The sequence below is a fragment of the Schistocerca cancellata genome, chromosome 3, assembly GCF_023864275.1.
Source record: "Schistocerca cancellata isolate TAMUIC-IGC-003103 chromosome 3, iqSchCanc2.1, whole genome shotgun sequence".
NCBI classification, from domain to species: domain Eukaryota; kingdom Metazoa; phylum Arthropoda; class Insecta; order Orthoptera; family Acrididae; genus Schistocerca; species Schistocerca cancellata.
The window spans coordinates 568,378,481-568,522,659 of record NC_064628.1 but is presented as its reverse complement, the minus strand read 5'-3'; positions in this window follow the sequence as shown (position 1 = coordinate 568,522,659).

Genomic DNA, 144,179 nt, shown 5'->3' with positions numbered 1-144,179 from the left:
TATACCGACATTTATTTTCATTCTTTGGACACACAGAGGTTTACATTTTAGATTTATCAGGATTTGATCTTATTTCACAAGTTGTATGCTAAGAAAGATGGAAAATGGAACCATTTGGAACACTAGGTTTAATTTATGCCATACTATTATACACAATCGCACGATTTGTAAATAATCTGAAGGAGGAATCAACGCTTTGTACTAGATCATTGACATAATGTGTAAACAATAACGGTCGTATCACACTTTCTTCGGGTATTCTGCAAAATTACCGTTACATGTATCAAATTTATTCCGTTAAGCGTGACTTGTTACGTGTTCCATCTGCAAGGTAGCCTTGAATCCAATCACAGATCTCTTCCGATACTCGGTAAGTACGTAATATTTTCACTAAACGGCAGCTCGATACTGTATCAAATAACTTAAAGAACTCAAGGAACACGGCATCAACCTGAACGCCGTTGTCTACAGTGGTAAGGATGTCATGGAGGAACAGAAAGAACTTTGTTTCGCAAGGTCTCTGTTTCGAAATTCCTGATGATTTTGACAGAGGAGATCTTCGTTCTTTGAAAACATCATAATTCTTGAGCACAAAACCTGCTTCATAATTCTAAAGCAGACTGACTTCCAGATAACTGCCGCCCTTGTTGAAAACTGGAATGACCTGCTCCTTTTTCCAGCTGCTACGCACCCTTCGTTGCGCCAGCGATCTACAATAAACTACTCCTTGGTGAGGTGCAAGTTCTTTCGCGTAATCTTGTAGAACGTTATAGGTATCTCATCTGGTCCTGATGTCCTTCCACTAAGCAATTGTAGTTGCTTTTCTACTTTGCAATCGTGTATCTCTTATCTGGCATTTCGACGTTCGTACGATGATTGAAAGGAGGAACTATGTCACGATCTTCCACGATGAACCAATTTCGAAGATCAAGTTCATGGTTTCGGCCTTTTCTCTGTTATGTTCAGTTTCAGTCCTGTCAAGACAGGAGGGAGTAGTCACCGATTATTTCCGAAGTAGTGGATCACGTTGCCCCGCCAGGTGAGCATCACCACTTAAACATAATCCTATCAAATCGCGCCCCAGATGAGTTGTGGTGGAATTCAGTAGGGTCTACGGGCCAGAAATTCAGATGATATGATCGAAGAACTCACTACACAAATGAATGCGTGTACACGAAGATATCTTGCTGTACTAATATCTGCAATACAATCCACTAATGCTTGCATTTGACACAGATGCGTCTTTCACTGTGGTCTCCTGAATTTCTTCTTTTTCGAAAGGCTTCATAGGAGACTACATACCTACATTTATTTCTCAGTACTGTAAGTTCATAAGAACAATTGACTGCGATCATAATGTCTGGATACAGACCATGTTAGACATGAAGACTGAAAATGCAGAGAAGATATGCATGTTCTTTATTACGAATAAATTAATGGCAGAATATATTCTGGGACTTCAGACGATTAGAGAGAAGCAAATGCATAAAAAATTCTATTCAGGAAAAGTCAGATTTTGCATCAATGGAGCGGTAATTCATGTAACCTGGTAAGGGATGAAGGTAATCGCAATCGATACTGCTGATGGGCAGGAATACAATTGATAATACAGGAGAACAGGCAACCCCACACACCTCCAAATGACAAAGTAAAGTGCTAAATAATTTAATGGAATCGGCAGTTATTTCCCTGGACCAAGGAAGACAATTTTCAGAACTTGTTAACAATTGTTCTAGAGTGTTTAGAGAGGAACACTGTGTCACAAGTGGTTTTCATGCAACTTCGAAGTTTTTCTCATCACAGTCTCTGCGTAATCTCTGTCAGATTCCTTGTAAGCAACGAGAAGCTGTTGACGAAGATACTTTATCCTCAATGAGCAGAGCATGCTATGTCAGTGTACAATGATTATCTTGGACAGCACTGAATTTCAGGTGGATTAGCGGGAGTAATGTGAAAACCTGACTACAAAACATAGAAACTGTTATCTTAATGAAAATGTGCAACTTTGAGTTGCTATTATATTTTGAGTTCTTATAGGTGATTCTGAACGACTGATGCTATGTATAAAATAATCCCTGTTTTGAATTTTCAACACACTATCTTTAGATTTAAGGAATACAACGTCTATTTTGAAGATACCTTCGGTAATCTGTTCATATGCTTAACTTTCTAATCATTCCTTAGAAATAATGCATAATCTTTGAGTCACATATACGTTCTCATTGAATCAGTAATTAATGTCTAACTATTGATAACGAAAATAGCAATGTTTCATTGTAATAATGAATCTAGCTGATATCACTTGTATTTGAGACAAAGTATTGAGAAGTCTAATGGGATTATGTTTATCATGTGCAACAGCTTTTTTTGGATTTAATTAATTTTACTGGTTCTCCAGTGAGACTAATCCATGTATATGATCGTTCTAGTTCTGGCCATTTAAGTGTGCATTTGTCTAGAACACTTAACATAATCCCTTAAGGAGCATAACGTATCTGAATTACCAAGTCTATTGAATGGTTTAATCATCTGGTACTGGCATTGGTTTCTGATACTATTGTCTAGTTTTCTGGTCTGGATGTATGTTTATTCCTAAATTGATACACTGTGCTTCTGAGTATCGATCGTGCTGTAATTCATATTGTTGAACTAACTGGTCCTACAATAAATCCAGCTAGATTCAGAGATGACTCGACCATTACTGGCTTACAGAAACTTAATTATTTCGAACCGTGAGAGATAACAAACGCAGGTAATAGACTTCAGTTAAGTGTTGTGTAACTTGTTAGTGAACGATGTAAAGTAATCGAAATTGTGCATTAGACGTTACAGTGAATGTAGGTGTGAACGTGTGTTAACAGTGAGCAATTACTAATTAAATATGAATCATCACACATATTACGGAGTTTTCTATCATGAATATTGTTCATGGGACTCACTAACAGATGCATCTCTCAGGTTACCTACGACAACCAAATACAGTTGCACAGGTTATCTACAGTTCATGTGATGAGTCGCTAAATTATCAATAGTCTAGTCTACAACTAAGGAAGTTGATTTACAACCATACATCTCTCTAACCACTGCTTTTGAATCTCACGACTAGGAACAGATGCGAGTTGAACAGCGGCATGTGCTCAACCTTTTCTTTTGCAGGAAACTCATCAGTAAATCGTACCTATACGTATATGTACTCTTTCTTGTTAACGAGACATTGCTGAAATCGTAAAGATGTCATGCCTGGTCCTGCCCTGTCTAACGACTGACTACGTGCCTGTTCTGCCTCAGCATCCACTATTGTTCCAGTCTCAAGAAGCACATCCATAATCATCACATCTAAAACTTAATCTGACGTCGCAGCGAAGACGATTTTACTGTGTTATATAATAATTAAATTTGTTTTGTGAACGTATGTATTTTATCCTTTTTTACGAACATTTATGTAAACTATGTATATGATTGACACAAAACATTTTTGTGTACTCAGGCGACAAAGTGAATTTAATGATCATTTATGGTAACATGATGATAATCTTATGCTATACATTTCACTGTTATAAATGTTCATAAATATCATATAAAATAAAACAGATTCAGCGTGGATATTAAGTATTAATGAGTGGGAGACGCCGTTGGAATACTTTGAACTGGGTTTTACTTGGTCTTCCTTGGCGCATTCGCCTGAATGGGAAAGTCATATAGTACTGAAAAGGCCATTGCCACACTAATCGATTAACAGTGCTGAAGTGATCAGCATTAGAAATTTCCAACCTTGTTTACAAATAGTAGCTGTTAATACTTCTACCCACTTGGCTACACTTCTTATGTTAACCAGCCAATTAAAATATCACTCAAATTTTAATATAAATGCAAATACGCCCTTAAAAATGACACCATCTTTTCTGAGTGCGACAAGTTGTTCAACAAATTCTCTCTCCCATGAGGGATCATATAGTATAACTTCGTGTGTTTGAGTCAGTCCTTACAATGAGAAAAATTATTTACCATTCACACATAAAGGTATGAGATGAAAGAACATTTCCTTTCTTTTACAGACTTTCTCAAAATTACGAAAAGGTTTCTCTCTGAATGTGGGAGTGCGTAACAACAACGACGTTGTACTGTTGTACATATAAATAATATTTTTTTTCCATCTGATTTTTCGTTAAACTTGAGTAATTGATGTTCTGATTTCATTTGTTTTCTTGTTTCATGCCATTGTGTTAAGAAAACTGTAAACAATTTTCAATGTGAATATTAATGTTTATGTCAAATGTCAAACAATATTGTAACAGAATTGAAATGTAACAAATGTTGAAACTATTGTAAGATGTTTAAAATTGCAACTGTGCGTCTGGTCCATACGTAGGCAATGTGTTAGAATATGTAGAATGTAAAACCTCGAGTAAATACCGTGTCTGTAAGGGAGCGGTAAAAGGTGGATGGCAGGCGAGCGCGGGAAATTGCGCACGGGCGCTGCACGGCATAACGGGCTCTGCAGTAGTAGTTGGAGTTTGGCATTGATCTGAGCACCACGTTTTGGAGCGAGGAGGCTCTTCTGGAAGAAGTAGTTTCATTGAGCCTCAGGTATGCCGTTCCAAAGCATATAAAGCATGGCAAAGTTCCATAGGCACTAAATGGAAAAGCATTGCGACGCTATGAAGAAATAAAGTGCCGGTACGTCGAGAGCCATAGCTGTGGTTGTATGTGTGCTTTGTGCCTCGCCATCTCGCCGCTTGCCAACCGCCGCATCGATACAAACAGGTTGAAACTTTTAGTACTGTATTCGTATGGACCAGTGTTGCTTTTGTTCCATACTGTTCAATAGCAACTTAAATTTTACCAGAACTTTCCTTTCATTTAATTATCCTCACAACTAACCTAGACAGGGTCCTTTCCAAATTTTGTGCAATCCGAGTGTCCCGAAATGAAAAATTAAAGTTTGTGTTAATAATAATTACCTGCAGACCTAGCTATGTTAGAATGATGTTTAAGGAACTGTTTTGTTAATGAACCAGTAAATGAATAACGAAGGTCTGACAAAGTTGGAAGATAACTTTAATACGGATTTATAATGAAGTTTAATTATTTAGAGACAGATATAAAGGTATTTAAATAAGCAGGAAATAAGATAAAAAGAGTAGTAACTCATATATTGGAAATATTGAGCGCCTAATGATTTCAATAATCAAAATTTTAATACAGTGATCATAACAGTTTCAGGATCCCCCCCCCTTTTTATTTTATTCATTTGAATTCTGAAGTGTTCTAAATTGATTTGACCAGCGAAAGTTAAAGTCAATATAAAAGCAACATTTATCAGTGTTTTATCTTTATTGAAACTGACATTTTGTTTGTGGCTCGAAATTACTATTTCCAGGGTGACCTATGCCCGAATTTAATCGGATCAATAGACAGTACGAAGTTTGGTAGTATACATTATAGTGTGGTGTTGTGTATTCATGGTTTTTCCCTATCAGTACAGAAAGTGAAACTATCAGTTCAATAGATTTTCTAGTTCTAAAATTCTACTATATTATGCAGTGTTACTATTTGTTGCGTTGCACGAATATCTGCCAACTTGTACAGGAAAGAAACTCAGTTAATGCCTAATTAGGCTGGCGACCGTATTATTAACAAAATGGTAGCATCTTCTGTGTTGCTTTTTGTCCGTCCTGACGTATAGTTTCATTTCGGACTTATTTGACGTATCATTGTTATTACAGAGTGGGTGTAAGTCTGATTTGCCTCCATTCAGGTACACGCGGTCAATATCTATACCAAAATCCTGTAACGCAAGTTGAACCCCACTCACTTACCATAGTACAGGCTTTAATGAGTATCGTGTGCCACGCGCGCACGTTACAAGTGCACTAGACGCTTTATGACCTTAGGAAAGCTCCTTACAAAATCTTATATGAACGGATGCAACGTTTGACACTTTATTTTAGTTCAGAGTACTTAACGAGTACGGACGTATATGTTGATAAGCAGCAATTTGAACTATTGTTGGCCGCCATTATGGCCTGTATTCGCTGAATGTCAATTTTCCAACCCTAATAATATTATTTCGATTTAAGGAAATGTATGTTTTCAAGAAAACAGAATACCAAAAACCTTTTTATTTATCCAGCAATAAATGATCTGTGAGTGCACATTGAATATTGCTATAAGACTTCAGGACACTGATTTCTGGATCTTTCCAAGCGAATCTGCAGTCGTCACAGTCACTTCATCAGAAGAACTGATAACTTGTCGCTGTTTCACGGAAATCTACACTCCCAGCTAGTATACGCACGAGACAACTGTGTACTGTAATTCCACTGGTACAGTCTCTGAAGATTCTATATGTGTCAATAAATGCTAATGATGTTTCAGACAATCGTACTTTAACTAATGAAGTTGCAGGTAATTGATGTGATCTCAGCAGACTGTTGCAGCAATATCTCGAAATAGTGGGTTTTACACAATATCCATTAAACTCATGGCATTATCAAATAGTTATATGACCAATAGCTAAATGACAGATGAACTAAAGAAACCAGTAGTAACGAATAGTGAAACATAATAATAATAATAAAATTAAAAGGAAACCTGTCAATAGTATTCTCCAAATATATTTCTTCTAAAATTGTCAGTGACATGACTTAGTTGATGCATTTTACCACGATAAGTACAATTTTTCATTGCACAACCACTTTCCATCGTTTAGGACGCAAACACAGAGTGCGCTTACCTTGTGGAGCTTAACCCAATTGCAGTACACCGAGTGCAGTGTTTTTACCTGCCATCTGCTCCGTCCCATGTCTGCTGGTGGAGCCACCTAATGGTCTCACACTGGCTCCCACCCTGTTTTGCTAATCTCTGCACGATGTGTATCCAATATGATTCCCAAATACTCATTTAAGGAACCCTCCGGAATATTAAATTAGTGTGAAATTTTCGTTGTTACATGTAGCAGTCACTGGCCGTATCTTTAACCATACTTGTTCTCTCATTTATAGCAGTTGACAAAAACTGTCATGTGATATCAGTTCTCGAAAAGCTTCTCAATTTGTGCAGGTGTCATGACACCTAGACTTCTCAAGGTGTAAATACATAAGAAAATTTTCTTTCACCTGGCATGATCGTCATGGACGGATAGTTACATAAGGGAAAGGTTCTTTAGAAAAGACACATTTTGTCACATAACACATTCACACTTATTGCAAGCTAACACACAATTACTCTTATTGCTGGTATAAAGGCAAATTTTAATTCGTTATCATTATATTCAATGCCAGCAGCACCTCAAAAATTCTATTTGTCCTTTTTAATCTATTTTGTATGTATTATCCTTTACTTTAATTCCACATTCAAACCTACTTATTTCATAAAAATACCGTTGCCTCAATGTCATCACATAATCACTGCTGGCTTATAGACTATTGCAGGTACTCTGAACACAGGATCATTAAATCACACTCACCCTTAGTTTATATAGTTGGACATTCACTACCATTCACACACTTCGACTGTGTGTATGTATATCAAAGGAGATTTAACATATATAGCTATCATAACACAAGCAACTAGAAGCATGAGTATACATAGTTTCGAAAATCATTTTAATTGTACATGTTCTTGTGTATAACAAAATCATGTACATGTCTGTAAATGGTAGTACATAAGAGTAATGCAAGATTTTATACTAAAACATATATGATTGGATGATGTCTTCCAGGATACCGAGCATAATACATAGCACACGCCCATTGGGCATTTTGATCACAATAGCTATACTTCAACACGATGCCTACCTTTTCCGCAATTGGTAAACGCTCTATTTTAACACGGGTAATATATCACGAAGCAAATACCGTCCGCACTGGCTGAATGTTACGTTATACCACGTACTTATACGTTTGTGACTATTACAGCGCCATCTACCACAAAGCGAAAAAACTGGTCCAACTAAAACATTCACATTTCTTTACGTACTACACGAATAGGTAATAAAAATGGGGGTTCCTATTTAAAAAAAAACACAGTTGATATCCGTTTGACCTATGGCAGCACCATCTAGCGGGCCAACCATAGCGGCATCTGGTTTCCCACTTCAAGCTCGACAAGATTCGTTCTTTGTTGTTTTTTCGTTTGACGCTTAATTCTTGAGATATTTGGCCCAGTCACGATCAATAGACCACTCTGTACATGTATATGGAGATAATCTCACATACAGACACACACACACACACACACACACACACACACATACACACACACACACTTATCAAAACACATTCACAGGTATACTGATTATCAAAAACCATTTGCATCGTGTGACTAGCAAACGTCATGATCAATGTAAATGTTGGTGCTTAAAAAATGATGTAAGAACTATATTGAAGCATCAAACAAATTGTATATCCTCTATGTGTAGTTCAATATTGTGTAATATTATTGATCAGTGTGAGATGTTGCAACTAGCATTCAATGATTAATGCATTTACACCTCTGACATTGTTGTAATTAATTCTCCATCAGACTGCCAGTTCTTTTAGATTGTAATTGTGATAAACTTATGGTTTATCATTAAGGCCTACAGGCCAGTGCCCGTTAATCCTGCAACAGATACACGACTTTAAAATTTATTACTCATTTCCTGTATGAAAATTTTTGAACACAAATTCATCCCTGGTTCAGCTTGTTTCAGTACGTTAGTCATACGAGCCAGTTTCTGCCACTTGTGCAGCACGAGAAAACGATGTAAGGACATAAAGTAACTTTCACTAGTGAGAGAATATATTCATTGGCAACGCAGAATTGACTTTGCATATTTTGGATGAAGTTCTGAAATCTCAGTACATGGTTTCTCCTATCTTCTTCTTGTCACTCATCGGTATATGTTAACTCAATATGGTGTTCAAACGGATTATGAGCACAATGTATCTAAATTCAGATTCTTTAATTTACCCTCCCCCCAGCAGGTCCGGGGGTTAGACTGGGTTTAAGGTTTTCCTGCCTGTCGTGAGAGGCGACTAGGACGAGTCTCACAGGTTTCGGCCTTTATATGATGGTCCCCTGTACGGTTTGACCTATATATTCCCAAAGAGCGATCCAATTGGGAAAGGGCCCTTAAATAGTTAATCGCATGCACCGTGCACGGAGTTCTTTGGCCCACTTTAGCGTCGTGGATTTGCAGTTCCGCACGTTTTCCATCTGTTGGGCGAGGACTCCTTCCTGGGTGCGTTTTACTCCATCCAAGGTGCGGTGTCGTTTTCAGCGCCGACGATGACCATGGACTTCTTTGCACCTCATATCCAGCACAGTAGCCAGTCTGTTGTGGTAGGGCAGCCATATACTCTGTTGGTTATAGCCCCCTGGCTACATAGGGATCGCTCTGCTGATGCCTGCGCAATTAACTCCTCTCATATGCCTGGGAGTAGATGCCTGTCACCCTGGGGCATTGGATTCCCAGGTGGCCTTCGCTGCGGCTGAATGACGTCCATGCGAAGGGCTCCTGGTCAGAGTGGGTGACATCAGGGTAGATGACTCTCTATGAAGCGTACCACATCATCACTTGTTGGTGGTTAAATACCAGCAGTCTCTAAGCGCTCCAGGTCTCAGTTCAGTGCAAGGAAGTACGATCCTAAATTATTCCCCTCCCTGCCCACACCATGGGAGGAACGCCAGGCTAAGGATGACAGCAAACCTTATTTTCCCAGGTACCTTTTATGTACGAGAGCTGATGGGGAATCTTCAGTTTTTTGTAGAGCATTTTGAAGACAAGTTTGGGGAGGTGGAGGTCTTGATAAAAACAGCATCCTCTGCCCAGTCACGGACATTATTAGCTTGTGAAAAGCTGAGAGATGTTTCTGTTACCATCACGCCCCATAAGAGCTTAAATTTGGCCCAGGGAATTATATTCCATAGGGACGTTCCTTTGCAGTCTGACGACGAGCTGTATGCCAATTTAGAGTGGCGAGGTGTTCATTTCGTACGGCGAGTCCATCAGGGTCCGAGGGATAATCAGGTTGCCACCGGTACCTTTATCTTGGCCTTCAAGGGTGACACATTACCCGAGAAGGACAAGGTAATGGTCTACTGCTGTAATGTCAAGCCAAAAATTCCTCCCCCGATGTGCTGCAGTTTTCTCCACCACCTGACTGAGCTACAGCAACTGTTAAGCTTTAGCATTCTGTCTGCATTGCCCTCCAGGAAACCTGGTTCACGGCAAGCGGATCCCTACTCTCCGTGGCTATAGGGTATATAACAAGATCCATAGCGAGTAAAAAAAAGTGTCAGGAGGCGCTTGCGTCTATTTCCTGAACTCGGTTTGTAGTGAACCTGTGCCCCATTAAACTCCTCTTGAAACTGTGGCTGTTAGGATAAGGACAACACAGGAAATAACTGTCTGCAACATATATCTTCCTCCATATAGTGCAGTAGCCCTGAACATATTGGCAGAACTGATTCATCAACTCCCTAAACAGTTCCTACTTTGGGAGATTATAATTCCCATAACCACTTGTGGAGTGGCATCATGCTTACTGGCCGAGGTAGAGATGTAGAAACCTTACTGTCCCAACTCGACCTCTGCCTGCCACACATTTCAGTGTGGCTCATGGTATTTACTCAGCCACTGATTTATCACTTTGAAGTCCAGGACTTCTCCCATCTGTCCACTGGAGAGCCCACGATGGCTTGTGTGGTAGTGACTGCTTTCCCATCTTCCTGTCTCTCACCTGGCGTCATTCCGCCAGACGTCTACCCAGATGGGCTTTAAACAAAGCAGACTGCGAGCTTCCACCTCTACAGTCACCACTGAATCTCCACCCCCACCCCCTCCACCCCCATGGTGCCTTAGATGTGGTGGTTGAGCAGGTCACTTCAACGATCGTTTCTGCGGCGGAAAACGGGATCCCTTGTTCCATAGAGCGCCCCCAGCAATAGGCAGTACCTTGTTGGTCGCCGGAAAATGCTAAGGCCCTTAAAGGTCGTAGGTGGACTCAACGGCGACATATTCGGCACCCTTCCCTGGAGCACCTAATAGGTTTTAAACAGCTCCGTGCCCGAAATCGCCAGCTAATAAAAAGAGGCAGACAGGACTGCTGGGAGAGGTATGTCTCAACCATTACCTGCCATACGTCACCTTCCCTAGTCTGGACGAAGATCGGACGTGTGTTTGGGTACCAAACCGCCAACAGGTGTCCCTCGCATTAACACGAATGGCGTGTTATCTACCGACGCAAACGCAAGCACTTTGCTGAGCACTGTGCTCGAGCCTCTGTGTCAGAGAATTACTACCCCGCCTTTCGCACCATCAAACGGCGGATGGCACGGAAAGCTGTCTCGTTCACAACACGCCATAGTGAACCCTATAAAGTCCCATTTAAAGAGTGGGAGTTCCTCAGCGCCCTTGCACATTGCCCCAACACAGCTCCTGGGCCAGATAGGATCCACAGTCAGATGATTAACCGTCTCTCATCCGACTACAAGCAACATATCCTCGTCATCTTCAACCGGATCTGGTGCGATGACGTCTTTCCATCGCAATGGCGGGAGAACACCATCATTCCACTGCTCAGACCGGTAAAAAACCGCTTCATGTGAATAGCTATCGGCTGATCAGACTCACCTACAACGTATGGTGTGTCGACAGTTGGGTTGGGTCCTGGAGTCACGGGGGCTACTGGCTCCACGCCAGGGCGGTTACCACCAGGGTCTCTCTACCCCTGATAATCTTGTGTCCATCAAGTTTGCAATCCGGCCTTTTCCAGACCCCAACACCTGGTTGTCTTCTTTTTTGATTTACGAAAACCTTACGACACGACATGGCGACATCATGTAATTGCCATATTGTATGCATGGGGTCTCCGAGGCCCCAAGCATTAAATATGCAAAATTTGCTCTCACTGCGTACTTTCCATGTAAAAGTTGGTGCCTCTTATAGTTCGCTCATATCCAGGAGAATCGAGTCCCGAAGGGCTCTGTATTGAGTGTATCTCTATTTTAAGTGGCTATTGGTGGTCTACCAGCAGCTGTAGAGCCGTCTGTCTCACCATCTCTGTATGCAGATGACTTCTGCATATCGTACTGCTCCTCCAGTACTGGTGTTGCTGAGGGCACCTACAGGGAGCCATCTACAAGGCACAGTCATGGGCTGTAGCCCAGAGCTTCCAGTTTTTAGCCACGAATGATATGTCATGTACGTCGGTCGGCTTCGTACCGTTTATCCGGAAACCGAACTTTACCTTACTGACGATCCACTCACGGTAGTGGAGACATATCGCTTCTTAGGACTGGTTTACGACGCTCGATTGACATGGCTTTCTCATCTTCGTCAGCTTAAGCGGAAGTGCTGGCAGCACCTCAATACCCTCCGTTGCCTAAGCAACACCAACTGGAGTGCAGATTGCTGCCCGCTGCTCAATGCACGATTGACTACGGGAGTCTGATTTATGGTTTGGCAGCGTCCTCAGTGTTGCGTTTACTAGATACAGTGCACCACTACGACGTTCGACTAGCGACGGTAGCTTTTAGGACGAGTCCAGTGACCAGCGTACTGGTGGAGGCTGGAGTCTCTCCATTGAAGATTAGGCGTGCACAACTGCTCGCCAGTGACGTTGCACACATTCGTAGTTCTCCTGAGCATCCAAACTACCGCATACTCTTCCCACCCACGGCGGTTCATCTCCCGCACTGGCGTCTCAGGTTAGGCCTTACGATTGCGATTCACGTCCCATCCCTTCTGTCTGAGCTGGAGTCATTCCCGTTAACACTTCAACTCGAGGTCCATTCACGTACACCTCCATGGTGTAAACCTACGCAGAAGCTTCGTCTGGACCTTTCGCATGGCCCTCAGTTAACCGTTCTAGGCACTTAGTCCGGAACTGCGCGACTGCTACGGTCGCAGGTTCGAATCCTGCCTCGGGCATGGATGTGTGTGATGTCCTTAGGTTAGTTAGGTTTAAGTAGTTCTAAGTTCTCGGGGACTGATGACCACAGATGTTAAGTCCCATAGTGCTCAGAGCCATTTTTGAACTCAGTTAACCCTGAATCTCTCCGCTGTCACTTCCTCTCGATTCTTGACGTGTTCCAGGGCTCTGAAGTGGTTTACACCGACGGCTCGATGGCTGATGAACACGTTGGTTTCGCCTACGTCCACAGAGGCCATACTGGACATCGTTTCTGGCCCGATGCCTGCAGTGTTTTCACTGCAGAGCTGGTGGCCATATCTCGTGCCGTTGAGTACATCTGTTCATGATCTGGCGAGTCGTTTCTTCTCTGTACTGCCTCCATTAGCAGCTAACAAGCTATCGACCAGTGCTACCCTCGCCATTATTTGGTAGCGACCATCAAGGAGTCCATCTATACCCCACAACGGTCCAGTTGTTCAGTGATTTTTGTTTGGGCCATGGATGTCGTCGGAATCGCAGGAAATGAACTTGCCGTCGGGCTGGTCTGACAGGCTACACGGAAACCCCTTCTGGAGATCTGTATTCCCGTAGCTGACCTGCGTTTGTTATTACGCCGCCAGGTTTTTCGGCTTTGAGAGACGGAATGTCATGGCATCAGTAGGCACAACAAACTATGTGCCATTAAGGAGACTACGAATGTGTGGAAGTACTCCATTCGGGTGTCTAGCCGGGACTCTGTGGTTCTCTACCTGGTCCGCATTGGCCATACTTAGATGACCCACGGCTACCTCCTGTTCCGTGAAGACCCATCTCACTACTTGTGCAACGAGCGGTTGACAGTGGCTCATATACTTTTAAGCTTTCTTTGGCTTCCAGGAGTCGTAATCTTCGTTTACCTGTCTAGTTTTACGTTTTATGCATGACTTGTTTTTTTCATCCTTCTATGTAAGTTTTAGCGCTTGTCCTTTGTTCCTCTCTTTTCTCTCCCCTACTGCTATTAGGTTGGAGGTTTTAATGTGTTGCAGGGTGGCTGGCTTACTCCTTTTTACTCTTGTGATCAGCCAGATGCAGTGATCTGCCCTCTTGTTTTAATCACTTCCACCTGTTTCCTGCGGCTCTCTGTGGGTCTGTTGTCCTATTTTGTTGCTTCTAGTATTTCTTGCCATTTTTTATTGTTGTGGTATCCCTTCTTCTCAGTTTTGTTGTTAGTCTCGTTTTATTTATTATATTATCCCCATTGTGGAATTGTTTTCATCGGAACAAGGGGCCGATGACCTAGCAGTTTGGTGTCTGAATTCATTATCTCCTGGCGGCTTTTGTGTGCCAGCTGCCTCTATTTCTCACGTCACTTTTCAATGCATAACTCATGGAAACTTGAACAGTGTTACACAAAGATATTGCTAATCAATAATAAGGAAAAATGTCACATTCCATCATTATAGGGTATTTCTCTTTCCTATGACTAATTCATGAAAATTACAATATATGTCATTTACCTAAAAAGTTAGCTTTAAACTTCGTTGTTGCATAATGACATTGAATATTTATCTTTGCTTTATCTACAGACAGGTCAACCACATACCTTCACGCAAGTTTCTTCCTTAATATTGCACTGAACGTGTAAGAATTCTTATAACTAGAACGTACAGGTTGGCTTGACATGTTTGGTTTTCGTAATGTTTTAGTTAACATGCCATTATTCATTAATTTATCTCCACTGATACCGGTGCAGACGCTTCGCTATTAACTTCTAGTCTGCAACCAACATCTGCGCCGGTGCATCTAATGTGGCGACTCTACTGATACTATCAATATTTTTAAATCAGACTTCTAATTTATACTCACTTCACATCCAATCATCCACCGTTCATTTACTGCTGAATTGTTACTCCTCGTCTTACGGTTTTATTTGCCTTTTCAGTTACTATCTCAGCTACTATACCAACAGAATTTTCCTGTGACATACCAAACATACAACTAATACTGTTCACCTTCCACATTTAAAATGCTGCAAAACACAATTCTTCTATCATATAGATTATTTAATGACATCATACCATTCTTAGCTCCTTATCTTGCTTTGTCGCACCACCGCTTACACATCATGGAGTTTTGTTACTTAAATGGTGAGCATACTAATTACCCACTTATTCATCATTACTGTATTCGTTCTTTTTATCATCCCTAAAAATCTAATCTCATAATGCGCTCCCTTTTCGTTCATTTTGATTCCTGTTTCCTCCAGTATTTCAGACGTCCATCGTGTTAACACTGCAGTAAAATGAACCAAAATTTTTCACATCCTAATCTTATTGGACTTAGTGTATCTTCACATAAGAGTTGCGTATCTTCCTAATCATCAACCTAATACCCCTGTCCTAGTGCTGCTTAGGAACTGGCTTAATCAATAGCTCATTAGTACCTCGCTATGGTTCCAATCCCTACAGCACAGTGCTTGCTGACAAATGGCTTATTAAAATTCGTCATCAAAAAACACAAAAACCACCTCATTGCTTAACTTCATCCAGTGGTCTGTCTGATGCTTTTTCTGCTTCGTTTGGAAAATCCAACTGAGTCCCCATGAGTCGATCTGACACGACTGGAATTACACCGTTCACAATAATACTGAATCCTCGTTACTCAGATCAGGCAACGTCCTGTTCTCAAATACACATTTTCTTCTAATGGACACAAGATTGGATCACAGATGTTTCCTAAGAATTTTTTTACTCCTTAAAAATACTGATGTCCGAAATATGCTATCGCTCATTCCACTTGCGCCTCTGCAACGTCTAAAACTCCAAGATATGGTTAAAAGAAATTTCAAATTTGTGTGAATTCCTAAGGGACCAAACTGCATAGGTTATCGGTCCCAAGACTTTCACACTACTGAAACTAACTCATGCTAAGAATAACACACACACCCGTGCCCGAGTGACGACTCGAACCTCTGGCGGGAGGGGCCGCGCAGTCCGTCAAATGACGCCTCAAGCCGCGCGGCCACTCCGCGCGGCAAGACATTGCCATTTGTTATTCTTCACACACATAAAGTATGATCTACAAAATATATAAAACTACTTGGTGCGTAAATATTTAGGTTTTTGGATTTACTCCTTGATTTCAATTACACTTTATCTCTCTTGGCGAATTACTTATCATACTGACACCATTTTCAAACATTCGCCTTTTATTCACATACACACTTTCATTAGTAGTCCCACTGTTCCACAAACAACCTAACTTACATAAAAATTTTCTATCTGAAAGAACAATACTTTCTGAGCTACCCACCATGATACTCACAATACATGTTACTTTTCTACACTGAACTTCCTTCGAACAGGTTGTACAACAGGTTGACCTTACAGTCACTATTCAGTCCTTCTTCCTTACATTTATCTTAGTTTCATGCTTCCATCAGTAGCACTGCTGAACTTACCTTTGCTAAAGTATGATCTTCTCCATGAGCCCATGTTTACACTCGGTTTACAATCGGTTTGCTCTCATCTTCATTAATCTCCCTATGTTCCTTGGGTGCAGTCAGTCACCCATCAACAAACTCCCTCAAACAGTAACTATTAAATGCAGGACAACATTCTTCTAACACATTGCACCTCACGTATTCCGGATTCTTGTTCTCATATTCATCAGTCCACATTTCTTCCTATTCTTCATTGTTCTCGCATTCCTCATCTATATCTTTCTCACTCCTCACACAGAATTCGGAACTGTGTCTAACAAAGAGTTGTGTGTAGGCACAGTTTGACAATTTTCCTCCTCTTTCTGACTGGCCTCCTCACCAGTCATGTATTTTATCTCTTCGCTTTCTAATGACATCTCTTCACTATAATCTGTAATAACAAGACCTGCCACGTCGAACCCCCAACCACCAATTTTTCTACACTATCCCTAAATTTATTTTCCTCATCACTTACATGCACAACACCAAATTTCTCCTTCAAATGCAAAATTACTCGTTAATGTTTTAACAAGTCAAGTCCTAATATTACTTCTAGCGTAAGATTATGTTTCACTAGAAAGTCAGCAATGAAACTGGTCTTTTCATGTGAGCACACTTGCTGTTCGCCATGCCATGTACTTTCGCGCTGCTCATTTTGAAAACTGGACAATCCTTTTCTCCATCACACATTTCATACACTTCTTTATCAGTCACCAACAACTGACCCATGAGTATATTACGCGTGCTACCACTTTACTGCCCATATTTGCATCTATAATCAGGTACGCAACATCCACCATTTTATTGTCGGTTTTCTTGACTCTACATGACAACATTTTACTTGGGTTATCATATTGCACAATCAAGGCTCTAGGTAGACTGGTATCTTGTGACTGTGGGTTCAGAGCTTCAGCCACTTGTCAACTTCCATGAGAATTAGGTTTACGTTATTGCAATTACTACTAGTCTCTAAAATGTGGTTTCTACTGCTTCAGATCTCTGTCAGTGCCGATCATCTCTTCTCCCATTATTTCGTACTTCATCTGGCCTGTATTTTGCTCTCTATTGTGTGACTCGATGCTAGCTGTTATTCCAAATCCCGTTTCTTCTGGTGGATGCCATATCTGAGTTGTTCAACCTCAAAGGTTGGTAGTGAGTCTGTAAAATGTGCACTCATTCCATCATTCCTACACCACGATCATCTCCAACCTCCTGAAGTAAGTGCAGGAATGCTTTTGTCAGGCGTCCACTATGTCGACTCGTATGGTGGGTCTAGGAACTGGTTGTGACTCACCATTTCTTTCAGATATTGACTTCGAATGTTTTAATTTTCCCTTGACTACTCACATTCGCGTTATTGCTTCTTCTCGAAAATTTGCACAAACAAAACTTATTCTCAATGTGTGTGATACGACGTCAGCAATGCAGCTGACCAAATTTTGGTGTGTGAACTGTTTGAAACACCCAGAAAGAATTCACGTGTAGAGATGAAATGTTTTTGGATCTCATTCTCATCAAAGATATGATATAAATTCTTCCTGTGTCACTGAATTATGGATATAAGAAATTTGTGGGCATACTTCCAACATGACAGTCTTTCTACTAGGTCTCGTAATCCTTCCTCTTCTCAGGTTCTTTCTGCTTCACTCATACTTGCAACACTAGCTTTTCCTTTGTTTCCTGAGCTGCTGTTCCTTTCCTTCCCCTTCTGTAATGTAACCAACACTTCTCAGTCAACTGACTGATGCAGGCCTGTGTTTCATTCATACCTCAAGAATTCCACGAATGGCTTGTGTTTGAGAAAATTTTTCATAGTGGTCCTATCAGACGACGAATCATTATACATATTTCAGCTGTTTTACGGCCGTGGTGAAAAGTTCAACCGACTCATTTACTTTTCTTATCGCTTCTTTCTGTGATTCTACAATATCTTTTACAACTCTGACCTCCTCCATAACGTCTCCTTTCGACACACCAGCTGTTTCAACACACCTCGCACTAATTTCTTTTCGCAATTCATCAAGGATTTTCTTAGTGTTCTGTGAGTCTCGAGCACTATCAAAACGACATGCATGTTCATCGATTTTCTGCATTAACTTATTCTGCACTTGCTTAACTTTATATTCGCTATTCTTGTCTAACTTATTGAATTGCTCGATGTTCTCTTTGCTTTACGTTTCGATATTTTTATTAATTTTTTGAAATTTGTCGTTAGTCGTCTTGTTTGTTATGAAAAGGTCTGCCCTCTTCGGAAACTGCTGTGTTAAAAAAGCTTGCAAGTCCAATTCTGCTGGAATCTGAGGATTTGGTTCACAATTTACAACGCTGTGTGTCAATGTTTTGTGACTGGTGGCTCAAATGCTTGTGTCACCTGCAGAGTTATCACATTATCTTTTTCCATTGTTTCTATTACGAAAGAGTCCCCACTATGTAGCATTTTAATATGTTCCTATTCTGCATTTACCCACACTGTAACGTTGCTCTCAGCTGTTTATTAACCGTTGAATAAAATCCTGTTGACTTTCTATTTTAAACCCACTATCTACTTTTTCCAAGTTATTGGATGAGTTTCTCCTTGTATCCCGCGTCTTTGCCAGACTTCTTGTTTACACCTTAGTAAAATTTAAATTGCATGTTCCTAATACGTAAATACAAATATACAAATTATCAACCAGATTTGATAAACCCATATACACAATACAGTCAGACTCCTGAAAAAACAGAACGTACCCAATAAACAACCTCCATAAATTCAAGGAAGGATTTCAGTGTGAGCAATGACTGACTGACACGAACAACATATTGTTGCCGAAACAAAAGATGAATTTGTTATACTACAACAACTTAATGATATTTTGGATTCGTTAGTTTGATGGTTATTAAGGTTACAAAGGTGATTCCTTCTTCACTATGCTGCTAGTTAAAGATAAAGACTAAATTTTAACTAGAACTCGTCCAGCTCTGACTGCTAAATCACGAGATGACACGAGATCGCAATCCTGGTAGGCATCGCCAGTTCTCTATGAGCGGTCACAGGTGAGCATCAACATGCCCCTCTCGGTGGCACTGAGATCCGCACTGGGTGACATTAGTGACAGACAGATCGTTACACATAGCATCATGTAAATTTAAGTACAGGTTTCATGCACCTGGTAACTAAATGCATAGATTTCATTAAAAAGGAATGGGCTATAACTCATAAGATGATAAAAATACGGGGGTCATCAAACTACTGACTGAAACAAAGGTCCCTGCAACCTCATTTTACCAAAAGTCGCTGTTGACTTCAAATTAAACACTAGTGCAGAAAGACAGGAATGTATAACATTTATTAGGTATCTGTTAGGCATATATTCTTTAGTATTACGTTATAAGCCCGGTATTACCTTATAATCTAATTAAAATATCAGCATCTTTGCAATTGACTAATGGGTCTGAGGTGAATACATTCGAGTCCACACAACATTTGAGGAAACAATTATAAGTCATACAATGATTGCTGATTGTTATTTGGAGAGGACAGAAAGAACTACAGAAAGAATGATGCATGCACCTATTATGTCAAATGAGCACATGTTGAGCTCGCAGTTGCTAACAAACCTTCTTCAATTAAATACAAGCAAATCCTAACATCAGTCTGAAATCTGCGTGTGCCTCCTACATCTTAGTTTGCGAAGGCTGCTGTTGCTCACCACACTTAGCGTTACCCGCGTGCACTCGAGTGGCTGCTGTGGTGGTTCGCAAAATTCTGAGTCATCTGGCCTGCAACAAAGGCCAAACTAATCGTGGTGGTTTTTAGTGTTGGAGGTCAGGAACAGCCAACCTCTGCCTCCTACAGTATGTGCTCTTTCGCCTTTCAGCCAATAAGGTTTCCTCCAAATAACCATAAGCAAGATTTATTTATATTATCCAGCGATAGCTGCTTTTACTATTTTTTACACAATGAAATACAATTCCGTTACCTTGGTGCCAGCCTCACGGCTTTGCGTGCCATGCTCTCAAGCACAAAAGCGCTAGATGTGTCTACTCACCCCATTTTAAAGATTTCATCATTGTGCTGTCCTATGCCCAGCGGTATGTAGAACATGGTACTATGATACAACATACCCAGGCGCTGTTGGCGCGCTAAGCGCCTCCCTGGCAACGATGGATACAACGCCACGTTAAGGATACCCTTTCACTGTCCAATAGGTTTCCATTGTTTATGATGTAAACATAGATGATGTCCATCTGGCGGAGCTTTTACCATACCTAATGGACAAGTCCCGGTGCTTCTGTCTGGTTTCTTCTCCTCCCCTCGTCATTCCGGAAGCATATCTTTTGAAAAGGACTGCAGCCCCTAATGGTTCGACACGAGTATCTACCTTATTCTGCTGCCCTCTGCTCTACATTTATTCAGTGTGATTGCCAACTGTTCACTTAAATAATATTCCAGAGTAACAAATTAATGTTGAATTTTAGTAGTTATATATGGCAATCACTAACGGTAACTTTAACCATTCTTGTATTCTCATTTATACCTGCCAAATAATTTAGACTAGATGGGTTTGTAAACAGGTACTAGTAGATGGGAACAATGGCAGGAGGGTGTCCACAATGAGGAAATCAAAGAAAAACTGGGAATGAACTCTATAGATGTAGCAGTCAGGGCGAACAGGCTTAGATGGTGGGGTCATGTTACACGCATGGGAGAAGCAAGGTTACCCAAAAGACTCATGGATTCAGCAGTAGAGGGTAGGAGGAGTCGGGGCAGACCGAGGAGAAGGTACCTGGATTCGGTTAAGAATGATTTTGAAGTAATAGGTTTAACATCAGAAGAGGCACCAATGTTAGCACTGAATAGGGGATCATGGAGGAACTGTATAAGGGGGCTATGCTCCAGACTGAACGCTGAAAGGCATAATCAGTCTTAAATGGTGATGATGATGATGATGATTGTTTATGGTATGTGTCAGTTTTAACAAAACGGTGGCTTAACAGAATACTTGAGGTGAAGTTTATGATGATTGGCTGTCTGGGGACAATGAAACAGTTGGCCTGACATGTATTGAACAACTAGCAACTGAGATATTATGTTTTAAAAGCGCATTAAAAGAATTATTTGTCACTGGAAATCATTAGTGATCTTAGCTTTCCACTGGATGCAGTCATTAAAGGTTTTTCGTAACGAAATTCAAGCACTTAATCCACTTTTAGAAACTGAGTTGATATTTCCGAGGAAGGCTCAAGAGCTCAGTCGTTTATCTAGCATTAAGTCCAGCTATGGGCTCTGCTGCTGCTATAAAGGAAGCAAGAAATCATGAGATCTAGAAGGGCTCTGTTTATGGGGGCTTACTGTGTAAAATGTAATTCAGTTAATAAAGAGTTATAGTGGAACTTGTGTTGTGGTTTTCACGCTACGCTCAGTGATGTCACTGAACTCTCTGGATAGTACCTAACTGAATTATTACCAAATCTTATAGGCGGTGGAACACGGGATTAGCCATTTTGTTCTGTTCATGCCAAATTCGAAAATCAACAGAAACTTTCAGTCTCATTTAAACACTAAACAGAAACATACATAAATAAATAAAATGTGATTAAATGTGTCCACTTAATACAGTAGAAAATTAATACAAACATACATACACTTGTACTCAGGTGCGATATACACAACGACCAGTGTGGCTTCCTCTTGGTGGTCATTGCTATATATATCTCACACCTCCAACAGCCACGGCTTAACAATGTTCACTTTTGTGGTAGTAAGTAGCGCTTTCTTTATTACTCTTTCTGTTCATGTTTCCTTGCACTTAGATTAAATACTCACTAGGGGAAATATATGTATGCCGTCGTCTCATTTTCATTTGCCAGAAGCTTACCGGCATTTTCTATCTGATTTCGCGCAGTACAGCCATGAGTTGATAAAGTTTGTTGTTGCCTACAGTAATTCAAATATCATCTAAAACGTGATGCAGTAACGTTTGAAAGAGAATTATCAGCATACAGGAAACAGGAAAATATGTGTGGAGAGCAAATTTATAAAGAGAGCCGGTAGTTTAATAATAATGGTCTTACATAGTTCCTCGGTAAGACACGGGAAATTTTACGTTCGGGCCGCGGCCTATCCAGGTACCTGAAACTTCAGCACGAGATGCTCCAACTTCTGCAACACTATCATTTGTGCATGCACTGAAACGATTCAACACAGTCGACAGGGAGGAAATGGGTGCTTTCATAACAGTCAAGTTAACATATTTCTGGTGATAATGTCTGTGCTTTGCTGTCCGTTCTTTCTAAGGGCTGCACTTTTCACACTATTATCATACATCAATATGAATCACTTTCCTACGTGAGAATTAATCATGATCATCCTGGTTCATCAACGCGTCGCGCTAGATGTAAACGAATATAAACTTATAACGTGCACTAATTGACTTAACTTTACCAGTGCACGCATCGCTTGCACAATTATGTACCACATACGTACATGAACTATCAAATAATGGCATTTTACCAATCGTTAAAACCTTTGAACTCGACGCGCCTATCTGTGCTGCGTAGAGTAAGCAAGGCACTGTAAGGTGCCACTAGGACAGTCTGTCTTGCCACTGATATAGCCTGAATATCCCCTCTCAAGGTGCTAAGTGTCCCACTGCAGCCGAATATATTTGAAGGTTTGTGCGCACGGAAAGAGAAGGAAAGGATTTGCTCTAATATGTGTACTTGAATGGTATGCCCTGATTAAACACTAATATTTGCTAAGTAGTGATGGAATCGATCAGTTAAAGGGAACAAGTTCTCATAAGACAGACAAACGAACAAGGAATCGTGTTAAGTTACTGGTAATCGTGGGACTGAAGTGTTGGTGATGAATCCATCGGAAAATTAGTGAGTAAAGAGAAATCAACCCGAAAGAGTAAAATTAGGGCCGAATGGTCACCTCTCAGTAATTGAGTGATCAGTCTGAACCAATACGCCCGTCATTCCGCAAGAATTTCGTACGCCGTGGCTGCGACACTTACATTACTTCCACAAGATGAGGCGCGGTTAGACGGCAGACAGGATGGAACGCTAGCACGACGTGGTTCACCAGCTCTTGAGCTGCCTTGTCCTCTCATGGAGATGAAGGCTGCTCTCTGCGCCTCTCGACGATCGTCTACTGTGGCTACCGGCGAAGAAGTGGTTACCATGGCTTTCAGCGAGGAAGTGTATCATACTTTACTTTCCTGCTCCTTCCTTCTCTGAGCCCGAAAAAATTGCTGTTTCGGACAGTCTGAGACCGTGCACATTATTTTGTCAATGCGCAAACTACAAATTGTATTCTAGAAGGTTCGGCGTCGATTATTTTGGAAATTTCCGAACGCCGAACTAACCGAACTCGTCTTTGCAGCAGTTTCCCATTGCCGCCCTTTTGCACGTCGTCGTTCCCGGAGATTCTGAGTTACAGCCTATTAAAAGGCGTCCGTCCACAAACTTTTCAGAATTTTGTCTTCTTAGCGTTTACGCTGAAGGCGCCAGCGGCGCATCGACTCTACACAAAATACTCGAATATGAAAACTACTGGATGTTATTGCACAGTATTGCGATGTTATTGCACGAGAAAAGCCATTTGCGTGGGTTGTCTGCCGTTCGGAGAAACATCTGTATTCGTGTTCATCAACTGGCGAGGACAGGGTGAGTTTCCTGAACTCAGCACGCAGATGCGTTCACTCCTGAGCGTGGCTAGTTGTGTCGGAGATCAACGCCGCCCTCTGCTGCGGTGAGAGCGACAACGACCTCAGCTCACAGGACTCGGGTGGCTGGCGCAAAACCCCAGTGCGTTCAGTCAGCCGCCTCATTTGCTGAAAGCAGGCGCAGGCGAGCAGAAATTGTAACTCTGCGCTAACTACCAGAACGCACTTTCGAATTAAGATGCTTTAAAGAAAATCTACATCATCTTGCACTCTCACTGGTAGTACCACTCTTTTGCACATACATCAGAATTTATTGACTAAATACGCCTATCTAATCGATGGAATGTGTGTACTGAGTAAAATGGAGAATGAAACACGAGGTTGGCTATAGCCTGATGCGTTTCAGCATCCATGACTGTGTATCGGGGGGCGCCACCGATTGCGCACCATAGAAACGAAGGTAGCGCTAATGCTGGATTGTCGATACATGAGATGCAGCTTAAGGGTTGCTCAGTTGAAGGAGTAGAAATTTGAACAGCGAAGAATGATTTTTTTCTTTTTCTTTTTTTTTTTTTTTGTTTGTTTCATTTCTGAATTGGTGCGAGTCAACCCAAGAGTCCTTTGCAGAAGTTTTCCTACGCTGGTTTCTGTAAGACTCGAGGGCGAAAGTACCCTCTCCACAATCTGTCACTGGCAGGTATTACAGTTCGATGAAACGTGGGTCGTACATACAAAGAACTTCTACAGAATAGTACAGAAAGTACCTGCAAGGAATACGCAGTTAGACGAACAGAAACGACACTCGTATTCAAAGACAATAATTTCAGATAAATTACCGCCACTGGACATTATAACACGCGGGACGTAGTTCATAATAGGATGTATTATCGGCATGTAGACCAGTGTATGGTCTGCAATGTGCTTCCGTGGTGTCCACCAGACTAGTTAGGAATCCTTGTGGTAGGGAGTTCCATTCATGCACCATCGCTGTTGACTACTGCTGAATGGTCGTTGGTGGATGTGGACCTTCAGCAACACATTTCCCAAATCGCATCCCACACGTTGTCGATGGAATTTAACTCGGGGGGAACTGGAAGGCCAGTCCACTCAGCAACTATCGTCTCATAGCAAGAGCTCCTGCACTGCATGATCGATGCAGTTACACATTTTCACCCATAAAAATGAAGTGTGGGCCGAATGAACCCTTCAGAAGCCGCACGTGGCGAAGGAATACAGTGCCACAATAACGTTAACCATTGAGTCTATTTTGTTCAACGATTTGTAGGCCAGTGCGCCCATGGATCTCTATAAGTCCCGAGACCATAACACTTGGGCCACCACTACGACCATGTTCGACAATGTTCCAACATATGGCGAGAGCCTGTACAGCCAGCCGCCCTGGTGAGCAAGTGTGAGAATGATTGCCTTGCCACCGTTCTGATACGAATGTAGCGACTTCGGCTACGTTCTCGCATCGTTCATTGTGGTGCGTAGATTCGAAGCCTACCACTCAGCGTCCACCTGAAGTAAGCTTTAAACCACTGCAATAAACTGCTGAGAAACAAATAAAGCTCGCAACTGTCTTTGATCTGCCCGCCATTCATCCCTCCCACCTACCTCCACCAGAGAAACCCCGCGCCTGTGCATTGCATTATATGCTAACGACTGATCACCACATATTCTAGACTAGCACATCGGATACACAGCTATTGCTGGTAAAAACATAAGATCCAGTTCACTGAGCTATGGTATGCACTAATGAAGGATGAGGTTTTTCAGTGGATACCTTTCGTTTAACAGCACTTAGAAGTGAAATTCCGTAACTTGTTTACAACAGTAGAGAGATGACCGCCCTAGGAAATGGACAGTAATGCTACACGCAGAATCAGTGAACTTAAGTTTAAAATTTCACTTTTAAGTGCACAATCTCAGACTTGAATCAAAGACTGTTCACAACGTATGACAGCTAGTTTTAACATTACTACAGCGGACTACGTAAGGAGTCTGACATCAAGTCGTTTACAAAATTGTTAAGGCTTTCGTGGCCACTTTTTGACAAACTGCCTATTGGCTTCTGTCTCGGGTTCTTCGGCCGACGTTCATGTAATGATTTTTCTGACGTTTCGCCAGCACGAGTGGCTGGCATTGTCAAAGCCTCACCCTCCATTGCCGGTGGTGAACTGGAGCCGAGCTCGCGGGCGCAGACTATATGTACCTGGCGCGCCAACGTCCGAGGGCTTCCCCGCGGTCATTTCCGGTGCGGTTCTCCTCTTGCTACCTCGGCTCCAGTTCACCACCGGCAATGGAGGGTGAAGCTTTGACAATGCCAGCCACTCGTACTGGCGAAACGTCAGAAAAATCATTAGATGAACGTCGGCCGAAGAACCCGAGACAGAAGCCAATAGGCAGTTTGTCATCAAGTCGTTTATTCGAGGTAGAGTCATCCCCTATTCCATTAGACCAAGGGAATTTCGCCAACTCCAACGGAACGCACAATCAGTGACATCTGTATTATATAGTCGGCTCCACGCCATGTATACTACTCATAGATCGAGCTCGGAGATTGCAGACAATGTTTATGCCTTATTCCCAGGTTACATGCTCCATAAACAGTACCCTTGGAGAGGACCGCATTGATGGTGAATATGGCGTCGCAATAAACATATATGGTACTGTAATGCGTCAGCAATAAATGATACTGACTACACCTTGATCACAGCTCTATATCGTGACAGGATGTATAGTTCTGTATAGTTCATCCGCATCCATAATTGTACGGCTGGAAATTTTCGGAAGTACTCGAATGGGGTGCACCCAGCCTCGTGATTCCATCTGAGGAGCTACGTGATAGAGAATTACATGCATCAGGTATACAAACCCGACAACGGCCGGGAGAGCGTTTTGCTGACCTCACGGCCCTCCAGTTCCCATCTCAACAATGCAGTTGGCGGAGGATGACACGGCGGTCGGTCCTCTACAGCGAGAACGGCGACGGTTTCCTTTATTTACAAAGCGTAGGGCAGTGGTGTAACAGACAGAGACTGTACGGATTTTCTTTGACTGACAGAAGACTAAAAGCTTGGACCATTAATCTATCCTCCGTTCGTGTTGGATACCTCTCACCTCACCGACGAAACTCAGCTTTTATTATTTCCCTGCGATCTCCATATGTGCCAGGGTCCCCATAGGGTCGCATTATTATCCGATACTGGTGATTTTGGCAACAAGCATGCCTTCTCCGTTACAGATAATTGCCCCAGACAGTGAATCTGTAAAATACCTAATCAAGAATGTTCTTGACTGTATGACCTAAGACTGACCGATGGACACTCTGCAGAGACCACTTCGGCATTTATTCGTAACCAGCTGAGAAGTCCAAAGCATGCGCTCAAAAATGGAGAAGCAGTCACGTGGTGGCACTACTGGTCAGTTTAACTTCTTTAATTATTGCTCTGCCCTGAAGCAATTCGATTTAACGTTTTTACAAATTATCTGTGTTTGCTTTAACAATAACATGTGTTTTTGAGTGGGGTCCGCATCTGGCTGTCAAGGAGAACTTTTAAATATTTTTTTTCAAATTTCACTTTTCTGCCTGTCGCATTATGCGACTGGCTAGGTCATCAAAATTTCTAATTACAGCACTCTGCACTTCTTTATGCGCCAAAGACTTATTTAAATCACAGCAATTATTGTTACTTTTCCTTTTGGTGTCACAATTATGTACATAGTCATTCCTTTTGAACTGCTGTGGATTACTTATAAAATATTCAATGAGTCAATAAATGTACTGTGGGGCAGTAGTCAGAATACCTAACTACTTAAAAAGATCTCCCAAAAACGCTAGTGGCTGAGCACTGTACATTATTCTTACAGCGCGCTTCATGGCAATGAAGATTTTCTTTCTTCAGTATGAGTTACACAGAATATTATTCTCTATGACGTTACTGCATGAAAGCATGAAAACTACGTCATGTTACAGATTCGCATTCCTAAATATATTATTCAAAGTGCAAATGTGGCTGAACTAAATTGTTTTGGGAGCACCAAAATGTGTTTTTTCCAGTTGCAGTTCTCATCACAGTGGGCACGTGATAAATTTGAAGTTTAAACCGTATTTCTTTCCTCTCCATGTTACACTTGTCATTGGTGTTGTACAATTAGGTGCGCAGCCCTGCATATGTCGTGTCATTAAAATTGAGGGTGAGACCATTCACAGAAAGCCAGTCGATGATACTTTTAAGAATCTTATTTACAATTTCTGCTGTTTCTGTATGTATGCTTAGACTGATTACAATTCTACTGCCTCCTGCAAACGAAATTAATTGTGTTTGTTTTGTTAGGCTAAAGTTCATATAAGTGTATCGGGAACAACAGCAGACTTAAGACTAAGTCTTCGGGAGCATCATAGGTGATTTCTCCTAAGTCAGAATTACGTCTCACACTACATTCGTTGAATACCAAATACAAATTTTTGCATTTTTTTAATATTTGGATATGACATTATCCTCTGGATTGCTATACCATCAACTCACTTAAGATTTCTGGGAGAATGTTGTGATTCAGACAGACTGATGCTTTAGACAGGTCGCAGAAAATACGAACCAACCCCGTGTTATAATTCAATACATGTAAAATTTGGTGAATGGACACGTTAATGTGTTATGAATAGAGAAACCTTTCTGAAATTCTAAATGTGATTTGTTGAGGACATTATAGTTACTGAGGTGAGACACTATTCTAAAAGACATTACCTTCTCAAATATTTTGGTAAGTGATCTCAGTAGTGAAACAGGTCGGTAGTTATCGACAGCTCTCCTATCACCTTCAGTAGTAAGGCTTTCAACTACGGCGTATTACAGTCTCTTATGTAAAATATCTTTAATTAGTGATGGATTACATATTTCAATTAAGGCAGAGCTTATTATATTGGAACGAATCATTAATGACCTTTAACCTTTCAGAGACTTGGTAATTTTCTTAACTACTGTTGGAGTACACGATGGTATATTCACATTACTGACGTTTATTAAAGTAGCTCTCTCAACATATTGCTGTGAGTTTTGTCAGCTAATGTGACTCCATTTGTAACCCTTCCATTAGAGTCAATAACGATGTAACCCCTTTCTGTGGCTGGTTGACCTGTTCCTTGTTTCAATACTTTCCATGTTGTCTCCAGTTTGGTGTAGGACTTACTAATTTACAACATTACGTGCATGTTCCACAATTTTGTAACTATTTTAACAATTTTACTTTGTAACATGTTGTCTTCTTTGTTTCTTGGCCTCTTCTTTTCACTGTTGCAAATATACAAGTTGTGTAAGTTAATTGCCATCTTTAGTACCTGTAATAAAAGCTTTATTTAGATCAGATGCTTTTGGATTTATTTTGATGCATCTTCATTGGTTACGTTTTATGTTGATTATTCCATTGTTTTTCGTCTTACAGGTGTATGTGTTGAGCATCTGCATTTGTACACTGCACTTTAACTGCACTTAACTCATTTACACTTCTGTGCACTGTCCTCCCTGACAAGACAGTGCACAGTAGTGTAACTGTGTTAGGTGCAGTGGAAGTACTCTGTGAAAATGCAAATAATCAACACATACACCTGGAAGACATCTTCTTATCAAAAGATACATTTGCCTTTTCCTGTCAGAAGACATGTTAATCCCTCTAGTTACTCATTCGTCTCATATGGCTGTTAAACGTTCTTTCTGATTAACTTATGCATAAATCTATTTTCAGATAGTGAAATGAGTTTATCAGGGAATAGATTAAATCTTCTATCAGCATTTTGTTCATTAAAAATTTCATCTCAGGTCCTCTCTTGTAAATCATTTTGAAATGTTTGTCATGGAGTCATTAATTTTGCCAACTGACTTCCAGTGTTGAGTATCAGTACTGTAAGGCACTATCGTATTTGTCACAAGTACATATCATGATCTGGGAGAGCATTTGTTACTGGACATATAGCTACATTCTTGCTCTTAGCTTAACCTAAGAAAACATTATGAATTAGGGGCCTGCTGGAAATTTAATTACTGAGATCAAGTTGTAGGATACAAATAACGATCATTTATACTATCAGAAGCGTTTAAGAAATATTCATAGAAGTTACCAATAACTATTAACTGCTTGCTGAATCTGACAGATAGCGTAGTAAGATATCGAAATTCCTCATAAACCGTTCAAAATATGGCAATGCGGATCTATATACATGTGGAATTAAAAGTGAACTGCTTCTCAGCATTAATCCACAAACACACAGTTCTACATTGTGAACACTAAATCTACTTGTATGAATGTGTGTGAACTTGTGTCCTGTCTTAACATATGTAACAACTTCTCCTTTTCCCATATTAGTTTTGCATGAGTAAGATGTTAAAATGTAATCATTTATAAGTAACTTATCAAACCTGTGGTTATGTGGTGCTCAGAAAAGCACAGAAGATCTATCATTACAGAGCACTCCAAATTTAGGAAACAGACAAGAAGATCTTCTACCTTACTAATCAGTCCTCTGATCTTTCGGCGAAATTAACATACCTTACTTTTCTGTGACTTTTGGGCATTTTGTGGGGCTCATATGTTATTCTAATTTTTTTTTCAAAACAGGGTCTTTGTATCCATATTCTAATCTCATTGATATTGGTTTGCTTGTTGGCGGCCCGATTACATTTTCAACAAGATGCTCAGCCGACCTACATTTCCACGTTTTATTTAGGCGTAGGCTATGTCTAGTATATACAATCTCCTAACTGAAGGTACAGAACTGCAGTAATAACTTATTGTTTACACAGCTCACTATATTGTTAACAAAGGAGTGGTCCTGACGCTGTAGGGCATCCGCCAAATTCTCTTTGGTCTATTTATTTCCAACTCCTATTTCATCCCAATCACCCCTAAGGCTGTAAATACTTCCCGTAGCCAGGCTGCTCCCTGCTTCACTTACTACAATCAGATGATCTTCTTTGGCAAAATTTTTGCACCAATTCGTTATGTCTTCTATCACATGGCTATGACTAGCACTTGGCTTCACAATACTTGCTGTCTGGTACCCTGTTCCGAATTTGTCCTATTCCATTCGGCCTGTGTCCCTCCTATGGCTAACACCACGCAGCAAGGCTTTCCCCTTCCTTCGTCCTTTTGCTACAGACCTACTCAGTTTCTTTGCCAGAAGTCTGTTGCACCCTATTATAACCTACTGTCGGACGATGCTCTTCCCTTCCTACTTCGGATAACAAATGAAATTTATTCGCTACTATAAGCTCAAATGTAGATAAAGAAGCTGAAGAGCTATTCCGCTTTCGCCTATTGCTTGCTACTTTTAGTCACTTCCAACTATCTTCTTGTCCATTCAACTTGCCTCGTTCCAATTTCGCATGTTATCGTTCAGGGCCGAAGGGCTGAAATCTTTGCTCTCTGTCCAGTGATTCTCCTGTCCTTTAGGCAGAGCCTACAGTTCCATGTGAGAGCCTCGTTGAGATCCCCGGCCGGCCGCGGTGGTCTAGCGGTTCTAGGCTCTCAGTCCGGAACCGCGCGACTGCTACGGTCGCAAGTTCGAATCCTGCCTCGGGCATGGATGTGTGTGATGTCCTTTGGTTAGTTAGGTTTAAGTAGTTCTAAGTTCTAGGGGACTGATGACCACAGATGTTAAGTCCCATAGTGCTAGGACCCATTTGAACCAATTTTTTGAGATCCCCGTTCAGTTCCCCAAAACAGGAACCCAAGCGAAACTTAAACCCACAGTCTACACATACTACTTGTTTGACTGGCCCACAGAAAAATCCACACTACCATGCATTGCTACTCAGATTACACGTTTACAAATAGAATTAAGTAAGTTAATACACTTTGCACTACCTGCACATTAGCGCTTCAGTTGTATGATATAACGGAGAGGGTTAATTCTTTCCGCCACCAACAGGAACTAAACATTCATTTAACAGCTGTATCTACACTGATGATCCAAAACTTATGGACCACCTGCTTAAAAGCGTGTTGGTCAACCTTTGGAACGAGATAGAGTAGTTATTCAGCGTGGCATGGATTCGACGTGTACTTGGTAGGTTGGCACCAAATGCGTACACACAGGTCACGCAGTTCCCGTAATTTACGGGCGGGTTGTTTGTGGACGCCGATCTGGTGTCCATTACATTCCAATTATGTTTCATGGGATTCAGAAAAGCCGAATTTGATGGTCAAGGCATCACGTCAGTTCACCATCATGCTCCTCAAACCACTCCAGCATGATTCTGACTGGTAATCTCTTGGAAGATACCACTGATGTTGAGAAAGACATCAAGCATAAGGGGTTACAGTTGGCTCTAATAATATTCAAGCAGTTCTCAGTTGTCGTCGTACCTGCGATGACTACCACAGGTCAGATGGAAGCCCAACAGGTGAATGTCTCGCAGAACATAACACTGCTCCACCGGCCTGGACCCGTGGTGCGCTGCATGTTTCTGGCAGCAGTTCTCCTGGACGACGATGTATCCGATCGCGGGCATCGACCTGGTTCAACAAGAAACGTTATTCATCCGACTCTGCGACGTCATTACATTGATCCAGGGCCCATTCTCGATGATCCAGTGCACAATGTATACATAATTGACGATGTTGTTGGGTCGACACGAGAACACGTAGGGGTGCTCTGCTGCCGAACACCAACACTGTGTCGTCAGATATGCCACATATCTCTGTCTGTCCTGCTTTATACAGGGGGCGCCTGCGATACCTATGTTGTGTGATGAGGTATGGACGTCCGACTTCTTGTCGCCTGCTCGTGGTTTCAGCTCTCTTCGTCCCCTTTCCATAGACGTTCACGACAGCTTCGCCGTTTCCGAGATGCTCGTTCGCAGACACTGGGCCACAACAACGTGGCTTTTGTCAAAGTAGCCTAAGTCGGCGGGTTTCCGCTTTGCGCCACTTATCGTCGCTAGAATGATCCGCATCGTCTCACCTCCACTGCCACACTTCTCTTACCGCATCCTGTGCCCTCAGCGCCATTAGGCAGCGTACAACATTGCGGTGGGCAGTGGTCATAATGTGTTGGCTGATCAGTGCATTAATTAACTTACTTACAGTAGAATGTAACTTCACTCTACGAATACTGTTTGTACACAAATTATTAGTGCAAAATCTTCCAAGTCAGTTAACTCAAGCTTTACGCTACTTTCAGGAAATACGAACTTAATAATGAAAGAGACAGATTACTTAAATTGCTGGAGAGAAAAACAAGGCAATTAAAGGGGACTCTCTAAGCGAACTGTGCCAAGATGTGAACTAAATTACGACCTTAACCCAAATTTGCTATCTTTCCGCGTCCTCAGAAATAATACGTGTAGAAAGGTGAAATCTTGAATAACAGTTTTAAAAGACACCCTGATACATGTATTTAATGGGTAACCTGTTCTAAATTACCTGTTATAGCAACCTAAATAACTTGCCTTTACGGGAGCGCAAAAATTCCCGTGTCTCATCTGACTACAGAACTGTAGAAACATAATCACTAAGCAGCTTGCTTTGTTCCTTATTTATAGATAAATATCCATACAACTAATTACATTACTTTATCAACTGATTATGGAATCTGTATGTTGTGTGTAAATCTAAATATTGCCTTGCTATAGAGAAAAATCCGGTACTTTAGGCAGTTTACACACAAGACCATTTACTATATGGGTACCCAATCCAATAGGATTTATACAGACTGCAGGCTAGAAGATTTGCGTCGTTAGTAGTTTTAGTGTCATGACCTGCCGTTAGGCTTCAGCACTTGTACGGTGATGCAGGTTTGAGACACCAGCATCAATGTGAATTACAATCGGAGACCGTCAACATTGGTCTGGACGAGGTGAGTAGTGATACAACAGCACCAGTTGGTTCAAATAGCTCTGAGCACTATGGGACTTAACTTCTAAAGGTCATCAGTCCCCTAGAACTTAGAACTACTTAAACCTAACTAACCTATGGACATCACACACATCTATGCGCGAGGCAGGATTCGAACCTGCGACCGTAGTGGTCGCGCGGTTCCAGACTGTAGCGCCTAGAACCGCTCGGACACTACGGTCGGCAACAGCAACTGTGCCGCTGCTCTCCGCCAGTACAGACGCATTAAAGGAATGCCTGGCGGTCCCTTTTCCACACCGAATCCGGAACTTCGAACTAACTGGCGATTTGGGAATATGTCCTGGGAGAGGCCGTTGGCCCCCTGCGCTATGGTACGAAGTGTTGAAGAAGTTAGTGTTGCTCCGGCTGAGAATGCTGGACGAAATATGCCATCTTCAATCAGTGTCACGACAGCTGAACATCCCACGATCCACCGTTGTGTGGGCAGCAGTGTAACAATCAATAGTGCGTTTCTCGGCTGTTGTGGAAGCAGATGGTCGTTCCATTGAGTAACGTATGTAGCAAGGAACGTAAGTATGCTACCCAGTTAACAAATGTCACCGTCTCAACGTTTGTTTCAATGTTTAATTCGTCATTTCTCTTCAGCATGCCTTTAAAAATGTTCCCACGAAGTATTACTGTCTTACGATCACTCGTTTGTCATGGTGGCCCTCTGATGTAGCTAAAGTTTAACTGTAACCACCCTGTAGATGTTCTCCTCTGAAATAATCTCGTACAGTACTCCAGATTACTTGTCCTTCCAGATTAAAAAAAAAGGTTTTCCGTATGGCGGCACCGCAGGAAAGAGCATAAACAAATTTCTAGCGAAGCAAATAAAAAGTTCGTTAGCACGCAGCCGTAAAATCCGACTTTTGGCACCAGCACAAGGATATTCGTATGCTTGAGCAACAATTATGTGGGATGAGGAATGCCTCTGCAGGCAACGTATCTTTATGACGGGGAAGGAAAAATTGTACACAGAAACGTACCGTAAATGTTTCCAGTGCTATACGTTAATGGAGGGGCGCATTACTACCCGTAAGGTGTAGGAAGGACAACATTTTACACCCTTATTATTGTGGACTCGAGTAGGTAAACTGATAATAGTTACAATTACGGAAGGGTAATCGGTGATCCAAGTTAGTGATTAACAGCCTGCGACGAAAGATCGCATTTCTAGCCAATTGATAAATAGTTACAGGAGTCAGTTATGTGGGATCAAGGCGTACTGTCAGCGGTCATTATCACGACTTGGTGAATTTCGAGAAATATTTTCCATAGACCAAAAAAAAAAAACTAATGTTAACATTTTTGCGTGGAACAAACGCCTAGATAATCGCGAAAATGAAAATAAACAGTCCAATAAATAAAAATATTAGATTGGAACATTTATATGAGAGACTTCAAAGTGAACAATTAACTGCCCTGTAAAATTATAGTCACATCGTACACCCAATTAAGGCTACAATGTAAATGAATAATTGCTATACATACATTGTACGTATCAAATTCCGATCCATTTCAGTTTTCCGATATTTCTTTAGCCTGTAAAATATCAGCTACTTTTTATATGCTGTGTGCATGTTTATAATTGGTATTTCTGTCTCCTGTGCGTTTGAATTTGTTTTTAACTTCGTTTGTATGATCTCTGCTAAAAAATTTTGTTTCAGACATCTGAAATTACAATTTTAACGAACGATTTTGATATTCTAACTATGGATGGTGAGAACAGAATCAAAGCATTTTATTCAGCTGTACTGTAAGTAACGTACTGCAAGTAGCTTTTAGAAGCAGGTACCTTGGAGCTGCGCAATTACAGCGTCTGTAATTCTCAGTAAGGAATCCGAGACATTATTTAGCAGTTTAGCTTGTTGGCATAAAATCTGATCCTGGCAGACTATTCAAGTCTACTGAGAAAATAATATCCTACATCAAAATAATACTAATAATTGATGGAAAGAAAATAGCGCGACTGACAGATATGTAGTACCAGTGACAGCTAATTAGTGAAAGAGTAGTTGCCGCTTATTATTCTTCACATAAATATGTTCGTTTGCCTGATGGCGGAATGCTAGGTGACTTCTTCGTCTAGTTCAGTGGAGAATATTCATTTATTATACGCCTGTAATTGAGCGGTGTATGAAAGCGATTACTGTTCGATTTAAATTTGGTCAAAGTATAAGCAGTTGTTTGGATCTATATCGCAGTTTTAAGCAACCGTTTTTAGGCATAGTCCATTTATAACAGAACCACCAATTAGAAAAATAAATAGATTATCGGGAAAATGTAATAGGCTGATTTTGTTCGCACGGATACAAGATTAGTGCGAGGTGAGGTCTATTACAGCCACTTCTATACCAAACTGTTTTATGTTCTGGGCATCCACAGTAGTTGAAAGGCATGATCTTAGGAAGAATTCTGGTAACAACTGATAAAATTGTTTACTGGAACACAACCGGTTACGCGGCCTTAAGTCGCTTCGTCAGGTGCAACAACGTTAAACAGTCATGGGCATACCCATCGCTCGTAGTCAAAATATATTATCCTGTGAATACTGTCAATACTATGGCGAGCGAAGGGTGACAAAGACATGTTCCATTCAGTTAGGACTTCTTTTTCTTACACATAGATCTGTAACAACAGGTTTCATCTACGTGCTCTTTGTCCTAAATGAATGGAGAACATCTTCGTTATCGTTTACTGGCCGTAGTACGGACAATATCCAATGAACGTAAATTTTGACCAGGAGCGATGGGGATGCCTATAAGCTTTCGATGTCGTTGCACCTCATGATGCGGCTCGAACCACAAAGGCGGTTGTGTGCCAATAAACAACAATTTTAAGAGCTGTTATCGGAGTTCTTACTAACATTATACACTTCTATACATTACGTTTTGAACGTTATTGATATAGCCTAAGTACGTATTATCAGTCAACAGTAGTTTTCTTTTCGTACAAGAGATAGTAGTAGCGTTATAAGCGAATTAACATTATACGCTGAGGAGCCAAATAATGACGAATAGCTGGTTAAGGGCAGGCTGCACCGCCTTTGGGACGGAAAATATCAGCGGTTTTACTTGGTCCTTGTTTACAAGCCCTTTGTAGATATCTGTACATACGCAGCATCAAGTGTCTACGCACAGCTCAAGGAATCATTGTAAATGACTGGTCGGTGTTTTGAAGGTGCACGTAAGACACCCAGTAGCTTCCCATGTATGTTCCATCGGATTCACATCAGATGAACTTTGTGGCCAAAAGATCAACGTGGCCTCAATGTCATGCTTCTCAATCCACGGCAGTGCCATTCTGTCCTTGTGATACTGATAATTAGACATCGTCGTTGGGGAAGCCATTAAAGAACAAGTGCTGTAGGTGTTCCCCTATGAAGATAACGTACTGCAAATTCTCAGGATACATTCGATTACACAGTTGGACCTGGGTTATCAGATTTAGAAAGTAAATGATGTTCTTTTCTAATATTGTTTTCACCATCCACAATTTTCTCAGCGCAGCTAACCCATTTCCAAGGCCACTGCAGGCTATTTACTATGTATTACCGCCTGTGAAATCTGTGTTAATATATATATACGATTTCCTAAATATGTCAAGTTCGTGCGATGAGTAGAAGTCTTCGACAAGTAACAGAATTCGTGCGGTACTTATATTTTACATATTTCGGCAGGAATCTCGATCAGAACAAGTCATATGCTGCACATTCTCTCAGTTACACTTACGTGGAGCTATTAAGGAAGTGGAGTGAAGGTAAAATTAAGTGATTGAACTTGGATGTCCCTATGGTACGGCGTGAACAGATGAATTACGTCGATTATTGTGACTTATGTAGCGAGATACGACAAAAGAAACAAAAAAGCCTTGTGTCTGCTCTCGCTCGTAGTAGAGGGTTGCTGAATCCCTCTCCTCCAACATTGATGGAAGCATCTGAGTTCTGTGAACCGGAGGTAAGTCGTGAGAGCAGTTAGTCTTGAGTATTCCGAGTGTGGTACCTTTAGCAACCCAAAACTTCTTACTCAAATAGAACTTAACAGTTTGGTAAAAGACGCGGGACCCGCAAAAGACGCAGTGCAACTTATGGGATCGCGTCTGTGTAAAAATAATTTATCTCCACGCGGTACATCATATTCACCGTACAGAAACCGTGATAAGACATGGGATTTTTCTAAGACGTTTTAGTGGAGCTCACTAAAGATGCCGCCGAATTAGAGGGGAACTCAAAAGCATGGCGGTAAGCTATGTAGGTCATTTATATAGTCTTAAAATCAGACTTTGAAAGCAGTAACACTACACCCTGAGGTAAAATTAATTATAACTGCGTAATCAGTGTACTTAGGAACACACACGGTACCGTGAAGTGCTCCTTCAAAATTCGAAGTATGAAGAACACCAGTTGCTTGTATATGATAAAGGCACTTTCCAACATAAACACATTTCACTTTACGTTATTTGTACTAGTGTAGGCCAATAACTTTGTAGCGAGTCAGTGTTTTGTGCCACAGAGCGGAGCAAGGATCATTATTTTGTTAGGGATGGAGGGAGGGACGGCGACACTTGGGTGGGCGGTGGAATGGATTCTTCACTTGGCTCAATGGGGAGCTGTTAGAGAAACATTGATGGTTCCATTATTAGTCATTTACTGACACATAAAACCCTTTAAATAAACAGAATAATACGCGGCAGCGGTGCGGCGCGGAGTTGTAGCATGCAGATTCCAGCGACAGGTCGTGCTGTAGTGGAGCGTCAGGCGGCGTATTGCTCCATCAGTACCTTGCCCTTGACCCTCTGCTGCGGTGGCGCGGTCTTCTCTTTGTGAATTCGCTCACTGCGTTATTAACAAACGGCTACGGCGTGGCAAGGAGCGCTGCGTTCCGAAATCGAACCAGCGATCCATGGGTTCGGCGTCATCTGGAGGCGTTCATCAACGTCTAGGTTCACAGGTGTCCTTGGTGAGGCCGCAGTCCGTCCTCACCAGTCAACTGGATACATACCACGTGAACTTCATTCTGGTAACATCTGGGATGGCATCTCCTGCGTTGACCTATTCACGTGGTACCGACATCTTTTTCCGACGAGCAGCGTAGAGGCAAGTCGTTGTAGCGAAGTCCTCTCAAAGGACCATCTCATGCCCCTTCGTTGGAGGTATTTATTCGGCGTTTTCGCCAATGTAACGAAGTTTCTAGGGCGACGACTGACTCTTCGGTCGTTGATCTAACCTTCCCATGTTGGGCACAAACGTGACCAATGTCGACACACGTGCTGGCTTGCTTTGTTTTACCTTTATGCTGGCGTTGTCAGGCATTCCTCTGCCGTCCTCTGCCCATCGCCAGATAAGTCACGGTCGTGAGTTCAGTATGCCGACGGTTCGTGGAGCATGGACCGCTGATGCGCGAACTGTGCTGGTCGTTGTTCTCCGTGGAAGCAATGAAAGCCCACTCGGTCGTTGACCTGTCGAAATGCTCACTGCTTCTGCTCCATCTCCACTGATTGTTGGCTTCCTTGTTCGTCTGCTGCCGCTTCCGAATATTGTAGCTTAACATTTCAAAGTCTCTAAAGATTTCCTTAACTTCTAACAAGTCTTTACGTATTTTTCTGCCGGATCTCCGCGTTGAACAACCATAAATAACACACAATCGTAAGTAACACATAGTTATTATGCACCATACAACTTAGAAACGAGGACCGCCTTGGAATGTGACCACCATTGGGTTACTGTAGTCCAACATCAATTGACTACTATTACTCATAGTTCGCTCTGCATGCTACTACTGCGCATTGTTGGCGTCACCGACATTTTCACTCTCTCTCTTCATCTTCTGCTTGCGACATCGCCATGTATACGTGAACTGCTGTTGTCAGTGGATGTTTGCAATCAATTATGATAACAACCTTGACACTGAACTGTTCACGGTAACTCACTCTTCGCCCTACATTCAAATTCAGAATATATTCTACTCCCTAATACCATTTTCTCTTGGTGTTGATATTACCCGACATTAGTCTGACGAGAAATCCTTTCGTTCTTTTTATATTCCATTCCACTGTCCCCCTCTACCAGATGAGGCCTCAGCATTTCCTTTTTCGGATCTTCTTGTTTCCCTACCACGTCCGAGCTTCCGACAGTCCATGCCCCGGCTCGTAGAACGTTATTCTTTCGTTAGTTATCCCATCTTTCTCCCATGGTTATCTCCCGTTTGGCAGACCCCTTCCGGAGATCCGAATAGGGGAATATCCCGTATTTTTTGCGAAAGAAGAGACCATTATGACACTTTTTTTGTTACAAGCCACGTGTCTTTAATGCAGAGGTTTCCGTTGCTTTCTGTATCCTCATACCGTTGATCACTGATTGTTCCACTTTCTTGAGGCAGTTTCCCGCCCCAAGGGCAAGAAAATGCCACGAATCTCTGTCCGCTCCTCCGACTCTTTGATGAAACCGCTGGAAGAACGAGGTTGACTTATTATGCCAGAAGTCTTCGGCCGCCATTGATGATGAGTATTATTCAGAATTTAATAAGCGACGAGGTTCAAACCAGAGATCCAGGACGTTTTCATTACAAGACCTGTAACGCCGGAAATGCATATCCTCCTATTTCCATCTATTGTAATATAATTTTGTTTTCGTTATTTTTGTTACCTGAATATATAACATTTCTGTGTCTTCGTATCTTGTAGTTGTTTTACTATTTGTATATATATATATATTTATGCATTTATGTCGATGTATAATTGGTTTGTTTCGTAAATATTATTTGTATTTTTACGCTGGGTCTTGCCTAGGGAAAACTGCTATCGAACGATTACATCGATAGGTCGTGTGAAGAATCAAAGTGTGTAGGATCTTTGGTATTGAACTCTGTCGCGTGGAGCGCTGGCAGAGAGAGGGAGTCTGGCTGGAGTAGCGAGTGGAGCAGGTGTGTTGTGTGAAGCTCCCGCGAGTTGCCGCGCTTTCGGGGTTTGGCAGCATGTAATTGCGCTCGACTTGCGATGATAGTTTCTGACATGGTGTCGCGGACGGGAAGCATTAGCTGGCGCACATCAAGAGCCCGTTTCGTCTGGTGACCGTGTCGAGAAGAAGGCGCGCCAACATCCAGCTTCTGCAACAGCGGCGGCCGACAATGAGTGACTGCCACTACCTCCTCGAACGACGGCTTCAAACCTTCAATCAACCAACAAGGAAGACTGGAAGCACGTAAAGTTTTAGAACTGTATGGCAGACCTCAGCTTTTCAAACTGTACCATTTTCGTAACTATAATTACAGCAACTTAATATGAACCTTTGTTGCTCATTGTCCCAATTGCATTACCAAGCAGGGTCCCTTCCTTTTCCGGAATGAACCCGAGTGTCGTTGAATTTCAGACGCCAGCATTAAAGTAACATCATTTCACTGCTTTAATTTCAAAGTTCAGTTAAGGTATTCATAGCTGGCTACAATATTTAGATTGCACAAGCACAAATTAAGAGTGCGAGTTTTGTTACCGTATTTTAGTTACCTGTGACTGCAGCTCAGCTTGGTACATACTAAATTTTACTATTGTTAATTGTTCAGAATCATTTAATTCAAGTTCAAAGTTAAATCTCTTATTTCTAAATTGCGTAGATGCAAGTAGCTTTTGAAATGATTGTTGAGGTAGTCCAAGACTAACCATATTTTACTGAATTTCGATGTGCTTGAGAAAGAAAGCTCACTATTAACTTCAGTCACTAAATTAACTTTCGATTTTCCGGTTTTATTAATTCTTTTACTAAATTAAGTCAGAGTGTAGCGAAATTTATTACTTCTGACAAACTTTCAGTTTTCACACTACACGTGTCAACCTTCAGTTGCCACGCTTCTAGTGCTAATTATATGTGTAATAACCTTTCTTTTTCAGTTAATATAGTAATTGTCCTTAGGACTGGCGACCGTAATTTCCCCCAAATCTCAAATATCTAATTACCGCTAGTCAATTGTTAATGTAACAGCCGCACATTTACTTTCTTTATTAACTTTACCCCTTTTTCAAAATTAATTTCCACCAGTTTCATTTGCATTTTTCCTTTCATTTAGATGTAACCCTTTCCTCCCTCTTTACCGACAAATTAACCTCAGTGACGATTGCTTTTTCCCAAATTTCCATTAGGTACACGCGGTCTAATTTTTCACTGTCATTAAGGTCGATAAATGAGGGGGCGGTTACACGTGGCGACCGTGACAGGGCAATCTTCAAATTTGAGGTTGTTCGGGACACGAATTTTGCATTGTGCAAATCTCGTAACAGAGTACTGGTTACGAAATGGTCGTTACGTCAGCGAGAATAAGTAGTGGGAGTAATCCTAATTATATTTGAGGTTTGGCATTTATATTGAAAATTATTAAAATGAGTGAAGGCAACAATTGCCAAAATTTGGTAGACTTGGATACGGAACAATCGGTCGAACAGTGGGAAACGCGCAGCGCGGTACCCATTGTTCAGGGGCAGGTGGCTAGCATGAAAGACGCGACCACCGAAACGCAACAGAGAGCAGAAATGGAATTCCAAACTTTAGAAAATGTTTCGGAATCGGAAGTGAAAATCAAATCTGAATCCCTTGATGACGAATACGGGGGGACAATTAAAGAGGAAGCCGCTACGGAAGTAAGACCGGTAGTTTCCGGGAATTTAACTGATTTATTGAATGTTTTGATTAACGAAATCAAGAGTCAATCGGCAGAAATTAAAGCTCTGTCTGCCAAGCAAGAAGATCAGGCTGCCAAGCAAGAAGCTCAGGCTGCCAAGCAAGAAGCTCAGGCTGTCAAGCAAGAGGCTCGGGCTGCCAAGCAAGAAGCTCAGGCTGCCAAGCAAGAAGCCCAGGCTGCCAAGCAAGAAGCTCAGTCTGAAAAAATTGAACGGATGCTAGACAATCATAACAAAGCTATTAACGTTGTTAACAACAATGTTGGAGTTATTAACACAAAAGTTGATAAAATCAAAGAAGATATTGTAATTAATACCGAAATCGGTAATCTTAAACAGGAAATGATAGGCGTTCAGGCGGAAATTGCGAGCATAAATACTCGTTTTTATTCCGAAATTAGCAGAATCGAGAAAAGTGTAGGAGAAGAAGTTGCTCCGATCATCGAGAATAAGGTGACGGAACAAATTCAATTAGTGAAAAAAGAGGATCAAAAGAAGGTGGAAACTTTAAAGGCTTTAGTATCCGAAGTAGATACCAAAGTGACGAAGCAGGCTAATACCTGCGAAGAAAAAAAAAGGGAAGTAGAAACGCTTGCGACAACCACTTGCCAATGATTACGAGAGTGTCGGAATTAGAAAAGAAACTTGACGAAAAACAGAGCTATGTGCCAATGTGTGCACATAGTTCGGAATTGTTGGCGAAAGAGGAGCGGTTCGACCCCTTGAAAAAAGGCGGTATACACGCGACGGATTTCATTAAGAATTGTGAAAGAGTTTTACCCAGATCATGGACTACTGAGAGAAAAATTAATGCGGTTATTGATGTGCTGGCTGGTGATGCCAAGCGTTGGGGCTTAAACCTCAACATTACGAACCTAACTTTTGACGAGTTTAAAACTTTGTTTCTAGCTGAATACTGGTCAGAGCAAAAACAGCAAAGTGTCAGGCGCGAATTTGTCGTATCGAGGCCTTTCGATGCGAATTCGCGCGGTTCGATGAAGGAGTTTTGTGAGGGCTGGATCCGCAAGTTGGAATCGCCGCACGGAATCCGAAATAGTCTGGGAACTCTACAAGAAGCTTCCAGATGATACAAAACGCTACGTAGGAAGCAATTACAGGACAATAAATGATTTCCTGGAAAGAGTGGAGGACGAGGACAATTGGCGCAATAATCGCGACAGTGGTAGGGGCCGTGGTAACAACAACGGTTACCACAGCAACCACAACAACGATAACCATGGAAATAATGTATACCGCAACCATGGCAGCAATAACAATAATGGTTCGGACCGTAATAACAATCGGTACAATGCAAATAATAACAGGAATGACGGAAACCAGTATCATACTAACGTGATACGGGCTTCGCAGAATAGTAATAACGCAAGAGAGTGTGATCAGCCGCCTCAGCAGCATCCTGGGAGCGTCTCTGCTGGGACGAGACAGGGAAACCATTAGCCGCGCCGGTGAGGGGCCGACAGGGCGTGGAGAAATTTTGGAGGCCCAATAACAAGAGATAACCCAGGTGTCGCCGTTATGAAAATTCCGTATGGAATAATCAACGGCGGGAGAGTGTGCCAGTGTTAAGAGAAAGGAGTGCGCCCACAAGTAGTAGATAAGCTGTATACACGGCAGTAGAAAATACATTCACTGTCACTGAGAACAATTTAAGTAGTGTTCCGGAAATCGATTATAAAGTGGCAGCTGTAATACCCACAGCGGAACTGGAGATTGAGTTTAATAATGATTCACAAGTGTTCAGAGAAGATCAGATGTCGGATAAAACGTCCGTCATCGAGCGAGGGGATGCAGAGAGGGATGAGGTCTGGTTAAGGCAGTTAGGTCGCTTACACGACGAACTAAGAGATTATAGGAGCCTGTATGAGAGAAGTGTTTATGGGGAGCGCGTGCAGGATTTTCCGCGTCTCATCCCGCAGGAAGATAGTGTTTGTGAAATGATAGAAAGTTCTGGCCTAACCGGCAGACTTTACTAGAAATAGTTGATGTTAATGGGGAGCACGAGCAAGATTCGTCGTGTTTCGTCCCGCAGGAGTTGGATGTTGAAGTAGTAACGGAAAGTTCTGGCCCTAACCGGCAGACTTTACCGAAAGTTATAGTGGTAGAAGTAGCCGACCCATCCGACGCAAACCTCCAGTTTAAACATTGCGAGAGTAGTAAGGAGAAAGATTACGAAAATTTTAGTGATGGCCGGACACGATTGGTAGAAAAGTACATAGATTACAGCGTGTATGAGGTTAGAGCTGACATTATACGGTCAGACGATAGCAGTGTGGGTTGCGCAGATCTAGAGGAAGTAATTGCAGATACTACTGGGCACATTTCTCCAGGTAGATTGGCAGATGAGATCAATCTGACCAAAGAGGAATCAACGAAGGTGACAATTAATGAATTGATAGCAAAGCAACACTCACTAGTTGAAGAGTTACAGGAAACGGTTTCGGTATTGGAGGCGTAGCTACAGACTACGCCTCAGGACAAACGTGTTGAAATTAAAACTGTATGTGAACAGAGGCTGAAAAAGCCGCCAGATAAGCCGGATTTAGGATCAAAGCCGGTTGGTTTTTTCTGGAATGACCTGGGTATGGACGAGAATTTACTGTGGGAAAATAAAGAAACAGTCGAGGACAAGTGTAGACAGATAGTAGTGTCTGTTAATATGCACGACCTACAACTAAACGTGTTGATTGACACCGGTGCAGAACTGAGTGCTGTATCTGGGAAAATATTTGAGTTACTGAGAGACAGACTTGGCATCGTAGTTATGCCAGTAACAGGAGTGAAAATTATCGGTGCTACTGGGAAGGCCAGTAAACCGGTCACAAAACAGATTTTTGTCAACTTCGAGATATGTGGGGCACGATTTGAAAAAGAGTTTGTCGTCGTGCCAGACATAACTACGGAAGTAATTATTGGGTTAGATTGGCTATTAAAGTACCGTGCTGTGATTAATTGCGAAAGCAAAACTTTGACATGTACGTCACAAGATAAAACAATAGTAGTTAGTTTTGACGAGGAAGGAGACGGTGTGCCTAGGCAATACCAGCCTATACACATTGTTAACTGACCGGATGGTATTCATGTAGGTATGAATTTGAACTGCCGTAACGTGAGGAATTTCGGCATTGACAAAAGTGTAGAAAGTGAATTGGAAGAGATAATCAAATTTCCTCCACTGATTAACATTAGTATTGGTGTGAAAAAAGATCGTTAGCGAGAAGTAATGAAGCTAAAAGCCGATGCTCGCATACGTCGTCATGACGCTAAAGCGCGTTTTGCTAAGTTTGCAATCGGAGACTTAGTACTTGTAAAAGCTCATGAGAAATCGAGCGAGATAGACCATGAAATCTCTAAATTTAAGTTTGTTTATAATGGACCATATAAAGTCATTGGTATACCTCACACAAATGCTTATTGCTTAGAGTATCCAAGCTCTGGAAAGCTATTAGGTACACGGAACATTGTAGACTTGAAATTGTACCAACCTAGGATCGATTAATACCACACAATGGGTAATTTGTACAGTATGTAAAATAGAGTGTAAGATTTAACGATTTGCTAGATTGCCATGTTTTTGACTGACCAAGGTCATTAAAGAAGTTGTAATTAATAAGTAATTAATTTTGATTAATCAATTTAATTTTTAATCACTTTAATCATGATCTAATCAACTGAAAAATCCAAGCTGCTAGTTTAAGTTTTCAGCTGAGTCACAGTAGATTAAGGAATGTAAATATGATTTTGTAAATAGCTGTAAGATTTCATAAATGTGTGTTTTACTAGTCATTGACGATGTACTTAGACGCTGTTTTAAGTTTCAGGCTAGTACATGCGTGTGATGATGGACAGTGTTGAGTTATCCACTGTGATAGTATTGAGGGACTTCTTGAGATTACTCGGGAGTAATTCCTAAAGAATTCAGTGAAACGGACGTTCTGGAAATGCCGTTACACAGGCGAGTGAGATCAAGCGTGCCGCACAGGCGGGCGCAACAATAGTGGCGAGGCGGAGCCGCAGTCAGCTCTTGTGCCGCTGTCGGCATTCTTTGTACTTGCGAGTACGGAAGGCGGAGTTGTTTTTCTTCCTGGACAGCTGATGTGAAAGAATTCTGCTGTTAATATTTATGTTTTTGTCGGTCTGCTGTATATTATTTCTTGTTTAGCGTGGACATTCATGGCGAGAGTATTAATTATGAAAAGGTTATATAAAATGTGTATTCTATGTAATTACTAATTAATTTGCGTATTTTGATCTACCTGTTTTTATGACCATGTACTCTGATTAATTTTGTAAATAGTATTCCATTTCTTGATAGTGTTACGGATTTTGACGATTTTGGAATAGCTAAACCATTTTCTATGAATTTTAATATGTTGTCAACCTGTTTTATTTTGATCAAGATGACAGAGTGGAATAAGATTAGGAGTGTCTCCACTCAATTATTATCGTCTAAAAATTGGTTTATGGTTAATTAGGGGAATGCTAAATTTTGTTGATGTTTTGAGCATATGCATTTCCGCTGTTTCTTTTTTGGGACATTTTCTGAGTCTGTTTAGGTTACACGACCATCCTCAGACAATGTGGGGCACGCGTAACGCCGGAAATGCATATCCTCCTATTTCCATCTATTGTACTATAAAATTGTTTTCCTTATTTTTGTTACCTGAATATAAAACAATTCTGTGTCTTCGTATATTGTAATTGTTTTACTATTTGTATGTATATATTTATGCATTTATGTCGATGTATAATTGGTTTGTTTCGTAAATACACTCCTGGAAATTGAAATAAGAACACCGTGAATTCATTGTCCCAGGAAGGGGAAACTTTATTGACACATTCCTGGGGTCAGATACATCACATGATCACACTGACAGAACCACAGGCACATAGACACAGGCAACAGAGCATGCACAATGTCGGCACTAGTACAGTGTATATCCACCTTTCGCAGCAATGCAGGCTGCTATTCTCCCATGGAGACGATAGTAGAGATGCTGGATGTAGTCCTGTGGAACGGCTTCCCATGCCATTTCCACCTGGCGCCTCAGTTGGACCAGCGTTCGTGCTGGACGTGCAGACCGCGTGAGACGACGCTTCATCCAGTCCCAAACATGCTCAATGGGGGACAGATCCGGAGATCTTGCTGGCCAGGGTAGTTGACTTACACCTTCTAGAGCACGTTGGGTGGCACAGGATACATGCGGACGTGCATTGTCCTGTTGGAACAGCAAGTTCCCTTGCCGGTCTAGGAATGGTAGAACGATGGGTTCGATGACGGTTTGGATGTACCGTGCACTATTCAGTGTCCCCTCGACGATCACCAGTGGTGTACGGCCAGTGTAGGAGATCGCTCCCCACACCATGATGCCGGGTGTTGGCCCTGTGTGCCTCGGTCGTATGCAGTCCTGATTGTGGCGCTCACCTGCACGGCGCTAAACACGCATACGACCATCATTGGCACCAAGGCAGAAGCGACTCTCATCGCTGAAGACGACACGTCTCCATTCGTCCCTCCATTCACGCCTGTCACGACACCACTGGAGGCGGGCTGCACGATGTTGGGGCGTGAGCGGAAGACGGCCTAACGGTGTGCGGGACTGTAGCCCAGCTTCATGGAGACGGTTGAGAATGTTCCTCGCCGATACCCCAGGAGCAACAGTGTCCCTAATTTGCTGGGAAGTGGCGGTGCGGTCCCCTACGGCACTGCGTAGGATCCTACGGTCTTGGCGTGCATCCGTGCGTCGCTGCGGTCCGGTCCCAGGTCGACGGGCATGTGCACCTTCCGCCGACCACTGGCGACAACATCGATGTACTGTGGAGACCTCACGCCCCACGTGTTGAGCAATTCGGCGGTACGTCCACCCGGCCTCCCGCATGCCCACTATACGCCCTCGCTCATAGTCCGTGAACTGCACATACGGTTCACGTCCTCGCTGTCGCAGCATGCTACCAGTGTTAAAGACTGCGATGGAGCTCCGTATGCCACGGCAAACTGGCTGACACTGACGGCGGCGGTGCACAAATGCTGCGCAGCTAGCGCCATTCGACGGCCAACACCGCGGTTCCTGGTGTGTCCGCTGTGCCGTTCGTGTGATCATTGCTTGTACAGCCCTCTCGCAGTGTCCGGAGCAAGTATGGTGGGTCTGACACACCGGTGTCAATATGTTCTTTTTTCCATTTCCAGGAGTGTATTATTTGTATTTTTACGCTGGGTCTTGCCTAGGGAAAACTGCTATCGAACGATTACATCGATAGGTCGTGTGAAGAATCAAAGTGTGTAGGATCTTTGGTAGTGAACTCTGTCGCGTGGAGCGCGGGCAGAGAGAGGGAGTCTGGCTGGAGTAGCGAGTGGAGCAGGTGTGTTGTGTGAAGCTCCCGCGAGTTGCCGCGCTTTCGGGGTTTGGCAGCACGTAATTGCGCTCGACTTGCGATGATAGTTTCTGACATGGTGTCGCGGACGGGAAGCATTAGTTGGCGCACATCAAGAGCCCGTTTTGTCTGGTGACCGTGTCGAGAAGAAGGCGCGCCAACATCCAGCTTCTGCAACAGCGGCGGCCGACGATGAGTGACTGCCGCCACCTCCTCGAACGACGGCTTCAAACCTTCAATCAACCAACAAGGAAGACTGGAAGCACGTAAAGTTTTAGAACTGTATGGCAGACCTCAGCATTTCAAACTGTACCATTTTCGTAACTATAATTACAGCAACTTAATATGAACCTTTGTTGCTCATTGTCCCAATTGCATTACCAAGCAGGGTCCCTTCCTTTTCCGGAATGAACCCGAGTGTCGTTGAAATTCAGACGCCAGTATTAAAGTAACATCATTTCACTGCTTTAATTTCAAAGTTCAGTTAAGGTATTCATAGCTGGCTACAATATTTAGATTGCACAAGCACAAATTAAGAGTGCGAGTTTTGTTACCGTATTTTAGTTACCTGTGACTGCAGCTCAGCTTGGTACATACTAAATTTTACTATTGTTAATTGTTCAGAATCATTTAGTTCAAGTACAAAGTTAAATCTCTTATTTCTAAATTGCGTAGATGCAAGTAGCTTTTGAAATGATTGTTGAGGTAGTCCAAGACTAACCATATTTTACTGAATTTCGATGTGCTTGAGAAAGAAAGCTCACTATTAACTTCAGTCACTAAATTAACTTTCGATTTTCCGGTTTTATTAATTCTTTTGCTAAATTAAGTCAGAGTGTAGCGAAATTTATTACTTCTGACAAACTTTCAGTTTTCACACTACACGTGTCAACCTTCAGTTGCCACGCTTCTAGTGCTAATTATATGTGTAATAACCTTTCTTTTTCAGTTAATATAGTAATTGTCCTTAGGACTGGCGACTGTAATTTCCCCCAAATCTCAAATATCTAATTACCGCTAGTTAATTGTTAACGTAACAGCCGCACATTTACTTTCTTTATTAACTTTATCCCTTATTCAAAATTAATATCCACCAGTTTCATTTGTATTTTTCCTTTAATTTAGATGTAACCCTTTCCTCCCTCTTTACCGATAAATTAACCTCGGTGACTATTGCTTTTTCCCAAATTTCCATTAGGTACACGCGGTCTAATTTTTCACTGTCATTAAGGTCGATAAGTGAGGGGGGAGGTTACAGACCACTGGTGCATAGGCTAGTGTCGCTAACTAGTTGTTTAACAATAACAATATGAGGAAATCTGAATGAGCCCGAGAAGTATCGCCTTTGCAGCCGCGTTTTGGTAGCTATAGTGCGGTGACATGTTGGTTAGCATAACATGCACATGAAGGGATTCAGAGAGGAGCAACGGCATATCAGTAATAACCGTGGTAGGTCGGTCGATACACCACGCCACGGAAAGTCTCTTATTATGGGTGACGGAACTAGGTGCCTGGTTTTTGTGAAAGAATTGAGCCTTTGAGCGATATAAACATGTCTGAATTTTTTGCCAGAGGGCAACGTGGTGAATTCCGTACTTAGCAAACGTCATGGGCCATCGCAGTGAACATGTGTGGGACCGAAGGGCCTCTTCAGGCGCCACTGCCGATGGAGAGACAGCGCGCCACTGACGTCGCGGTTGTGGCTTACTCAGGCCGCCAGCCTTCCAAGAGCCCACCCACAGCAATGCACGGCGCCCACGTAGCTTAAGAAGGGAATTTTTGAAATTACCCATCTAAGACGGTGAATCATGGAATGAAATGTTTTTTGGAAACATGTCAACATATCGCTAGTAGGGCAATTTCAATTATAGACCTACAGAAATCGGTATTTGGTTTCTCAGACAGTAACACAAGTTTCAGCGTTCCTTTGAAATTTAATCCCAAAGAGGGTAAAATAGTGGGTGAATTCTTTTTAAATGAATCATTACTAAAGAACTACTTAATTATTTTTAAATTTAGGTCTAGGAAAACTGATATTTGACTTAAGAAGAAGAACTGCCTAGTTACGTGGTCGGCTCTGGCTCGCCGTAGTCCAACACAAATTGTCTACAGCCGCGTTGCTGGAGTCATTTACATTGTATTCAACCAATAAAAGGGATTGTTTTCTTACAACCGAGATGACTTGCTGTATGTGTGAATGAGGCAGTAATGTATATCATGAGAATTGGAGTTGAAGAAAGTGACCTAAGAGGAAAAATCTAATAGAGGGATCGAAGAACATTTTGAATGGGCGTTTGGCTAATCTAAATAGCATTTTATTTTCTTTGCTGTCGATCAAATTAGGACCATTGAAGCAGTATATGAAAGTGTGGGACTAACCAGAAAACTATTTCGAATACGTGTGATATTTCTAAGCTCTGGCTGCGGTAGAACTAGGAAAGCATGGAAGGGCGAACCCCGAATAGCAACGTCATTTGTCGTTTGAATGGTTACATTTATTCAAATACACATTCACAACAGAATGAATAAATTAAAACCACAATAAGAAAAAAATTATGAGCGAGAGGTTAAGGCTCATTACATATTTACATATGGGCTTTAACAATCTCAACAAGCCAGAATAAAATAAAACAATTATTAAATAAAATTTCTTCCCTCTTAAAACAGAAGCTGCTCAAAGGACAACAGCAAAGGCATCTTTAAGGCAGTTTAAGAAAAAGTCACTTGAGGCCCTCAAAGGATTTTCGGAAAACTAATTAGTTTTGTAATCAAACAGGCCCTTAATACACCAGAGGGTGAACACAATGTTAAAATCAGTATAAAAACAACTGAAAATTTTGTCTGGTACCAAAACAGCAAAATAAGTTAAGGTTTTCCACACGTGAGGCGAATACAATTCCAATTTAGGCTCGGACCAGTGATTACGGTTAAATTATTTGGAAATAACAAATAATCAAGACAGTAAATTGTGCTCAAACAGTTCAGAAAAAAGACTTACTACTCCAAATTTTGTACATCTTTAAGTAAAGCTTTTCATAAGATCCAATAGATTAGAACATTAAGTAATACAGTCACTACTTAACTTAAAACTTATTAGAAAGCAGCGCGAAGCAGCGTGTTAAGGAAATGGCAGACGCTCCTTAAAGGCAGCCAATAAACACCAAAGTGGTGCATAACAGCAACAAGCCCCTGCTGCCACCACAGGCTTAAAACCTGTCGCGAAGCTCAGAAGTCTAAGTAGGGGTGTTAACAACACCACTCAGGTGAAACTTAGGCCAACCAAAAAACTTAAGCAGACATGAATGGCCACCTGCTTCAGAAATGGTGAGAAAAAGGCCTCTAAATATGCCACCAAATACCAAAACCTTGTCTTTAACCACACTTACAACGAACCAGGACTGCGAATTATTCACGAAGGTAATATCAATTGAACCATTTAGCTGAATAAAATCTAATACAGTGAAACTGAATAAATGCCCAGATAATATCTGACAGTAATTTAGTCAAACTACACCGCAGGGAACCTTGTATGAACCGAATAGTTATGCAAATAGAATGACAAGCTTACTGCTACGATCCGGTGCTTAATAATTAGATCTTACAAGCACTACGTCCTTAAGTCGTATTTAAACATGGATATCTACAACACGATTTTTACACATGTATTGAATACAGGAAGTTTCTGTTAAAGCAAACGAAATATCAAATCAAACATTTATTGTAAAATTCTTAAAAACACTTAAGACCACTCTGTAAGCGGCAAAAGTCTTGCCGCGGCTTATCACCAGAACATGTTTCCAGAATACTACGGCACAAAAAAGCCAGTGGCTATATCACTGGGTAAATCTGACGTTATGGTAAACCATCAAATTTAGTCTTTCACACTGTATATAGCCGATGCAAATACATTAAATGAAGCTCTCAGTGGTACACAGAAAATCACAATACAGACACAATTACATATGCAGCCAAATATTCAGTTCATCGGAAATATAAATAATCTCAAGCAAACCAGCGTTATGTCAGATAATTTCACTCAAACAAATACTTGAGTAAGCCACCAAGTCCAGGCAATAATGGTGGGTATATCGTAGTGTGAGAAATACGGACCATAAACCCACGATTTGGCAGATATTTGTTAATGCTCGAAATGTCTAGTGCGGCTCCCAGCACCAGTCCCACGCAGCACGTAATATCGCATCCAGAAAAATCAGCGGGAGGGGACAGAATGACACGGTACTCAGGTCAGTATCGTTACTCCGACTTCACCAGTTACATCAGGTCTTGTCATAAACAGAGCCAACGGCCGACTGACCCACTCTGCCCAGAAGTCGGACCGTGGTGTCCTCTAATCCGTTGCGTCCGCAGCTCGTGGTCGTGCGGTAGCGTTCTCGCTTCCCGCGCCCGGGTTCCCGGGTTCGATTCCCGGCGGGGTCAGGGATTTTCTCTGCCTCGTGATGACTGGGTGTTGTGTGACGTCCTTAGGTTAGTTAGGTTTAAGTAGTTCTAAGTTCTAGGGGACTGACGACCATAGATGTTAAGTCCCATAGTGCTCAGAGCCATTTGAACCATCTAATCCGTTGCCACTTGTAGCCTGGCTCTTAAAGACTTGCTAACGCTGCTCAAGGCCTACTTTAGGACTCGCTCCACAAGAGATAATCAGCGACGAGCTACTATCTATTCACACTGTGATTAGTAGTGGCAAAAACAAGGCACGCGAAGTCGATTGCGAGCTGCCACGGCTCACCAACTGAAAGAACCTCCATTTTGAGGATTGAAGGGAACAGGTGGAGAGGCTAATTAGTATGTTTCACCCGGCTCATATTAGCCTCAGAAGTTATACCAGTAGCCAGAATATGAATGGGTAACTTGACGGGACCCAAGATCCTAACAACGGAGCAAAGACCCACAAATCAAAGAGAGAGTTTTCCAGTAATTCCACCATGCAGTCCGTCACCCACAGTATGGTTCCAGATGGAAATCTTATCCACCACATTCCTTCGAAATGGTTGACTGCCTCGATTATAACATCTCCCCTGATGGCGATGGGCTAAGTCAATATGGCTTTCAGTCATATCAAATTTCTGTTTCATCACATCAAGTAAAAATTCGTTTATATTGCACAGACTGCCAATGGGGGACTTAAGGGAGGAGGCGAACAGGGTCCCGCCTGAAACACCTTAGGGGCCTCTTACTGCGCCGAATTGAAGGCGAAATTGAGACAAGGGAAAGAAGTATTCGGCGACACCACAGTGGCCGGCCACAGAACTTCAGTAACTTTCGCATTCTGTCGCTGTTCTGTTTATGTAACAATAAGTTACACACGTCAACAAGTTTTTCGTTTTTATAAGTACTTGTGCCCTTTCATCGTGGCAGACGAAAGAGACGATACGATTATTTACGATGAATGCGCCGAGCATAGCTTGGAAGTTGCCACTACATCGTATACGTCTCATAATGATACGGTTGACAGACTTTCCGGACACATAAGCAATACCAACTCATAGGCCTACGTATTTCCGAAACGATAAACGAAAACGAAGAAACGGCCATATATGTTCCAAAAACAAATAAAGAACAACAAACTTAATGTCCAAGTCTTGTGGAGTTGCGTTACATCTTGGGGACTGTTTTGATGCATATCATATCACAGAGAAATATTAAGTACCAAACACAATGCAAATAAAAAAAAATATATGAAACAAACAAATTTTGTATTTATTTACGTATGCATATCTTCGAAATTTCATGAAAGTAGGGAAACAGGGTTGAGAAGTTATGAGAACTAACGATGAGATTAGTAAAACGTAACAATTTATAATCTCTCCATAATGTCAAGAACGGCCGGCAACAAGCCAAGTAATCCGAATTAGCGCTGCCGGCGCCAAGCGAATAAATTAGTACGAGACGTGCGAACGGCAAAGTGTGAAGATTCCTGTTAGCCTTTTCAGAATAAGCGGGTTGAGGATAATAAGGGTGGTAGTAACACGCATAATGGCATTACTAAGGCAAAGATGCTTGAACTCACTAGAAATAAAGGAGGGAGCATTATAGCTCACAAGAGACTTAAGTGGTCTAAACCATGAAAATATGTTAGTAAAATGACGAATAGGGAATGTATCAGTCACCCATCTGTTGTAAAGTAACCAGACAAAGAAAAAGAAAATCCATCCGCAAATTTATCTTTGAGTGATCAGTATATTGACTGGTTTGATTGCAATTCCTCTCCTGTGCCAGTATCTTGTCCCAGAGGAGCACTTGCAACCTATATCCTCAATTATTTGCTAGATGTATTGCAATCTCTGTTTTCCTCTGCAGTTTTTGCACTCTACAGCTCCCTCTGGAACCACTGAAGGAATTCCCTGACGTCTCAGCAGATGTCCTATCATCTTGACCCTTCTCCTTTTCCTTCCACCTCTGATTCTGCTCATAATCCCCTCATTCTCTACCTTATCAGTCCTGATTTTCAACATTCGTCTGTAAAACCACATCTCAAATGCTTCGATTCTTTTCCCTTCCGGTTTTCACACAGTCCATGTTTCACTACCGTACAATGCTGAACTCCAAACGCATATTATCAGCCTATGTTTGATACTAGTAGACTACTCTTGGCCAGGAATACCCTTTTGCCAGTGGTAGTCTGCTATTGATGTCCTTCATGCTCTGTCCGCCATTGGTTATTTTGCTGCTTAGGTAGTAGAATTCTTTAACTTCATCTACCTCAATCCTGACGTTTAGTTTCTCGCTGTTCTCAATTCTGCTGTTTCTCATTATTTTCGTCTTTCTTCTATTTACTCTCAATCCATAATCTGCACTCATAAGACTGTTCATTCTGTGCAGCAGATCATGTAAATTGTTCTTCATTTTCACTTAAGACATCAGTGTCGTCAGCGAATTGTATTGTTAATAATCTTTCACCTTGAATTTTAATTTCCTTTCTGAAACTTTCTTTTATTTATATCATTGTTTCTTCGATGTACAGATTGAACAGTAGGGACGAAAGACTACATCATGTCTTGTACCGTTTTTAAGTCGAGCACTTCGTTCATGGTCGTCCATCTTTCTATAGATTATTCTTTTCAGCAACTTGGGTGCATGAGCTACTACGGTGATTGTGCGATAAATCTCTCACTTGTCATCACCTGCAGTCTTCGGAATTTGGTGGATGATATTTTTCCGATTTCAGATGGGACGTAGCCAGACACATACATTCTGCACACCGAAGTGAATAGTTGTTTTTTTGCCACTTACGTCAATGATATTGGAAATTCTGATGGAACCTTATCTGTCTCTTGTGCCTTGTTTGATCTTAAGTCCTCGAAAGCCATCTTAAATATTGATTCTAATACTGGATCGCCTGTCTCTTTTAAATCGACTCATCTGTCTTCTTCTTCTATCACATCATAAAAATCGTCCATCTCATAGAAGCCTTCATCTTACTCTTATCATCTCTCCGGTCTCTCCTCTGCGTTTAACAGTGGAATTTCCGTTGCACTCTTAATGTTACCACCTTTGCTTTTAATTTCACCGAAGGCTGTTTTAACATACCTCTATGCTCAGTCAGTCCTTCCGACAATTTTTCTTTTTAGATTTCTCCACGTTTTTCATTCAGCAATTTCGTCTTAGCGTCCCTGCACTTCCTATTTATTTCCTTCCTCGGTGACTGGAATTTCTGAGTGCCGGAACTTCCTTGAACATTTTTTTTTAATTCCTTCATTCGTCGATCAACTGAGAATTTCTTCTGTTACCCATCGTTTTTTCGCAGTTACCTCTTTTGTACCTGAATTTCTCTTTATTACTTCGATAATAGCCTTTTATAGAGGTGTCCATTCGTCATCATGTGTACCACCTACTGAGCTGTTCCTTATCGCAGTATCTTAGCCATAGAGAACTTCAAGCGTAGCTCGTCATTCTTTACGTCTTCCGCCGCGCGGAGTGGCCGCGAGGTTTGAGGCGCCATGTCACGGACTGCGCGGCCCGCCGAAGGTTCGAGTCGTCCCTTGGGCATGGGTGTGTGTGTGTTGTTCTTAGCATAAGTTAGTATAAGTAGTGTGCAAGTCTAGGGACCGATGACCTCTGCAGCTTCATCCCTTAGGAATTCACACACATACATACACACTCTTAGTACTTCCTCGTCCCACTTTACTTATTGATTCTTCCTAACTAATCTCTTAAGCTTCAGCCTAATCTTGGTCACGACTACATTGTGCTCTGAGTCCATACATGCCCCTCCGAATGCCTCACAATCCAATATCTCATTTCGGAATCTCTGTCTTACCATGACGTAATGTAACTGAAATCTTGCCGAATCACCCGGCCTTGTGCAAGTATATCTCATTCTCTTGTGTTTCTTGACCAGTATCCGCTATTAGAGGAGAAATTTATTACAGAACTCAGTTGGTTGTTCTACTCTCTCATTCCTTGTCCCAAGCCCATTTTCTCCTGTAACGTTTTCTTCTACTCATTCTCCTAAAACTGCATTACAGTTCCCCATCGCTATTAGATTTTTGTCTCTGTTTACATACTGTATTACCCTTTCAGTATTCTCCTATACTGTCTCTATCTCGTCATCTTCAGCTTGCGACGTCCGAATGTATACCTATTGCCGGTGTTGGTTCCTGTTGATTCTGATAAGAGCAATCCTACTCCCGTTATACCATTTTCTGCCGCTGTTGATATTATCCTATTCTCATATGACCAGAAATCCTTGGCTTCTTTTCGTTCACTTTATTGACCCGTACATTATATAGATTAAGCCTAGACATTTCGCTTTTCAGATTTTCTTCCTTACCACCTTAAAGCTTCTGACATTCAATGCCCCGACTTCTGGAACGTTATGTTCCGTTGGTTATTCAGTCTACTTCTCATGGTCACCTCCTCCTATCAGTTCCCTCCCGGATATCCGAATGGCGGAATATTCCATAATCTTTTGTCACTGGAAAGATCATCATCACACTTTTTCAGTTACTGGCCACGAGCCCTTTGGATACATGTTGTTGTTGTTGTGGTCTTCAATCCTGAGACTGGTTTGATGCGGGGATACATGTTATGTGTCTTTAATGCAGTGGTTTCCATTGCCTTCTGCATCCTCATACCATTGATCACTGCTGATATTTTCCGGCTTAAGGGTCAGTTTCTTACCCTGATCCTCAGTCCGCTCCTTCCCCCTTGTTGCCAAGGCCGTTTGCAGGATGAGCGCGACTTCTTATACCAGAAGTCTTCCGCAGCTAATGCTGCTAGTGTATAACGATTCCCTAATCTATTCCGGGGAGAGAGCCCACATAATCAATAAATAATTTATCCATTGGGCGCTGTTGTCATTCACATTGCAATAGCCCCTTACGTAAGATGCTGTTGGATTTACCCATTTTACATAGTTCACACTCGTCGATCGGACGACGAACGTCGTTATGTAAGGTAGGCCATGTAGGATGAGAACACATTTCAGCTAAGTACTTATGAAGGCTCAAATGGTCACCCAACAATGCACCATGAGAATAACGAAAGACGGGAGGCTCTAATTCGATGGGTAAACAAATCTTAGCCTCAGCTAATTTCCCAGCTACACAAAGTACTATTTGTCATAAAATAACCGGGTACAACCTCCCTAGCCAACACACGCTTCCTAATGGGTCCAAAGTAAGAACCCGGATCCTGTGTAACCTTGACATCCCGAAAGAGCGGAGGTACCTAAGTTAAAACACTATAGATTGGTGAACTTTCCAACAGTGAAAATTCTTCAGGTTCCTGGGAATCATTGTCAACTATGCGGCTAAGCGCATCAGCGACCTGATTATAGGAGCGTCTAACACGGCGCAGTCTAAAAAGAAAGACAAATGTAGAAATGGCCCACCTTGTAATCCTGCCAGGATTCGTAAAGCATGCCAAGACCCAACTGAAATATGGACTATCTGTCACCATGTCAAATTTCCTACGTTTGAGATAAATTTCTCAAGAGCAGGTAAGACAGCCAGCGCCTCACAAAGTGAGTACTTCAGGACCTGATAATCTCCAGAGGAAAAAGCTAAAGGATCCATTTCACTAAAATCTTCCCTGTAAAATTACAGCAATATCTGAGGCATTGGCAGCATCACTTTGCAAAATGGCTCTGAGCACTATGGGACTTAACATCTGAGGTCATCAGACCCCTAGAACTTAGAACTACTTAAACCTAACTAACCTAAGGACATCACACACATCCAAGCCCGAGGCAGGATTCGAACGTGCGACTGTAACAGCCGCGCGGTTCCGGATTGAAGCGCCTAGAACCGCTCGGCCACAACGGCTGCATCACTTTGCACTATAAATCTCTTTCCAAAGTCCGGGATAGCCAATACAAGAGGGTTGTGGAGGGTTGTCTCAACAGCTACAAAGGCTGATTACTGACTCTCTCCCAAAACTAAGTTTCCTCCCTTCTTACGCAGATTATTAATGGGAGCAGCAAGTTGTGCGAAATTAGCTACGAACTTCGAAAGTAATTGGCGATACCACTGAATCCGGCTACTTATCTTTTATTCTTTGAGAGAGGAGATTTTCCGAAATCGGAAGTCCGTTACTGATTAAACCCAAACATCATCCCTGGAAACTGGGAGGCCCAAGAAAGAGATCTACTACCCAGCGAAAGTAATAGTCAATAGTATGACAGTTAATCGGGCAGATCGAAGCTTTAATAATACCTGCCCAAGATGAGCAAGAAGATCATCAAAAGGGGGGCTATAAGCCACATTATCAACACAGTTATACAGTAGTGACCATTAAAATTGCTACACCAAGAAGAAATGCAGGTGATAAACGGGAATTCACTGGACAAATATAATATACTTGAAATGGCATGTGATCTCATTATCAAACAATTTGGGTGCATAGATTTTGAGAAATCAGTACCCAGAACAACCACCTCTGGTCGTAATAACGCCCTTGATACGCCTGGGCATTGCTCAAACGGAGCTTGGATGGCGTGTGCAGGTATTGCTGCCCATGCAGCTTCAACACGATACCACAGTTCCTCAAGAGTTGTGACTGGCGTATTGTGACGAACCAGTTGCTCGGCCACCATTGACCAGACGTTTTCAATTGGTGAGAGATCTGGAGAATGTGCTGGCCAGGGCAGCAGTCGAACATTTTCTGTATCCAGAAAGGCCCGTACAGGACCTACAACATGAGGTCGTGCATTATCCTGCTGAAATGTAGGGTTTCGCAGGGATCGAATGAAGGGTAGAGACACGGGTCGTAACACATCTGAAATGTAACGTCCACTGTTCAAAGCGCCGTCAATATGAACAAGAGGTGACCAAGACGTGTAACCAATGGCACCCCATACCATCACGCTGGGTGATACGCCAGTATGGTGAAGACAAATACACGCTTCAAATGGTTCAAATGGCTCTGAGCACTATGGGACTTAACATCTGAGGTCATCAGTCCCCTAGAACTTAGAACTACTTAAACCTAACTAACCTAAGGACATAACACACATCCATGCTCGAAGCAGGATTCGAACCTGCGACCGTAGCGGTCGCGCGGTTCCAGACTGAAGCGCCTAGAACCACTCGGTCACTCTGGCCGGCAAATACACGCTTCCAATGTGCGTTCACCGCGATGTCGCCAAACACGGATGCGACCATCATGATGCTGTATAGAGAACCTGGATTCATCCGAAAAAATGAGGTTTTGCCATTCGTGTACCCAGGTACGTCGTTAAGTACACCATCGCAGGCCCTCCTGTCTGTGATGCAGCGTCAAGGGTAACCATATCCATGGTCTCCGAGTTGATAGTCCATGCTGCTGAAAACGTCGTCGAACTGTTCGTGCAGATGGTTGTTGTCTTGCAAACGTTCCCATATGTTGACTCAGGGATCGAGACGTGGCTGCACGATCCGTTACAGCCATGCGGATAAGATGCCTATCATCTCGACTGCTAGTGATACGAGGCCGTTGGGATCCAGCACGGCGTTCCGTATTACTCTCCTGAACCCACCGATTCCATATTCTGCTATCAGTCATTGGATCTCGACCAACGCGAGCAGCATTGTCGCGATACGATAAACCGCAATCGCAATAGCGAGCAGCATTGTCGCGATACGATAAACCGCAATCGCAATAGGCTACAACTCGACGTTTATCAAAATCGAAAACGTGATGGACGCATTTCTCCTCCTTACACGAGGCATCACAACAACATTTCACCAGCCAACGCCGGTCATCTGCTGTTTGTGTATGAGAAATCGGTTGGAAACTTTCCTCATGTCAGCACGTTGTAGGTGTCGCCTCTGACGCCAACCTTGTGTGAATGGTCTGAAAAGCTAATCATTTGCATATCACAGCATCTTCTTCCTGTGGGTTAAATTTCGCGTCTGTAGCACGTCATCTTCGTGGTGTAGCAATTTTAATGGCCAGTAGTGTATACACAACTAGACTTAAGGTCGCCCAAAACATTGTCTAAAAGTTATGAAAGAGCCGCAGCTCCAGCAGGCGAGTCAAATGTTAAACGTTTAAATCCATACACATTCCAATCTGCACAAAAGGCAGTAACGTACTTAGACTTCTTGCTTAATGGACTCTGACAGTAAGCTTGATTTAATGAAGTACGGTAAAATAGCAAGCACCAGAAAAAATGTGAAATAGTTATGGAGATCGGGAATGGAAATTCACTCCAATAATTTTCTCACCCAGGGCTCTATAATCGACTACCCTCATTCATCACCTTAGGAGAGAGAAATACAGATGAAGCATATGGGGAAGTTGATGGTCTAATAACACCATCCCAAAGCATACCGTTAAAAATTTGTGTTAATATTAGCATCAGAGGAGGTGAGAGGCCATGCAGCGTATGCTACACCGACGCATCGTTGGCCATTATTTTATTTTGAATCACTCCGGTTACGTCCAAGTCATTAGTCAATACATCGAGAAACTGTTCTAGATGAGCGGTTAAATGTTTACCCTGATCATCACTGAAGTAATTAATCTCGAATTCCCACGGTTCTGCCTTCAAAAAACTGATATTTTTGATAAAACGATAAGAGCAAAGGGCTATTTTCTCAGACAGGCAGAACCAAAAAAGGTGTTGCTCCCAAAGTCGAGAACCAAACTCGTCCGTTGAATAAAATCACACGCAAGGAACAAGGTGCCAGGCAATTTCTAAACTACAATGAATGTAACAGGCTAAGAAAAATCACAAATAGCTAAACTCCCACGCACCTCACCCACCACAGGCAACTCTTGCCCAGTGGCCACGCAAAGAGGGAAATATAGGAGGCAGTCTGCACAAATTATGGCATTCGAGATATCAACTACAGTCGAGCAAGGAAACGGAACTTCCAGAATGCAGAAGTGTACGAACAGTTTCCCGGCTAAACCGAGTACAAACATGTGAAAGAGCACAGTAACGGTGCAGATACACGCGCAGTAAGTGGAAAGTTTACTCAGAACAGATTTACCCTGCATCCTGTGGCGTCAGATGTTAGGCCTAGGACCACGTCGCACCGGGAACTTGCGCGCCGGTGAACGGCTGACACTAAACCAAAACAATGTTTACCGGATAATGAATCAAATGGCAACTGCTCATGATTACCATTTCGAATAGACGGTTCAGACTATAAACCCCTATCCTTATCTCGTTGCTAGTCTGAAAATCTAATTGCCTCGATACAACCAAGTAACTATTTTAACTCAGAGAAGGTTTAGGTTTGCTCGCAAATAACTACCGCTCTTCCGTCCTCATGCCTTCTGAAATTTTCGACTGACAATCCTGTTCCTTAACCTTCATGTTAAAAGTCTTGACAGAAATGCGAACTCGCACAGTATGACTAAGGGACTCGGTAGATGCTGGTACCTACCGATAGAGTACCCGCACAAGTTCGTTAGACATACAGGGTCACAATTTTCTCTCTGGCATACGAGACCTGAGGTGTCTTGTGTCTTTGGTACCTTTACCTCCAAGTGTCTCAGGCAACAAACGGCTTAACAACCACTTCGACAAAGGATAAAGCAAAACAAGTATCACAGAATGAGAAATGTGCAAGGCATCAGCATGAAATTTAAATCGGACAACCGCAGCACCTTTAGAACTTGATTTAAGTGATCAATAGATAACAAGAGAAATTGATCTAGGTGGTCAATAGATAACTTGGAAAAACCACGAAATAAACACATAACCGGGCTAGGTAATTTAGCAATAGCATCAGAGCCTAAACAACCGGCTTATTTTAAACCTAGTAACTGATTTATTTCAAGTCCTATAACTAACTGTAGGCTCAAATACCCTGTTAACCCTGTTATAAACTAGCCACTTCACTATACAAACTCAGTGAACCAGTCCTAACCTGTAGATCATTCACCTGATCGACCAACAGCTTAACAGTCTCTCTTTCCTGGTAACTGAGCTGAAGGCAATATAAATCAGATATACCGTTACTCCAATGAGTCAAATGTGCTTGGACCCTAACCAGGTGCCTATATGTAGCTTGAATACGTTTGAAAAGTTGCAAATTACGATACACTTTTTCCACAGGTACGGATTCTGTATAAATAGCAGTACCTACCTCTTTAGCGATTTCAGGGAAAATATGAAGTGGGTTATCCACTGCTGCACTCAACCTAGCCGCTAATTCCAGGACGCCACCTTCCATAGAAAAGTGGCTTTTCTTTAATTCATACTGAAGGCATTCACGCTCGAGATTTGAGTATCCCAAGCAACCTATGGCCTCCACGACAATAATAGGCTTCCTGAAACAGCACAAAAAATTTTAGTAAGAAGTATCTCGAGATTAAAACCACATGTGACGTTAAAGGGGTAGACAATTCTAACCCCCCCTCCCCCTTTCACCAGAACAGAACGGAACTACACTGTGCTCCTACTTTAAGTAAAGCTTTGAATAAGAATCCTTAGATTAGAACATTAAGTAACGTAGCCACTTCTTTATTAAAACTTATTGCCAGACAGCTCAAACCAGTATGGTAAGGCAATCGTGGACATGCCTCAAAGCAGCCAATAATCGCAAAAGTGGTGTGTAACAGCAGCAAGCTCTCTCGACCACCAGCAGCTGCAAACCGTCCAAGAAGCTAAGAAGACTAAGTAGTGATGTTAACAAACACCTGTTAAGGGAAACTAAGACCAAACGAACAACTTGAGCAAATAATTACTGATGGCCTTTTAATATGCCACAAACATCAAAAAAATTTTCTTTATCCATGTTTACAAAATATCAATAATGCATAGTAGTGACGAATGTAACGTCTCTTAAACCGTTTAGATGATTAAAATTTGATACGGGTAAACTTAATAAATGTCGAGACAATAACATCTGACAGTAATTTAGCCAAATCACATGACAAGGAACCTTGCGTGAACGAAACACATATGTAAGGAAAATGACAAGCTTACCCCTACAAGATGGTACTTAATAATTAGAAAACAATGCTTCCTTCCGCGGCATTTAGATATGGATATCTACAACACGGTTTAACTCTTATATTAAATACAGGGAATATAAAATAAAGTACTAAATGCAAAACCCTAAAAAACACTTAAGATAAGAATCTAACCTGCAAAAGTCTTGCCACAGATTATTGCCAAAATACTTTCCTCAATACTACGGCACAAGAATGCGGTCGGTCGTATCATTGGGAATAATCTAACATTAACGTTACCCACTGAATTTAGTCATTTATTCTGTGTATAGCTAACACAAATACTCGTACATTAAATGAAGCTAGCAGTGGTATCCTCAAACAAATATTTCAATAAGATACCAAGTGCAGGGAATGGAGGGGGCATAGCGTAGCGTCAGAAATACATACCATAAACAAATGATGTGGCAAATATTTGATAGTTCTTGGAATGTCCAATGTGACTCACAGCACCCAGTTCCACACAGCATGCAATATCAAAGCGAGACAAATCACAATGCGCAGACAAAAGCTTAATGTCGTAACTCCGACTTCACGTCACACAGTCTTGACATAAACAGAATTAACGGCCTACTGACCCACTAAGTCCGGAGATCAGCCCGAGATTCCCTTCAGTCCGCTGTCACTCGTTCCCTTAACTGTTACTGCCCCCACGCCTACTTTAGGACTTGCTCTGCTAGAGAAAATCAGCGACAAGCACAATCGATTCGAGCTGCGAATAGCGCTGCAGTGAATAAGGCCCGAAATCAAAACATGCGAAACAATGTGAGCCTCTCATATCTCAAAGTGTGTACCCAAGGCACAAGCCTATCGGCTGAATATTTTTAGGACCGAAAACTGGCGTTCTACGGATCGGAGCGTGGAATGTCAGATGCCTTCATTGAGCAGGTAGAATAGAAAATTTAAAAACGGAAATGGATAGGTTAAAGTTAGATATAGTGGGAATTGTAGAAGTTTGCTGGCAGGAGGAACCAGACTTTTGGTCAGGCGAATACAGGGATATAAATACAAAATCAAATATGCCGGAGTCGGTTTAATAATGAATGAAAAAATAGGAGTGCGGGTAAGCTACTACAAACAACATTGTGAACCCATTATTGTGGCTAAGATAGACACGAAGCCCACACCTACTACAGTAGTACAAGTTTATATGCCATCTACCTCCGCAGATGATGAATAAATTGATGAAATGTATGATGAGATAAAAGAAATTATTCAGGTAGTGAAGGGAGACGAAAATTTAATAGTCATGGGTGACTGGAATTCGAGAGTAGGAACAGCGAGAGAAGGAAACATAGTAGGTGAATATGGTTTGGGGCTAAGAAATGAAAGAGGAAGCTGCCTGGTAGAATTTTGCACAGAGCACAACTTAATCATAGCTAATACTTGGTTCAAGATTCATAAAAGAAGGTTGTATACATGGAAAAAGCCTGGAGATACTAACAGGTTTCAGGTAGATTATATAATGGTAAGACAGAGATTTAGGAACCAGGTTTTAAATTGTAAGACATTTCCAGGGGCAGATGTGGACTCTGACCACAATCTATTGGTTATGAACTATAGATTAAAACTGAAGAAACTACAAAAAGGTGGGAATATATGGAGATGGGACTTGGATAAACTGACTAAGCCAGAGATTGTACAGAGTTTCAGGGGGAGCATAAGTGAACAATTGACAGGAATGGGGGAAAGAAATACAGTAGAAGAAGAATGGGTAGCTTTGAGAGATGAAGTAGTGAAGGCAGCAGAGGATCTAATAGGTAAAAAGACGAGGGATAGTAGAAATCCTTGGGTCACAGAAGAAATATTGAAATTAATTGATGAAAGGAGAAAATATAAAAATGCAGTAAATGAAGCAGGCAAAAAGGAGTACAAACGTCTCAAAATGAGAACGACAGGAAGTGCCAAATTGATAAGCAGGGATGGCTGGAGGACAAATGTAGGTATGTAGAAGCGAGTATCACTAGGGGTAAGATAGATACTGCTTACAGGAAAATTAAAGAGACCTTTGGAGATAAGAGAACTACTTGCATGAATATCAAGAGCACAAATGGAAACCCAGTTCTAAGCAAAGAAGGGAAAGCAGAAAGGTGGAAGGAGTATACAGAGGGTCAATACAAGGGTGATGTACTTGAAAACAATATTATGGAAATGGAAGAGGATGTAGATGAAGATGAAATGGCAAATACAATACTGCGTGTAGAGTTTGACAGAGCACTGAAAGACCTGAGTCAAAACAAGGCCCCGGAAGTAGACAACATTCCATTAGAACTACTGACGGCCTTGGGAGAGCCAGTCCTGACAAAACTCTACCATCTGGTGTGAAAGATGTACGAGACAGACGAAATAATCTCAGACTTCAAGAAGAATATAATAATTCAAATCCCAAAGAAAGCAGGTGCTGACAGATGTGAAAATTACCGAACAATCAGTTTAATAAGTCACGGATGCAAAATGCTAACGCGAATTCTTTACAGACGAATGGAATAACTGGTAGAATCCGACCTCGGGGAAGATTAGTTAGGATTCCATAAATATATCGGAACAAGTTAGGCAATACTGACCATACAACTTATCTTAGAAGCTAGATTAAGGATAGACAAACCTACGTTTATTGCATTTGTAGACATAGAGAAAGCTTTTGAGAATGTTGACTGCAATACTCTCTTTCAAATTCTGAAGGTGGCAGGGGTAAAATACAGGGAGCGAAAGGCTATTTACAATTTGTACAGAAACCAGATGGCAGTTATAAGAGTAGAGAGGCATGAAAGGGAAGCAGTGGTTATGAAGGGAGTAAGACAAGGTTGTAGCCTCTCCCCGATGTTATTCAATCTGTATATTGAGCAAGCAGTGAAAGAAACAAAAGAAAAATTCAGAGTAAGTATTAAAATAAAAGCCATAGGGTTCGCCAATGACATTGTAATTCTGTCAGAGATAGACTGCTTGCACCAAAATGAGTTAAAATCGAAACAATACATTACTGCTTCGCAACGAAACAAAGTTTTAATTTATGTTTTATGTGAACGAGACTTGTTATACCTATAATTAGGCTACATTTGGAACAGACTCGCGATTGTAATAGCAGTACATACTGTAACTTGTCAGGTATCATATGATATGTTTCGAATAAAGATAGCGATAGTTCTGAAAGGGCTTTAAAGGTCCCACAGTGAAAGGCGCAGTAAGTACCTCTGAAAGCTCTGCAGTAAAATCTGAAACGGGTTCATTCAGTAACATCTCTTCTTTTTCTCCTTGATGGATCTTAGAGCTGTGGAACTGTTTTAATACTGTGAATCCATGGATTATTATTAATAAAAGTATCTTAGCATGTACGACAAAGTTGAGCAGCAAATTTTATTTATAAGGAACCTCAGGGATTTACCATTTCGCAGGTATGGATTAAAGGAAAAATATGTTGCTATGGAAGTGATAAAAAAGCTGAACAACTGGATGTGAGGAAATAACCTTGATATATATTACATAAGACACTCACATCTGCATCAGCAGTAGTAGAAGTAAGCAAAAAATAATACTTAGCACAAGAATCTATAAAAGTATAACAAGAAGTGGAAACGACTGCTCATGGTCCGAAAACAGCTTACAGAACTGCAAAATGTCAGAGCTCATATACTGCTATGGCAGCTGACATACACTTAAGAGCCAAAGAAACATGTGTACCTGCCCAATATGGTGTAGGGCTCCCGCGAGCACGCAGAAGCGCCGCAACACGAAATAGCATGGACTCGACTAATGTCTGAAGTAGTGCTGGAGGGAACTGACACCATGAATCCTCCAGGGCTGTCCATAAATCCGTAAGAATACATGGTAATGGAGGTCTCTCCTGCACAGCACGTTGCAGAGCATGATACGTTCAATAATTTTCATATCAGTGGAGTTCGATGGCCAGCGGAAGTGTTCCTGGAGCCACTCTGTACCAATTCTGGACATTTTAAGTGTTGCATTGTCCTGCTGGAACTGCCGACGTCCGTCCGAATGCACAATGGACATTAATGGATGCAGGTGATCAGACAGGATGCTTACGTACGTGTCAGAGTCGTATCTAGACGTCCCCCAGGTCACGTATCACTCCAGCTGCAAACGTCCTACATCATTACAGATCCTCCACCTACTTGAACAGTCCCCTGCTGCAGGGTCCATGGATTCATGAGATTGCCTCCGTACCCGTATACGTCCATCCACTCGACACAATTTCAAACGAGTCTCGCCCAAGCAGGCAACATGTTTCAACACCAGGCCAATGTCGGTGTTGACCGGCCCAGGTGAAGCTGAATGCTTTATGTCGTGCAGTCATCAAGGGTACGTGAGTGGGCTTTCGGCTCCGAAAGCCCACATCGATGATGTTTCGTTGAATTGTTCCCATGGTGACACTTGTTAATGGCTTTGCATTGTCTCAATCAATTTGTGGAAGCATTGCACAAATGTCTTGTTGAACGATTCTCTTCAGTCGTCGTTGGTCCCGTTCTAGCAGGATCTTTTTCCGGCCACAGCGATGTTGGAGATTTGAAATTTTACCGGATTCTCGATATTCACGCTACAATAGTGAAATGGTCGTACGGGAAACTGCCCATTTCATCGCTACCTCGGAGATAGTGTGTCTCATCGCTCGTGCATCGACTATGTGAGAATGTTCAAACTCACTTAAATCTTGATAACCTGCCATTGTAGCAGCAGTAACCGATCTAACGACTGCGCCAGACGCTCAGTGGCGGAACCACAAGTAGGCCCACTAAGCACGGGCCTAGGGGCGGCCTCTTAAGGAGGGTGGAATTTATTGCTCTGTACTCATTTTAATCTTTCACGTTTTAAAATAACTGAACTTACAAATGACAATTTTTTTTAATATAGTTAAACAACATGCCAGTTTAAATAAGGTTTAAGAACGAAATTCGACAATACAAGTTTGGAAATATACATGGTTTACTTGGTGACTGAATGGAAATTTAATATTGGATTCCTGTCGTATCATGTTCACGATTGTTGAAAATATTTTGAAGTAAGCTGTCAGGAAGGCACTCCACAGTACAATGTCTGAAACGTTCTTATTCCGAGAATGTTGTCGGCTTCTACTTAACCCTACCATATTTTCCCTGTGCAAATACCGGGACCCGTGAAAAGATATGATAAACTAATCAGCGGTTTCTTAAATACTGTAACATGTGTGGGCCTCAATATTTAAAACCCAGCTCTACATAATTTCTTGTAGAAATTACAGGGACGTGTCAAGTCAACCTTCCATTACTGTAATTAGTGTGAAAGTTCTGCATCCTCCAGATCTGAGCTTTGATTTAATGACACCCGTTTAACAAAACATGTTGATACTTGAAATGTTGTAATACATGTTTACACGAAAATTACATAAGCAGAATACCTAATAACGTAGGAAATATACTTCACAACAGTTTAAAAATTGTATTTAGTTATTTACTTGTTACTTTTTTGGCGAAAAAGAAAGAAGGAACCAATTTTCATTTGTCTCATTTATTGTGCTGAAGCCCGCGCGATGTCAAAGTACCGGCCCTGTGCAATCGAATAGTACGTGGCATTCCAAATTTTGTATTAAAATTCTCAAGTAACGTTTTTTTCTTCGAGTAAAGGTTATTTTTATTTTATGTTGTGCATTTGCATGTAGACATAACAGCAATATTCACACAAATGGCAACACACCAAATCAACTGCCAACAAGACTATTTAAACTCTGTAGTCTTTCTCCTCTGTCCACACAAACCGCTAAAATGTTATAAGAATAAGTGAGATAAGAGTCGATCCAACACACCCCATTGCAAGAAACTGCGAAAATTATTTTCTTTTTAAATTAGAAATTTAGTGTCAAGAATATTCAGAACATATTTGTGTCCCAGCTAAAATCCAGGTGACGCGGGAAACAGAAGCCAAAAAAGGGACTGTCCCGTTGTCTTTACGAGACGAATTCCAAACGACAGGTGTGCTTCTACTGTTGACGGACAACAGAAAAACAGGTGACAATGAAATTAAATTTTTCTGCATTGTCGTTCTTTCATAGCACAGTTACGTCGAGTAGTCCGAGTTGGTCATTTCATCGCTCCGCGTTTAAAGGAAAAACCATTTTGGTCGTGTGCCATGTTTAAAGTAAAAATCTTAGTGCTCTCGTACGGTGTAGTACGATTGGAACTGGGTACAGTGTTTCTTTCTTTCCTTTCACCAATTTCTTTATTTTGTTTTGACTGTTGGTTGACATTTTTGTAAGTGCCTTAACATGAGTAACAGAGAAAAAAGCAATCGTGCAAAATTAAGTGGGTCGGCATTTCGGAATTTATCGAATGAAAGGCGAGAATGTGAAGCCAGTTTTGTAAAAGCGCCTGTCAGAGTAGACAAATTTTTCGCATAAACGTTGTTGGTTCGATTTCGAGTTAAAGTGGTTCGGATGATATTTCTGGCAGTGCTGCTGTTGTAACAGAAGTAAATACAGACGAAACAAAAGTTAAAACAGAAGAAAAGCCAATTGTTACTGATTTAGAGTTTCACGAAAACCTAAGTGTCGAGTCAGACATTACAAGAAGAAATATCCCCGTTAGTGATGATCCTGCAGAATGGTGTGTCAATGAATCAACAATCGACATTCTCTTAGAATTTGGCATTAATCAAAATTGTAACGGTGATTTTTCTAATTAAAGAAGATCAATAGGCGATAAAACCAGATATCTGAACTAAAATGTATTTTACGTAAACTTTAAATGGTGAATCAACTTTGAGTGATTTTCTAGTATACTCCTGCAGCACCGGTGCTGTTTCTTGTGCACCATGTAAATTGTTCGGAGGCAAGGCCGCGATTGCTACTAATGGTATTGCAGATTGGAAAAATATTTCTAATATATTATCTCATCATGAGACGTAACTGGAATACAAATATTCTGAGTTATCACTCTTAATAAGGGAAAGGGCACTTGAAACAGTAGATAACCCTTTCGAATCAAATGTTGAGACAAAAAATATATCCTGATGCAGTATGTTGAGAAGGCAGTTAGCAGTAGTGAAGAAGCTAACAAGTCGTAGACTTCCCCTACGTGGACACGTTGAAAGATTCCATTCATTACGTAATGGTCAATTAATGAAGTCTCTTGAACTTAAAGCCGAGTTTGATCCTTTTCTCGCAGAGCACATTGAACGATATGGAAATTCAGGGCAGGGACATAAAAGTTATCTTTCTTCAACAATCTGTGATTAAATAATGAAGCTTCTTTGTGAACGAATAAACAGAATTATCATAAGTGAAGTCAAACAGGCGAACTATTTCTCTATAATCGCAGATTCTACAGCGGACATTTCACGTATTGATCAATTATCTTTCATATTAAGGTATGTGAACGAGAATGGTAAACTTGTTGAATGTTTCCATCTGTTATTACCAAACCCGGGACACAAGTCCGAAAACGTGGCTGAGACCGTACTAAAAGTCCTGTCTACAAATTCTATTGATTTTACTGACTGTAGAGGCCAGTCATACGAAAACGCAAGCAATATGTCACTAGACTACACTGGTTTGCAGGCACGCATTAAAGTCCGACATTCGAAAGCGCATTATTTGCCTGGTGCAGCACATTCTTTCAATTTGGTGGGCACTGGTGCTGCAAGCTGTTGTCGGGAAGCAAGTTCATTTATCAGTGAGGTGCAAAATCTTTATAATTTTTCTCTGCTTCTACATGGCGCTGGGAAAAACTCTTTTCTTTCATGAAACCAGGAAGCAAAACGGCAAAAAGTTCACAAAAACCCGTTGATCAGCAAGACAGGAAGCATGTGTAAGTCTATATGAAAACTGGGAAGGCGTTATGAATGCCCTCACTCATATTGCCAATAATACGTTTGAAAACCACTTATGTGAAATAAGGCTTCAGCTTTATTAAATCAACTCAACAGACTAGAAACAGTGTTCATGATGACAGTTTGGAAGGGCGTACTGCAGAGATATAATGGTGTAAATCTGAAATTGCAAAGTGTAAATATTGATACTAAAATAGTGTATATCACTTGTATTATTTATTGCATCTATTCGTGGCATATTTGACTATTATGAAAATAAACCCATTGAGATTGTGACTGATATAGACTACGAATGCGCCTATAAAAGATAACGAAAACGCAAACTTCATGATGACGAAAAACTGACTCTGAAGAAGTTTTTCTGACTGGAAGGGAAAAATTGAGAGTCGAAACATATCTCCCAGTACCCGACAACTTGTACGCTGAACTAGTGAGGAGGAAGGAAAGCTATAGAACACTGTTGAACTCCTTCACAGTTTTGAGTAACCTTAAGAACAGTTCACCTGACGATATTGCTGAACGTGCACTCCAAGCGTCATATGACACAGATCTAATGCCTTCCTTCTCTAGTGAACGTGTACATTTCACGGAACTTTTGAAATCTTCTGAGATTAGTGATACACCAGTCGAAATGAGTATCTTCTTCTGGAAAGAGAGGTTACAGTTCGTGTTTCCGAATGTTAACATTGGTTTTACTATATTTCTATGCATGGCATTTACAATTTCTGTAAAAGAACGCTCATCTTCGGCTCTTAAAAGACTGAAATCGTACCTACGTTCTACTTTGTCTGAGGAGAGACTGAACGCCTTGTCCATTCTTCACACCGAACTCGACCCCCTAACTCAGTGCTTCCCAACCTTTTCAGCTGGCGGACCCTTTCTTCAGTCGAAAATCCATGGCGGACCCCTAGTCAGTCAAGAGCACAGTAACTTTAAATTTCAGAGCGAAACCCATCGGAACTGGAAGCTTCTTAATGCGAGTGCCATGTTCCCAATGACCCCCCTAGCCCCCTCCCCCAAAGCATCAATAGTCTTTGGTTTAGAGATGAATGAAAACAACTTGAAATTAACGATCCAGGTCGAATTCCCACTGTATCCAGACACTTACTAGTGGATTAAATCCCTTTGTTCAACACACTATAGCGTGATTAAAATGAGTTGGTAATTGACATTTCACACGTTGTAGCTGCCTTCCCCAATGAGCAATCAACGTCACGTCCAAATTGTTCGCTGTTGACAAGCTGCCGCTTGTGGTCTGTTTACTTCCACTGTTTGGCTACTGTTGTGTAAGGAGCATACATATTTCGTAACAGTTGTGTGTGTGTGTATGGTTTACTGTGAAATCCGAAGAAAAATGTTCAAATGTGTGTAAAGTCTATGGGACTTAACTGCTGCTGAGGTCATCAGCCCTAGTTCTACACACTAACCGTGACGACACACACACACACACACACGAACACACTTGCCCGAGGGAGGACTCGAACCTGCGGCGAGAGCGGCTGCGCAATCCAATACGACATGGCGCCTTCGACTGCGCGGCCATTCAGCGCGGCTGTGAAGCAAAGAGGAAAACCCATGATTGGGGATAAAAACACATCACGAAAGAAAAGATGCCAAGGAATTGCCTTTAAAGGACTATTGTGTCATCTGTTGTGAAATGTGTGGGAACACATTCACCCAGTTTACATGCGTTTCCAAATCAGGATTTCGTATGTCGATGTACCAGTTCCGCTTTTGGTTGGTCAGGTAAACACTTCAAAATTGATTCTGGAAATCTGCTTTTATTAAGCCGTTTTCCAGTTCCACACTCTATTTTCGTGGCCATGTAAACAGCTCGGAAAGTCTAGTTATTTTTACGTCTTTGCGTATCTACTGAACGGCAGCTGTCAGTCCATACCCGGCAGCTAGAATGCGGCGTTGCAACAGTGTACCGTTAGTTGGTAGCTGGCAACTGGCAGGCGGCGTGTCAACAGTTTAGCCACAGCTGACAACTTCAACTACTTCTTGGACACTATATCGTGGAAGTCAGCCTCGACTGTAAACAAATTATAAAAACAAACAAACAGACTCTCTTATTTCTATAATAGAAGACAAAGCATTTCACAGAACGTAAGACTTTTTTTCTCAAAGGAAACAGTCGTGGCAGAGGAGGTTTACCTTTTACAAGGTGGCACGTGAAAAGTCCTCATTTGTTTACGCTCGCGGCCAGTTGCCATAATATAGTGTCAGAGTAATAGCAAGTAACTGCAATTGAAGTACAGGCAGCCCATATTCTTAACTCAGAGGACGGAATATATTATAAAGAAAAGAAATTAGCTTTTCAGATCATTTTAATTTTAGCAACAAAAATATCAATGCCAAGAAAATTCAATTAATAATTATTTTGTAAATGATAGATGACAGAAACAAAATTCCTACAGAGTTATAGTCTACCGTATCTTCCTTCGCCGTCGGCGTTGTCGTTGTTACTGTGAGACACCGTTATACCAAGAGGAAAGGCGCGTCGATCTTAGAGCATGAGATATGATGACCTTAAGCCATTGACAACACACAACGGTCACGGTAGCACCAGATTCCAGAATAGCTGCAGTAGCTAAGATCTACGAACTATCCCCTGTTGACCAGGTCCCCAAAACTTAACTCGTAACAAGATCCCTTCAAAGCAAATTGTCATAACGATCGTCTATAAAGGCTTCGTACAACGAGAAGAAATGTTACGGTTGATGGAATAATAACAGATACAACCAAACTGTCTTGTCTCTTCTGCTTTATTTAACATAACTTCGTTCACAGTTTCATTTCGCATTCACCACTCATTCACCAAAACCCTTTGATGAACAGTTTTGGTTGCTTAACACCAACAGTCAATGATAATGATACAGCTTTTCTCCTGTTTATAAATTGAAGCCCCGCTCTCCGTGATATAATAAAAAAAAACTGGTCTCAATACCGCGTCCCTCGTGAGATGCGAATAGACTTATCCCGGAATTGACCGCCCTGTAGGTGTACTCAATTTAATGACCACACTTCGCTGTCCGCTATTTCGCGTAACTGAATGTCCATTTTTTAGTCTGATTATACACTGTAGCTATTTAAAATTCGCCCCTATATTTTTCACAACGCACAATTAGCATTTCGTTACTTATTTGTTTTTTGTTTAAGAGTAAACGGAAAAAAAGACGCCGTATCATGGGCTTAGTCGACATAAAGCAAAACACCTTAATATGCCCAATTTCACCTCTTCTTATAGGATCGGCTACCTTACTCATTAATTTACTACATATTGTTTCCAATAACACTAAACAGGTATCGCCGTTATATTTTAATTGAATTCGAAAGCATGTTACTACTATTATGACCAAACAAATCGTCACAAATCGCGCGGCGTGCGTTTTTAATGATAACTTTACGGCATTCAATTAAATCGCGCGGCGTGCGTTTTTAATGATAACTTTCCGCTATTCAATTTCCGTTACAGCTATCTTGACTCGTAATGTTACACGGCCCCCCAGACTGTGATGTCTTGAAGAGGGTTCCAGACAGAACAGGCTTTTTTTTTTTTTTTTTGTACAGTGACAGGAGAGGGTATTTGTTTCTGCGAATACACTCACTCTCAGATTCACTCAACAAGTCAGTACATACATTCTACAATATTTAAGTTGATGTGATGATGATGATGATGTTTGGTTTGTGGGGCGCTCAACTGCGTGGTTATCAGCGCCCGTACAATTATCCAATCTTTGCTCAGTCCAATTTCGCCACTTTCCTGGATGATGATGAAATGATGAGGACAACACAAACACCCAGTCATCTCGAGGCAGGTGAAAATCCCTGACCCCGCCGGGAATCGAACCCGGGACCCCGTGCTCGGGAAGTGAGAACGCTACCGCGAGACCACGAGCGGCGGACAATATTTAAGTTGAGTTAATGGGCCTAGACAAAATGCCCTTAACTAAATTCCACATTTGTTTATAGGTTGTCTTAAAAACACTTCGCACTAATCACTTCATATTCACACCACATTTTTTTCTTGGATGAAGCCCTCAGTTCTTCAACCGACTGTGCAAGGCAGGGATCACAGCCGGGTTCGACGATTGGCATCCTAGGCCAAAACCCTTATTAGGCCACTTGTTTAACCAGAGAGGATTTGGTCCTTTTCTGTTCCTCTTAATTCCACTTTTAAATCATCCATCCTCGCTATTCGGTGAGAGGATAAATCATATTTCAGCGTCGACATTGTTGCTGATACCAAGAAGGTATCTCATGGAAATCGTCGGTACATTCTTTAATTTTCTTTGTAAGTTAGTATATGTACGTATTTATCCACTGGTGCTTTTATTTAGTCCACTGAGTGTAATCTTGGTATCATTCAGTGTTTCTTGAATCTATATTTTGCTCATTATTGATAATACTTCTTCAGGTCTATGTGAGGGAACAAGCCTTTAATTACATCAGTATCACAATCTGCCAGGAGGTAGCTCCCTTCATGAGGTATTTTCATTACTTTGTATGGACCTGTATATAAATATTGCCATTTCTTAATCAGTCTTTTCCTGGTTGATGCTTTTGGGTGATTTCTCAATAAAATTTCTTCCCCTACATCATATGTGACTACTTTCTTCACATTTTTATCAAAACGGGTTTTTCTCAATTGTGCTTGATGCTTCAGATTTTCGTAGACATTCTTCACCATATCTTCTTTCTTGGTAATCTTTTGTTCTATCGCAGGTAATTTGTTCATCCATTCCGGCACAATACTTTCACCAAATACTATTTGGTTAGGTGAATAACCAGTCGATAAGTGTGGTAAGTCATTATACACTTTCTCAAATTCATAAATCCAATCGATCCATTTATAATGTTGTTTGGGTATGTATGTCTGTAAAAATCGGTTCAACTCTCGGAAGATTCTCTCTACCGGATTTCCACAAGGGTAAAATCTGGAGATGTAAATGTGCTGGATTCCTTGTTCTTTCATAGTGTCTCTCCATACTTTGCTTGTATAATAAGCAGCGTTGTCTGTCAAGACCATTATAGGTTTGCCAAGCTCAGTTATATAGTTGTTGATAAATTTGCGTAAAATGGGTTGAACGTGGAGATTTTTCAAAGGATTTAATTTCACATATTTTGAAAAGAGATCATAGAAAGCCAATACATATTTGAACCGTCCACGTGTCATGGGACATGGTCCACAGACATCACATGACACCAACATTAAAGGTTGTTGTGGGATGATAGGATGTAATTCTATCTTCCGACAATAGTTTATGGGTTTCGCCTTTTGACATATTTTGCACTTCTTAAGAATATTTGTAGCTATACGTCCCAAATTTGGATGATAGCAGTATTGTGCTATTTTGGCTGTACATTTAGCGGCACCAAAATGACCCCAATTCAAGTGAGTGTACCATACTAGTGTTTCTAAATATTTATTTGGAACACAAACTTTCTAAACATCTTCTTCATCCTTCTTTCAATACAGTATTCCGGATTTTAATTCATACTGTTCTTGAGAGTGACTTAGCGTTTTGCTTTCAACAGCATGCCTAATGGCTTTCCACAACTTATCATCTTCTTGCAGTTGTGGAAGACTTCGACATAGCTGTGAAATCTGCCTCTCACAATATTGCCTTGATAAATTCATGACTTTAAAGTCAATAGTCCGTTCTTCACACTTGTCGTCATTCTTTCTTTTCGGTAGTCTTGAAAGAGCATCGGCTATGATGTTGTCTTTCCCTCTGATGTATTTGAGCGTAATATCATATTCTTGCAGTAGCAAGGCCCACCGGGTTAAACGTGAATGGAAAATCCTTCCTGTTAAAATAAAAGATAAAGCTTTGTGGTCACAGAATACAATGATCTTCTTTCCATATACAAAATAGCGAAACTTTCTAAGGTACCAGACCACGGCCAGTACTTCCAATTCAGTAGTACAATATGCACGTTCACAGCTAGAGAGTGTTCTGCTGGCAAACCCAATTATTTTGATGGTACTGATATCTTCTGCATTGTCCATCTGGAAAAGAGTGGCACCCAATCCTGTTTCAGAAGCATCTGCAGCAATATAAAAATCTTTATCAAGTCTCGGATGATGTAACAGTGGAGCATTAGTCAAAGCATTGCGGATGTTATCAAAAGCTTGCGTGCATTCGGAGTTCCACTCCCACATGACATTTTTTTCTTAACAGCTGTAACAAACAGTCTTGGCTTCCTAACTGATTGGGTAAAAATCGTCGAAAAAATGAAACTAAGCCGATAAATGACTTTAATTCCGTCCTATTTTTTGGATAAGCAGATCTGTTAAGCGCATCCATCTTTTTAGGATTTGGTTTTATCCCTTCAGGAGTTATTATATGTCCAAAAAATTTCAATTGGTTATGAGCAAACTTGGATTTGCTCAAATTTACAGTAACTCTGTATTCCAAAAATTTCGCAAAAACTCTTCTTAATAAGTCCAAATGTTCCTCCCAAGTTTCAGAAGCAATTAGCAAATCATCCACATATAACGTAACTTCATTCAAAAGGTCTCTGCCCAGTACGGTATCTAATGCCGATATGAAAACACCACCGCTTATTTTCAACCCAAATGGCATGACAGTAAACTGGTATCCTCGACCCAGAAAAATGAATGCAGTATATTTTCTAGATTCTTTCGATATTCTAGTTTGCCAATATGAACTACGCATATCCAAAGAAGTTAAGAAGCGGGCACCATAAAACTTTTGTATTAACTCTTCTAGGTTCTCTGGTCGCGTTTGTACAGGTATAATGATCTTATTGATCTCTCTGGCATCCAACACCAATCTGATGTCACCGTTGGGTTTAATTACCGCCACAAGAGGGTTACAATATTCGGAATCTGAGGGCTCAATAATACCCCATCTAACATTTTATTGATTTCCTTTCTGACTACTTCTTTCTTCGTCCATGGGATAGAATAGGAAGTACGACAAAAGGGTTTATGTGCATACGTCTTTATATGGAATTCAAAGTCTATTATTATACCCGGACGTTTACTAAAAATCGACTGATATGCTTCCAACAAGTAGTACAGTTCGTCCCTTTGGATAACAGATAAATATTCTGATTCTAACACCTTTTCCTGCAATGACATTTTATCAATCATTTCTTCAGAACATTCAATAAGGCATATATCATACACATTTTCATCATCAATACTGACATATTTTACCATTAGATTCATACACAACTGATTTGGAATTACTCGGCCATTTCTCAGGGTGGCTGTCAAAACATTACCATTGGAATTAAATATACATTCACCTTTCTCTAAATTAATGATTGCACCGGTCTCACATAAAAAATCCAAACCCCAGATACATGGTACTGTCATTTTAGGAACAACCAGGAATGTACTTTCTATTTGAGCCACCCGGATTGTAACGTCGACACATACCTGTTTCACAACTTTTTGCATTTTTGCGCTGAACGCGCCAGACACGGTACATCCTGTGATAGGAAAAGTGGGTATTTTTACCCCTCGGCTTATCTGTTTTAAACAGTTCAGCGTCATGACACTAATAGTTGCTCCAGTATCAATTAATATTTCAACATCAACATTATTTATACTTGTTGGAATTATTGCCTGTAAAATTTGTCCACATTTATTAGAAACTTCAGGTTTTTCTTCAATTAATTCATTCCTTATATCCTGATCATTATTGTACCTTAATACTCTCAGTTCAAATTGATGCCTGCCTTCCTTCTCCTTTCCAGTCATCCTAGGAAGGCATTTGGTGACTGGTATTAGTTTAATCTATCTCGTTGAGTCATCGGTGGGGGTTCATTAACTTCCACAATCCGTACAGTATGATCCGAGTTATGGTATTCACCCCGTCGCACATTGGAGGCTCCTTCGCCCATTGGTATAACTCCTTGTGCTGGATGAGGACTCGAGGCATTTGTTCCATCCTGCCGATGAACATTATGCTTCGAATTATCTTCCCAAGATCGAATACAATTTGAATCATCACTTGGGTACCTGTTACTCTTATTAATATCACTACTATGCACATTCGCGTCACCATATCGAGGTTTACCTCTAGCACAGTAAGTATCTCTTCTATATTTATTATAATCATTGTTTTTATTGCAACCATAGGATGAAGATTGTCCACGCTCCGGTGATGTGGGTTTGACCTGGTTTTCGGTATTATTATTATCATACGTTAAATTATTATTATTATTATTATAATTATTCGTATTACTATGAGTGTGAGTCGACATTTGATTACCACTCATTTGTCTTGCGTCTTCCATAATCATATCTATATAGTCAATCACCGACAAGAACTGTTCTACATCGTGGTCAGGAACATTTATTAACTTTTCACGTATATTTATGGGCAACCTTCCCTTCAAAATTCTGATCACTTCCTTGTGAGAAATTGGATCACTCCAATAACGTGTCTTATTTATGTACTTTTCAAAATATTGCCTTAAAGTACTCCTTTTACTGTTAAAATACTCAGGTTGGTATACCTCTTTTCTTAATTTCTCTTGTTTACTTGACGACCAGTATTTAGCCAAAAAAAGGTGTTCAAACTCAGCGCAAGTATGGCAACTTTCACTTACTTCAGCGGCCCATAATGCGGCTTCTCCGGTAATTTTGGATACTATAAATTGAAGTCGGTCGTGTTCTGACCAGCTACGTGGAAATATTCTTTTGAAATTATTAATAATGATTTTCTGATGCAGGTTGTTCTTTTCAGTGGAGAATGTAGGGAATTGTCTACTTTTAAAAATGCTGTTCTCCACCTTTAAAGAAGACAAATATCCTCGCTGACCAAAAGAATCATCATCTTTACCAACCGAATCATCAACTTCCCAATGCAAATTTTCATCAAAATTGTACTTCGTATTTTCACGTGTTCGGTTGTATTTCGACCTATTCTCCGAACGTTCGTCCTCTGTCAACAAATTTTGTGATGACTTTCGTTCTAACTCCGCCAATTTATGATTGGTTTCCTTTTGCCATTTAGGTAACTCATCAACTATTTTCTCTTTTATTTTCTGAATTTCGCTAGTGAAGAGCTTAATTAATTCATCATTTCTACTTAGGTGCTCATTGATATTTTCATTTGGCTGGGATCCAATAGTAGTCTTAACCTTGTCTACAATTTCATTTCCTTTTATTTCTATCCATTCAGATAGATCTTCGTCAAGTCTTTTAGTTTGATCTACTAAATACTTGTCAATCCCCTTACGAGCATCGGACCCAAACTCGACTATTTGTTTCGAAAGCTCTTCTATCTGTGCGCTAGCATTGAAACAGCTGCTTTCACACTTAACCATCCTATTGGACAGGCCATCATAACTCTTCGAAACTACCTCATATTTCTTTTCTACGTCATGAAGTTTTCCCATTAAATTATTATATTGCCTTTCTAAGGTGTTAGAAAACTCTACATCTAGTTCTCCAAATTTCGCATTTAATTGAGTCTCCCAGTCCGCCTTTAATTCTTTCTTAGTATTTTCCAGTTTATAATCAAAGGTGTTCAGTTTGCTTTCCAAAGAATCCATTTTAACTTCTAATGAACCAAATTTGGCCTCAAATTTTTCATTTAACTTTTGATTGTCCTCTTTTAATTGCTTATTATCTTTTTCTAGTGAACCAAGTCTTCCATTCATTACACCCATTTGAGTATTTATTGATACCAGCATATCAAACATTTTTTGATTAATATTTCCATTTTGAGGATCAACTTGCTGATCTACTTCCGAAACTTCAAGATCTTTATGTTCTCCCACGCTGCTTACCTTACTTATCATTGTATTTGAATCTCCTAACGGCTCTAAATCAATAACTGTATTATTATCTGTACATGTCTCCTGTCCCAGATTGAGCTCATGGGATGCATCGTCCTTATCCTCTTCACTTTCCTCTCTCTCTCTACTCATTACTCTACTCAACTGCACATTATCATGTATTCTTTTCGTTCGTTTTGACATGATTATTCACTACCAAGACATACACTTATTTTCACTATGTATTTATAGATATTTATCTACCGAAATCACAAGTCTCAACTTCTTTTTTTTATATTTAATTATACAGTTATTTTAATCATACCTGGTAGTATCGCTCACTTTTAGCGATTATTGAAGAATACCTCTTTCGTTGGACAGACTCACTGGCTGCTACTATATTTTCCAAATCTAGGGTTCGTGAATCCGGATGACACTCGACTCGATGCAGCAATCCTCCTCGATCGAGCCGCACGTTGTGGCGCCACTTCTACCGTACCTTCCTTCGCCGTCGGCGTTGTCGTTGTTACCGTGAGACACCGTTATACCAAGAGGAAAGGCGCGTCGATCTTAGAGCATGAGATATGATGACCTTAAGCCATTGACAACACACAACGGTCACGGTAGCATCTGGTGCCAGAATAGCTGCAGTAGCTAAGATCTACGAACTATCCCCTGTTGACCAGGTCCCCAAAACTTAACTCGTAACAAGATCCCTACAAAGCAAATTGTCATAACGATCGTCTATAAAGGCTTCGTACAACGAGAAGAAATGTTACGGTTGATGGAATAATAACAGATACAACCAAACTGTCTTGTCTCTTCTGCTTTATTTAACATAACTTCGTTCACAGTTTCATTTCGCATTCACCACTCATTCACCAAAACCCTTTGATGAACAGTTTTGGTTGCTTAACACCAACAGTCAATGATAATGATACAGCTTTTCTCCTGTTTATAAATTGAAGCCCCGCTCTCCGTGATATAATAAAAAAAAACTGGTCTCAATACCGCGTCCCTCGTGAGATGCGAATAGACTTATCCCGGAATTGACCGCCCTGTAGGTGTACGCAATTTAATGACCACACTTCGCTGTCCGCTATTTCGCGTAACTGAATGTCCATTTTTTAGTCTGATTATACACTGTAGCTATTTAAAATTCGCCCCTATATTTTTCACAACGCACAATTAGCACTTCGTTACTTATTTGTTTTTTGTTTAAGAGTAAACGGAAAAAAAGACGCCGTATCATGGGCTTAGTCGACATAAAGCAAAACACCTTAATATGCCCAATTTCACCTCTTCTTATAGGATCGGCTACCTTACTCATTAATTTACTACATATTGTTTCCAATAACACTAAACAGGTATCGCCGTTATATTTTAATTGTATTCGAAAGCATATTACTACTATTATGACCAAACAAATCGTCACAAATCGCGCGGCGTGCGTTTTTAATGATAACTTTACGCCATTCAATTAAATCGCGCGGCGTGCGTTTTTAATGATAACTTTCCGCTATTCAATTTCCGTTACAGCTATCTTGACTCGTAATGTTACAATAGTTCAGGTACGTTTACTGAGCATATATGAAGAAAAATGCTTTCTTCTTTACTGTAGATGAGTCTGTAGGAATAATAATGGAATCCTAATGTGATGGTTGAGGGCGCTTCTGCTGACATAATTTTGAAAAGTTGGGTTCAGTTCTTGATAACTGGAGATGGATTTCTGTTTCCGCATTTAGACCGCTTTGGTACTTACTTTTGTGGGCAGCATAGATCGAGAATCCATATTCACATATGTGTATGTTGTGGCAAACAGAAGAAGTACACGTTTTGCCTTTTCAACAAGGAGGTAGTATTTCTTGTTATCCAAACGGATCCAAAAGTGTGAGTAACCGTCAATGTCAAAACTTGATTTCAAGGTAGGGTCTGTGGCAATTTCTATCAACGGCTCATATTCATTTGATGATAGTGAGTGGGTTGACCACCCATTCGTATTTATGCAACATCTCATCTTCAGCTGTTGGGAAATAATGCTCCAATAATGACATCAAGTTTCGGAGATGTTCCAGGATTCAATACTAAATATTAGAAGACATATCCCAGTTCACTCAATCCATTGTTTCTTCACTTTGTGGTTGCTAAGTAAAACGTTATGAAGTTAATTGACAGTCAGAATCGGCTGGCTGGTACTTTACCACCAGAAACCAATTTCACAGAGCTACATTTCTGAATGATTCTCCTACAAATCAGGGATTCAGTCATGCGTTTACAGAAGTATCGAATTTTCATAAAGCACATTCATTTAGCAATCAATGAAAGCGTTGTATAACAACATTAGTAAATGAATGGATTAATGAAATAAATTACGTATTAGAGGAGTTATCCATAAGGATAATAATGTAGCCTGAATTTAGGATTGAATTTCACTATAATTTTTTAGATTAATTACACGTTACCTACAATGGTTATATTAAGCATGCTGGTATTAAAATACAGCAATGCAGAAAGGAATCATTTCCTTTACTTAGTAGAGCAAACAGAGCCTTTACAGGCCGTAACCAATTTATGCAAAAGGCTTTGTGCAGTGTTTCAAGTCACTGAATCTAAATTGCTTTCTGAAGTTCAATAAGTTCATTCAAGACTATACACGAAAACTAGTTCACCATGGCAAAAGATAAGTGATTGATCACTCTGTAGCTACCACAGCACCCTAATCGCTACAACCAAATTTTCCTAAGTCTCAAAGAGGTAGACATTGAAATAATTCGATGATACAAATAACACTCAAATCCATGCAGCTCACTTGCCATGCAAAACCTTCCCAAACTGCTGTAAAAACCAAGTCAAAAAAAGCACAACGTTATTGCTTAATTAAAAGTTTGAGACGTTATCAGCAACTAAAGTGAAATGAGTAGCATTTTATGATTTTGCAAACATACATTACACACAGTTTAGGATATTTAGCAAATGTATTACATTACCACAAACAAAAATTTCCAGAATGACCGATAGGATTTAGATTTTATACATTACGAATACAATGGCAAAAGGCTAGTGAACCTCATTTCTTTATTAGCTTGCCACTGCAATACTACATTACTCACCTAGTGATTTTACGAACCCTAAATTTTCATTAAGTTATCATAGCCAAATTGGGTTGACGGGACAAATAATTCATATTGATTGTAGTGTAGAGTATATATGTTTCCATACCTGTTCAAAGATTAGATAAATATGGCCATCTTAAAGCCAACATTAAGGAATATCTAATTTTGTTGAATGCATATGGAGAATGTCTGATAGATCTGTTACTGATTTTAAAGCTTTTCCCATCCTGTAATTGTTAGTAACTTTGTTAATATTTTGTCTATAATCTTATGCAGTACTATCATCAGTAAAAACATACACAAAACCACTGAAGATATTAAAAAAGAATTTTCAGTGACATAGTGATTTCTTTTTGGGATACTTGGTGTGTTAACCGACATTTCACCAAGTCGCCATTTATCACTCAACATTATCTGTAAAATTAATAGAACATAAGGAGATGTTGGTTCTGCGATACGATCACATTAAACAAAAAAAAAAAAAAAACATCAGCACGTTTATTAGGCATATACAGCCAAGTAGTGCTCAGCAGCGCTAAGCGTCAAAATGGGAATGTAGTCCAGTATTAGGGGAATACATAGTTTAGAGTTGATATTGTAATAAAAATTCAAACATCTGTCTGATGTGGAATACATGCTACGTTAATATACACTTGTGGGTGATTTCTATTGCCAGTCAAAAACAACATATAATGTGAAAAGGAAGTACTGTGTGTAAGAGTCCAAGCAAGAACAAATATATTGTCTACATACACCTAACGTGCATAAAGCTTATTTGTATATATTTCCAGAGCAATGACAGAAGAAAATCACTGAAGATGCCACAACTGTGGTTAAATATATTGTATTTGTGGCTTAAACAAAACAAAAATTGTGTTCTTCCCAGAAGGTAGATACCTATAATTCGTTAACTTTGTAATTCGGTTTATCATTTTAACATCAGTGGTTGCAATTTTTATCTTGTTTTGAGATAAATTTGCTTAGAACCGTGGTTATAGCACCTTTTGCTTATGGGTTTAGGAAATGTTAAATTATCCTTGCTTATATGTGTAATGACAGTAATGGGCAACAAACTAACTGAGGAAACGGAGAAAAGGGGGTAAAACAGGAAATTAAATGGGTGGAAAGTAGATTGCAATGAAACAGTGGAGATCTTGAAATTAATTTTGTATAAAGAGCAACTAGGTTTCATAGTAAATTACTAAATAACAAGGAGCTATTTGAGGAGCATTTCGAAGAATAGTAGACATACAATGATGTGATGAATCGATAAATAGATCAACTGGCAGAGTAACTTAGTAATATGAAGGTTACATCTAATGTTAGCTTAAAGCAAAGTATTTGTGAAGACAAGCTTGACATGTGTACAGATATAAATAAGATCGAGAATGATTTCTCAGAATCAGTTAATGAAATGAAGTCCGAGCATCGCAGAATTTATGAGAATTGATTTACAACTACAGAGGATTATAAATGTTATGCATGGAGACGTCGAGCTTACCTGAAAGCTAATAGAGGTAGATAAAATAATATTCGAGAATGTAAATCACCAATTAATGCATTCGTCTTATCATTTCGATCAGTGAGGTAGCCAGAATCTTTCAAAATATTATCAGTGTTGTGCAGCAAAATTTTGTACGGGATGCAGGTGAGTAAAATTAAGACATCGCCCTTAGGTTCTGCGAGACCCCATAAGAACAATTCTAGCCAGCCGAGCAAGTTACAACGCGCGGTATGCTGATTCGGTGGGAAGTGCTGGTCTGGCGCCGAAGCGGTTTGTTCACACAGTCACCAAGCCGAGCGTCCACCGATGCAGAACTACCGACACAGCAGACAGACAAAGGTGTCCACAACGGAGACGGCCTGATTACCTCGGGCTTAGGCGTAGGTTAAGTTTTGACTTGAGTGGGAGGAACCATTGCTGTACCGGAAGAAGTGTGAGTTAGGCTCGCATTAATATTCCTCAATTTCCGCTAGAGATACCTAAGTTGCCAGCATCCAGCAGCATGTGATAGTCCGTGGTCTTTGGATCTAGTAATCTATGAACTGGATGAACACGTCCTGTCCTAAGGACTCAAACACTGCAAGCCACAGATCTGTACTCATGCCGGGACTGTGACAGGACACTTTGCACCTGGGGGAATGTTGGTGGCCTGAAGTTCGTGAATGGGGGTGTGCAGCTGCTTGCTCATTCCCACCTGTGCGAGCAAACTACTTGCTGCCCACATCGTTTGTGCGGTCATTTTCCGCCGCTGTGGAGTACTCCTTCTGCACACGGTCTACGTTGTGGTCACTCTCACTCTGCTCTTCTTCTGCAGAGACTGGTGGCTGCCACTTGGGGATGCCGTGAGTCGGCTCCATGACGCTGTCGTCCTTGCAGTGTTTCTGGTGCTGACAGTGCTGCTCCCCACACTGCCACCCACCTGCAGTATAAGCCACGCGTAGGCAGTGCCTACACCGCTGATGCCTTGCAAATTCTGCTTATCCGGATTTCACAAATTCTTATGCATTATGATTAATCTCTATAAATAAAATGCGATAACTACACTGACTCACTCACAGACCCATCATCGCCCAAGGATAGAAACTGCAAATTTGGAGAGGCTGTGGATCTTATATCGTAGGCGTCATTCAAGAAGAAATTTCTCGAAATTCCACTCCTAAGGGAGTTAAATAGAGGATGCAGGTTTTTTGGAAATCTGTCGCCATTAAGGCAATTTTAAAACCCGACCTACGAAAACTGCTGTTTGGATTTTCAGTCAGAAATGAAGAAATACGTCTCTTTTTTTTTTGGGTGTGACACAGAGTATGAAAGACTTTCTTTGGAAACATACTATTACAAAAGAACTAAATTACTAATTTTAAATATACGTAATTGGTATTTTACTTCTCAGTTAAAATTAAAAATTATATTTGTGGTTGGTTTTGGAAATTGATTCCCTAAGGCAATGAAACAGGGGATGAAATGTTATACGAATTATTTTAATGTCATAGTATTTTTCAAGCTAAGTCTATGATATTTTGAATTTGTTTTCTGGTTTTAAAACAAAAAATTGTATTTCACTGGTTTTGATAATTGAACCAAGAAGGGGGTTAAATAGGACCAAACTGAATCACGAAATTAGCATCACCTAGTCTCTAGCACTAAGGATTGATACGTGATATTTGGAGAGTGTTTGGATAATGTACTCTAGGCATCCTTCAAGAAGCAACAGTCGAAATTTCTTTAATGAGGGGGTGAAATAAGGGTTGCTAGTGTTTGAAAATATGGAGCCATTAATGCATTTTTGAAGTTAGCAATTGGAAAATTATTATTTGAGCTCTCAGTCAGAAATAAAAAATATGTGTTTTAGCATATTTGGAATTTATTTGATGTTTAATTAAATTGCAGCCAAATAGCCATATACAGTTACTTTGCTTAACATTTTACGTTTACATTTTACATTTTTGCATATTCATTTATCGATTTCACTCTTTTACTGCACAGATCTGTGTGATATCGTTCACAGGCTTCGTTACACAGTTGACATACACATGTTGTGGTTGGGTCGTGATAAGTTTTGATTTTGCAGATTATATGATGAAAGCCGTGAATAGAAAGTCTAGTTACGACATGTCGCTGTTCGAAGTTTGGTGCTGTCCATGAGCGGTTCGTCATTGCTTCGGTGCCATAGAACTCTGGCCATATTTTTTCTCGTTTGTCCTCCATGATCTGCAGTTGCTTTCTGGAAGCCCTGGTGTGGGGCATCATATATCGAAGTCTGATGTCTTCAATTATGAATGTCTCTCTCGCTAGCAGGTACACTAGTCTAGATCTTGTTGCCTTTGAGAGTGCTCTTTTCAGATATGTCGATTTTACCTTTTCTAGTATTTCTAGATTTTTTTCTGACAGGTGGTCTCATATAACTTCCATCCCATAGGCCAGGATTGGCAAGATTTTTGTGTTGAATAATTACATGGCTGTTCCTAGACTGAGTAGACGGATGTTTTTGATGTCCTCTATTGCTATTATTGCTTGGGCTGCACGTTCTGTTGTATGTTTTGTGAAGCATTTGGCTGTTAGTTGCAACGTGACTCCTAGGTATTTAAAGTCTGATGAGAGTTTTATTTTTTGTCTTCTGATGCTGATTTCCGCATTCCTGGGTGTTTTGCCGCCTTTTCTGAATGTTACCATTTCTGTCTTTGTTATGTTTATATGTAGTTTGTGTTCACTGCACCATCTGTCTATTTTCTCAATGATTCTTTGCAGCTTCTGTATATCTGTTGAACGTACGGCTATGTCGTCAGCGTATGCATATACATACACATCTTCTTCATTTTCTCCAATTCGGAGTACTTCTTCAGTGGCAAGAATGTACAGCAAAGGGCTCATTGGGTCACCCTGTAAGACTCCGTTTGATTGCAGAATGAGGTTCGAAAAAGAGAGGTTGTCTGATATTGTGATTAAGTTGTATTCGAGGATTGACTTGATTATTCTTGCCCATACGCTATCTTCTCCCATTGTGTTTTCCAGTTTTCGGACTATGAGATCTCTTTCCAATAAGTCAAAGGCTTTGGTAAAGTCTATGAGCACTGTGTAGAACATTTTTTTTTCTTTTGTAGCGCTTCGTCGATGTTGTTTAGAAGAAGCCTGACTGCCGTAAGTGTTGATCTTCCAGATCTGAAACCCATTTGTCGTTTTGGGAGATGACTGTCCACAGAAGCTTTGATTTTTTGTGTTATTATCTTTGAAAACATATTGAATTGAGTATTATCCAGAGCTATGCCTCTGTACTTGTTTGGGTCCATTGGGTCTCCTCTACCGTTGTAGAGAACTTTTATTGTCGAGTGTCTCCAGAGTGTCGGAATTCTTCCAAGTTCCAGGCATTTTTTAAATAGTTTGGTCCATATGTGTTGGAGGGCCTCTTTAGCATCTTTTATATGTTCATTATATATATTATCGGGTCCTTGCTGCTTTCTTGTTCTTCAGTGCTTTTATTACTTCTTTCACGTCTTCTTCATTTAGAGGTTCCCATATATTGTCTTTTTCCTTAGTTTGATGTTGTTAGTCCTTCTTTGGGGGTGTTTCTTCAGTATCTTACTGAAATGGTCTTCCCATTCCATCCGGTCTATGTTTGGTGTATGAGCCATTTTTCTTGGTCTTGCTGCTATGTACGGGTCTTTCTCTGCTTCATCCGCTTCTCTTTTTGCCTCTCTTTCTATGTATTCTTTTTTCTTCTATTCTATTAGTTTTTTGTAGGTTTTTCTCTCTTCTGCGTACAGTTTGTATGTTTCCTCGTCATGCTGGTTTCTTAATCTGTGGAGAGTTCTTAGAACAGTGTTCCTTTTGCTGCAGCATTCAGCATCGAACCATCTTTTTGCTATCCTTGTTTTGGGGATTGTCTGTATCACTGAATTTTTTATGAAGTCTTCTATTTGGTCTGTTGGCTTTTCAAGGTCTCCTTCCTCTTTGAAAGTTTCTATTTGTGTTAATTGTTCTTGCTGGTTTGTTAATTTTTCTATATCAATTTTTCTTTGTGTTCTTTGGTGGGTGTTTCTTGCTGGCGGTGACGTGACGATATTTATTTTTACCTTCATTGGAATGTCCTTTCTTATAGGAGTAATGGAGTCATGCCATATTGGTTGAATATTTGGAATTTGAACCATTAATGAGTAAAATAGTGTATACAAGGCTTTTTTTCAAAATAAATCATTATTGAAGAGCTACTAAAGCATTTTTAAAGTTACATCTGTGAGAAATGGTATGTAATCACTAAGTGAGAAATAAAATAATACGTGTTTCAGTATTTTCGGAAATATAACCACTAAGGTGGAGAAATAGGGGATGAGAAATTATAGGAAATATTTCATTGTATAAATTTTTTAAAGTTAAATCCGTGAAAACTGTTATCTCACTTGTCAGTAACATATAAAGATATATATGGGATGAATTTTTCTATGAAAGTATCGCCACTTGAACGCAAAGTCATGGTTAACAGAAACTTTTGATTTCAGCGACCAGAATGACTTCTTGGTCAGATGTACATTCGGAGAAGACCACGCTTCTGCGACCTTAGTTAGTTCAAATTCGTGAACAACATAAAAATTAGATTAAAGAAAAACAAAATATCAATGCAGACCAGAATACGCGAGCGACGCAATGGTCGCTAAGCTAGTAACTATCGGATGATGTAGTTTAAAATTACGGAATGGGTCGTGCCTTTAATAAAGGAGTTGAAACAGCTGCAAAGGTTTTTATTCAACATTCATTAGCAAACGCTTCTGGATCTTTAGGATACTGATCCAATCTTTAGTTTAATTCTTCAGACTGTTCCCTTGATTAACTGTTGGGTGGAAGGGGGGTGGGTGAGGGGGGTAGGACGTCATCAAACGGGCTGACTTGGAGCAGGAGAGGCACCACAGGACAACTTAATTTCCACTGTCTATACTTTTACTAATCAGCATGACCAGGAAAGATTCAGTATTTACGCTCATAGCAGTGAAAGTTCAAAAACATAAGAAAATGAATTTCTTTACATGTGAAATTTCGTCATTTTTTCTACCTACTATTGGCTGCATTTGTTGCCATAGCTACACTTTTTTTCATAAGTGAGAGAGATTCTTCGGTGAATTTTGCACAGCACACAAACCATATTTACAGGTGTATGATACCCTAAAATTTATTATGAATAAACGAATGAGCTGTTCCATTTCAAACTTCATGTTTAGAAAAAATACAAATTTTATAGATGATTATCTCAATTTTTACCAGAGTTTTTAATAGAGTAGAAAATTCGAGTGAGCCGGCTGGAGTGGCCGTGCGGTTCTGGGCGTTATAGTCTGGAGCCGAGCGACCGCTACGGTCGCAGGTTCGAATCCTGCCTCGGGCATGGATGTGTGTGATGTCCTTAGGTTAGTTAGGTTTATTTAGTTCTAAGTTCTAGGCGACTGATGACCCCAGAAGTTAAGTCGCATAGTGCTCAGAGCCATTTGAACTATGTTTTTGAAAATTCCAGTGTTTCATACACCTGTAAGTATGGTTTATGTGCAGTGCAAAATTTATCGGAGGAATTTTTGTCACTTATGAAGAAAAGTGTGCCTACAGCAACAAATACAGCCAATAGTATGTGAAAAAATAATGAAACTTCACATGGGAAAAATTTTTTTTATTCAGTTTTTGACCTTGCACTTCTATGCGTGTGATTCCTAAATCGTTCCTGGTACTACCGACAAAGTTTCATGAATTTATTTCTTAAATGTCCTATGATGCCTCTCCTTCTCCAAGCCGACCCGTTTGACGTCCTATGCCCACTAAGCGATTTAAATTCGAAATTTAAATTGGCGTTTAATTTTTCATCTTTTCCTTGTATCCCTCAGTTAATTCTGACCTTATTAGCTGACCCAATATAGGCATTATATCATTCCCGCCAACAGCGGCTTCCTGAGCGGTTCTCGCGTCTTTATGTGAATCTGCTTCTGCGGTGTCAAAGGTACTGCGTCGAATCCCACGCCACGCCAGCAGCAAACAGCGACTCATCAACTATGCCTTTGTCGTGGTTGTAGCGGACGAGGTGGCGGAGGAGGCGGCGTCCTGGACGCAGACTGCGGGGGAGTTTTCGTGGGCTGCGGTGGAGGGGGCAGTGTCGTGGGCTGCGGCAGCAGGCGCAGCGTTGTCATCGTGGGCTGTAGCGGCGTCGGGGGGTCACCTCTCTGTTGGTCTGCACGCTGGTGGCGTCGCTTGGGCAGTGATCAAACAGACGTGAGGCGGTGACCGACCGTCCCTAACAGGTAGCGCCACACGCCAATAAGAAAGCCCAGCCTTCCTCAGACGCAGTGGTATGAGAAGGGTCCTCGTCCCACGAGACTGCCCTTTAATGCTTGCGTTCTTGCCAGGGTTGAGTATTGCAGTAACTCTGGCTTTTCTCCACAATTTAGGGATTTTGTAGTAGTTGATGCAATTGCTGAATAAGTCCAAGAGCCATTGCTTATTGGCAGGACCCAATGTTTTAAGTTGTTCAATGCAAATGTCGTCCATATCTGCCGCCTTACCAGTTTTGAATTTATTCAGTGCTCTATTCAGATCTTCCATTGTAAGATGGTAAGGGAGTATGCTGTTTTCCTGACACATCCGTTTTTTGGCTTTTTGTTTGCTTCCAATTCTAGCTTTACTTGGTTTGCCGTCATCCACGTGTTCACTTGCAATTTGATTTGCAGAAATGTTACTATGTAGTGAGGACTTTGTTGTATATTAGTGAGGTGTCTTGGTAGCCTCCAGGCATTGTAACTGTTTCTTCCCAATTTTTCCATTAATTTATTCCATTGGGTGTGTTTGTATTCAGAAATGGAGGAAATAACACGCTGCCCGCTAGAGATAGTTTCATCACTGAAAGGGTCGTTTTCGAATAGTTCTTTCAATAAAGTGGGTGTTTCCGAGGTAAGGCCTTGAACGTAACTGGTTCTACCGCCTCTAGGAATAGTTTTTCTTTAGCAGTACTGGACTACATCCAGAAGCTCATCATATGCCTCAGGAACGTGATTAATTGTTGTAATCCTTTCATCAAGCATTGTGGAAAATGTTTGCCAGTTAGCCTTCTTCAATTTGTACCTTCGCCTGAAGGGCACGGGGTGTGGGCAGATTGCTGGTATCAACTGACACATAACTGGAGGATGTTGTGTATAAGGAATCGGCGTAAAAACAGATTTGATTCTTTGTTCAGCCAACTTCTCACTCACGAAAATATGATCAGGATGGTATCCGCGTTGCCATCTACCGCTATCGAATGACGGAGGTGGTTTATTATCGTGGATCAAAGATAGTTGATGCAGTTCTGCCCATTCTAGTATGGCATCTCCATTTAGATCATCCTGAGGGTAGCCCCAAACAGTGCTATGGCTGTTGAAGTCACCAATAATTACAGATGGCTTCAGGCTGTTGAAATTAGCAGGAGGATTAATTAAGAATGCTTCATTAGGAGACTTGTAGACAGAGGAAATTACAAGGTTACTAACTTCTACAGTAATGATTTCAATATTATTTTCCTCTGTGATGGAATTCGTGAGAATCTGGAGATCGGGTTTGGCAAAGATGGCACTGCAGCCACCAAGTTCATTCCTGGAATCTTAATGCGCCGTTGATGAATGTCTCTATGAGTTTCTTGGATGCATAATAGACCGCATTTGTGTTATACCGATGAAAAATATCGGCTGAGAGTAGGGACCTTCCAAAATCTCAGGCACTAGTCCAACTGTAACAATTGACATTCAGTAGATATAGTCTGCAGGGATAGAGGAATACTACTGGCGTAACAACTGTGAAGCTAGCACTGACGGAAAAAACATACAAGATTATGTGTGAGTGGTTACACCTAAGATTTTTGCTTCATTCTTGAATTGTGAAAAGTAACTGATTTATGGCTTACGAAAATCTTTAGAGAATGTGACTCATACTATTCACTAATATTTTTAGATTAAAGGAAGTCTGTTAGAGATATTGCGAACGTATTTACTAAAGTAAGTCAAGAAGCTATCTTCTACAAACGATTGTGGTAATGTTATTTTTTATACAGGGTGGTCGCAAATTCCCGTTACAGACTTCTAGGACTTGCAGAGGAGAGTGAGTACATCCTATTTTGAATAGCAACCCATGTCCGGAAACGTCATCCAACGAGACTACAGAGCGTCAAAGTTACAGGCACGGGCGTCTGTAATGTACGTATACATGGAGTGATTCCGTGATGATGTTACAGACTTTGTAGGATGATGGACAACGATTAATTTGAAGTAATGATCCGTGTACCGGAAACGAACGAGTCTAAAGTAATAAACTAAACCGTTCGGATACCTCTGACAGTTTCATACATGTACCGGTTCTTGCGTTGCGAAGAATGTTGGGCTGGTAACTTTCAATGGTGGTAGTGTGAACAAAAACGAGAAAAAATGTCCAGTAAACGTGGGCTCTATATTGCATATCTGAGGAGCTATGACCATTCGTTCATCTTCGCTAATGTGAAACACATTTCCTCTACTAAGCAAGTGTTCATAGCGTAATTTTTATAATTAGTAAACTGTAACTGAAATTAGTAACAGATTTTAAAAAAACATGTATCGTCAGGGCAGCAGAAATAGTGACCGCAGTGCCTAAACCCGGCGACAAAGATAAAAAAAGTTGTTATTAAGGTGTCGGACCAGGCAACGCTTATAGAAAATGCTTTTATAGTCTAAATACAGAAATCAGAGTGCATTTGTAAGAGTCAAGAGACATGAAAAGGAAGCAGTAGTTGAGGAACAACGGAGATAATTTGGGAGAGCATCAACAATGTTATTTAATCAGTACATTGAGAATCATGTGATGGAAACCGAGGACACATTAAGAACGGGATTAAAGTTCAGGGACGGTAAGTGACTTCATTGGAACGAATTCCACGCCTATGATTAGAAAAACAAATACATGTTAAGGAAGTCAATTAATTATTTATTGTGTGTTAGCGTGTGACTTACCCGATCTAGAACTTAGTCAATATTTTCACATGTTGTACGGCAGAACGAAAGATTACATGACTAAATCGTATAACTGATGGTGAAGTACTGAACAGACTTGGGAAAAAGGAGTTTCTGATGCAGTTTGATTAAAAAAAGTGTCTGGTTGACAGGACACTTCCAAAGGCAACAAAATACTGTCAACGTGATAATGAAATCAAGGAAAGATGCTAAACAGTGTGACTGCAAATTATTATGTAAATCTACTCCCTTGCATTTTAACACCAAACATTGTTTATAAATCGGTATGACAATCACAGACCCCTATGATTAGACAAACAAATACATGTTGAAGGAAGCCAACTAATTATTGATTGTGTGTTAGCGTGTGACTTTCCCGATCTTGGACTCAGTCGTCGTACTATGACGAGTTACATCAAAGCAAACCAGCTCACTAGGAATGGATAAGCCCTTTGCTATTTGTGAACCGTGATAAGTGTGCTGTACAAGTTCTGACACGAAGTGCGAGACTGTTTCGGCTAATTCGTCACCTCTTAAGGTATTTGTATTCCAAGTGAAATCTTTTTGTGTCTACGCAGGTCTGACTTAGCTCCTTCTATTAAGCATATCTGCACGTCGATTTGCATGGGCCTGCTTTGGAGCTTTGCCGTATTTGCCTTCCAATGTTGAGTAAGTGCACGTAAGATGTGGTAAGAATGTCCACAGTCACTGGATTGTGACTAGGCGGTGGATGTTGATGAAAGTTTTTTTTCGTCACTGTCATGGTAATATACCATCTGACATGTGATTGCGGCCGGCCGGTGTGGCCGTGCGGTTCTAGGCCCTTCAGTCTGGAACCGCGTGACCGCTACGGTTGCCGGTTCGAATCCTGCCTCGGGTATGGATGTGAGTGATGACCTTAGGTTAGTTAGGTTTAATTAGTTCTAAGTTCTAGGCGACTGATGACTTCAGAAGTTCAGTCGCATAGTGCTCAGAGCCATTTGAATCATTTTTTGGCATGTGATTCTGTTGAGAGAAAGAATGTACAAGTATCCTTCACGTTAAGGACTGAAACCTGTGAGCACTACTACAAAGTTGCATCCAGAACAAGAACATTATGCTCTGCCACTCACTCTTATTTCACCTTTCGCTGTTAAATAAGGCTTAGTAAAATATATAATAATTTCACATGAATATGTGTGTCGCTAGGAACCACTATGAAATATATTAACTCATTTAAATCGAGAGATAAATCCATCACGAAACAGAAGCTCTTGTTTTCGTAATGTTAGCCTGAGTCGGATTAAACTAAATCAATGTTGACTTCAACTCATCCCTCCATCCCCCGCGTCCGACACCAGCTTAGCATTTCCTCATCCTTTTTAAACTCCTTGTAAGTCAAATAGTTCTTCACTCGACAACTTACAGTAATTACTGAAAAGCTGTACGATGAACATATCTCATTCCTAAATTTATACCATAGGAAGTAGTTAATTCTAGGTCAATGAGTTGAGGAAAACGAATAAAAATGAATTGTACGAAAAATCTGTAGACGAAACTGTCTGGCATAGTATCCTCACGAAAGAGAACTATATTAAATGTTACAGCTGAATGATACTGTACACGAAAACAATTGTTAAAATACTTACATAGTGTTCTACGAGGTAGACTGTACAGGAATTTCTCTCACAGAACAGAGCCCCAATCAAAACCGCCGACAATACCCTTAACAAGGATGCTGTCACGCAATTAGGGAACTTATAAGACAGGCCATGTCGATACTAAAGAGGATGTTACTAGACAGGGCGGGGAGCTGTCAAATATTGTATCGTAACAGGTGCATAATACGGCTCATTATGCGTAGTTTCCTAACCAGGCGTCATGTGCATGACACGCAACACTTCATGCTGAAATTCCTTCTTATACATGGCATCCATGTCATTGTACTGGAATTCATATAAAGTAACAGAATATACGACTTTCATCTATAATGGCCTGGGCTACACAGAGACAGAATTGGAGAAATTTATTATTAGCATAAAAGATCAAGATACGGTCGCTGTTGAGCCACGTAACTATAATCGAAGTTAAATAATTGTATACTGCTGACCCAACGTAGGAGACGCAGTCAAGTGTTTTAACTTATTCGCAAAGTTATTCAGTCCTTTTCAAAGGAAGCCATAGAGGAAACCAAAGGAAAGTTTCGAAATGTAAGTAATGTCACAGCAGAAGAAATAAAAACCTTGAAATCCTCCTACGCCTTTTTATATTTACTCTTGAGTACATAACTATTATGACGTCAGTGTAAATGAAATGAAGATATCCTCCATTTAATACAGAATTTTGACCAATGAATGGATTATAATGTGATGAGACTTCTTTTACGATATATCCAGAAGCGTGAAGGAATTTCATTGTGCAACGAAATATATTGGGATCTTGAAGATACTTATGAGTAATTGTTTTGTAAATAAAACCACTTTTCCCTGCTACCACTTAAGTTATTTTTCCCAGACGCGTTTCGCTGTTTTCTTTTTCTAAGACATCATCAAGAGTATGATTTGCTAATCTGAGTTTCCTCTCATCTGCTCTGGAGGCCGCACTACCACTTTATTACCGACGTATAAGCACAATTTTGAGTTCTGACGCTTTTCGCACTGTTTACCATGTTTCTCCTTTTCTTTGTGGTGTACTACTGTTCTTTTGCCAGTCGATATTATTATATCTTAGGATACTGTGCTTTTAACAATGTAAATATCTTGCAATATTTACGTTGTTAAAAGCACAGTGTACGCAAAAATATCTTGCATTCAATCAACAACGTCCGCACTATTTACCGATTTAAGCGAGAATGAATGAGAAAATTGCAATAATCCGGGCAAAGATAAAAAAGAATAAATTCCGTCAGGGTGAAAAAATAATTAAAGAAAAATTAACATTACTTTGGACTATTATTCATCAAATATACAGCAAAATTTCGTGCGAAAATTACATTTGCCCTCCTGTGCACCTCAAAGTTTGCAATACCACAAAACATCAAAATCGGAGCACATGTAAAACCGTTTAGTTTCTAAGTTCAGTAGAAACGTATGTTACGGTTTGCATTAACAGAGGAATACATGAAGGACCGTTATTGTTCCTTGAACATGAAATAAAGTCTCTGGCCATAAACAGTGGATGTAATCTTAGTGACAAAAAAAATACTTCTGTAAAGATTAATATTCTGTAAACGAAGTATTACGCCAACACGCGTTTCCAAGCAACATTCTAACCTCAAATTGCCGTATGTTGCAGCATAAAAATGGTCATCGATATGAAACATTAGACGAAGTCGTCGAATTAGAGCAGACCGTATCCACAAAACCTGACTAACTCCAGCGGCCCTGGAAACACAATTTTGCTTTGTCTTACAGTGCAGTTGGAGAAGCTACGTCAAATATCACCAGCGCGACCCAGGAATGGTCGGTAAGACAGATGTCCCTAAGGAAGGGCAAGCGGGAACACTTGTCCCCTAGTGGAATCTCGATTGAACTGCAGGTTTAACACTGTTGAACCAGACGGGAAATACTGTTACTTTTGGTAATATCTCTGTTCAAGGGGAATTACGATGACTGGTAGATGCAATGATGTTCTGGCGCTGTTATCCAGTCAGTGTGGAGTGAAGCTGTACATAAACGTGTCGAAACGGTGTCATTAGTTGTCTCTCCGTTACTTCCGCATACAGCTGTTTTCGAACAGCAGATTCTCTGGCACGCAGATTCCGTTCAGAATTTCCAGACCGATATATACATGGATGCAGTACATGTGGCCGTCATCCATTCTCCAGTTCGCATAAGGCTGTCCTTCCATTTGTTGCACAACGGAATCAAATTAGAAGTCTATCGTGTTACATGGGCGAGGAAGTCCCATACTGGCGTTCTGAATATAATTTCGTTTTACACCCAGAACTATTGTAGTGGTCTCTGAAGAATATGGCCAGACTATACTTCAGGTGCGTACTTTATACTTAATCTTGTGAGCTAAATACATCAGTCGAAAAATAAATCTAAGTTTCTGCGATAGATGAGAGGATAAAAAGTGTGAAACTTCAAGATGCAGCAAATGTCCTCTCGAGCAAATGAGGATTTCTCAAACACTAACGGGGGCAACACAAGCGCCAAATGCAGCCACGGGGTTACGAATTCCACAGTCCCAATGCTCTCACTGTACAATAAATAGTGTGACGGCGACTGTCTTGGTTCAGTTATAGACTGTTAAAAGTGGAATCTGCCTGATAATGTGAGGGTAATTTTGGGAGATTACCGACCAGTCATCACAAAAATGTAGTTCCTCCAAATACATTTTATTCGACTTTGCTTATGCCAATAAACATTAAAAATAGAAAGTGTAAACGTCACGAAATACATCCATTAACGCGACCAGACGTAAAGTTTCGTCAGCAAACAAACTGTGTTATTCATGTCGTCAAATTTCAACGCTGAATAAAGGTTTATATATTTTATTCCCTGTTTCTACAACTCGTGGAAAATTAAAGCGATGCTTTTGTTGGTTAGGTTTCTTACTAATCAAGAGGATTTGCTCAGTCATTTTAAATTCATATATTTCTGAGTTTTAATTTCAATTTCAGTCTGACACTACTGGAATACAATGAAGTTTTTAGCAATTTTCTGTACCAATATCTCACAGCTCAAAGGTTACCCTGGATGTAAACGTATTGTAACATAATTTCAGGGATTTTAATTAACAAATGGTTCAAATGGCTCTGAGCACTATGGGACTTAACATCTATGGTCATCAGTCCCCTATAACTTAGAACTATTTAAACCTAACTAACCTAAGGACATCACACAACACCCAGTCATCACGAGGCTTTAATTAATTAACATTAACAGTATCAGAACGTAGCACTGTGAAATGGCATACTTTTGGGTATAAAAGGAATCAAATTTGAAATACTAAGTGGATTGTTATCAAAAATGGTTCAAATGGCTCTGAGCACTATGGGACTTAACTTCTAAGGTCATCAGTCCCCTAGAACTTAGAACTACTTAAACCTAACTAACCTAAGGACATCACACACATCCATGCCCGAGGCAGGATTCGAACCTGCGACCGCAGCGGTCGCGCGGTTCCAGACTGCGGCGCCTTTAACCGCTTGGCCACCCCGGCCGGCGATTGTTATCAGTCGTTTGAGGTATAGTTAGTTTAGTAAGCTAATCTGCGGAAATTAGTGCTTCTGGCAAGACATCTTCTCAGCCTCATCGAATTTGTTATATCTAAAATGTCATTTATAGAACTTTAACCCCTCTGGAAAAAACACCATAGGTTACCCAGCCACCACATCCAAAGTACAGGGTGCAGATTCAGTTTTGCTATGCAGCGGAAGTCCGTGGCACTCCTAGCAGACGAAGCCTCGGCATAGACTGTCTTCGCACATCGTCAATAACTTACAACTTCCTTCCAGATAAATGATACGGGAGACTTTTTGTAATGAGCGAAATCCGATTTGCATAAGGCGTAGTAATTATCTCTGAGGCGACGTGGAATTTGGAATGAAAGGTGCCTTGAATTGATGCTATGAACGTGAAAGTGAACCAAATCTAGTTAAGGGTTATGTAATCGTCAGCTTATACTGGCTAAATTAATGGAGGAAATGAGGCAGCAAGAGTATTAAATTTTCTTTTCTGGCAGCAAAATGAATGATCACAGCAGAAGAAAAAAACATTTTCGAGAAAGGTAAAAATGAAAATAGTGAATTAAAACTAATTACTAGGAATCTATTTTGAAAATATGTGGTAGAGGGTAACAGTGTGTGAAAGTAAGTGTGAATGTCACGCAGCAGAGACAAGAAGAGAGAACTTGTTATCACTTGGAGCATTACAGGTAAAACCCACAAGCACTTCATTCAGTGAAGTTCGACAATCTGAAGGGTTGCTACACACTGAGTGTCAGTTCCCAATTCCCCAGCATATATTAGATTTACACGGTTGCGAAATACGTCGTTTTATGATATCAGATCTATATTTCAACTATTACATAGTCATCATCAGCGCTAAAAATTACAAAATAGGAAAATCAGGACCCAATACAAGATAGTTAACTATGAATAGTAAGTGCTAATATGAGAACAACATACCTATATACGATGTCACATCTGGTTACATTAGTCCGAAGTTTCGCGTAATTAACAACTCCATTTGTCTTGAACACTTTTAACTCGGTTATATCCATTGTTTACGTAAAAATTACATATCTTTGGCTTACAGCGAAACCAAGGTCAAAGTTAGGCATTATTTACGTAAATATGCACACCATTGGTCTAATATTTAAATTATTCGAAGCTCAAAGATATGCTTTTAAACATCTATTCTCTGTGTATATTGGAAAGCTAAGAGAAAAATAAATAAAAATAGGAAAACTATTGTAACCCTTAAAGATACCTGTGATACGTGGCCATTTCTCTTCGTTACTGACTTAATATTAAAGTGATGCCAGATCCAAAGTAATTCGTTGTTTGCCTACACATACATATCACTGACGCAACATTAAAATAATTCCGATGACAAAGATATACGTACACACACACTCATATCTCTGTATTTCATATGTCAAAATTCTGTACTCCTTACAAACATGTAATCCCTCCAAGTATTATATATCAAATATACTGAAGAACCAAAGAAACTGGTAAACAAATCTAATATCGTGTAGGGCTCCCGCAAGCATGCAGAACTGCCGTAACACGACGTGGCATGGACTCGACTAATGTCTGAAGTAGTGCTGGATGGAACGGACGACATGAATCCTGCAGGGCTGTCACTAAACCCCTAAGAGTACGATGGAGTGGAGATCTCTTCTGAACAGCAATTTTCAAGGCATCTCAGTTATACTCAATAATGTCCATGTCTTGGGAGACTGGTGACCAACTGAAGTGTTTAAACCCAGAAGAGTGTTCCTGAAGCCACTCTGTAACAGTTCTGGGTGTGTGGGGTGTCACATTGTCCTGCTGGAGTTGCCCAACTCCGTCGGAATGCACAGTGGACATGAAAGGATGCAGGTGATCAGACAGGACGCATACGTACGTGTCACCTCCACAGCCGTATCTAGATGAATCTGGGGTCCTATATCACCCCAACTGCACACGCCCCACACCGGTTCAGGGCTTCTATCAGCTTGAACAGTCCCCTGCTGACATGCAGGGTCCATGGATTCAAGGGATTGTCTCTATACCCGTAGATGTCCATCCTCTCCATACAATTTGATACGAGATTCTTCCGACCAGGCAATATATTTCCGGTCACCAACAGCCCAATGTTAATGTCGACTTGCCGCGGCGAGATGTAAAGCTTTGAGTCGTGGAGTCATAAAGGATATACGGGTAGGCCTTCAGCTCCGAAAGCCCACATCGATGATGTTTCGTTGAATGGTTCGCACGCTGATACTTCATGATCGCCCAACATTGAAATCTGCTGCAATTTGCGGAAAGATTGCACTTCCGTCACGTTGAACGATTCCCTTTAGTCGTCATTGGTCCCGTTCTTACAGCATCTTTTACCGGCTGCATAGATTTCAGAGATTTGATGTTTTACTGGATTCCTGATATTCACGGTACACTCGTGAAATGGTCGAATGGGACAGTCTCTACTTCATCGATACCTCGGAGATGCTGTGTTCCATCGCTCGTGCGCCTGGTATAACACCACGTTCAAATTCACTTAAACTTTGATAACCTTCCATTGTATCAACAATAACCGATCTACAAACAGCGCCAGACACTTCTTGTCCTATATAGGCGTTGTCCACCACAGTTTACATATATCTGTATTTGAATACGCATACCTGTACCAGTTTCTTTGGCGCTTCAGTGTACTATACTCTTTATCTGGGCCTGTGGTCTAGAGGTAGCGTTTTTGGCTAGTAATCGAACCGTCCTCGGTCCCGGATTCGAACTCTGCCACCGCCTAAATTTCGAATAAAGATCGCTAGTGATGGGGCCCGAAGAGTTCTGACATAACGAGTCATCCTTATTCAGCCAAGGGGATGGAGTAGCAGACAGAGGTTCAGGACGCTCTCTTGCCCTGGAAACGTTAAACTGCTCGCAAAGGCGAAAGAATCACCAATGATCAACGTCATGAAGATGCAGAAGACAATGCAAACCACTGCATTAAAGACACAAAATGTATATCCACAAGACACGTGACCTATAACTGAAAACATGTCATGATGATCTCTCCATTGGAAAAAAATGCAAGCCTAGTCCCCCATACGGAACTCCGGGAGGTGACTGACAATGGGGAGGTGACCATGAACAAGAGATTGAATAACTAAGGAAAGAATAACGCTCTACGAGTCGGGGCGTGGAATGTCAGAAGTTTGAACGTAGAATGGGAGATAGAAAATCTGAGAAGGGAAATGCTAAGGCTCAATTTAGATATAATGGGTGTCAGAGAGGTCAAATGGAAAGAAGAAAAGGATTTCTGGTCGGATGTATATAGGGTAGTATCCTCAGTTGCTGAAAAAGGTACAACGGCAGTAGGACTCATGATTAGATATTGGATTGAAAGGTGTACCTTACAGCAAATATAGACTCAGCCCACAATTTACTGGGCTAAGATTTAAGAGACTAGTTAGGAAGAATAAATGCGCAAAGAACTGTGATACGGAAACAATGAGGAATAAAGAGATGCCCTTGAATTTCTGTAGATACTGCGATAACGAATAGCTCCGTAGGCATTATAACTGCATATAAATGGACAACCCTAAATAGTGCAGTCGAAGAGGTTTTAAAGCAAGCCATATATACAAAGATGGTAGCTGTGAAGAAGCCATGGGAAACAAAAGAAGTACTTCTGCTGATCGGTGAAGAAGGAGGCACGATAATGTTCAGGGAAAATTAGGAATACAGAAATAAAAGTCACTTAGGAATGAAATAAATAGCAATTGCCGGGAAGCAAAGACCAAATGGCTGCATGAAAAATGGGAAGGTATGGAAAAACAAATGATTATCGGGAGCACTGATTCAGCATATAGAGACGTCAAAACAACCTCCTGTGACTAATAGCAGTGACACTAACATTAGGAATGAATTTGGGAATATCATTGATAAATATAGAGGAGAGAGTGTATCGGTGGGTAGAGTACCTTGAAGGCCTCCATGAGAGGGAAAACTAGTCAGATGACGTGATAGAAAAAGAAACAGGAGTGGACTTAGAAGAGTTAGGTGATCGAGAATTAGAATCAGAATTTGAGAGACTTAATATCGAATAGGCCAGTTGGGATAGATAACGTCCCAACAGCCGTGTTGGTGTGTAAAATATATGTGTCTGGCGAAATACCATCTGACTTTCGGGACATCATCATCCTCACAATTACAAAGATTGCAAGAGACGACACTTGCGAGAATTATCGCACAGTCAGCTTAACAGCTCATGTATTAAAGTTTAAGACAAGAATAATATGTAGGCAAAAACCGATGGTGTGTTAGAGCACGATCAGTTTGGCTTAAGAAAAGGTAAGAGATCCAGAAAGGCAATTCTGACATTGCTATTCATAAAATTAAGAGACGTTTCTATAATTTGTTGACCTAGAAAAAGCATTCGACAATGAAAAATGGTGAAAAATTTTCGGAATTCTGAGAAAAATCGTGGCAAGCTTTAGGCAGAGACGGGTAACATAGCGTATGTACAGGAATCAAGAAGGAATAATATGAGTGGAAGACGAGGAACGAAGTGCCCAATTTAAAAACCGTGTAAAACAGGGATGTAATATTTCGCCACTACTGTGTAATGTAAACATCGAAGACGCAATGACACAAATAAATGAAAGGTTCTAGAGTGGAACAAAATGCAAGGTAAAAGAAAATCAATGACAAGTTTCGGTGATGAAATTGATATCCTCAGTGAAAGTGAAGAAGAAGTGCAGGATCTGCTGAATGGAGTGAAAAGTGTAATAACTACCGAATGTGGACTGAGCGTAAATCGAAGAATGACGAAGTGTTGAGAATTAGCAGAAATGAGAACAGCGAGAAACTTGACATCAGGATTGGTGATCACGAAATAGACAAAGTTATGGAATTCTGCTACCTAGGCAGCAAAGTAACACATAACAGACGAGACAATGATGTCATAAAAAGTAGAACAGCACAAGTAAAAATGTCGTTCCTGGCCAAAAGAGGACTCCTACCTATCACAAAGCCAAAAACACCATGTTGTCAGGGTCTGACAACGTCATTCCTTTTCCAAAAGATGTGTAATTTTCCTTCCGAAGTGAACCGTCAAATGGTAGTCTGGTATCCTGCAAGGCTTTTACAACGACATGAAGCATGCATCCAGTTAACTGATGGCTGTTTCGCATAGATCTTGAAAACTTACAGAAGTGTCTTGGAAGCCTTGCGTCACATTACAGACATTCTAAGTTCCAAAACGTACTGAGATAGGTTTATACCCCTACCTTGTTGTAACAGGTGCCGACATTACGGCGACGACTTCTAGCGACGCTGGTGTTCCTTGCAAACCACGTGGAATTATCAGTGCTAGGACAGAGCGATATCTAATAGACTGGGGGCTTCCCAGCTAGAAGCGGGTGGTAACTGGCCAATGGACCTATGATGGGCCCTGCCACTGTCAGTAACGTCCTCTGGCGCGTGCATTGAAGTCCATTTGTGCGGTCTTAAAACCTGTAAACTGCGGTTGCCCTTGTCAATTCCACATTACGGCAAGCGGATGGAGTGCCCTCTTTGTGGATGTTACTTTGCGTGCGAGGCGTTTTAGTTGCCACTATTCATGCCAAACTCTCATCGTTGAAGACTGGTTGCACAGAGTGAAAAAGTCCGACGTGTGGAGTCATTTTAAATGCAGGCATTTGCCATTCATTTGCAGTTGTATCGCACTAGCGTGTAAAAGAAACGACAATTCCGGACTATGCTTCAGAGTTGTCCTTGCACTATATGAACTTTATGTCCATATTTAAAAAGTTCATATCTCTGAAACGAAGGGTAGGAACCAGGATAGGACAAAGGAAGAAAGGGAGTTGTGAGACACATTTCGCCTGACTATTATGGGGAAGCCCACCCAGCCTGGGTGCCCACGTCAGTAGCTACACCACCGCCGGAGTGACATTCCACATCTCGGGAGCACGCAAACCCTCTTGCCCGGACTATGCTACGTTAAGGTGATGTCTCCTGAAAGGGACGTCTCCAGGCAACAACATTATGAAGATTACAGTATATTACAGACGGAGTACTGCTTAAGGTATAATACCTCCAGGCAACACAAATTATATGACGGGGAGGTAAAGCTTTTCCCATCTAGCAGCTGACATCCTTCAGGTGTTACATTTGCTATTTAAGACTCTGTAATACGTAATACATTGAGTACTGGTATACACTGAGTCGTTTGCTAGTGGTCTATTCTGTTGCGAATGAGTACTGCAGTTCTCAAGATGTCTCTCTATTCGAATGGACAGCAGAGCAGTCTTAAAGAGTCAGGCCTTGAAATCTTGAGGAAATATCCGCTTAAAAAGCATTTAGACCTTTTAGTCATCCGCTAGAGAGAGATTTATATCTACAGGAGAATAAGACATACCTAGACAAAGAAATGGGTCAAAAGAAAACAAAGTTGAGCTGTGCTGAGGCTCGCGTTGGTGCTGTTGTAGGTTTTCGTTCTCTTTTGGAGGCCAGACTGTATCGTTTAGTTGACATGATATCGGTTGTTTGTATTCTTCTTGTGTTGACTGGTGCCACTTGGTTTCGCAAGCGTTGCCTCTCCGCCAGTGGCAGCAGCGGCGTTATCGATATGTAGTAACTGTGGCCCTATCTTTGGGGTGTCGTCATTGTTCTTCCGGGTTGTGTGAGTGAGCAGTTCGGTTGGGGACTCTGGAGGATCCAAGAGGGCAGTGGGAGAACACTCCAGGACTGCTGGCGGTACGCATGCACTGCTGGATGCAAGGGCTGTGGTCACGAGGGTACACGACCTAGTCGTCAACCTGATCCTACAAGCTTAAAGTTGAGTGGATTTTCATCCTACCAGTGAAACCTTCACCATTGTCAGATCTCGCGATTTTCCTGTGACTTGGGTTCGTGTTGCTGTTTGCAGTGTCGCCGAGAGTGGAGTGCTTGGGGAAGACGGTTCTAATTAGCTTTCCTACACCTCTTGTTACTAATTGCTGGATTCTATGTGTTACTATTTGTTAAGTTCAGCAAGCGTTATTGTTCCTGCCAGGTGGCCGCTAACGCCCCAGTGAACTGCCCTGGAGGTTAGTGTGTCTAACGGCAGCGTACGTTTCCTCGCCTTGCCGCTGCTGCCCGGTAAGGTGTGTAGTTTTGATAGTTTCCTTGATTTTTAGGTAAGTTGGTGTTTCTTCTACTCTGGTAGTAGAGGTTCCTTTCTGCTTTCGGACGCTCTAAACACAGCATTCTGAGGACGTAGTGCTGACCGCCGGTTCCGGCTTTGGTGTGGTGTTCAATTGTTGCATTGGTTATCGGACGTTAGGTAGCTTTAGTCATTCGTTAGACTGCCACTAGTCTGAATTACCATCTTGTGAAGTGAATGCAACTCATGGCTGCCTTTCTCATCGCTCGTGAAAGTGTTTTGGCCTGAACTACTCAGCGATCGATTCCTGGAGCAATGACTGTGACTAGCCCTTGTGTTTTATTATTGTGTTATTATTTTATTACCAAGTTACCATGTTTTGTCTCACCTGTTTGGAGATCAGTTGCTTATCCTTTTGAGTAAACCTTGTTTTGATATTTGATTTTTATTGTATGTTTATAAATTTTTTTAAGATAATTGCCATTTTTGCGTTACAACAAGTTTAAACGGTGGTTCTACCAAATTTACTATCGATTCATCTTACCTGTTTGGTAATCAGTTGCCTGTCTTTTAAATTAACTGTTGCTATTACTTTGCTGTTTGACACTATGTTTGTTAAATTTTTTAAATAATTGCCATTCTTGGCGTTAAAGGCCCTCAGCCGTGACTGTCGCTACTTGCTTTAAAATTCTAATATGGCAATTGTATTTTAGCAGTTAACCATTAAGACCTTGGTGATTTGTTTCCAATATTTTAATAACTGTTGATTGTAACTTGCCACAAGTTAAACAATTCTTAATTTATTTCCATTAAGGCCTTCAGCCGTGATACAATTCCTAATTTATTGCCATTAAGGCCTTTAGCCGTGAAACAGTCCTTAAATTATTGCCATTATTTTAATTGTTGTTGATTTTAAATAAATTGTGTGTGGGTAAAAGAAAAGCCAACCAATAGTAAACGATTACTGCACCGTCCTCAATTGTGCCTTTCTTGACCACCAGGTCTCAGAAATATTTATGAAAACAGAAGTAGCTGAAGACGACGACGACGACGACGACGATGATGATGGCGATGAAATACAGCCACGAGAGAAAGTTATGTTGGAAGCGTGGTGGTAGACTGCCAACATCATTTTCTGGTAAATCAATAGACAGAATGCATGGCACTGTGAATAACATCTGTTTTGAACCAACAGGAAGAGTGTGGATATTTCATAATTTGCTAGTAAACTTTCTATTGTTTAAAATTACAACTCCTAAAATGTGTTATACAGCACAATATCTTCTATTGTTTGTTAAACTTCTCAGGAATATCTCAAAAGCAATGTTATCTCGCTCGAAAACAATGAAGTTAAAACTCGTCGTATAAACGCGCTCAAATCATTAAGTCTGCATAATAAAAGTAATGAATCAGTAGTGATAGTTGGCGACATACATATGAATATGAGAGAGGACGTAACTGCGCTTGACGTGACGTTTGGGACTGGAAAGCTGTCTCCGCTGAATCACCAGCGCCAATCGATTTCCTTCACTGGAGTCATCTGAACGAACTGATGTGGCCACTGGTGTTCTTCCTGGGTTTGAAAGCAGTGTGCGACAGTTCGCATGACAATGAAATAATAGCTATTGAACTATTGAACAAGAAATTCAGAACGCACTTTTTACTGTCTAAAATCTTACGATGTCTCATGAAAGTAGTAGAGTGGAAGACTTGAGTCGGAAATAGTCAACATAATTTTTGATTTGGGAAAAACAGCGCACACTGAATTATGGGCTTCAGCAGAAGAACTAAAAATAATCGAGTCATTAATACACTTAGAGTGTGGAGTTCGGCAAACAGAGAATGATTTAAATGGTATCCTGCAAGATCGGACGGAGTGTGTAATGTTATCTCGAAAGGGCGCTGGTAGGCCTACTGCGGCTGCTGAGACACAACCTGCTGCACTGAATCATTATGCGTGCATTGATGTGAAATTTCTCTTGATAATACAAATAAATGTAGATAAAGTTCTCCATGGTAATGTCTTGCAACCAGAGCAGCACCCCAGTGCCTCCATTTCGAACAGTTTACCAGGTTCACATGGTAGGTGTTGCATCATGGCTCAACTGAACAGACTGTTGACAGTGAGGTACATCCTTATTTTTACCTGAGTCATCAATGTACTTGTTTGCAAGTCCATGCCTGCTGGAGCAGCGAACATCTTCATCTCTCATACCATGCCCTAAAAATTCATTGCTCAATGTGAGTAGTAAATGGTAATCTTCCTCTCCTCTTATTAGCAATGTGTCTCACACTAAGTAAAGTGAGGTACATAAAAGGCGCAGTGTAGTTCGTATATCTTAAGGCAGAGTGTGCAGAAATGATGAAAGACAACGGTCAGAAGCAGGTCTTCACTTTTTAAATATAAACTAGAGCAGTCTCCCAATGTCTTGAATTCAAACGAGCTCCAGACTTGGGATGCGTCTTGCTAATGCTGTTCTTTAATTGATTAATTCATATCCACAGATGCCGTGCTTCATTTTGATGACAATTACTCCGTTACGGAACGATGTTGCAGCAGTGATTCATGGCAAAGATGTCGTTTCAGGCTCAACTCAGAACTCTGGACAAACCAGTTCATTTCAGGAATATTTGGGAATATTTGGTCACAAACGAAAGCCTCGCGTATGCTCCATTATACTGCCTGTGTTTTCGTGCTGAAACAGTCATCATCTCCAAACTGTTCATCTAACGTATGCAGTACGAAGTGCTGTTAAACGTGTTCGTATATTTCCGCATTTACCGGTTTCCTTAGATTAATGAGGGGCACCACCAAACCGCAACATCATATCCGCTGTACTTCATAGTTGGCAGAAATACATGATATCAGGTGACGTTCACCAGGCACTCGACAAAATTAAACTCTTCCAAAGGATTGCCACAGGCTATAACGGGAGTCATCTCACCAGATTATTCGTTTCTAGTATTCCGATTTCAACTGGCGTCGCTCTTTACGCCACCGCAAGCGTCGCTTAGCTTTAACTACAGCAATTTCTAAATTATCTGCTCGACCATGGTACCCCGCGCACAGTCAGTGAGGTAGCTGGCTGCTGGGAGCCCTTTGGAGCTCAAGAGTGATACCTTCTGCTGATTTCATGCGACATTTATGCCTTCAGTCCCTAGCCGTCATATATAGCCTGCCTGTTCCTGATTCAGCTGTGGTTGTTCCTTAGCGTATTCACTGCACAGTCACATCACTAGCAGTTGATTAGGGTAGCTTTAGAAGTGTTAAAATACTCCTGACGGATTTGTTACTCAGGAGATATTCAATGAATAGTCTACGTCCGAAATAACTGAGCTCTCCTGACCGACCAGTTTGCTGTTACTACTGTTTTACTATGAATGCTGTACACCCCGCCTCATTTTATGCTGACGGACTCATCGTTCATGACATCTACTGTTAAGTTACACATTACATTAGGGTGTCTAGATACGTTTGCTCAGTCAGTGTTTGTTATTAGGAAGTGTTTTCTGAAGTTACATGTCTGGAGTGTAGCCTTCACAGAGAAACGTAGCCGATAAACAGTTCAGGAAAAAAGATTATAGATGCTTGTGAAATATGGTGCTACAGAAGAATGATGAAGATGAGATGGGTAAATCAAATACCTGATGTGGAGGTAGTGATTCGAAATGGGAAGAAAGAAATTTGTGGCAAAAAAAGCAAGGTTTCTTCCTATGACTCTTCCTGAGGCATAACGAAATGATGTGATTGGTAATGGGAGGTAATGTGGGGGTAAGCATTGACAGGGGAGACAAAATAATAAATACGTTAAGGCAATTCAAGTGAATGTAGATTGCAGAATTTATGCAGAGATGAGGAGGCTGGCATAGGATTTATCAGTGTGGACAGCTGCACTCAACGTCTATGAGGAATGAAGGCCATAACTCTTTTTTTTTAGATTCAGGTAACACGACATATCCTCTTTTCCTTCAGTGCTTTTGAGATATCTGTATTTCTTTTCTTTTCTTGTTGATTAATCAGCTTCATTTCGAATTCTGAGTGAGTGACTCTTACCACTGGCAATGCCTATGCTATGGTACAGATCGCCTGGCCACTGGAGGGGAATATCTTTTCACTGTGCTATTACAAAAACACAAGCTGCAATTTGATCAGAGCACGGTGTCGAATTTACTATATTTAGAGTACTGTATTTATATCTATAAAGTTTAGAATTACCATCCACTTACCTCTCAGTTAGCGGCCTGCACGTTGTGGTCTCGCCATAAAAATTGATGCATCCGTTTCTAGCTTGTACACTCCTGGAAATGGAAAAAAGAACACATTGACACCGGTGGGTCAGACCCACCATACTTGCTCCGGACACTGCGAGAGGGCTGTACAAGCAATGATCACACGTACGGCACAGCGGACACACCAGGAACCGCGGTGTTGGCCGTCGAATGGCGCTAGCTGCGCAGCATTTGTGCACCGCCGCCGTCAGTGTCAGCCAGTTTGCCGTGGCATACGGAGCTCCATCGCAGTCTTTAACACTGGTAGCATGCCGCGACAGCGTGGACGTGAACCGTATGTGCAGTTGACGGACTTTGAGCGAGGGCGTATAGTGGGCATGCGGGAGGCCGGGTGGACGTACCGCCGAATTGCTCAACACGTGGGGCGTGAGGTCTCCACAGTACATCGATGTTGTCGCCAGTGGTCGGCGGAAGGTGCACGTGCCCGTCGACCTGGGACCGGACCGCAGCAACGCACGGATGCACGCAAAGACCGTAGGATCCTACGCAGTGCCGTAGGGGACCGCACCGCCACTTCCCAGCACATTAGGGACACTGTTGCTCCTGGGGTATCGGCGAGGACCATTCGCAACCGTCTCCATGAAGCTGGGCTACGGTCCCGCACACGGTTAGGCCGTCTTCCGCTCACGCCCCAACATCGTGCAGCCCGCCTCCAGTGGTGTCGCGACAGGCGTGAATGGAGGGACGAATGGAGACGTGTCGTCTTCAGCGATGAGAGTCGCTTCTGCCTTGGTGCCAATGATGGTCGTATGCGTGTTTGGCGCCGTGCAGGTGAGCGCTACAATCAGGACTGCATACGACCGAGGCACACAGGGCCAACATCCGGCATCATGGTGTGGGGAGCAATCTCCTACACTGGCCGTACACCACTGGTGATCGTCGAGGGGACACTGAATAGTGCACGGTACATCCAAACCGTCATCGAACCCATCGTTCTACCATTCCTAGACCGGCAAGGGAACTTGCTGTTCCAACAGGACAATGCACGTCGGCATGTATCCCGTGCCACCCAACGTGCTCTAGAAGATGTAAGTCAACTACCCTGGCCAGCAAGATCTCCGGATCTGTCCCCCATTGAGCATGTTTGGGACTGGATGAAGCGTCATCTAACGCGGTCTGCACGTCCAGCACGAACGCTGGTCCAACTGAGGCGCCAGGTGGAAATGGCATGGCAAGCCGTTCCACAGGACTACATCCAGCATCTCTACTATCGTCTCCATGGGAGAATAGCAGCCTGCATTGCTGCGAAAGGTGGATATACACTGTACTAGTGCCGACATTTTGCATGCTCTGTTGCCTGTGTCTATGTGCCTGTGGTTCTGTCAGTGTGATCATGTGATGTATCTGACCCCAGGAATGTGTCAATAAAGTTTCCCCTTCCTGGGACAATGAATTCACGGTGTTCTTATTTCAAATTCCAGAAGTGTACGTTAAGGATAAATGTTGTGGAGGGCGACCGTCGTATGTAGAAAGGGATGTCGGTTGCAGTTTTTACGTAGGGGTGGTGTGGTCTGCAAGGGATATACCAGCGTACAGAGCTGTATCAAATTACATTTCGGACAAAAAAACCATGTTAACAAAGACGACTTCCATTTAAATTAGAATAGCAACTTTAGCGAAAGATAAAACTTGCAGTTTATTAGCAGGGAGTATAAAACTTGGTAGAATTTTGTTTTGGTGACCTCATATCGCATGATAAATATCGGTGAACATTGCAAATGTGTTCAAATGCAAAAACTAAAGGACGATAAATTGTAGTATATAAAGAAACAGGTGAAGGCAAGATCGAAAACCACGTAATTACTCGTAGTTTAGAAACTAAATAAAATGTAGCGTGAGGACTGAAAAATCTCACGTGTCAACAATGAAACGTACTACGGCTCCATCACTTTGTAAACAGAGTCTTACACACACGAATTGCTCGTCCGTCCAACAGTCCCGTAAGTGTCACAGATATTGACGAATTGCTGCTCCACTTAAACGTGTTGGCCGGACTGAACCTCCTAGAAGGTGATTATGGATCGCATAAGCCAAAGTGTTGGTGGAAATATAGGACGGAGAGACGTAACTGCCGTCGCATTTTGGTTTTTATATTCGTATCTATCATTCTTTCTACTGTTCAATAAACTTGGCACTCGTAATTTAGGCCCCATGTATGATTACCACAATGTGAGAGTGGTGTATGCCGCAGATTTACGTACAGTTTTCTGGTGCATTATAAAAACCATTCTATGACACTATTCTTCAACGTTCTCTCATATCTACACAACCGACAACCTGCTGTCCCTCAAGGGAATCGGTAGAGTGCGATAATTGTCTGTGGTGTAAACAGTCTTAGATGCATAGACAGTACAATCAAGTGCTTTTTAAATATTAATGTCAAGGACAGCAAAATTCCGTAGTTTGTGCTGTATAGAAATCTCAATGGTATACATGAATAACTTGTAAGGAAAGCCAAATGTTTAGAAACACAACGAACACCTGCTTGGAATTCCTATTAAATCGTGTAAATCATGAGCGGAATTCTTAATTGACGGTCAAAAATGAAGCTATTCCCCACCAAAATGTTATCCATTGCGCGTGGCTTAGGGCATCTAAAACTTCGTCGTTCAGTTTTTGAAACACTATAAAATTTTACATGGGGTTTGAATTTCTAGTTTTTGACTCAAGCAAAACAGATGAAAAATTTGTCACAATGTAAGAGTTTTGATTTATTAACTACAAAATAAAGTGACAGGATAATCTCAGTTGGTTGAATAGTTCGACAAAATCTGTGTTCACGGAAACTCATATTACGGAGTCACTAAATACCAAAATATGTCTGCTTTGCGTTGCAGGAGCCACGTAATACTAGAAGGGCTGTGGTCAGTTGCTGCTGCAGCTCATTACAAGGTCTGCAGGAATTCGTTGCCGCAAAGGTCACTGCTCATCTCCGACCTCAGTTATATAGAACAGCAAGTTCAAGCTTTTAATGAAGAGAAATGTAGATGTTTTCTTGCTCATTTACCGGAGAACCGAATCAGTCGTGTTCATGTCTGGTTCGTAGCTACATCCCCGGAGAGGTTAGTATTCGTCGAAATTTATCCCTTAAATATGCAAAACTGAATCTCCCTGGTGAACTGACAATATTTAAATTTGATGGTTGCATTCAGCAGTGATTCTCTATGCAAGACTTATCTCCACGCTGAGACACCTTTCGAGTTACATCTGAGACTTTAAGAGTGTTATGTTGAATTGAGCTTCATTCCCATATGAAAATCCAGAGCGGAAGAAACATAACTAGTAATAACCGATTTCTCCATCAGACTAGACTTCAAGAACTATCCAGTTGTAGCATGAAACGTTAACGTTAAACATTTCAAGTAACTGAGTTTCTCACATAAGACTCGCAGGAGCAATTACTTTGAGGTGTCGGGAGATATATGCAATATTTTCCTCGTAGTGTGTAGATGATTCAGGTTAAGCATTTACAAGTTACATGTGACGTTGCGCGTGAACGGAAAACGTCGGTTTATTTATCATCACAAAGAAAACAGTTTTTGTAGTGGTTTTCTTTGTCCTCACTTGGCTGGCAGTTACAGCATTGTCTAGTGTGCTATTTGTTTTAGGGGGATTTGTATAAACAGCGACAGAAAAATATGTAGAATATGGTGCCAAGAAGAGATCGGGTAGCACTGTAGCATGCTGGTAGCAGACAGACAGCGCAGAGAGGCCCGGTACACGATATGGGGTAAGTTGGTCTAGGAAGATGTAGCGAACCAGTATTTACTGATATTTCGTAGCCTATAAAAATCAGGTCACTTTTCTTTAAACGAAAATACTTGGCAGTAGCTATACTGCCTGATAACAAAAGTTAAGAAACCAATAGAGGAAGGGGAAAAATGTAACTTCGCAGGTTGAGAAAAGTATGTGACGTTTTTTCACTGGTCGAGAGAGTATGTGGTGTTTTTCTAGTGATGACAATCTCGAGTTAATGGTACTCTGACAGAGTTGACGTCCCAGCTGTTCCCAGACATGTTCTATTGCGAACGCATATGGGGATCTCGCTGGCCGTGGGAGCACCTCACCATCTAACAGACAATGTCAAGTGTGGACAGATGTGGTCCTGATGAAAAATAGCTCCGTGATGCTACTGAGTCAGAGATAACGCATGAGGACACAAAGTGTGTGTGAGATACTGTTGCCCTGTCAGAGTTCCCTTAATCACTACCGGTTGTAATCTGAAGTCAAACCCGATGGTTTCCACACCAGGACGCCAGGATTAACACCGCTTTGCCTCTCAAAAACAACGAAAGACTGGGGCCTCTCCCGAAATCACCTCCATACTTGCCAACGGTAGTCATTTGGTATAACGCAGAACAGTGATTCATCACTGAACGCAATGCGATGCCATTGATGAGAAGTCCATACTCCCAGTCGCGGCACCACTACTACCGCATCCATTTCTTTCAAGTAGTTAATTGCAGCATATGTATGGGATGGCAATTCACTAGCATGGCTAATGCTACTCTCCGATCAATGATGCTGGATAACCTATATTGTTACAAATGGTCTATTACTTGTTCTTCGATGGCAGGCGCCGATGTGAATATTTTCTTAGTTCACAGTATGGTGATCCTACACGATGGTCTGATATGGTCGGCGGGAACCTTGACGATGAGTATGTCTATCCTCTAGTTACCAGGCAGTCCAACATCGACTACTGTCACACACGAATTCATCGCACATCTTTGCGCGAAGTATCGTTCATAGATCTGGGGATCTTGCTCACCATAGGAGAACCTCAACACCACACAGAGAGTCAACAGAGACAAGTGTGCTCACCATGGGAATATCTCAGCATCACATAGAAAGTCCCAAGAAACAAGTGTTACGTATGGACGGGCATTGTACCGTCGAAAAATGGCACGACGATACTCGTTTGTAAATCTAATAGTTCTAAACGGGTCCTTGTTGCTGTGGTCTTCAATCCTGAGACTGGTTTGATGCAACTCTCCATGCTACACTATCCTGTGCAAGCTTCTTCAGCCGAGTACTTACTGCAACCTCATCCTTCTTAATCTGCTTAGTGTATTCACCTCTTGGTGTCCCTCTACGATTTTTACCCTCTACGCTGCCCTCCAATGCTAAATTTGTGATCCCTTGATGCCTCAGAACATGTCCTACCAACCGATCCCTTCTTCTTGTCAAGTTGTGCCACAAACTCCTCTTCTCCCCAATTCTATTCAATACCTCCTCATTAGTTATGTGATCTACCCATCTAATCTTCAGCATTCTTCTGTAGCACCACATTTCGAAAGCTTCTATTATCTTCTTCTCCAAACTATTTATCGTCCATGTTTCACTTCCATACAAGGCTACACTCCATACAAATACTTTCAGAAACGACTTCCTGACACTTAAATCTATACTTGATGTTAACAAATTTCTCTTCTTCGGAAACGCTTTCCTTGCCATAGCCAGTCTACATTTTATATCTTTTCTACTTCGACCATCATCAGTTATTTTGCTCGCCAAATTGCAAAATTCCTTTACTACTTTACGTGTCTCATTTTCTAATGTAATTCTCTCAGCATCACCCGACTTAATTAGACTACATTCCATTATCCTCGTTTTGCTTTTGTTGATGTTCATCTTATATCCTGCTTTCAAGACACTGTCCATTCCGTTCAACTGCTCTTCCAAGTCCTTTGCTGTCTCTGACAGAATTACAATGCCATCGGCGAACCTCAAAGTTTTTATTTCTTCTCCATGGATTTTAATACCTACTCCGAAGTTTTATTTTGTTTCCTTTAGTGCTTGCTCAATATACAGATTGAATAACATTGGGGAGAGGCTACAAACCTGTCTCACTCCCTTCCCAAACACTGCTTCCCTTTCATGTCCATCGACTCTTATAACTGCCATCTGGTTTCTGTGCAAATTGTAAATAGCGTTTCGCTCCCTGTATTTTACCCCTGCCGCCTTTAGAATTTGAAGGAGAGTATTCCAGTTAACATTGTCAAAAGCCTTCCCCAAGTCTACAAATGCCAGAAACGTAGGCTTGGCCTTCCTTAGTCTTTCCTCTAAGATAAGTCGTGAGGTCAGTATTGCCTCACGTGTTCCATTATTTCTACGGGATCCAAACTGATCCTCCCCGAGGTCAGCCTCCACCAGTTTTTCCATTCGTCTGTAAAGAATTCGTGTTAGTATTTTGCAGCTGTGACTTATTAAACTGTTAGTTAGGTAATTTTCACACCTGTCACCACCTGCTTTCTTTGGAGTTGGAATTATTAAATTCTTCTTGAAGTCTGAGGTTATTTAGCCTGTCTCATACATCTTTCACACCAGATGGTAGAGTTTTGTCAGGACTGGCTCTCCCAAGGCCGTCAGTAGTTCTGGTGGAATGTTGTCTACTCCCGGGGCCTTGTTTCAGCTCAGGTCTTTCAGTGCTCTGTCAAACTCTTCACGCAGTATCATATCTCCCATTTCATCTTCATCTACATTCTCTTCCATCTCCATGATATTATCCTCAAGTACATCGCCCCTGTATAAACCCTCTATATACTCCTTCCACCTTCCTGCTTTCCTTTCTTTTCGTAGAACTGGGTTTCCATCTGATATTCATACAAGTGGTTCTCTTTGCTCTAGACGTCTCTTTAATTTTCCTGTAGGAAGTACCTATATTACCCCTAGTGATATATGCCTCTACATCCTTAAATTTGTCCTCTAGCCATCCCTGCTTAACCATTTTGCACTTCCAGTCGATCTCATTTTTGAGGCGTTTGTATTCCATTTTGGCTGCTTCATTTACTGCATTTTTTTATTTTCTCCTTCATCAATTAAATTCAATAATTCTTCTGTTACCCAAGGATTTCTACTAGCCCTCGTCTTTTTTCCTACTTGCTCCTCTGCTGCCTTCACTACTTCATCCCTCAGAGCTACCCATTCTTCTTCTACTGTATTTCTTTCCCCCATTCCTGTCAATCGCTCCCTTATGCTCTCCCTGAACCTCTGTACAACCTCTGGTTTAGTCAGTTTATCCAGGTCCCATCTGCTTACATTCCCAACTTTTTGCAGTTTCTTCAAATTTAATCTACAGTTCATAACCAATATATTGTGGTCAGAGTCCACATCTGCCCCTGGAAATGTCTTACAATTTAAAACCTGGTTCCTAAATCTTTGTCTTACCATTATATAATCTACCTGAAACCTGTTAGTATCTCCAGGCTTTTTCCATGTATACAACCTTCTTTTATGAATCTTGAACCAAGTATTAGCTATGGTTAAGTTGTGCTCTGTTCAAAATTCTACCAGGCAGCTTCCTCTTTCATTTCTTAGTCCCAAATCATATTCACCTACTATGTTTCCTTCTCTCGCTGTTCCTACTCTCGAATTCCAGTCACCCATGACTATTAAATTTTCGTCTCCCTTCACTACCTGAATAATTTCTTTTATCTCATCATACATTTCATCAATTTCTTCATCATCTGCGGAGGTAGATGGCATATAAACTTGTACTACTGTAGTAGGCGTGGGCTTCGTGTCCATCTTGGCCACAATAATGCGTTCACTATGCTGTTTGTAGTAGCTTACACGCAATCCTATTTTTTATTCATTATTAAACCTACTCCTGCATTACCCCTATTTGATTTTGTACTTATAATCCTGTATTCGCCTGACCAAAAGTCTTCTTCCTCCTGCCACCGAACTTCACCAATTCCACTATATCTAACTTTAACCTGTCCATTTACCTTCTTAAATTTTCTAACCTACCTGCCCGATTAAGGGATCTGACATTCCACGCTCCGATCCGTAGAACGCCAGTTTTCTTTCTCCTGATAAATTGGTTACAGCATCTAATTTCGATGGCGCACGAAACGGTCATTGCGTGAGGTAAGCGAGTTAAATAATGAATTGAAAGAGCCTTCTTGGTTGTTTGATTTCCTAGTCAATGTCACTACGTTTCGTCTGACAGTCACGTTAGGAGAATAGCGATGTAACTGCCGCGCTGTGAGGTTGGAGAATGTCTAGGTGTATGAAGATTTCCGGCACTCACTGAACTGGATCATTCGAGATCATGGTGACTTATTTCATGGAAACAGTGGTGAATTCTGAAATAATTTGATGAGGTTCCGACATTATTTGATGTGAAGCAGATGTGTAATAGCGAATTGAATGCAATATATACTACAAGTTGTGCCTCGGGAATACAATAAATTCAATGAACTTTGATGACCAGTTTAGTACAGGATCAATCCCTGTCACCTTAACTTATTGAGCCGCTTCAAGATCTGATGGGTTTAGTAATATGAAGGTGATCATAAAATTAAAAACTCGTTGTCAGTGAGCCGTACCCCTCCACCAAGAACCGTGGACCAAGGTAGGGAGGATTGCGTGCGTAAGCGATACAGATAGCCGTACTGCAGATGCAACCACAACGGAGGGGTACGTGTTGAGAGGCCAGACAAACGTGTGGTTTCTGATGAGGGACAGCAGACTTTTCAGTAGTTGCAGGGGTAGCAGTCGGAACGATTAACTGATCTGGCTTTGTAACATCAACCAAAACGGCCTTACTGTGCTGGTGCTGCGAATGGCTGAAAGCAAGGGGAAACTACCGCCGTAGTTATTCCCGAGGGCATGTAGCTTTACTGTATGGTAAAATAATGATGGCGTCTTCTTGGGTAAAATATTCTGGAGGTAAAACAGTCCCCGGTCAGATCTCCGGAATGGCACTTCTCAGCAGGACGTCGTTATCAGGAGAAACAAAACTGGCTTTCTATTGATCGGAGCGTTGAATGTCAGATCCCTTAATCCGGCAAGTAGGTTAGAAAATTTAAAAAGTGAAATGGATAGTTTAAGGTTATATAATGTGTAAATTACTGAAGTTCTGTGGCAGAAGGAACAAGGCTTCCCGTCAAATGAACACAGTGTAATAAATACTGAATCAAACAGCGGTAATAGAGGAATTGATTTAATAATGAATTAAAAAAAGGAACACGGGTAAGCTACTGCGAACAGCATAGTGAACGCGTTATTGTAGTCAAGGTAGATACTAACTCCACGCCTACCATTGTAGTACAAGTTTATGTCATAACTAGCTCCGCTTATGAGGAAGAGCTTGAAGAAATGTATGATGCGATAAAAGAAATTATTAACATACTTAACGGAGACGAAAATATAGTAATCATGGGGGGCTGGAATACGATTAATGGAGAAGGAAAATTAGTAGGTGAATATGGAATGGGGGTAAGGTATGAAAGGGGAACGCGCCTAGTAGAATTTTGCACATATACAAATTTATCACGGCTAACACTCGGGTTAAGAACAATGAAAGAAGGCTGTATACATGGAAGAGGCCTGGAGACACCGGAAAATCAGAGATACATTGTGTAATGGTAAGACAGAGATTTAGGATCCAGGTTTTAAATTGTACGACATTTCCAGGGGCAGTAGTGGACTGTGACCACAATTTATTGGTTATGAACCGTTGATTAAAACTGAAGAAACTGCAGAAAGGTAGGAATTTCAGGAGTAGGATCTGGATAAACTGAAAGAGCCAGAGATTATAGAGAGTTTCAGTGTTGGCGAAAGACTGAAAACAATAGGGGAAAGAAATACGGTAGAAAAAGAATGGGTAGCTTCAGATATGAAATGGTGAAGGCAGCCGAGGATCAAGTAAGTTAAAAGAAGAGGGCTATCAGAAATCCTTGAGTAACAGAAGTGATATTGAATTTAATTAATGAAAGGAGAAAATAAAAAATGCAGTAACTGAAGCAGGCGTAAAGAAATATGAACTTATCAAAAATGAGATCGATAGGTAGTGCTAAATGGCTAAGCAGGAATGGCTATAGGACAAATGTGAGGATATAGAAGCATGTATCACTAGGGGTAAAATGGATACTGCCTTCAGAAAAATTAAAGAGACCTTTGGAGAAATGAGAACACATGTATGAAAGTCAAGAAATGAGATGGACAACCCGTCCTAACCAAAGAAGGGAAAGCAGAAAGGTGGAAGGGCGATGTACTTGAGGACAGTATTATGGAAATGGAAGAGGACGTAGATGAAGATGAAATGGGAGATTTGATACTGCGTGAAGAATTTGACAGATCACTGAAAGACAGAAAGAAAAGACGAAACAGTAGAACTACTGATAGTCTTGGGAGAGCCAACGATGACAAAAGTCTACCATCTGGTGAGCAAGATGTGTGAGACAGGCTAAATACCCTCCGACTTCAAGAAGAATATAATAATTCCAATCTCAAAGAAATCAAGTGTTGACAGGTGTGAAAATTACCGAACTATCAGTCTAATAAGTCACGATTGCAAAATACTAACACGAATTCTCTACAGGTAAATCGAAACACTGGTACAAGCCAACATCGAGGAAGATCTGTTTGGTTTCCGTAGAAATGTCGAACACGGGAGGCAGTACTCAATCTACGACTTATCTTGGAAGATAGGTTAAGGAAAGGTAAACCTATCATTTCTAGCTTTTGTGGACTTAGAGAAAGCATTTGACAATTTTGTCTGGAATATTCTCTTTCAAATTCTAAAGGTGGCAGCGAGTGAAAGGGTATTGACAATTTGTGCAGCAACCAGATGCAGTTATAAAAGTCGAGGAACGTGAAAGGGGAGCAGTGGTTGAGAAGGATGTGAGAAAGGGTTGTAGCCTATCCCCAATGATATTCAGTCTGTATATTGAGCAATCAATGAAGGAGAGAAAAATTTGGAGTAGGTATTAAAATCTTTGGTGAAGAATTAAAAACTTTGAGGTTTGCTGACGACATTTTAGTTGTGTCAGAAACAGCAAACAACCTGGAAGAGCTGCTGAACGGAATGGACTGTGTCTTGAAAGGAGGATATAAGATGAACATCAAAACGAGGGTAATGGAATATAGTCGAATTAGATCATTTGATGCTGAGGCAGTTAGATTAGGAAAGGAGGCACATAAGTAGTAAATGAGTTTTGCTCTTTGGGGAGCAAAGCAACTGATGATGGTCGAAGTAGATAGGATATAAAATGTAGACTGGCAGTGTTAACGAAACCGTTTCTGAAGAAGAGAAGTTTGTTAACATGGAGTATAGAAGTAAGTGTCAAGCAGTCTTTTCTGAAAAGTGTTTGTATGAAGTGTAGCCGTGAGTGGAAGTGAAATATGGGCGATAAATAGTTTAGACAAGAAGAGAATAGAAACTTTCATAATGTGGTGCTACACAAGTATGCTGAAGATTACACTGGTAGAGCCAGCACCCCCTATAGAGGAAAGCCTGGGCGCCCGCTCAGTGACGTCACGCACGTAGTCTGTTGCCGGTGCTCGCAGTCCGTTTGACCACAGCAATGGACTGTTACGGAAACCGCACGAGGAAAATTCGTAAAGGAATCTGACTTACCTCTCTCATGAATTACGAGATTTCCTTTCTTAAATGACCCAGTTCTTTTGTCTGTAACTTATTTCCGCATACCTTTTAGCCCCGACGTAAAAAGTGGCTGTAATAACTTTCACTATCTGAGGCATCGAAACTCCCAAATGAATGGACCCATTTCATTGTAGTTTATTTTAAAGTTGCTTTAATGGGGATTGTCACGAGTTGTTTGATGGCAGTCTGGTTAGCCGTTCAAAGACCGTCAGCTACACAAAGTGCAAGTGTTTGCCACCAGTGTGCTCTTTTCCAATACCATTCCTAAACTGTAAGTGCTGTAGTATAAATTGTAAATCTCGAAAAGGCCAATCTAAACGTCTGCAACGGTATACATTTATCTTTTATGGCTGACCACCATTCACCATTCTTCCGTTTTGCAGTTCCTGTGTAAGACGATTTTTAATGACAAAAATTTTGATTGAAAACCACCCGCGAAAGATTCTCGTATACTCTCGCGGACTTTCTATTAGGGTTTTTGTTTTGTGTTTTAAGTTAAATATTGCATCACTTTGACGCAGGTCTAATAATGTGGACGGCACTTTGCAAAGTAGCACACTGGCAGCTAACATTTTACGGGCACTTATTGCAGCTGTCTATTCCTTATGTAGCAAAATCCATTTTAAAACCTGATTGGATGATATACCTGTGAATTAAAAAGAGAAACACGAAAATTGGGCAAATAGTGTTCGAATTATAACAGCGCCCCCTACAGAGAGGCACTGGTAATAAGCAATTGTATGAGTCGTTTCAAAAACTAACACTACCCTGAAAGACATGTTCTACATATGTTTTAGTCCACCATTTCTGCAACCTTGTATTTATGCTTTTTTTTAATTTAAAGAAATTTCTCATGTTAATATTTTTTAAGTGAAATGCAGTTCTAATGAATGATATGATATCTCTTCTCAGTTTGTGCACCTTTCCCTAAGAAAGTTTTTTTCCATTAAGAAAATCTCACTAAGATGAGTATGTAATGGTATTGCCATAAAGTTTTGGTATGCCAATACAAATTTCAATGAATTCTCTTTTCTCAGTAAGTTAACTAAATTTCCATTATGTTTTGAAATTACATGAAGTCTCAAAATACAGATTACCAGGTTAGAATTTCGCTGCTCTAAACTGAATACCTTTGAAGAAAGAATGTTTCTGTAATAAGAAGTATACAGGGTGACTCACCTAAAGTTACCGCTGGATATATTTCGTAAACCATATCAAATACTGACGAACCGATTACACAGACCGAACGTGAGAAGAGGGGCTAGTGTAATTGTTTAATTCAAACCATACAAAAATGCACGGAAGTATGTTTTTTAACACAAACCTACGTTATTTAGATGGAACCACGTTAGTTTTGCTAGCACATCTGAACATATAAACAAATACGTAATCAGTGCCGTTTGTTGCATTGTAAAATGTTAATTACATCCGGAGATATTGTAACCTAAAGTTGACGCTTGAGTACCACTCCTCCGCTGTTCGATCGTGTGTATCGGAGAGCACTGCAACATACATCGCGTTTCTACAGAATGATCTGCCAACGTTGCTCGAAAATGTCTCACTGGAAACGCGTCGACGTATGTGGTATCAGCATGATGGTGCACCTGCACATTCCGCAATTAACACTAGGCTGACCATTGACAGGATGTTCGACGGGCGTTTCATAGGACGTGGAGGACGCATAAATTGACCAGCCCGTTCTCCTGATCTTACACCATTGGACTTCTTTCTGTGGGGTACGTTAACGGAGAATGTGTACCGTGATGTGCCTACAACCCCAGAGGATATGAAACAACGTATTGTGGCAGCCTGCGGTGACATTACACCAGATGAACTGCGGCGTGTACGACACTCATTGCGCCAGAGATTGCAATTGTGTGCAGCAAATGATTGCCACCACATTGAACATCTATTGGTCTGACATGTCGGGACACACTCTAATCCACTCCGTAATTGAAAACGGAAACCACGTGTGTAAGTGTACCTCACCCCTCATAGTAATGTACATGCGCGTCAGTGAAAAAGACCAATAAAAAGGTGTTAGCATGTTGACGTAATGTGCTGTTCCAGTCTCTTCTGTACCTAAGGTCCATCACCGTTCCCTTTGGATCCCTAGGTAATTCGGTGCTCTCCGATACACACGATCGAACAGCGGAGAGTGGTACTCAAGCGTCAACTTTAGGATACAATATCTCCTGATGTAATTAACATTTTACATTGCAACAAACGGCACTGATTACGTATTTGTTTATGTGTTCAGATGTGCTAACAAAACTGACGTGGTTCCATTTAAAAAAACGTAGGTTTGTGTTAAAAAACATACTTCCGGGCATTTTTTATGGTTTGTATTAAAGAATTACACTAGCCCCTCTCCTCACGTTCGGTCTGTGGAATCGGTTCATCAGTATTTGATGTGGTTTACGAAATATATCCAGCGGTAACGTTAGGTGACTCACCCTGTATACTTTGAAACAAACTGTTTGCATGAATTGCACATAAATAAATTTCTACTACGAAGTAAACTTTCATTTCATCTGTTGAGAAGTTTTATGACGTGATGTGACCTGTGATGAAATAATTGTGAAAAATGAACACTCACCTTCATTTGGCATCAAATTTGGGCTGCACTTACCAGTGGCTTAGATACTTCATCCTTCCTTAAGTTTGGGGAAACGGGTTGGGGGTGGTGGTTCAGCTCTATTTAGTTGCAATACTTTAACAGATCATCATTCCAAAATATATATACTGGTAAATGTTTGAAGTGGAAAACAAGTTTCATCTACTGACCATGCTAATATGAATGAATGCAAATGAAGTAAAAGAATTCTGTGTATGAATGAATTTATTTATTTCTTTTATCCATCTTCCATACACTCTTGTCAATAATCACTAACACATGGAATGAGAAAAATTTTATAGTGGTTCACAATAGAATATTATAGATGTACAGCATGAATACTATGTAGGGACAAAATAATTAAGACTTATGGACACCAAGGCCAAACATTAACAATAACCATATTCTTGAGACTTAAGTTTCATAGTTTTAGGATTAATAATGATAAATTTTGAACAACATTAATTACTAAATTGCTATTTTATAATCTCCAGGGTAGTAATGGAAGGTCTCTAAGTAAGTGGGACACTAAAAGAATGCAAATAAAACACTGCACCATAAAGTTTTGTGTAGGAAGAATGCATATGAAAGCACTGTAGTAGAAAAATGGCGATGCATATAGACATTATATTAGGTCACCCTGTAAATTGCAAGTAATTACCAACTGTAAGAGTATGTTATGTGACAAAAATGTGTCAAGTGGTGTTGGTATATGATCTGGTTACATTAATTAGATTAGGTGAGTGAAAGCAATTGTGACAGGCTTATGCTTTTTGAATATTATTTTATAAACAAATATATTCAAAAAGCCAACAGAAGGGCATACCTGAGAGTCCACCTCAGATATTTTTCTCTTCAGCAAAGATGAGCTAACAAGAAGGCACTTTATGGCACAGAGCAAGCATCTATTTAAAGAGCTCAGTAATTAGTCAACCTGAGGATTAGTGGCACTCAATAGTGCTTGTAACAGAAGTGAGAGCTGTTCCACAATTACATTACTATTAAATGAGAAGACCTGCCAATCATTATACACAAAGAAGGCCATGAAAATACTGCAAAGCCCTCCGCTACCAACTTCTCCATTTGTAATGGTAGTAAAATATATACAAACATAATCTACATAAGAAAATGTTGAGAGAACAACAGTTATAACAGCTGCAGAGAAAGTAGTAAACTCAGAAAAAGAGAGGCAATTGTCACAGCATGCACATCTGCACTCATAACAGTGACAGTAGTAGAAGACATAGGAACACCACAAACACTACGTGAAATCGAAGTTTGTCTACCTAAAGAATGCATAAATACTATAGTAGCTTTTTCAACAGTAACAATTAATGCATCATTACAAATTGCCAGATATCTCACATGTATCACAAGCAAAAGTAATAAGTTCAGTATACAAAGAAAAGTGTTGCAGAGAATGTAGAGAACTATAGAGCAATTTTGCTCTTGTCTTCCATTTATCACCAAAACAAACTAACCTTGTTTGCGAAAAAAGTGGAGTCTCCTATAGCACAGTTTGTGTAAGTTTTTCTGAAAATTATAAAGGAAGGTGATCAAAATGGCATTGTCTTGTCTTTGTCAAAGGCATGTGCCATGTTGGGCCACATAACTTTATTACACAAATTAGAAACACTGTGAATAAAGCATGCAGCAAAGAAGTGGTTTAAGTCATACTCGGAAAAGCAAGTGAATTGATTTGTATGTTTCACATACTATAAAAAGATAACTATTGGTTCTCTCTGTCTGCCACACTCCCTCCCCTCCCTCCTGTATGTATCATTCGCCACCCAACCTCAACTGAGATAGAATTAGTGTAAGGTTCTTTATATTAAAGATTAATTTCTTTGATAAAAATTTCAAGTTAGGCTGTTAGTGTTGATAGCTGTTAGCAGCTGTATATTAAAATATTTATATAAACTCTCAGTCATAAGTTGCAATTTGGTAAGTTTGACTAGTTTCAGATTAACCTGATTAGTTCAGCTTAAGAGGCATTTGTTGATGTGGCAATATTACTGATGACAGGTTTTGTATTAATGATTTAAAAAGAATCTAAGATAAAGATTTCAAAATTATGTTGTAAGAGTTTGCAGTTTTCGCTGAGTGTTTTTTAAAATTTTTTTCCATTAACCATTTTACAGTAGTTGTTTAAAAATATATTGACACCAACCCAAACAACACTTTTCATTATTGCCTGGAATGAATGTCCATTGCAGCATACCCCATCAAATAACAAAAAGTCATTTTCGTGAAGAGTAGCAAGTGCTACTGCACAGGCAATAGCACGTTGATTCGTACAGGCAAGAAAACCTCTTTCATGTTCTTTCAGAAGTTTGCTGATGACAATATAAGTGTAGACAATCATATTTAAAATAGTGTCTGATGGGTATTTTAGTCCTCCATGATCAAGTTTTTGTATCAAACTAAAACGTTGGTTTATTGGCAACTCCTTTTCAATCACAATTTCATTAAAGCAACTCTCACATTTCAGCTTCTTAATTACTACATGAGCACAGTAGCCTGCAATGAAAGTTAAAGACGTTGCAATATCTTTCACTGAAAGAACATTGTCTACAGTTACACTGACTTCTATGTCTAATGTGCCTGTTTCTTCAACTTCAGAAAACATAAAATTTTTTATGGCCCCTACTGTGATATTGCCATAGGAAGGAGAACATAAACCTAAAGGCATTACACTTTGAATTCGAAGCTTCTTTTCTGCTTCATAGACTTGTATCACTGAAACACTGTATTGGGAACCTGCAAGCTGTCTATACTTTCCAAAACGCCGCTCAAGCACATCTGTTTGTAGCTTGGCTGTCAGTAAATAGCTCATACCTAGCTCTTCAGTACAGTATCGAGCAATCTCTACAATGGCATATGTTGAATGCTGAATAGAAGAAAATGTTTCTTTTGTGAGAAACCCACTTGACAAACCCTTTGCTTTCCACACATCAAGCCAGTCTAGAAAATCTAGCAAAAATTGCATAGAAACGCTATCAGTTGTGAACGGATCCATATAAGGATTCTGTTTGATTTTCCCTTTAAACACTGATTTCACATTCATGACATCAAACCATTTTGTTATTATTCGAATGTATTCTGCTGTTGATGGTGCATGTCTCAAATCAAATTTATCACTAGCTACCTCAAGGCCCTCTGACACATGTCGATTGAATATCTGCAGCACTAGTTTCATGCTCTTTTTTTCTAATGATGTAGGGCAAAGTGATTTGAGAGACAATGTTTGACAATATTTTACTAAAGAACTGGAATCTATGTCATAAATCTGTTTCAGTGTTTTAAAAGAAGCTACAGAAAACTTATTTTCTTCCACTTGTTTTCTGACTGGAAACTGAGGATAAAACATATCTTTACCATAATTTTTTTGGTTCAGCCACACCTTTCTTATGCATTTAACAATGTACATGGCATCAATTAAAAAGGAAAGTGGGCGATTAGGATCAGATGGATGTTTAAAAACTATATTAACAGCTTTATCCAGAGAAAACGTGAACATGGTTTTGCTATTGATTTTGTTGTTGTCAGATACCACACAAAAAAACCATATAGCCTATTAGTTCAAGGCCATTTATTAGGCCAGTAGCAGATCGTATAATGCATCAGATGAAATGGTTTTCACCGGTAAAATGTGAACAACATCCCTGTAGAAAGACTTGACACTCTGCAACATAAATACAAACGCTGAATTTGCAGCAAATTCCGAGTTATATGACATACCCAAAACGCTACCTCCTTCATATTCCAAATAAGAATTTAGATGAATTTCATCTACACTCAAAACAACATTGACATCATCGCTGTTCAAGTATTGAAATTTCTGTCTTGCATAGGACAGGAAATTACTTCCCCCAAGCCTTTCGTGAGATGGCATCACAATAAATTTGCTGCAGATCCTACGCAGAGTGCTTGGATGTGGCATTTTCATTAATGAGCTGCTACATAAAAAATTGTAAGCATGAGATGAAATTGAAAATAGCAAACAACACAGTATCATAAATGTAGAACTAAACCTATGATTAAATTTCTTTACATTTATGAGACTAACATGTTCATATATAAAGTCTACCATCTCCTTTTCACTCTCCTGTAAACTGTCTTTCAGCACTCCTAGACTGTCTTTCACTATCTCTACAATACTATCTATAGACGTTTCTGAGTGCCCACAATCTGTGTCTGAAAACTCCTGCAGTACACTGACAATTTCATGGATATTGGTTACAATTACAGGAAAAGATCTTTTTCCTAATGTCTTAATTTGTACATCTTTCTTAAAAAATGAAACATTTAAATTACTTTCTATAACGACAGAATGTGTGATTAATGGTGCTGGATTTCTTATTATATTTAAAAAAAAAAAAACAAAATCACTGTGTTTTTCGATCACACTCCACTCGTTGGGCAAATCCACTTCCTTCGTACGCAACATCAACTCTTCTAAAGAACTGAAGCTGCAAGTGTTTTCATAGTCCTTCTGTGATGCTAAACTCTATTGTAACGCTGCAGCTAACTGCTCATTTTCAAGCCTTTGCTTTTTCTCCTCTGGCCCTTCACGTCTACTTTCTTCCTTTGAATGGTAGGAAGGACAGTTTGGGAGTAGTGATGGAACTGCATCTGGTCTCAAACGTGGTTTGAGAAAGGGGGCTCTTAATAACTGAGCAGTCCTTTCATCCACAATTTGTGTTTCCCAAATAACATCATCCTTGTGGAAGTGAACATGACATACCTGTAATTAAAGATGAATAAAAAATGAAAAAGGTGCCTACAATTGAATGTGATGACAATATTAATACTGTGAAAACAATTTATGAATATAAAGTTAGTTTCTAGTTCTAAAATACAAATAGACTCCCAACTAAAAAGCAGAAGAATACTCAAGTGATAAATGTGGCCATGGCATAGTAACTCTATAAAACAGTAACACTACAATATCAAAACACATGCAGTTACATGTCATGGCAACAAACTCTTAAAGAGATGGTGAAATGAAAACAGTACTTGCCCCATCAATAATTACAAACATTGACTAATGTTTGTAGCATAATTCAATAACAGTGATAATATTTTTTATAATTTAGCCTTGAAGCTCATATATTCACAAGAGGGGTGGGATTTTTGCTTAATGTCGTGCTCTATTTCCCCCCCCCCTGCACACACACACCTCAGACACAAGAAAGTATAATGACTCCAAACTCACACAGGTGTAATCCGTAGAAGCAACTGTGACACAGTAACAGAATAATACAAGGTAATTGTCACACTGTGTAACCTTTAGAACTATGAAATACTTAAAGGTAGTGCTTTTAATCAGATAGACACTGTTTTGCTTTTGTATTTCAGCTGCTATTTCCTAATCAATATATCAGTTCATAACTTACATAAAAAGTGACAGTATGATGAACTAATACATTGCCACTTATGTGCTACCTATTAGGCTAAACATGAGCACACAATTGCTTTCAAGTACTTTAGTTGTGTATCTATAAGACAGCTGTGTAGGGCACTGGCATGTATCTGAAATTCCATACCCAGAAAGTAAGAATTTGTAAAATCCTCAAGTATTTTTTATTTTTTACATGTTTTCACAATTTCTCCTTTTGCATTTTGTGATGGCCTGTTAATCCATTCATGTACTCATTCATTTTTCCTGTCTATGGTTGACTGTTAAGTCTACAGCCTACTATATTCCCTAATAGTAACATTCCTTTCAATGACTTCAAATTTCCACCAATAATTTATTAAAAACAAGCGACTGAGACACTGTTTTTACATCATTTTCAATTTGTGGGTAAACCACATTACTTATTTTTAACAGGCAACTTCCTAAAAACTTTTACAGCAAAAGAAACACTAAATACAGAAGCAGAATACATCGAAAGTTGTCTGTATCTTAAGTGCACGTACTTAATTATAAACCGACTTTTATTCCTAACAACAGGCAGCATAAACAGTAAGTATAAAGATATACTGAGATATTTAACTATGTAAGTATGACTGTGCTTAGGCTATACTGGTAGAACTTGCAGAATACAGAATTCATATAACCTCTACCAGCTAAACTGTAGAATTGCCAGGGCAAGAAAACGAAACGCTATTTTCTTCGGCACTTATGCAGTTAAGATCTGATATATTAGTCAAAATGTCGCTGACCTTCCTTATTGCATAAGTGCCTATTCCTTGTTAGCACACTTAACCTCTTTTAAGAAATAAACAAAACAAATACTCACTCTTGAACTTGAAGAAGGATATAAGTTATCTCTGCGAATACTTGACAACCATTTCTTCCTTGTTGCTTCATCCTCCGGAAATTTAAACACGGTTAATTTTGGTCCACCGTCGTAATTTCCTTTACAATCCGGCACACAACAACGAGACGGCATTTTGCAGGCAATGAAATTTTCACAGGCAAGAAAAAAAGATCACCAGTTTAGTGCACAGAAACTAAACAACCAAATCACGTACACTAACGCAGGAACACCATTCACTATAATAGTAAACTGACGCGAAACTCGAGAAACACTGTTCCGTGAAACTGTTGAAGAAGGGACTATATGTGTAGCCATCTTGTGACGTCACGCACTACGTAGCCAGGCTTTCTTTTACAGGGGGTGCTGGTAGAGCACGTAACTAATGAGGAGGTACTAAATAGAATTTGGGGGAAGAGGATATTTTGGCACAACCCGACTAAATGAAGGGACCGTTTGGTTGGACACTTTCTGCGGCATCAAGGGATCACCAATTTAGTATTGGAGGGCAGATTGGAGGGTAAAAATTGTAGAGGGAGACCAAGAGATGAATACACTAAGCAGATTGAGAAGGATGTTGGTTGCAGTAAGTACTTGGAAATGAAGAAACTGTCACAGGGTAGCTTAGCATGGAGAGCTGCATCAAACCTGTCTCTGGTCTGAAAACCACAACAACAACAAGGTCCACTGCATCTGGTGGCCATTAATCGAAGTCGCTTACACGGACCTTTGTAAAGCTTTGTTGCCTGTACTGGAGGATGACCATATCCCAAAGGCTGGCAATCATAAGGAGCGGCTTCTTGTGTTGTTGTTACATCAGAAATTTCATACACTGTTCCTTTGCTGTAACACATCGAAGCCACATGTGACTACAGCTGTGTACACAACTATACATTTTGTTTTCTCACCATGACTTCGTGGTCTGTGTCGGGTACTAAACGACAGTAACACGTTTTCATCCACTGACTCTCACAGAAAGGTGGACACCCCTAGGTGTACCCTATACTGCTCTGACAACACACAGGATAGTTGAAATAAAAGACAGAGATGTGGTTTCCTATTGATAAAACTGTGGAACGCATCACAGTATATAGAAATGGAAGAGTTTAATGTATTATGGAGCGTTTTTAAACAGCTGTCTAAAGGTGTGACCCAAAATTTATCAACAACCACCTTATAGATTTTTATAAAGTGTCCTTAGCTAAAGAAAATTGTGCTACCATCTTAGGGACTGCAATATACAACTACAGAACGTATTACATGTTAGACACTGTGCAAAAGTCTTCAGGTTTTTTAAGCTTTAACAAACCGTATTTACAATGTGCTTTTCTGTACTCTCCACCAATCACAATCGTGCAGTGTCGGCATTTGGCAGTCATCCACGGTACACAGTCTATTCCAGCCATGCTATTGCTGTACACGAAAAATGACTGTTTCCCTGGTTCCCGGTGATTGCATGTCAACTTTTTCTCGTATTCCTCCCATTCCCTGGTGCAAGAATTTTCCTGCACCAAGTAGACGTGTAAGTACTCCCTCATTCTCTTTCAATTTCCATGTGTTTTGCCGTATATTCCCTCAGTTATAAGTATTTTGCCATCAGTGTTCCTAATTTCATCGGTTTTATGTCACTTCTGATCATGTAGTCACGACGTCACTTCTCGCCACGTATTCGTAAACTGCTCATAAATGTAGTACAGTTGTCAACACGTAGCGCAACTGCGCTTTTTTTCTGTACGTGTGTGCGACCAGTATATTGGAAATCACACTGCTTATGTGAAGAACGGTGCAACCTTAGGTCTGTGTGTTTATCTTCGGAGATCATTTCTCTCTTCCCAGTAACTTCATGGCATGGAATCCAAACACCCCAACAATACTACAGAATTGACAATACAAGTGATTTACGTAAAATGTTTCAAACTCCGTCCGTCTGGAGCTCCATTATGCATAATCCTTACGTTTCTTCTTGCTTTTAATAGTCTGTTATAGCAGCACAACACACTCACATTTATGAGGCTCGTATCTGCTATACGCTAATGAGGAGCGCTAACCTCCTCAGCGTGTATGCAACTAAAGACCGCGTATGACGCAGCACTAAAGATGCACTCTGGAGACCGAAGGGGTAGCCTTTTCCGAGATAGAGGGTGGGGTGCTGCTATTGATAGTATTCGTTTGTTGACATGGTAATCATCAAAGGTTTTGGTGAGATCCTTCAATCTCTCAATTTATCCTACGAATGCAAGGATTCTTTGTGACTTCCATACACATATGGGGAGATGGCAAATCGTAATAGAATGTTAACGAATTTATAAAGTCTTTCTGCTAAGGAATCCTCTTTGCTGATGGCCATTTTCTACAATAAGAAACAGTACTTGTGTCATGTTATGCAGACAGTGTAACAGCATTCGTTGTAATGTTCCACTCAGAGTAATGTAGGAGGTGGTTGGGCAATAATATAGGAGTTGAGACCCATGCTGCAGTGTCATTGACTGATAGCATCACGACATCGATGTGACGAGATGATTTGTTGACGTGATAGTCGTCGTCAGTGCTAGTTTGGACCTTGGGTAACCGGGTAAAATTTGTTGTAAATACGGAAAACGGGGTAAAACTTGCGAAGTTCATGCGGAATAAATTAAATCTATGAAACTACAACAAAAAAGTGGTGGGATGATGGTATGTGCATGCTTCCCTAGGTGTATGGAAAACACCATTCCATTCCCTCACCAGTGGGATTGACAACTGATGGTGCATACTATATGTCGTCAATGGATATAAAGGGGGAAACCATATTAGGAGGCTGTCTGACACTGATTATTTGTTTCTTTTTGGATGGGAAAAATTAATAAGAATTTAATAAAATTTTGAGATTATTTCATGCATATTTCGAACAGTTTTTGCGAATTTATTGAATAATTTCAGGCAAAAATAACAAAGTTAGTCTGTGATGTCCGCTGAAGGTTCTGAGTACAGTTCTCCAACTGCGTGCAATGTAGCCATTCCGTTTTTCATCTGAAATCAAATAGGTTTTCATTTTACATTAATAACTTAGTTTCTAAAAGTATGAATCTCAATGCAGGTGAAAATGATGAAAATTAAAACTTTTGCTGGCGTTGGAACAATTTACTTCGATTTTCACGATTTTTTGTCTAATTATGCAAAGAAAATTGCCCTTAAAATCATGATATAATCTCACAAGTTGGTTCACACAATTCGTAATTGTACAAAGAAACTTACTATCAATTTTCATAATGACCGTTCAATACTTATTGAGTTAGACTGTCCGCAAATGTGAAATAAGTCATTTCGAGATAAACGCATTTGAAAATTAAATTCTCGGAAACTAGAAATACAAGGAAGTTAACAATAATCTAAAATGCTTACCGAGTAATTTGCGATTCCAGCACTATATAGTAATCGTTCTTCTTACTCTTGGGCCTCGCTTTCCGCTTGCAGCAGTGCTTTCCGGGCTTTCCGACCCTCCTTCGATTCCAATGAACTACGTTGATTCTGCCGGGTAACGCGCTGGTTATCCATTTGTTCGGCATAATTGAAGTTTTGGTGCCTCGTTCATGACCATCAGAAGAGATGAATTTCCTTCATTGAAATAGCCCGCTGGTAAATACGATGCCAGTTCTACGTCTTTTAGTTCGGAGTTCAAGTATTTAGGAGCTAATCGCCAAATAGTGGAATTAAAACTTTCATTCGCATTTTGTGTGTGGGCACCTAAACATCTCTCCAGTAACTCATCGTTTGTAAATCTTCGTATAATGAAAGAATTTCCTTATGTGCGTCGGGGTGCAATAGAGTAGGGTGCGGTTCGCGTTCCTCTCCAAGGGCTGTTTGTTTCTGCCACTCGCACCAGCTGTCTTCTCCCTTTGGCCAATACCTGTGTCGAGGATTTTCTTCCGTGGAAATCATGTGATAGTATGTCGCCATAATTGCTTTTTTCATGTCTGGTACGCTTTATACGAGGGCTGTTCAGAAAGTAAGCTCCGATTGATCGCGAAATGGGAACCACAGTGAAAATTAGAAATGTTTTATTTTTAACAGTTAGCTACACCATCCAGCTACTTCTCTACGTAGTTGCCGTTCTGACTAAGCCATTTGTCGTAGCGTTGTACCAACTTTCCAATGCCCTAATCATAAAAGACAGCCGCCAGTGCTTTCCGCCAATTCTCTACGCTGGCCTACAGCTCGTTTTCTGTGCCAAAATGTTGTATTCATAGCCAGCGGTTCATGTGAGCAGAAATGAAACGCAGGGGGAGTCAATTACGGGCTGTATTGTGGGTAGTCAAACATTTCCAATTGAAAACGATGCAGGAGCATCTTCATTGCCCCTTCAGAATGCGGCCGAGAATATTGCCTTGTAGAAGAAACTGCACGACAGTTATGTAATGTTGGCTGTATAGCTTCAGGCGAAATTTCTCACCAGGTCCTCGTACTTGGCGGGAGCTAGACAACTTTACGCGATCACTGTGAGCTCAGAAATGAGAGGAGTGACGTGATGCTATCTAGGGTCATACTAGAGACACTGCCCAACACATCTGTGCAAAGCTTTATCGGATTATCATAGTCGTTTCCATTTCGCGATCAATCGGAGCTTACTTTCTGAACAGCCCTCGTATATGTCTTCGAATCGCTAGTCCATAGCAAGTGTTGGTCTTTTTCACTAATGACTCTGTGCGTTTGCCTGTCCCACGAAGCTTTTTAGTTTTTCGAATGTTTCGGAGTCGAGTCCCCATTCTCTTCTGGACGTGACCTACGTAATAGATGTGCACTCGGTTATATGCCTATAAAAAATTAACGAATGCGAATTTCGCTTTCAAATTTTGACAGCGTATTCTTGGATAGTTACGCTAACGATTTATGCAATACAAATTCGGATTTTTTGAACCTCCTAATATGATTTCCCCCCTTAAGTCCGTAATTTATCTTCGCAGACAAAATGCGTGTTGGCGGCAGTAGAAACCTTCTGCAATCGGCTTGAAATGTCGGTTCTAGTTCGTTGCAAAGTACATTGTATTCCCTCCTTTGATTCCCAGTAGAGTTCTCAAAGCATCGGCTCACTATTCTGTCGGGAGCCAACAGGATTGCTTCTGTAGGTCTGCATTCTCAGGAAAATCTATTTCTGCAGAGTCAGAGATATTTGAGATATGGCAATCAGTAGACAGGTATTTTGCTATTGCTCTGTGGTTCAGTCTTTCTGGGATATTTCGAAAACACGTGTCAGAACCTTTCGGTTTGCAGGAGTGATGAGGGGAAGCATGCTGTTCAACACCCTCGTATTTACTCCTGCGACATTTAAGAGCCTAGTCCTTCTGAGAACGATAGGACAACTTTTGCGAGTCTGGAATCGCTAACAGAAGTACGGCATCGCGAGCGGTGGGTTGCCGGTCGGGAGCGGTAGTTCTAACATGGGGGCGGAGGTTTGCGACCTGGTGGTGGCGGTTGCACCTGTTCGCATGCAACCCGTAGGCACGGGCGTGGTAGGGCAGAGGAAACATGAGGATGGAGAAGAGAGTGAAACATGCTACTGCTCCCATAGACGGAAGGTCGCAGCAGGATTAGTTCGGGAGCAGTATACCAGAATTCTGAGTGACTTACTTCCACGAGCAGGACAACCCAACGAACATGACGCAATTAGCGTTGGATATCTTCAGCTATTTGACGACGGTTATCGACCCTTTTGGTATCCGGGGAAGTGGTTACCTACTCTATGAGAAGCCTCCAGAGACGTCATGGAAACACATGAACCAGTTACATGGCGAGTGTAATCTGACTAAAAAAAAAAGTTAACTCACCATGATAGGGGACTCTTATGATCCATTCAATTAATCAGTCAACCAATTTCTTAACAATGAAGTGCAGCCGGATAGGTGGACGCGGGGACGAAAATTAGAGCTGACATCAGGTGTTTTTTTATTGCAACGAGATCATATAACGGAATTTCAATCTCCCACCTGCACAGAGAGATGATCATCGCAATAAAGTCAGCTATGTTACAACATTTAGGAAGTGATACATAGTATAAATTCGATATTTAAAACTTTCTTGTGCTACTATCTTGGGAGAGTTCGTAGTTGACGACGCTTTGGTTACTTTAAGAGTATTCTAAAGTGAAGAGGCATTGTCAGAGGTACAGGGTCATAGCACTCCGTCATGATCATGAAATGTGTTGCAGGACGTGGTAGATATTAAACTGATAAGAAGAGATTTTTCTGATGACAGTGCGTAGAGGAAATATAGCACAATCCATGGTGTTGTAGAGGATTTCCACAACAAGTAACGATGCCTTAGCGACGTAAAAACGTGTGTATGGATGGAATTAGAAAATAACTAGTATAAAAGAGAGGAATCTAAATTTTGCGTGAGAAATTCGGAATGTCTTGACAACAACATGTCCATTTCGGATTTTTGGATTGGGTAAAGTAGATTTTGGAAACTGAGGTCTACGTCAAGGATGGAACAGCAGTTAGCCCAAGTCACACTTGCTTATCTCGCATTGTGCCAGCAGCAGGAGTAGGGTACGAGGCTTCAGTCGACTGGAAACTGCGGCTTAGCCTGTCGTGAGAGGCAGTTAAAAGGAAAGCGCCGGCTCGCCGGCTCTTGCTTGCAACCACCGGAAAAATTCCCGCCGGCCGGAGAGGCCGAGCGGTTCTAGGCGCTATAGTCTGGAACTTCGCGGCCCTACGGTCGCAGGTTCGAATCCTGCCTCGGGCATGGATGTGTGTGATGTCCTTAGGCTAGTTAGGTTGAAGTAGTTCTAAGTTCTAGGGGTCTGATGACCTCAGAAGTTAAGTCCCATAGTGCTAAGAGCCATTTTGAACCATTTTTTGAAAAAGTCTCCTCGGCGGTGCCCACTGCATGACTGGATAGCCAAGTAACTAGCATGCTGGGTATGTGGCTAGAGAAGCAGACGTGCAGTTTCAGTATGACGAGTATTTGCACTGGACGATTACTCACCCCTCCCCCTCCATCCAAACTGATTAGTTGACTACTTCGCAACGTACTCCAACTCTTAACGTCTGGCAGAGGCAGTGTGTTGATGGTGGGGATGGTGTGGCTGTCGGTGTGGCTGATGTGGGTGCAGGACTCTACCAGCCTGCGCGTGCACGCCTACCCAGCCGTCGGTGAGTGTGTGTGATTGCAAGATTTTTTCTCACCGTATATACACTCCTGGAAATGGAAAAAAGAACACATTGACACCGGTGTGTCAGACCCACCATACTTGCTCCGGACACTGCGAGAGGGCTGTACAAGCAATGATCACACGCACGGCACAGCGGACACACCAGGAACCGCGGTGCTGGCCGTCGAATGGCGCTACCTGCGCAGCATTTGTGCACCGCCGCCGTCAGTGTCAGCCAGTTTGCCGTGGCATACGGAGCTCCATCGCAGTCTTTAACACTGGTAGCATGCCGCGACAGCGTGGACGTGAACCGTATGTGCAGTTGACGGACTTTGAGCGAGGGCGTATAGTGGGCATGCGGGAGGCCGGGTGGACGTACCGCCGAATTGCTCAACACGTGGGGCGTGAGGTCTCCACAGTACATCGATGTTGTCGCCAGTGGTCGGCGGAAGATGCACGTGCCCGTCGACCTGGGACCGGACCGCAGCGACGCACGGATGCACGCCAAGACCGTAGGATCCTACGCAGTGCCGTAGGGGACCGCACCGCCACTTCCCAGCAAATTAGGGACACTGTTGCTCCTGGGGTATCGGTGAGGACCATTCGCAACCGTCTCCATGATGCTGGGCTACGGTCCCGCACACGGTTAGGCCGTCTTCCGCTCACGCCCCAACACCGTGCAGCCCGCCTCCAGTGGTGTCGCGACAGGCGTGAATGGAGGGACGAATGGAGACGTGTCGTCTTCAGCGATGAGAGTCGCTTCTGCCTTGGTGCCAACGATGGTCGTATGCGTGTTTGGCGCCGTGCAGGTGAGCGCCACAATCAGGACTGCATACGACCGAGGCACACAGGGCCAACACCCGGCATCATGGTGTGGGGAGCGATCTCCTACACTGGCCGTACACCACTGGTGATCGTCGAGGGGACACTGAATAGTGCACGGTACATCCAAACCGTCATCGAACCCATCGTTCTACCATTCCTAGACCGGCAAGGGAACTTGCTGTTCCAACAGGACAATGCACGTCCGCATGTATCCCGTGCCACCCAACGTGCTCTAGAAGGTGTAAGTCAACTACCCTGGCCAGCAAGATCTCCGGATCTGTCCCCCATGGAGCATGTTTGGGACAGGATGAAGCGTCGTCTCACGCGGTCTGCACGTCCAGCACGAACGCTGGTCCAACTGAGGCGGCAGGTGGAAATGGCATGGCAAGCCGTTCCACAGGACTACATCCAGCATCTCTACGATCGTCTCCATGGGAGAATAGCAGCCTGCATTGCTGCGAAAGGTGGATATACACTGTACTAGTGCCGACATTGTGCATGCTCTGTTGCCTGTGTCTATGTGCCTGTGGTTCTGTCAGTGTGATCATGTGATGTATCTGACCCCAGGAATGTGTCCATAAAGTTTCCCCTTCCTGGGACAATGAATTCACGGTGTTCTTATTTCAATTTCCAGGAGTGTATTTAGTTTAGGATGGAAACGTTGTGGTGGTGGAGGGTTCTTCTGTTGTCAAACAATCTGTGTTTAAAAAACCTTGTATATATTTATTCCTACGATCTACTCCTAGCGGAAACTTATTAACTTTTTTTTTTTTTACGACGAAGTATCATCGTAAGTGGTGGTGACTGATTTAAGTGATCTACTTGACTCTGTATTTTGCTAAACAATTAATTTGAATTTGGTCGGCTAGTGCAAATGGACGATTTCCCGCTACGTTTTATATCACTACACTCCCACCTTTCGTGCCTTCAGAGTGAGCCAATAGGAGCACTGTATTCAGAGGAGGGATGAAAACCTCCGTCTGCGTGTTTAGACACATGGATTCACAAACAAACAGAAAGTAGCCACTTATGGAGACAGAGACAGGAAGAAGGTCTGGAATTCCTTGATCAAAGCATTGCCACCACCTGATGGTTTCTTCAGGTTAACGAGATCAAAGGAGGCAGACATCCGGTCTGTGGTCAGTGATGTTGAGCATTGTGATCTTTATTTAGCATACTGCACGGTGTTTTGACCTCTGTGGTGGCGCCCGGACGACAGACGAAAATCATCGGCTAATATACCGCATTTCATGCCATTCCTTGGTGCTCACAGATATTATGCCATGGTAGGAGGAGGCAGGCATGTGCTGTACGTAAGTGGAGGAGGCCGATCTCATGCAAACAGATTAAATAAAAAATATGCAGCGATATATTATTACTAATATCATTTATAAGAATCTCTTGTCGTGAGATAGTTCCTATACAGTGAAGGCTATGCCTTCATCCCACCAATTTCGAAATGATGGAGGGAAAGGGGAGGGGGATTGAGGGATCAGAGGGGAGTGCTAGGGCTTCCTCAGAGGGCTTCCTCAGAGGAAGAGGGGTTAGATAATTGATCAATTTAATTAATTAGTTAATTATCTGTTATATAAATACATATCTAAAATTATGCTGAACAGCTGGTTCGTCAGCTCGTACGCAATGGAAATGTCTCACACCTTGAAGCTACACACCATTCGTACCGTATCTACGGCGCCATAGCTGTTACGGTTACGAAACTTAATAAACCAGACAAGAAGGCTTGGAGAGTGTTTCTACTAGAAAAAGCATATAAGCAGTTTTTAGCATCTCACGCAGACAATAAATTGACGTCATTTAGTTCCAGTATGATGGACGAAGAGGAATAATGGTCAAAGTTTAAACAGATAATAAATCGTTCTCTTGACAACTATGTGCCAAATACGTGATCAGAAAAGACCTATTGTGGTTTAACAACGAAATTCGGACAATGCTGAGACAGCAGACGATAATTGACTGTCGGGTCAGAAGCATGTGAAGATTGTGTTAAGGAAGGTGAATAGTCGACATCGGTTTTTTGGGAGACTTTTAGGATAGTGCGTTTGACATTTAAAGGAGACCGTATATAGGACATGAAAGGGAAGCAGTGGTTGGGAAGGGAGTGAGACAGGGTTGTAGCCTCTCCGCAATGTTATTCAATCTGTATATTGAGCAAGCAGTAAAGGAAACAAAAGAAAAATTTGGTGTAGGTATTAAAACCCATGGAGAAGAATTAAAAACTTTGAGGTTTTCCGATTACATTGTAATTCTGTCAGAGACAGCAAAGGACTTGCAAGAGCAGGTGAACGGAATGGACAGTGTCTTGAAAGGAGGATATAAGATGAACATCAACAAAAGCAAAACGAGGAAAATGGAATGTAGTCGAATTAAGTCGGGTGATGCTGAGGGAATTAGATTAGGAAATGAGACACTTAAAGTAGTAAAGGAGTTTTGCTATTTGGGGAGCAAAATAACTGATGAAGGTCGAAGTAGAGAAGATATAAAATGTAGACTGGCTATGGCAAGGAAAGCGTTTCTGAAGAAGAGAAATTTGTTAACATCGAGTATAGATTTAAGTGTCAGGAAGTCGTTTCTGAAAGTGTTTTTATGGAGTGTAGCCATGTATGGAAGTGAAACATGGACGATAAATAGTTTGGACAAGAATAGAATGGAAGCTTTCGAAATGTGGTGCTACAGAAGAATGCTGAAGATAAGGTGGGTAGATCACGTAACTAATGAGGAGGTATTGAATAGGATTGGGGAGAAGAGAAGTTTGTGGCACAACTTGACTAGAAGAAGGGATCGGTTGGTAGGACATGTTTTGAGGCATCAAGGGATCACAAATTTAGCATTAGAGGGCAGTGTGGAGGGTAAAAATCGTAGAGGGAGACCAAGAGATGAATACACTAAGCAGATTCAGAAGTATGTAGGTTGCAGTAAGTACTGGGAGATGAAGAAGCTTGCACATGATAGAGTAGCATGGAGAGCTGCATCAAACGAGTCTCAGGACTAAGAAAACAACAACAACAACAACATATAGGACACTAGTGCGACCGATTCTTGAGTACTGCTCCAGTATTTGAGATGTGTATCAGGTCGAATTAGACATCAAGAAATTTAGAGTCGGGGTGATAGGTATGTTACCGGCTGGTTGTAACAACACGCAAGTGTTATGGTTATGCTTCTGGACCTGAATTGCGGATCCCTGGAGGTAAACGACGCTCTTTTGGAGGAACAGTATAGAGAAAGAAAAATGGTACTTTAAGCAGGCTGCGGAACTATCCTTCTTGCACCAACATAGGTTCCGTGTAAGGATTGTGAATCTACGAGATATTTTGGCTCATATGGAGGCTTGTAGATAGTATTCTTTCTCGCCTTATTTGCGACTTGAACAGCAAAGACAATGAGTAGTAGTGGTACAAAGTATCCTCCGCTGCGCACCGCACAGTGGCTCGTGGAATATTTATGAAGGTGTGGATCTAGACTTCCATCGCCTTCGGATTGGTCTAGAGCAGGGCTGCCAAGGCCATGTCCTTTGAATTAGCTGTGTATGCCAGAATATATGAAGTAACAAGTTAATTCATACTTATAGAAAATACCTTGCTGAAACCACATACAAGAGCAAAGGACTAATGGGATAAATTGTCATAAAGGTTACAAAATATCAAGAGGCATACCAGTTTTTAATATTTTTCCATGGTTGCTCTCTAACTACAATATCAAACACTTTTGCAAAAAACAATGAAAAAATTAAGATAATTTTTGTTCTTCAGAACTGTCTACTCACTAAGAATTTCTTTCATGGACGCGTAAGTACTA